At 51.0% G+C, this 121896-nt stretch overlaps 3 protein-coding genes across 7 annotated transcripts; 1 reads left to right on the top strand and 2 right to left on the bottom strand.

Annotated features, from left to right (window-relative positions):
- The first annotated feature begins 641 nt into the window (after positions 1-641).
- CD300LB (CD300 molecule like family member b) lies at positions 642-9619 on the top strand. The gene is made up of 4 exons (XM_025362890.1): positions 642-805; positions 5904-6233; positions 8310-8382; positions 9061-9619. The coding sequence occupies exons 1-4, from the start codon at positions 655-657 to the stop codon at positions 9221-9223; spliced, it is 717 nt and encodes a 238-aa protein (XP_025218675.1). The 5' UTR covers positions 642-654; the 3' UTR covers positions 9224-9619.
- Positions 9620-35760: 26141 nt separating this feature from the next.
- Positions 35761-55705, bottom strand: CD300A (CD300a molecule). 3 transcript variants are annotated; one of them, XM_025362395.1, is made up of 7 exons: positions 55339-55697; positions 47671-48009; positions 46850-47003; positions 43690-43784; positions 39247-39284; positions 38729-38836; positions 35761-36555 (listed from the first exon to the last, which is right to left on the bottom strand). In XM_025362395.1, the coding sequence occupies exons 1-7, from the start codon at positions 55376-55378 to the stop codon at positions 36430-36432; spliced, it is 900 nt and encodes a 299-aa protein (XP_025218180.1). In that variant the 5' UTR covers positions 55379-55697; the 3' UTR covers positions 35761-36429. The 3 variants fall into 3 exon arrangements, with proteins under 3 accessions (XP_025218180.1, XP_025218181.1, XP_025218182.1); XM_025362396.1 differs by lacking the exon at positions 47671-48009; XM_025362397.1 differs by lacking the exons at positions 38729-38836; positions 47671-48009 and having other exon boundaries at positions 55339-55705.
- A 15010-nt stretch (positions 55706-70715) lies between these two features.
- Positions 70716-95473, bottom strand: GPRC5C (G protein-coupled receptor class C group 5 member C). Of its 3 annotated transcripts, XM_025362941.1 has the most exons (6): positions 95398-95473; positions 79043-80125; positions 75950-76044; positions 73244-73393; positions 71308-71399; positions 70716-70887 (listed from the first exon to the last, which is right to left on the bottom strand). In XM_025362941.1, exons 2-5 carry the CDS (start codon positions 80091-80093, stop codon positions 71340-71342), a joined length of 1356 nt encoding a protein of 451 aa, XP_025218726.1. In that variant the 5' UTR covers positions 80094-80125; positions 95398-95473; the 3' UTR covers positions 70716-70887; positions 71308-71339. The 3 variants fall into 3 exon arrangements, with proteins under 3 accessions (XP_025218726.1, XP_025218727.1, XP_025218725.1); XM_025362942.1 differs by lacking the exons at positions 70716-70887; positions 71308-71399; positions 95398-95473 and adding an exon at positions 87820-89436 and having other exon boundaries at positions 72815-73393; XM_025362940.1 differs by lacking the exons at positions 70716-70887; positions 71308-71399; positions 95398-95473 and adding an exon at positions 86181-86241 and having other exon boundaries at positions 72815-73393.
- Between the last annotated feature and the right edge of the window lie 26423 nt (positions 95474-121896).

Here is a 121896-nt window from a genome sequence, read left to right as displayed (position 1 = left end):
CCTGCGCAGCTGTAAGAGCCAGGGCTTTTCTGCTAGACAAGAAACATTTACGGAGCTGCTTTAAAAGAAAAAAAAAAATCTTCCCAAGGACCCCTTTTCCTCTCTATCTACTTAAAATAATTTCTCAATAACTCCTATAACAAGAACAAACATTATGAGCCCAATTAATAGATGCAATAACTGAGGCACAGAGATGTTGATTGCGTTGTCCACAGTCACACAGCTTGTAGGTGGTGCTCGTGGGGTTAGAGCCAGGTCTGTCTGAGCCAACAGTCTGCGTGTTTATGCACTTGGCTGTAACACCTGAACAAACGAATCTTCAGGTGTGTCCAGCATGGCCCATCTGACACCTGAGTTGGGTGTTCCTTGCTGCTGGGACCCGTCACTGTGGTGTAGAACAGTTCTGAAATTGACTCCCAGAGCGTTATACCCCTTGGACCCAAGGCCTGCTAGGCCAGATGCCCCCCCACCCCACCCCACCCCTTTTCCCCTTCCCCTCCTGACCCTGCACAGTCCCCTCCCTCCTCCTTTTTACATAGTGACAGTGCTCAATCCCTGTGGCCCAGCCCTGCCTCTTTCAATGAATAATTAAAAGCAGGAACTACGTACTCTATAAAAGGAAGTGAATGATTAAGAAAGTCAAAGGCGGTCTAGATGCACAGAAGGTGCAAGCCTGAGCTCAGGCAGAACTTCCAGAGTGCATCTGGGATCCGCATTTGCCACTGGTTGCAGATCAGGTGGACGAGGAGCCGGGAAGGCAGAGCCATGTGGCTGTCCCCCGCTCTGCTCCTTCTCAGCCTCTCAGGTGAGTGGGGCCGGGGCCTTGGGCCCTTGGTATGACAGGGGCAGGGAAGGAGGCAGAGGGCATTTGTCCTTCCACATCCAGGGAAATGAGAGGTGGCTTTGTGAAGTCATTCAACAAAGGTGCACTGGGGACTGACATTGTGTGCTTCGGGGCCTGAGGACATCAAGAAAAAAGAGGAGGAGAACTGGCCATTAAAGAAGACTCCAAGCTTGAGGCCGTGGCTCATACCTGTAATCCTAACACTTTGGGAGGCCAAGGTGGGAGGATTGCTTGAGTCCAGGCATTTAAGACCAGCTTGGGCAACATAGTGAGACCTCGTCTCTAAAGAAAATGAACAAAAATTAGCTGAGCATAGTGACACATGCCTGTAGTCCCAGCTACTTGGGAGGCTGAAGCTGGAGGATCCCTTGAGCTCAGGTATTCAATTCTGCAGAGTTGTGATCGCACCACTGCACTCCAGCCTGCGTGACAGAGTGAGACCTTGTCTCAAAAAAAAAAAAAAAAAAAAAGTAAAAAGACTCCAGATGGCTTAGTGGGTGAGACATACACACAAACAATGAGCAATTGCAGGACACAATAAGGCATTGGTTGGAGGTGTGTGCGGAGGATGAAGCAGTTTTCTCTGGTGACTAGAGAAAGACGAAGCTGTGCACTTGATATGCCTTGTAGAAGGAAGGTCAGACACTCTAGAGAGTTGGGTGTGTATGTGGCTGTGTGTGTTGGGGGACCTGTGCAGAGAGATGGAGGCTTAGAAAGAATGGTGGATACATGCAGAGGGAGCTATCAGTGTGCAGGACATCTTGTGGGTGGCGAGTTGGATATGAGATTGGAAACACGAAAGACAAGATTATGAAGGCCTTCCACGCCATGCTCAGGAGCTGAGACTTTCAAAGAAAAAACTTCTCAAGAACCCAGGTGGAAAGTGGGAAGGGCTAGATGATCTTCTCCATGGCAAACCTTGGTGGATACCTAGAGGGCATTAGGGGACAATCCAGAATTTTACACATGGTATACAGTATGTGTGGGCCACACAGTTCTCTCCTGGAGCCTAGGGACTGACCATCTGGCACAGATAGAGCAGTCCACAGAGGTACAACAGGAAAGAGCACAGCTGGGGAGTTCTGAGACCCAACTCCGGTCCTGGCTGGACTTCAGCCCTTCAACCAGTTCAACAGGGCTCTGCTCCAAGCTGACGGCTGCCCTGTCATTTCCATCCCTATCGTTCCTCATACCAACTCTTGACAACACATAGAAGCCTGATTAATAGTTCCAGCCATCATATTCTGTGGTTAGAGAAACCCCCACATATATTTTTAAATGGGCCTAATTACATTGTGAGCCCTTTACAGTTTGAATGACTGAAGCTAGGATTCATGACACTTTGTTCAAGGCAGCAGCATCTCTTTTCTGCTGTTAGTGATTGCTGACAAATCCAATTTATGTTTTTGGGTATATTGTCTTTGTTTTTTGTTTTTGAGACAGAGTTTCACTCTGTCGCCCAGGTTGGAGTGCAGTGGCACAATCTTGGCTCACTGCAACCTCTGCCTTCCTGGTTCAAGTGATTCTCCTGCCTCAGCCTCCCAAGAAGCTGGGATTAAGGCACCTGCCACCATGCCTGGCTAATTTTTGTATTTTTAGTAGAGACAGAATTTCGCCATGTTGGCCAGGTTGGTCTCGAACTCCTGACCTCAAATGATCCACCCACCTTGGCCTCTTAAAGTGCTGGGATTACAGGCATGAGCCACCGTGCCTGGCCCCTAAAAGATTTTTAGATGCTCAAGGCAAGTGCAGCTGACGATGAGGAGGAGACAGTGTCAGTACCCAACTCAGGCAGTGGTATGGAGAGGAGAGCAGAGGGAGCTGTTAGTGTGCAGGACAGCTTGGGGGTGGCGAGTTGGATATGAGATTGGAAACACAAAAGACAAGAGTATGAAGGCCATAATCTTCAGGAGAGGAGAGCTGGGTAGGATGCTGCTGGGACTGGGAAGACCTCTCCAGATGCCACCGCCATGATGTAGGCACAGATGAGGTCCTGACCTGTTGATGAGCTGTCACTGATGGAGCAAACCCCAAATGTCTGGTATTGGACTATATCCAAGTCTTCTTTTAAATTTAAAAGTAAATAATTTTTTGAAGACAATGCCTCACTGTCACCCAAGCTGAAGTGCAGTGGTGGGTGATTGTAACTCACTGCAGCCTTAAACTCTCAGGCTCAAGCGATCCTCCCACCTCAGCCCCCCAAGCAGCTGGGACCACAGGCATGCACCATCACTCCCAGCTAATCTTTTACTTGTGCAGACACAGGGTTTCACCATGTTGCCCGGGTTAGTCTGGAACTCCTGGGCTCAAGCGATCCTCCTGCCTCAGCCTCCCACAGCTTTGCAATTACAGGCATGAGCCACCTTGCCCAGCCTACACACATCCAAGTCCTATTACCACCTTCAAAGTAGAGTGTAGCGTGACTGTCTTATGAATAAGGAAGCAAGACTTGCAGAGGTTAAGCAACTCTGCCAGGGTTTCCCAACTAGTTCAGCATCAAGTCTTTCTGCATTTAAAGCTCACAGTTGCTCTGCTGCCATGCTGTCCTCGGGGCCTGTGATGACAGAGACTGAAAGAAGAAAAAAACCTGAGGAGCATCTCTAGGATAGAGCTAACTAAACTGGCTACCAATCAGCTCTTGGGGCTGAAGGAGAGGACAGCATGAAAGTAGATGCCAAGCTCTTCTGGAAGGCTGGGTGGTGGAGCTGCTGGTTTGAAGACAATCAAGTTGGTTCTGCTGATTGAATGCTATGTTAATTTCCAGTGGCTGCTGTAACAAATTAACATGAACTCTATGGCTTAGAACTGCACAATTTCATCATCTCATTGATGCTTCTGAAGACCAGAGCCTGGCATGGTCTTACTAGTTAAAATTGAGGTGCAGGTAGGGTTGGGTTTCTTTAGAGCAGTGGTCCCCAACCTTTTTGGCATCAGGATCTAGTTTCATGGAAGACAATTTTTCCACACCAGGAGTGGGGTGAGGATGGTTTGGGATGATTCAAACACATTACACTTATTGTATACTTTATATTATCATTATATTGTAATTTATAATGAAATAATTATACACTGCACCATAATGTAGCATCTGTGGGAGCCCTGAGTTTGTTTACCTGCAACTAGACGGTCCCATCTGGGAGTGATGGGAGGCAGTGACAGATCATCAGGCATTAGATTCTAATAAAGTGCGCAATCTAGATCCCTCACATGTGCAGTTCACAATAGGGTTCGCACTTCTATAGGACTCTAATGCCGCCGCTGATCTGACGGGAGGCAGAGGACAGGTGGTAATTCGGACAACGGGGAGTGGCTGTAAACACAGATGAAGCTTCACTTGGTTGCCCACTGCTCACCTCCTGCTGTAAGGCTCAGTTCCTAACAGGCCATGGGCTATTACCCATCTGTGGTCCCGGGGTTGGGAACCCTCTTCTAGAGGCTCTTAGGGGGAATCTGTTTCCCTGCATTTTCCAGCTTCTAGAAGCCATCTGCTTTTCTTGGCCGGTGGCCTCTTCCTCCACTTCAAAGCCAGCAACAGAGCATCTTCCAATCGGACTCTCCCTCAACCCTGTTTCACTTAGAATATCCGTGGAGATTATTCAGGATACTCTTCTTGTCTCAAGGTCCCTAACTTCATCACATCTGCAGAGTCCCTCTGGCCACGTCAGGGGACATATTCACAGGTTCTGTGTATGAGGATGCCAACACCTATGGGGGACATTATTCTACCAACCACAAATGCAAAGTTCAAGAAAACTAAAACAGCTTCAGGGAGAAGGCCCAAGCTGTGAGGACGCGGCACCTGCCTGGGAAATAGACCCGGCTCTCTCCACCCTGCAGAGACCCCCGGCCTGGGCCTGAAGCTCTGAGGCCACGAGACAGTCAAGGGAGGCTACCTTTGTGATTCTCTGCCCCTTTAGCCACTTCTGAGTGATCAAGAAACCCGTGTCATTGCCAAGGAAAGAGCCTATCTGCACACAGCCTAACTGGAGTCAATCAGTGGAGGCACAGGCAGCCGTTTGATGATGCTCACCTCTAATCTGCTTAGCTTTCACCAGGCCTTTGTTACTCTGTCACATCCAAAGCCTCACTAGAAAAAAATACCAAAGGAGAGTAGTTCAGGATGGGAGAGGAAGTGCATTCCATTCTGCAACATAGGAATTTGGGGTGGAGACATCCAGCGTGTGTTTGTAAATGGTGGACTTGCTAAGGGGAGTCTGAGCTGCAAATATGGATTTGAGAACCATCAGGAAACAGGTAATCATTAAAGCCATGGAAATGGAGAGACTCCCTCCATGGAGGCTTGTCAGGGGAGACAAGACGAAGGCTGGAGAGGAAACCCTGGGTACCCCCGCAGGGTGCTGGGTCTGGCTCACAGGAGCTGGCTTGGGACATCTTTTCCCAGTTCTTTGTCCAGTGACATCACATGGATTACCTGATATTTGCCACTGTGGGAGTAGTTACACTACGGAATTTGGCAAATATTAAAACCAGAGATTTTTTTCTTTTCTTTTTTTTTTTCCTAGACAAGAGTCTCACTCTGTTGTCCAGGCTGGAGTGCAGTGGTGTGATCTCAGCTCACTGCAACCTCTACCTCCCGGGTTCAAGCTATTCTCGTGCTTCAGCCTCCCACGTAGCTGAGACTACAGGTGATTGCCAGCACGCTCAGCTAATTTTTGTATTTTTAGGAGACCGGGTTTCACCATGTTGGCCATGCTGGTCTGGAACTCCTGACCTCAGGTGATCTGCCCACCTTGGCTTCCCAAAGTGCTGGGATTACAGGTGTGAGCCACCGTGCCCAGCTCCTAAACCAGAGATTTTTTTCTCCCAGAGGGCTGGTAGTTAAATATTTGGCTCCGATGAGAACAGCATTGAGAGGACAAGGAAAGAAGGTGGTAGGAGACCATGGTGTCACATGCTAAGCAGGTGTAGAAGCTGGTGGGGGCTGGACTGAGGGGGAGATGGGGATGAGGAATTGGGTGTGCTAGAGACACATTCGGGACTCTTAAACACCAAACTGGCTCAGGCAACAGGAGTTGTATCTTGGGATTCTGTTTTGCAGGCTGTTTCTCCATCCGAGGTCCAGTGTCCGTGAGAGGTCCAGAGAAGGGGTCCGTGAAGGTGCAGTGCCAGTATAAGCGAGGATGGGAGACCCACGTCAAGTGGTGGTGCCGAGGGGCGCGCTGGGTCTCATGCGAGATCCTCATTCAAACCAGAGGATCGGAGCAAGAAGAGAAGAAGGACCTTGTGTCCATCAAGGACAGTCATACAGACTGCACATTCACTGTGACCATGGAGGGGCTCAGGCAAAATGACTCAAACATTTACTGGTGTGGGATTCAGAGACTAGGACCTGACCTTGGGACTCAAGTGCAACTGACTGTTGACCCAGGTAAGAACTTTCTCATCTACACAACGAGGCCCTGGAGCTCAGGGCTGGGAAAGTCAATGCTCTGACCTGCTCCTCCCCAAGGCTGAAGGTGAATGACGGTGAGCCTAAGAGAGACAGCGAGAGAGAGAGACAGACAGACAGACGGACTGGGAGGGAGGTGAGAGAAACTAAGGGAGAGTGGCGGCCAGCATTGCTCTGCCATCTCAGTCCCTGAGGTCTCTCCAAGGAATCCAGGTGGGGCTTGGGATGGGGGTGAGAATGGGGACTTCAGTTTTGGTGACTGGTGGCCCAGCCCTGCTCATGACATGGCAGAGAGGGAACCTAGAGCGGCCCAGGGAGTCCTAGTGTTGAGTCCCAGTAACTGCACCAACCCAGAGTAGCTCTGGGCATCTTACAGTACCCTCCTTTCTAGGTCCCCAGCCACCTGCTCTGCTACTTTATCTGGCTGTGTAAGATGAGCACGGGGTAAGAAAGTCCCAGGGAGATGCATGGGTGACAGTGGACGCTTTAAAGTGAAAGGATGGCTTCAATCACGGGCAATGTCAGGGACCTCTCTGGTTGCCCTGGCATCTCCTCCGTGCCTTGGACTCCACTGACAGACTCTGGGGTCGTCCTGCTGCTGTTGCTGGAGTCTGGGAAGCAGCCCCCAACCTCCACTTCCACCCACACACCCGTACTCAGTACTTCATCAGCTCAGTGTCCACTTGGATCCATTTGGTGGTGATGTGGAAATAGACAATGCCGGCCCTAGAACAAGCCTGTATACTGTTGGGGTTGGTACCAAAGAGGCACATGGACACAGTGGCTACAGCTCGGTAAAGAGGAGTCCAGAAAGGGTCAAGCAAGACTTCCCCAGGGCTGCCAAGTAGGGGAAGCCCAGAATATCTATGGGGGCAGAGAGGGGATTGAGCAAGACATGCAGGTGGTACAAAGAGACAAAAAGCCATGGCCAGTGTGGCGCTTTAGGGAGAGAGATGTTCTGGAGTGTTGGGTGGGGAACCTACAGGGGTACCAGTCTGTAAGACGATCAGGGGCTTCATAGGAACTGTTGTGACTGGAGTTACCTGCAGCTTAGACAGGAGCCTACCTAGCGTGGCCCCAGCCTGGGCCTTTTTTGTTTGACTTTGTTTTGTTTTTTGAGACAGGGTTTCTCTCTGTAGCCCAGGCTGGAGTGCAGTGGGGCGACCTTGACTCACTGCAGCCTCAACCTCTTGGGCTCAATTGATCCTTCCACTTCAGCTTCCTGAGTAGCTGGGACTATAGGGGCACATGACCACGCCTGGTTCATGTTGTATTTTTTTGTAGAGACAGGGTTTCACCATGTTGCCCAGGCTGTTTTCAAACTCCTGGGCTCAAGCAATCTGCCTCCCTTGGTCTTCCAAAGTGCTGGGATTACAGGCGTGAACCACTGCCCCTGACAGCCTGGGACCATTGAGAAGAATTTGCTGGGGCCGAGGACTGAAATAAAAGATCACTGTTGGGTCATGGATACTCAGTGCCGGGCTGGGCTCAGGGGCCCCCCCACCAGACTGCCCCCAACAAATTGCCTGTATAGTTGCTCCTAAAAATGTTCCGTTCCTCATAGTCGGTGTTGTCTATTTAACTGGAGTGTGCCCTTTTCTTCATGAGCCTTCTGGAGCCCCCTTTCCCTTTTTCTGGACTACCCCAATTTCTGGACAGCCCATTTTCAGCATCTTATCTCCTTAAGCCCTGCTCAGGCATCACTCCAGAGGAAAAGACCAGAAATTTATTTCCCCATCCAATAGTCCCACTTACAAGATAGGTGGAAATAAAGTATGAAAAAACCTCTCTCTCTCCCATAATAGACTACAGTGCTTACTCCTATTTATTTTTTAATTTTTCTTGCCACACCTGAAAATGATGGGAAAAAATGTCTGTGTGTTGAGATTGAGGTGACTCAGTAGAAGCACGAGGGGCTGTGGCAGGAGAGAAAAATCCTCCTACTCCAGGGGAAAGGGTCTTCTGGTGAGGGCTGGCAGGGTTGGGTGGCTTTGTGACCCATGCACGAGCTCCCACCTGTGCTAATAACCCATGGCTGACTTTGCCTGTGTCTAGAGGGAGCAGCTTCCGCACCAGCAAGCTCATCTGTCAACAGCAATATCAGGGTGTCCATCAGCACCCACAAGAGGTGAGTCATGTGGTTCTTTCTCCTGCCCCTACCTGGGGTCCCTCCTAAGGGGAAGCCAAGCCTGAGAACTCCTGCCTGTCACCAAACACCAACACCTGTTCTAGCCAGAGTCGAGGCCCCAAGCCCACCCTCCATCTCTCTCCTGCCCCCATCACTGCAATCCACCATCTCCCCACTCTAGCTCTCACCAGAAAACCACTCTGCAGAACTCTTTTCAGTGAGCATCATCCGCCCAGTCAATCGGTCAACCTTGTATTGGTGGCCTCATGGGTGCCAGGGGGAGATAAGATACCACCCTCTGTGGTGCAAGACATCAAGGGACACAGAGCAGGAAGGGTGATTTACCAGTCTGGAGCTGGCATTAGTAGGAACAGAGGCAGGAAACACAACCTGTATTTGGTGACCTCTGGTGCTTCTGTTGAGCTGAGATGTACTTTGAGCAAAGAGGGTCCCAGAAGGTAACGTTAGAAAGGAAGACGGGCCCCGTGCGAAACCAGCCAAGGTGACTGTTGGAGGAGCCCTTGAGGTTGAACCAAGGAGGAGGTTTACAGGGATCTTCAGAGTGGGGTTGCCCGGCCCAGGGTCACAGACTTTGACTGATGGCTCACAGGGTTAGGGGATGGGAGCGACATGGCCTGCGGGTGCCCAGGGCTCTGAGCACTGTGTCCCCTTCCCCAGGAACCACTACATGCTCCTGGTATTTGTGAAGGTGCCCATCTTGCTCATCTTGGTTGGTGCCATCCTCTGGTTGAAGGGGTCTCAGAGGGTCCCCGAGGAGCCAGGGGACCAGCCTATCTACATGAACTTCTCTGAACTTCTGACTAAAGACATGGCCGCTTAGAGAGATGGATGTGCAGAGCCTTCCTGCCTTGGACCACGTTTCCAGAAGAGACTTGGGCTGTGGAAGGAACATCTCTGAGTCCTCGGGATGCGGCAACTGAGATATGGGCCCTGGCCTCTGCCCTGGCCTTGGAGCTGGTGGGCACCTCCCTGCCCACCAGGGCCGGGGCCTCTCCCAAGCCACTATCACCTCCTGGGGTGCCAGCACCTGTTCTCTTGGTCAGGAGCTGCAGAGATGGAGCTCAAGCCTGGATGACTGTGTCCCCACTGCTGGAATAACTCTGGCACAGAGCATGGGACCAAAGTACAGAGAGAGGTTGGGGGAGACCCCCCAGCTCTAGACTTCCATCATCCCGGAGACCAACTCAACACTGTCTGTCTTTGCCTTAGAGCCTGATATATCCATTTTTTAAAAATATTTTTTTCTGGCAAAGTTGGGTTTTAATAACTTGTGTTCGTAAGAAACCTATCTGATCTCACACACAAGGAGAGTGATTCTGGGATGAGTTCCTGATTCTAGGGCATGAGGGGCTGGATGGACCCTTTCCCCAGGGAGGACATGGCTCTGAGTCCACAGGGTTGAGGAGGAACCTCCCCCTCCCACCTCCTCCTCCTTCTGGCTCCCCAAGCTCCCTGCCCACTCCCCCACCTCTGGGGGGCTGCAGCTTGGGAGCCTCCTCAGTGTGACAGCTCAGGTCTCCTCCCCAAAAGAGCCTGTTGGGCCTCAAGAACCACCTCCAGGTGGGGAGGGCAATAACAAAAACCATCGCAGGAAATGGCACCCTCCCTTTTCAGTAATGTTGAAATCATGTTACTCATGAAAACTGTCCTAGGGAAGTGCTGCTGTCTCCTCACATGCCTCACCAACGGCGATGAGGCCCTCAAATGTGGTCACTTTGTGCTGTATAGGTGAGGGACCCTCACACCAAAGGGACCTTCACTTCTTGTGAGGAGAACCAGCCCCATGTGAGACACTCTCCCTCCCCAACCTGCACACGCAAACACACCACACATGTTCAGCATGTTGCCCTTTGAACACCCATGAGGACGCCTCCCTCCTGCTCTTGGTTCTAACAGGGAGCTCTGACTGTCAGCAGTGGATAAAGGAGAGGGGGCCCTCTGGTCCCTAGCATGGCAACCGGAGCCTCCCCTTCCCACTGTGACTCTTTAACCCCCTCTTGTTGTCCTTCAGCCAAAGAGAAACTTTCTCTGACTTTCAACTGAATTTAGGGCTCTGGCCAATGATGGGCCTGAAAATTCCATAATGGCCAGAAAGGAGAGTTCGAGCCGGGCTAAGACCCCCTGAGTCATTCTGTGGGGGACCAGGACCCACAGTCCACCACCCCCAGGGCCCTGCTTCCTGGAATGCTTTCCTGGATCCAGCCTCCCAAAGATCCGGCCAGACCCAGGGAGGACCGCACTGCTCCACGAGAGGGAAAACCAAAGCACGATGCTTCGCCAGCTGGACTCAAAGGGGCGAGGGGCCACTGGCGCTTGTCAAGGTGATGTCATTCTTTTCCCACCGGTTCTTCCTGTTGATATTCAATGAATCCCTCAATCTCTCTGGAGCTAGTGTGGCTGAGTTGTTATTCTTGTGGCTCCATCGAGGAGAATCCACCAGAGTAAAGTAGGCATCTATTGTCTGTCTGCCCACCCAGCACACACGCCCTTACACCACTACCCACGTACACATTTCTAGGAAATACCCCTTGGGATTCCAACGCAAGCTGACAAGCAAAGCCTGCCTAATACACTCACTCTCTGGGATAGGGAGAAAGACGGAAAGTCAATAAATGAGCCACTAGTGCTGGCATTGCATTTTACAGCAAATGTGTTTCAACTGGGAGCTTGGAGCCAAAGCCCTCATGCCCTTTAATAGCCACAGACCATGAGGATTTGTCATAAACTGATTTTCACCCTTAATGGAACCAAAAGTTAGTGACGTGCTGGGCATGGTGGCTCCCGCCTGTAATCCCAGACCTTTGGCAGGCTGAGGCAGGTGGATCACCTGAGGTCAGGAGTTCAAGCCCAGCCTGGCCAACATGACGAAACTGCTGTGTCTACTAAAAATACAACAATTAGCTGGGTGTGGTGGTGTACACGTGTAGTCCCAGCTACTCGGGAGGCTGAGGCAGGAGGATATCTTGAACCCGGGAAGTGGAGGTTGCAGTGAGCTGAGATTGTGCCATTGTGCCATTTGTGTCTGGGCGACAGAGGACACAGTAAAACTCTGTCAAAAAAAAAAAAAAAAAAAAAAAGGTGGGCAGGTATGGCTCTTACTCTTTTAAGAGAAAAGCACAACTTCTCCTTCCCACAGGCTTTTACTTCTGAACAACTGCACAACCACAGAGGAAGTTCAGAGCTGAGGGCAGCTGGCCAGGGGCAGTAAAGAGACAGCAGTGGGAAGGGCCCTCACCAGGGCGGGGGGCGTGGGTTCCTTCTTCCCCTTTTTAAAAATTGTGGTAAAAAATGAACAAACAAAAAACACCTAACATGAAATCTGCCCTCTTAACAAACTCTTAGGTGTGCAGTACAATATTCTTAATTATATGCACATTGCTCTACAGCAGAGTTCTAGAACTTTTTCACCTTGCATGACTATATCACACCCATTGAATAGCAACTCCCCCTTTCCACTCCTCCACCAGCCCCTGGCTGCCACTGTTTTACTTTTTGCTTCTATGAGTGTGACTAGTTTAGCTACCTCATGTAAGCAGAACCATGCAGGCTTTAACCTTCTGTGACTGTCTTATTTTAGTTAGCATAATGTCCTCAAGATCCATCCATGCTGTTGAATATGGTAGGATTTCCTTCTTTGTTAAGGCTGAATAAAATTATATTCCATCGTAAGATAAAGAATACGTAGCATATATACATAATGGAATACTGTTTAGACATAAGAAAGAACAAAATTTGACTGGGTGTGGTGGCTCATGCCTGTAATCCCAGCACTTTCGGAGGCCGCGACAGGCGGATCACTAGGTCAAAAGATCGAGACTATCCTGGCCAACATGGTGAAACCCCGTCTCTACTAAAAATACAAAAATTAGCTGGGCATGGTAGTGTGTGCCTGTAGTCCCAGCTACTTGGGAGGCTGAGGCAGGAGAATTGCTTGAATCCGGGAGGTGGAGGTTGCAGTGAGCCAAGATTGTGCCACTGCACTCCAGCCTGGAGACAGAGCAAGACTCCGTTTCAAAAAAAAAAATTCTATAGCTTGTGGTAACATGGGTGAGCTTGGAGGGCGTTATGTGAATGAAATAAGTCAGGCACAAAAGAGAAATACTGCATGTTCTCAAGTTGATCTCAAGACATAGAAAGTAGAACAAGACATAGAAAGTAGAACAGTGGTTATTAAAGGTGGGGAAGTGTGTTGGGGGTTAGGGGATAACCAGAGATTTATTAACAGATACAAAAGTACAGCTGGATAGGCGGATAGCACTAGAGGGTGTCTATAATTGTCAACAATTTATTGTATATTTTCAAATAACTAGAAGAGTAGATTTTGAATGTTTCCAACACAAAGAAAAGTGAGGTGAGTGATATGTGAATTACCCTTACTTGATCATTACACATTATATGTACATATCAAAATATCACGATGTGCCCCATAAATATGCCTGATTGTGTATCAATTAAAAATAGTAATAATTTTTAAAAATAAAAGAAATAGAAGAATAAACCATGTTCTCAACCTACTTTCAAGCACACTATAAAATATTTTTCTCTCATCTCCTGCTAAAATATGATTCCATTGTGTATTAGCTTGTTTTTATGCTGCTGATAAAGACATACCTGAGACATGGCAATTTACAAAAGAAAGAGGTTTATTGCACTTACAGTTCCACATGGCTGGAGAGGTCTTACAATCATGGTGAAAGGCAAGGAGGAGCAAGTCACATCTTACATGGATGGCAGCAGGCAAAGAGAGAGCTTCTGCAGGGAGACTCCCGTTTATAAAACCATCAGATCTCGTGAGACCCATTCACTATCACCAGAACAGCATGGAAAAGCCCCGCCCCCATGATTCAATCATCTCCCACCAGGTTCCTCCGACAACATGTGGGAATTATGGGAGCTACAAGATGAGATTTGAGTGGGGACACAGAGCCAAACCATATTACATTGTATGTACATATCACACTTTCTTTATCCATTCATCCACTGATGGACATTTAGGTTGTTTCCATTTCTTGGTTATTGTGAATAATGCTGTTTCCAATGAACATGGGCATGCAGATATCACTTTGTGATCCTGTTTTCAGTTCTTCTGGATAAATACCCAGAAGTGAGACTTCTGAATCATTTGATAGTTCTATTTTTAGTTTTTTGAGTAACCTCTATACTATTTTCCATAACAGCAGTTGCACCATTTTACTCCCCACCAATTATGTACACGGGTTCTAGTGTCTCCACATTCTCCCCAGCATTTGTTGTTTTCTGTTGTTTCATACATGTTGTTTTATACATATATATACACATTCTCACTAGCATTTGCTGTTTTCTGTTGTTTTATACATGCTGTTTTATACATATATATACACATTCTCCCCAGCATTTGTTGTTTTCTGTTTTATACATGTTGTTTTATGCATATATATACACATTCTCACTAGCATTTGTTGTTTTCTGTTGTTTTATATATGTTGTTTTTATACATATCTATGTATATATAGACACATACATACACACACACACACAATGACTATTCTAACAAGTATGAAGTGATATCCCATTGTGGCTTTAATTTGCATTTTCCTGATAATGAGTGGTGTTGAGCATGTTTTCATGTATTTATGGCCATTTGTAGATTTCTTTTGGAGAAATGTCAAGTCCTTTGTCCATTTATTCAGGCTTTTTTTTTTTTTTTTTTTTGGTAGAGTTTTAGGAGTTCTCTCTATAGTTGGGATATAATTATTTATCAGATATGTAATTTGCAAATGTTTTATCCCATTGTGTGAGTTGCCTTTTTATTCTGTTGATATTGTCATTTGGTGCACAAATCTTGAAATTTTAGCCAGGCATGGTGGTTTGCACCTGTAATCCTGGCTACTCAGGAGGAAGAGGTGAGAGGATCACTTGGACTCAGGAGTTCGAGGCTGCGGTGCACCATGATCATGCCTGTAAATAGCCACTGCATTTCAGCCTGGGCAGCATAGCAAGATCCCCATCTCTTAAAAAAAAAAAAAAGAGATATGAGTCAAAAATACGTAATTTAAATTTTCATGAAGTTCTATTTGTCTGTTTTGTTGTTGTTGCCTGTGCCCTCAGCATCATGTCTATGAAATCACTGGCAAATCCAATGCTGTGAAACTTTTGCCTTGTGTTTTCTTCTAAGAGTTTTGTGGTTTTAGGTCTTACATTTAGGTCTTTGATCCATTTGAGTTAATTTTTGTCTGTGGTATTAGGGAAGGTTCCAACGTCATTCTTTTGCATATGAATTTCCAGTTTTTCAATTATTACTATTTTTTAAAAAATCATTTCCCTTACTCACAAGTAGGTAGTTTCTATTCCAAGATTTTATCTGGGAGGTAGTGCCTTTGAGTATTCTGATTGATAAGTGGAGTCTCTGACACAGCGCCCATTTTGGGTGGTCTAAGCCTATTGCTCCCCCAAGCCCTGCAGTTCATCCCCTAAATACTAGCCTCTCTCTAAGGTCAGCCACTGATCAGGGCAGCCACTGCTTCCTCTCTGGTTTTACTGTCAGTTGCTCATTTGGGGCTTTTGGTTATTTGTTTGGCCTTGTTGGTGTCCTTGGGATCGGTTGATGCAAGTTCCTTCTTGCTCTCTGGTCACGGCCTCAGCGCTGTCTTCATTCTAAGGCCGGTTCTCTTCCTGGCTCTCAAGAAGTAGGCAGCAGAGAGAGTTCAACCCTGACACCAGACACAAGGACTTCTGAGGAAAAAAACCAGACCACTGCTCCCAGAAGTTTCCCAGAGCCCCCACCCCCATTACATCCCCTCGACATCTCGTTGGTTGCTTCAGACTCTGGTGACCACCCTTAGCTTAATCACTGACAAGGTGATTGGGACCACCTTCCAGCTGGGACTATCCTCCCCTGGTTCACATGTGGAAGGGTGGATGGCCAGACCTGGTGATGGCTCCATCCTGCAGTGGAGCTGGGTAGAAGGTGACCAAAACACCTGCTGCAGAAGTCTTGCTGGACCCCCCCCCTCTGTTCTGAGCCTCCCTCCGGGTCTTTCTGGATGCCTGTGCCTCCGTCTTTGTGAACACGACAAGCTCCTGCCCTTACACCCTCTCCTGAGGCAGGTTGGAGGAGTCCCTGAGGGGTGCAGCATCAGGAACTTGACCCTTTCTCCCCCTCCTCAGCTTCTCAGCTCCATCTCCTCCAGGGCCACGGCAACTTTCTTTCTGCAAACAGAAGGCTCTGTGAGGGCACAGGCTCCTCACAGCTGAAGTCCTGTGCAAACCAGCATCCCTCACCATCATCCTTTTGTCTTGGGACAAACCCAGGCAACTGTGCCACTGGCCAAAAAAGAAAAAAAAAAAGTACTTTGATGGTTAATACTGAGTATCAACTTGATCAGATTGAAGGATGCAAAGTATTGTTACTGGGTGTGTCTGTGAGGGTGTTGCCAAACGAGATTAACGTTTTAGTCAGTGAACTGGGAAAGGCAGACCCACCCTGAATCTGAGTGAGCACCATCCAATCGGCTGCCAGCGGGGCCAGAACAAAAGCAGGCAGAAGAACATGGAAAGACTAGACTGGCTGAGTCTTCTGGCCTCCATCTTTCTCCTGTGCTGGATGCTTCCTGCCCTTGAACATCGGACTCCAGGTTCTTCAGCTTCTGGTCTCTTACATCGATGGACTTACATCGGTGATTTGCCAGGGGTTCTTGAGCCTTCAGCCACATACTGAAGGTTGCTCTGTCAGCTTCCCTACTTTTGAGGTTTTAGTACTCGGACTGGCTTCCTGGCTCCTCAGCTTGCAGACGGCCTATTGTGGGACTTTACCTTGTGATTGTGTGAGTTCATTTTCCTAGTAAACTCCCCTTCATATATATATATATATTTATATATGCTATTAGTTCTGTCCCTCTAGAGAACCCTGACTAATACAAGTACTAAACTTTATTTAGCTGCCAATTTCTGTTCTAAATCTATGTTTGTCAAGGAACAACTGGCCCGCAAATGCTAATGACTTTACCTTGGCTCTCCTCCCTTACTTACTCAGAAGCAGGTCGTTTCTGGTCCACCATTTTACCTGGGAGGTAGCGCCTTTGAGTATTCGGGCCCTAAGTAGAGTCTCAGACACAGCTCCACACTTTGGGTGGCCTCAAGAACACACCCAGGGAGGGAGTGTTCTAACCTCAGGACATCCTCGGGGGCATCAATCAAAGACAGATGGGGCCACAAGCCTGAGAGCAGGAAGCTGCAGAATTATCCAAGGCACTGCTCAGAGTCCTCAGTCAGGAGGTTCCCAGTGTGTGGGTGTAGAACCTAGTATGACCCTTTGACAGAGATGCCTCGTTGAGCCTTTGTGTCAGAGACATCGCTTTTCATTCATTAATGATTGGCCTTTTATCATGATGCAAGAGGAGGCAGAGAAAAGAGGGGGTTCCAGCAAGGCCAGAGCAGCCAGAGATGGTGAATGATGTCACCCAACATCTGGCTCCCAAGTTTATGCAGGAAGAAGGGGACGTTTTGTGTCTTACGGGGTCTCCTTTGGTGATGTGTCCCTGTGGTGGCCCTTGGTGTGCTATGATAAGCCACCTGCAGCAGTCAGCACTAGGAAGCCCCAGTAGAGATTGCGTTACCAGCATGGCAGAGAACTGGCAGCTTCTCCCCTGCTTGGTGAACAGGTGTTCCCCGGAATCATATGACATTGATCACCCATCACATGATCACCCATCATGTGACAGCACCCATAACATGACATCACCCATCACATGACATCACCCATCACATGACATCACCCATCATATGACGTCACTAATCACATGACCAACCATCACATGACACCCATCATATGATCACCCATCACATCACCTCACCCATCACATGACACCCATCATATAACATCGCATGTCACATGACCACCTGTCACATGACATCACCCATCACATGACATTGCCTGTCACATGATCACCTGTCACATGACATCACATGACCATCCATCACATGACATCACCTATCACATGACCACCCATCACATGACATCACCCATCACATGACATCACTGTCACATGACACCACTCATCACATGACCACCCATCACACGACACCACCCATTACATGACCACCCATCATATGACATCATGTGTCACACGATCACCTGTCACATGACATCACCCATCACATGACATCGTCCACATGATCACCCATCACATGACATCACTAATCACATGACCACCATCACATGACACCACCCATCACATGACATCACCCATCACATGCTGTCACCTGTCACATGACATCACCCATCACACGACATCATCCATCACATGACATTGTCCATCACATGACATCACCCATCACATGACATCACCCATCACGTGATGTCAATGTCCCAAAGATAAGTGGAGCGCTAAATTGATTCTGTAGAGTGAATATGGGAAGGAAAAAATCCAACTCTTACCATACCCTACTCACCAAGCAGGAAAGACATGCATAAGCTTCTCCTGAAAGTCTTATTTTAGGGCATTGTCCTGACCATGAAGAGAAAAAACAAGGGCCTTGGAGAGGACGGGCAGCTGGCCAGAGGCAGGAGGGAGCTGTGGCCCGGAGTCGGGAGCAATGGTGGGACATACAGGGGGAGAAGGGGGACATTCTGTGGTTTATACGTGCATTCTGCCAATTATGGAATCAAGAGAGAGCTCACAGTCCTATCCCCATCACTCTTTCAGCCAGACTCTAAACATTTTCTGCCACTGTTACCTCTCCTAATACTTGAAATTAAGACCTAGCGGGAGAGGTGAGGGGAAAAGGTAGACAAAAGAGAACGACAAAGGAGACCCAGGCTGGAGATAGAAGGGCTTCATCACAAGCATCCAGACTGAGGTGGTGGCCACAAGCCACATGTGGCTCTTGAGTGCCTGAACACATGGCTAGCCTGTGTCAAGATGTGCTGTAAGTGTCAAATACACACTAGGTTTTGAAGACATTATCAAAAAAAAGTTAATTTAAAATATCTCCATCATCATTGAAAGGATATTATTTTGAATGCTTTGGGTTAAATCAAATCTACAATGGAAATTCATGTGGCTACTAGAAAATTTAAAATGACACACATGGCTGGTATTATATTTCCATTGGACTGTGCTGGGCTATAGACCACGTGGCATCAGGATTTTGCAGGAGCTGGAGGGAGATTCACGAGGCTGCCCCCAATCCCACTCCCTTCCAGCCTCCTGGAACTGGATGGTGAGGGTGGAAGGGTGGTGGGTTCTGTTCCCAAGTGGGAACATTTGGAAAGAAATGACAGTGACACAGCGACTCATGGCTGAGCACAGGCAGACTGGATGTCCACTGTGTGCTAGACACTAAGCTGTGCTCTGGGGGCAAAACATCATTCCCACACTCAAAAAGCCCACACCACAAGTCATCCTCTTTTAAGGGACAAGTGCCCTAAGCGTGTAAGGCACAGGATGCCCCGAGGTGGTTGCCGAGAGGTGACAGCCATCTGATTCCATGGTGACCAACAGAGACTTCAGAGGGCAGAACATGTCACCAGGGCGTGGAAGGATAAGCAGGAGACCCCCTGGTGGAGAAGAAGGAAGGGGCTTTCCAGACAGGGGGGTATGTACACCTCGCAAGGACAAGACAGAGCTTGGAGAAAGGGGTGACTTCTCAGGATGGCAGGAGGTGGCGACGTAGGGCTAGATGAACAGGTTGGGTCCAGTCAAAAGCATCAGATGCCATCCCAAGAAAAAGACCAAGAGCTTCTGAGAATAAAATCAGGAGGGGTGCTGGAACATCTTCTAGTCTTTTCTCTCCTGGGCAACTCTTTTGAGTCCTTTTGGGCTTCAAAATAATTGTGGTGTTTTTTGTTTGTTTGTTTGTTTGTTTGTTTGTTGAGGTAGAGTCTTGCTCTGTTACCCAGGCTGGAGTGCACTGGCACAATCTCTGCTCACTGCAACCTCTACCTCCCGGGTTCAAGTGATTCTTGCTCCTCAGCCTCCCAAGTAGCTGGGATTACAGTCACCCACCACCACACCTGGCTAATTTTTGTATTTTTAGTAGAGATGGGGTTTCACCATGTTGGCCAGGCTGGCCTTGAACTCCTGACCTCAGGTGATCCTCCCACCTCAGCCTCCCAAAGTACTGGGATCATAGGCGTGAGCCACCTCGCCTGGCCTAAAAAAAAACTTTTAACGACTTCTAAATTGTTTACAAAATGAAATTGAAGCCTGTCAGTGAAGCTGATGTTCTGTGAGCTGGCCTTTCCCTCCGCCTCATTTCCCACCACTCAGGCCTCCCCTTTCTGCTCCAACAGGAAGGAGTGGCCAGCTCTTCCTCCCCAGGCCCTGCCTCATGCAAACCTCTTGCCACGCACTTTCCTTTACAGGCACCTGCCTTGCTTATCTTGTAAGACTCCATCCACCATCCAAGAACCATTTTTAGGAAGCCACACAGGTGCCTACTTGCCCTCCACCACAGTGGGATGTGCCTGTCGTGCCTGCTCCCAGCACTCCTTGACTTTCTCTATCATTGCAGTTCAGGACATTTTGTAGTAACATTTTGACACTTAATGTTATCAGGCTCCCCAGCTGGTATCCGAGCTCCTTCTAGACTGTGTCCCCATATAGTAAAAACATCATACATATTCGTTACTGGATGGATGGATGGATGGATGGATGGATGGATGGATGGATGACTTAGTTCTTCTAACCACTATTCCTGGTCCTGGCTTCCTGATAGTGACCACATGATTAGTTGGGTCCTCCCAACTCTGGTTCAAAATGTCTAAATAGGTTATTTACTCATAAGCTTTTAAAAAATCAGAATGGGCCGGGTGCAGTGGCTCACGCCTGTAATCCCAGCACTTTGGGAGGCCGAAGAGGGCAGATCATGAGGTCAGGAGATCGAGGAGACCATCCTGGCTAACACGGTGAAACCCCATCTCTACTAAAAATACAAAAAAATTAGCAGGGCGTGGTGGCGGGCACCTGTAGTCCCAGCTACTCGGGAGGCTGAGGCAGGAGAATGGCATGAACCCGGGAGGCGGAGTGTACAGTGAGCCGAGATCGCGCCACTGCACTCCAGCCTGGGCGACAGAGCAAGACTCCGTCTCAAAATAAATAAATAAATAAATAAAATAAAATAAAATAAAATAAAAAATCAGAATGGGGTAAGGTGCAGTGACTCACACCCATAATCCCAGCAATTTGGGAGGCTGAGGTGGGAGGATTGCTTAAACCCAAGAGATCAAGACTAGCCTGGACAACATAGTGAGATCCTGTCTGTACAAAAAACAAACAAACAAACAAAAACCACACACACACACACAACAAAAGCAAAAAAATTAGCTGGGCATGGTGGTATGTGCCTGTAGTCCCAGCTACTTGGGAGGCTGAGGTGGGAGAATTGCTTGAGCCCGGGAGGTTGAGGTCGCAGGAGCTATGATTGCACCACTGCACTCAAGCTTGAGTAACAGAGTAAAAACCTGTCTCAAAAAATAAAAATTTTAAAGTTGAAGAAAATCAGAATGGGAATTAGTTGAGAAGATTCAAAGCAACACTCTACATAAATTCCATGTAAGACTGCCAAATAAAGAGGCAGACATTAGATTCTCCTAAGGGAAATGGTAAATCCGGAGGCTAAGGAGAAAGTTCCAGTCGTCACTGTGTTGATTATGGAGTTTCAGCTCTCTCGTCGTGAAGCTCCCCCTCCTCCCCACACACTGCAAGGTTTTCCTGAGGCTCTGAGAGGCCAGCTACAGTCTCAGTGGGGACCAAGCTGCTTCTACTTCATTTGTGTGGTGAGTGAAAATGGCCCAAAAGTCCCATTTCCCAGAGCTCTTTCTCTGACACTTGAAGAGAATCTTATGCAGAACTTTCTCCTGACCCCGTGTCAGCTGATGGCCTGTGAGACTGATAATCTAACAAGTTTGGACATTCGTGACACTCCTGCTAACCCAGGTATGCAAAGCTCAGACAGGCAGTCTTCCGATCCTGTTCTGCTTCTGTGGAAGGCAGAGCAGCTTAGCCCATTGATGTTCTGCAGGTGACTTTGATCTTGAATTCAGTTCACTGAGTGTCAGGTGATTACCCACCCCTATCAGTCACAGCTCCCTGCTCCTTCCTCACAACTCCTCATCCCTTTTGTTCCCTGGCATTCCAGATTCTTCCACTGCACACATTAACTCACAGACAGATGCCAGCGTCGTGCTTCACTTTTTTTTTTTTTTTTGTGAGATGGAGTCTCACTCTGTCACCCAGGCTGGAGTTCAGTGGTGCAATCTCGGCTCACTAAAACCTCCGCCTCCCAGGTTCAGGCGATTCTTCTGCCTCAGCCTCCCAAGTAGCTGGGATTACAGGTGCTCACCACCACGCCCAGCTAATTTTTGTATCTTCAGTAGAGACAGGGTTTTGCATCTTGGCCGGGCTGGTCTCGAACTCCTGACCTCAGGTGATCCACCCGCCTCGGCCTCCCAAAGTGCTGGGATTACAGGCATGAGCCACTGTGTCTGGTTGGTATGGCTGCCACCCTTACAGATTGTTCTATTATGTTTCTACTAAACATTTGCCCCCACAGCTCACACAGGCAACTGAGGTCACTCATCATCTGCGATCAGCCACATCTGCTGTTGGGTTTTACTAGGAAAAGAGTGGCTAGTTACGCTTTAATAGTTTATTAAGAAGGTCATTGTGCTTTATAGAATGGCTTAACAATTACTGAGAAGAAAGAAGGCAAGAAAGAAAGAGGAAAGGAGGAAGAAAGGGAGGTAATTCATATGCAGAGAGAACACTTTGGGATCAAGGACTCTACTCAGTGCTTTCCCGTAACTCTCAACACTCCTGGAAGGTAGAACCTGCTGTTCCCATTTCCCACTTTCCTTCCCAGACACATGGGAACCCAGGGCTTGCCCTCAGCCTGGGCTTCAGGATTAGGTCATGGGCTGCAATGCACCATGTGGCCCAGATTTGCAGAATGTAGGTCAAAGGGAAGAGTCCAAAGGTCAAATTCAAAGGACCTGAGAATAGCAGCAAAGGAAAGAATTGACAGCAAAGAAATTTTGGACAGTGACGATGCAGGTCAGGGGTGCTTAGAGAGAGTCTCAGAGGTGACGAAACAGCATGGGGGGCCCAGGGAGAGAGTGGCAGGGCGTTTTGTCAAAAGCTTGCTTCAGCTGCATATGGTGGGTCATACTGCAGTCCCAGCCAGTCAGGAGGCTGAGACAGGAGCCTTTCTAGAGCCCAGGAGGTTGAGCCCAGGAAGTTAAGCCCAACTGGGACCACATAGTGAGACACCATTTGTATAAATAAATAAGAGTGGCCAGGCGTGGTGGCTTACATCTGTAATCCCAGCACTTTGGGATGCCCAGGTGAGCGAATCACCCGAGGTCAGGGGTTCGAGACCAGCCTGGGTAACATGGTGAAACCCTATCTCTACTAAAATACAAAAATTAACCTGTTGTGGTGGCAGGCGCCTGTAATCCCACCTACTTGGGAGCCTGAGGCAGGAGAATCACATGAACCCAGGAGGTGGAGGTTGCAGTGAGCCTAGATTACACCACTGCACTCCAACCTGGGTGACAGAGTGAGACTCCCTCTGAAAACAGAAATAAATAAATGAGAGCTTGCTTCAGAGCCTGGTGAGGGTGAACGCACTGGAGGGGCACTGGATCATTGCTGGAACAAATGAGGAAACTGAGACCCAGAGGGCCTTGAATGGCAGCCCCAGACCATGTAGGTCACAAGGGCAGAGGTGGGATTTAAGGCCTGTTCTATCTGACCCCAAACCCAAGACACCAACCACAGGTGGGGTGGCTGCCCTTGCCTTTGACACACTGCAGTTGGGGTGGGAAAATCTAGGAACTGGGAAGGGGCAATTGCACATGAAATAAAGAAACTCAAGGTTAGAGAGGAGTTGAGTTTTCTTGTTTTTGTTTTGTTTCTTCTTTTCTTTTTCTTTCTTTCTTTTCTTTTTTTTTTTTTTTTTTGAGATGGAGTCTCACTCTGTCGCCCAAGCTGAGGTGCAATGGCACAATCTCTGCTCACTGCAACCTCCGCCTCCCAAATTCAAGTGATTCTCCTGCCTCAGCCTCCCAAGTAGCTGGGGTTACAGGCGCCTGCCACCACACCCGGCTAATTTTTCTATTTTTAGTAGAGATGGGGTTTCGCCATGTTGGCCAGGCTGTTCTTGGCCTCAAGTGATCCACCTGCTTCAGCCTCCTAAAGTGCTAGAATTACAGACGTGAGGCACCGTGCCTGGCCGAAGAGTTGAGTTTTCTTGCAGCACAAAACATCCAAGGACTGGGCATGTAGAGAGGCTGAAAAGCCATGAAGGAGTTTTCTGTCTGTTCCCCTGTTTCAAGCCCTCCCCCTTCTCAGCTGCTGTGACCCAGAAAATACAGAATTCCTTTGGCGTTGACAGACAAACACCAACGAATTCAGCAGGCTTGGGATCCAGGGATGTGTGATTCCCCGCAGGGCCACAGGGTGGAGCTACGTGGCTATCAAATCTCTATGTTTTGGTTCCCAGGCAGAGTCAGGTCTAACAAACCAGGGCTGATGTTTGACCAAACAGTAAACTTTAGAAACAAAGAAACATAATCGTGAGGTCATTTTCTAAACCATGGATAATTCAGCCCTAAAAGGCTTGGGCTAATTAAAAAACGTCTTTCACCTCCTTGGACCAATATGTGAACATATTGATGATTAACTTAACATTATTTAATCCTCCAAATATCTATCATGTTGGCATTCTGTGCCAAGCGAGGTGCTGTATTTTGAAGGCAAACCTGGATTGTAAAACAAAGACAAGGCACAACTACGGGAGGGCTTTACCAGCTACTTTCAGAAAACACCGGAGTGGCACCTTTGTGTACCCGGCTCATGCAAACAGAGACATGTCAGCAACCTGTTCTCAGATGGTTCTGGGGAAAAATGCTTAGATAGAAACACAGTAACAAAAAAGTGGCAAATTAACAAAAAAAAAAAGATAAATCTGGGAAAATGACATATGGGAGTTCTTTGTACCTTTCCACAATTTTTCTTTAAGTTTGAAAATATTTTGTTTCAAAATACAAGGGTTTTTGTTGCTGCTGCTGTTGTTGTTGTTGTTTTTAATGCTACGATCCAGAAGTCCTGGATTCAAGGTTCAGATTTTATTACCCAATGGAGTGGCATTTGCCATTTCCGGTAGCCTCTCTGGTCCGTGGCTCTTCTGTGAAATAAAGAAGGTGGCCAGACGTGGTGATTCATGCCTGTAATCCCAGCACTTTGGGAGATCGAGGCAAGAGGATCACTTGAGGCCAGAAGTTCGAGACCAGCCTAGCCAACATGATGAAACCCTGTCTCTACTAAAAGTACAAAAAAATTAGCCAGGCGTGGTGGCATGTGCCTGTAATCCCAGTTACTGGAGAGGCTGAGGCAGAAGAATCACTTGAACCCAAGAAGCAAAGGTTGTAGTGAGCCAAGATCACACCACTGGACTCCAGCCTGGGCGACAGAGCAATACCCTGTCTCGAATAAAATAAAATAAAATAAAATAAAATAAAATAAAATAAAATAAAATTAAAAAGGTAATCTGTTGTCACTGCTGTAAAGCATTCTGTTGTGTGAATAAACCCCTCAGCAAACCCATTCCCTGAAAAAAACAAAAAGAATCAAGTGGAATGTTCTCTCTGCATATGAATTACCTCCCTCTCTTCCTCTCTTTTTCTTTCTTTCCTTCTTTCTTTCTCTCTTCTCAGTAATTGTTAAGCCGTTCTATAAAGCACTGTGACCTTTTAAATAAATTATACAAGGAGGCTGGGCACAGTGGCTCATGCCTGTAATCCCAGCACTTTGGAAGGCTGAGGCGAGTGGATCACCTGAGTCAGGAGTTTGAGACCAGCCTCGCCAACGTGGTGAAACCCCATCTCTACTAAAAATACAAAAATTAGTTGGGCATGGAGGCACGTGCCTATAATTTCAGCTATTCGGGAGGCTGAGATGGGAGAATCGCTAGAACCCAGGAGGCAGAAGCTGCAGTGAGCCGAGATCGCGTCATTGCACTCCAACCTGGGCAGCAGAGCGAGACTCCATCTCAAAAAGAAAAAAACTAAAATTAAAAAAGAGGAGCATAATTAGTCACTCTTTTCCTGGTAAAACCCAACAGCACATGTGGCTGATTACAGAATGATAAGGTGACCGAGTGACCTCAGCTGCCTATGCAAGTTGCCATCACAAGTGTTCAGTAATAACGTATTAGAACCATCTGTAAGGGTGGTGGCTGTACCAACCAGACTCATAGCTGTTTAATAGGTAAAGCACGATGTTGGCATCTGTCTGTTAATGTGTGTGGTGGATGAGTCTAGAATGCCAGTGAATAGAAGGGAACAGGGAGCTTGGATTTACAGGGGTCCATAATCTAATGCTCAATTAACTGAATTCAAGATCAAAGTCACCTTTGATATTTGAATAATCAATAATCAATTTGATTAAACATCACATAATCAATTTGGATAACTGATATTTGAAATAATATTTTTTTTATTTACTCTAATATTTATTTCCCCCAAAAATATTATCAGGCTGGGTGCAGTGGCTCACACCTGTAATCTTTAACCTTTTGGGAGGTCGCCGGGGGAGGATGGCTTGAGCCCAGTAGTTTGAGGCCATTGTGGGCAACAAAGTGAGATTCCATCGCTACAAAAAATCAAAAAAATTAGCCAGGCATGGTGGCACATGCCTGTGGTCCCAGCTACTCGGGAGGCTGAGGCAGGAGGATCACTTGAGTCTAGGAGTTCAAAGGGTTAGTGAGCCATGATCATGCTGCTGCACTCCAGCCTGGGACTCTGTCTCAAAAAAAAGTGTTATGTACACACACACACACACACACACACACATCGGTCCATCAGTCCAACAGGTACTCATTGTGTTAAGTTTTCAATGAGATATTTGACATCCTGTCATTTGCAGTAAGTCTTAGACTCAAAGCCCATCTCAGTTTGGACCGGCCGGTCCCGAGGGCTCCACGCTCGCCTGTGGCTGCTGTGCTGGGCAGCACTGTCTCCTGCAGGTTCTCTTGGCAACTCTAGGTCGGCCCAGCCCTGGGTCCCACCAGCTCGCGCTCCTCCCCTCCCCATCTCTGCTTCAGGCCACTCCCACCCCTTTTCTAGTCTGAGACTGGACAGTTTCCTCTGGCTCCTCGTCATTTCCTCAAATCTATGGCCTATGCACACTCCTACCTCTTTCAACAAAGACTTGAAAGTTTTGAAACTACCTGGTCTCCTCTGCTTTCTGCTGTCTCATCCTTTCCTGGAATCAGTGGAGGGGTGGAGTAGATCAGAAGGAACCACGGGAACTACAGAAATGCATCAGCTAAGCTGGGCGCAGTGGCTCATGCTTGTAATCCCAGCACTTTGGGAGGCCAAGGCAGGTGGATCACCTGAGGTCAGGAGTTTGAGACCAGCCTGGCCAATATGGCAAAACCCTGCCTCTACTAAACATACAACAAATTAGCTGGTCATGGTAGCGAGCATCTGTAGTCCCAGCTACTCAGGAGGCTGAGGCAGGAGAATTGCTTGAAACTGGGAGGTGGAGGCTGCAGTAAGCCAAGATTGCACCACTGTACTCCAGCCTGGGTGACAGAGCAAGACTCTGTCTCAAAAAAACAAACAAATAAAAAAAAGAAGGAAACGCATCAGCTAGCATTTCAAAACTATTTTCCCACCGTAAAGGGTTTTAAAAAAAATTTTGCTGTGTGTGTGCGTGATGGGGTGGGGAAGAGAAGTGCTGGGGAGCTCACTAATGGAGAAAGGACACCCCCAACCCCTACATCCCCCCGTAGGCAAGAATCCGGGGCTGTCTGATTCCTTTCTTCACGTGAGGACTCAGATTATGCAACGTCTTCCTCTTCAGTGCTTTAGTGTAAGAGCAGTGAGCAGAGGCCAGCTCAGGAGATGGCGGTTTTGATAGGAGGACAGAGGAGTAAAGGGCAACAGGGAAACAGGCTGTGCATTCTCGGTGGGCAGGGGTCGAATTTTATAACAACTATGTTCATTCTTGTGTTATGTACTTGTAGTACTTTGCTATGATTTTATCCTCACCACAAACATAGAAAGAATTAGAGAGTCATTTTTCCATTTTGTAGAAAGAAAAAAAAAAAAACCTGAAGGTCAGATAACCTGTGACTAGCTCTGTTTCCTTTCATTCATAAAAAGCAGAAAATCAAAGTCAGGTGTTGTGGCTCACACCTGTAATCCCAACATTTTGGGAGGCTGAGGCGGGAGGATTGCTTGAGCCCAGGACTTTGAGACCAGCCAGGCTGGGCAACATGGTGAAACCCAGTCTCTACAAAAAATACAAAACTTAGCCAGGTGTGGTGGCGCACATCTATAGTCCCAGCTCCTCAGGAGGCTGAGGTGGAAGGATCTATTGAGCCTGGGAGGCAGAGGTTGCAATGAGCTGAGATTGCACCACTGCACTCCAGCCTGGGCAACAGAGCGAGATCCCAAAAGTGCCTCCCGAGAAACCAAGGAAAAGGCTTCTGCTCACATTGCAAAGAAACTGCGTGCAGGTGGGACTGATCCCAACTGTCCTGAAATCCCCAGTCCCACCTCCCACAGCGCCTGGCCTGTGGCTTCCTGCATTTAAGAATTTAAAGTAAGAAAATGAAATCCTGTTTACATGTTCTCATATGTCTTTTTTCTTGTGTGTATGTGTTTTTATGTATGTACACACACCCCACACACACACACACACACACACACACACACACAGAGCAAGTTTTTAGAAAATGACAACGTGCCAAGTGGAGCCACTTCATAAAATCTTATTTATTTCGTATGCTCGTTTCTGTGAACTGACATTGTGCACATAACGTGTCTTTTTTTTAGTCCTCTGCCTCTAAGTCACAGATCTTTTCCTTTTTTTCTTTTTTCTTTCTGAAGCAGACTCTCGCTCTGTTGCCCAGGCTGGAGTGCAGTGGCATGATCTTGGCTCACCACACCCTCCGCCTCCCGGGTTCAAGTGATTTTCCTGCCTCAGCCTCCCAAGTAGCTCAGATTACAAGCACGCATCACCACTCCCGGCTATTTTTTTTTTTTTTTTTTGGTATTTTTAGTAGAGATGGGGTTTCACCATGTTGGCCAGGCTGGTCTCAAACTGTTGACCTCAAATCTGCCCACCTCAGCCTCCCACAGTGCTGGGATTACAGGTGTGAGCCACCACGTCCGGCTGACACAGATCGTTTTGTGTTTCACATCTAAGTCTTTAATCTACTAGAATCTACCTCTATATACGCAGTTAGGTAGAGATTCAGGTTGTTTTTCTGCACAGAGGAAGCTGGTTTTCCCAGCTTCATCCACGAAGCAATCTATCCTCTCTCTGATGACCTGTGGGATTACCTTTATTATTATACTTTACGTTCCCATATATGACCTAAATGAAATGCAGTTCGTATACGGTATTGTCAGTGGCATGTGAACCAGAACAACTCCATCTGAAATAGGATCTGGATAAAATGAGGCTAAAACCTACTGGGCTGCGTTCCCAGACAGTTAAGGCATTCTAAGTCACAGGATGAAATAGGAGGTCGGCACAAAACACAGGCCATAAAGACCTTGCTAATAAAACATGTTGTAGTAAAGGAGCTGGCCAAGACCCACCAAAACCAAAATGGTGACGAGAGTGACCTCTGGTTGTCCTCATTGCTACACTCCCACCAGCGCCATGACAGTTTACAAACGCCATGGCAATGTCAGGCAGTTACCCTATGTGGTCTAAACAGGGGAGGCTTGAATCATCCATCCCTTGTTTAGCATATCATCAAGAAATAACCATAAAAATGGGCAACCAGCAGCCCTCGGGGCTGCTCTGTCTCCGGAGTAGCCATTCTTTTATTCCTTTACTTCCTTTTTTTTGGAGACAGAGTCTCCCTCTGTCGCCCAGGCTGGAGTGCAGTGGCACAATCTCGGCTCACTGCAAGCTCCGCCTCCCAGATTCACGCCATTCTCCTGCATCAGCCTCCCAAGTAGCTGGGACTACAGGTGCCTGCCACCACACCCGGCTTTTTTTTTTTTTTTTTTTAGTAGAGATGGGGTTTCACCATGTTAGCCAGGATGGTCTCGAACTCCTGACCTCGTGATCCACCCGCCTTGACCTCCCAAAGTGCTGAGATTACAGGCATGAGCCACCATGCCCGGCCTATTCCTTTACTTTCTTAATAAACTTGCTTTCACTTTGCACTGTGGACTCACCCTGAATTTTCTTGTGCAAGATCCAAGAACCCTCTCTTGGGGTCTGGATTGGGACCCCTTTCCTGTAACATATTTCTCTGACCTGTAACAGCATGAACCGTATGGTTTGCTCATACACTGGTTGAACTAAATGGAATGCAATGATCTGTCCTTGATCTTTCTGTTTGCCACTGATCTGTCTGTTTGATCTCGTGCCAGTGATACCACATCGTTTTTATTCCTACGTCTTTGTCCTTGTGGTGTGTCTTAGCATCTAGCAGGACAATTTCCTTCTTTTTAACTGTTTTGAAAGGTTGAATTAGCTATTTGTAGACCTTTATTCCACTGAATGCATTTTAAAATAAGTTTATTATGTTCCTCAAAAAACTTTCAGCTGGACTTTTTATTGGGAGTGTATTGAATGTACTGATTAATTTGGGAAGACTTGACATCTTTGTGTCATTAAGTCAACTGAAGTAAGAGCCTAAAAGACCTCTCCATTTATTCAGATCATCTTCTGTAACCCTTATTGGAATTTTATTGTTCTCTCCATAAGGTCTCATATAGTCTCGGTGATATGGTTTGGCTCTGTGTCCCCACCCAAATCTCATCTTGTAGCTCCCATAATTCCCACGTGTTGTGGTAGGGACCTGGTGGGAGATGATTGAATCATGGGGGTGGGTCTTTCCTGTGCTGTTCCTGCGATGGTGAATGGGTCTCATGAGATCTGATGGTTTTAAAAATGGCAGTTTCTCTGCACAAGCTCTCTCTTTGCCCGCTGCCATCCATGCAAGACATGACTTGCTCCTCCTTTGCCTTCTGCCATGATTGTGGGGCCTCCCCAGCCACGTGGAACTGTAAGTCTGTTAAAACTCTTTCTTTTGTAAATTGCCCAGTCTCAGGTATGTATTTATCAGCATCGTGAAAATGAACCAATACAGTAAATTGGTACCAGTAGAGTGGGGCGCTGCTGTAGATATCCGAAAATGTGGAAGTGACTTTGGAATTGGGCCACAGGCAGGGGTTGGAACAGTTTGGAGGGCTCAGAAGGAGACAGGAAAATGTGGGTAAGTTTGGAACTTCCTAGAGACTTGTTGAATGGCTTTGACCAAAATGCTGATAATGATATGGGCAATAAACTCAGGCTGAGGTGGTCTCAGACTGAGATGAAGAGCTTGTTGGGAACTGTAGTAAAGGTGACCGTTGTTATGTTTTAGCAGAGACTGGCGGCATTTTGTCCCTGCCCTAGAGATTCATGGAGCTTTGAACTTGAGAGAGATGATTTAGGGTATCTGGTAGAAGAAATTTCTAAGCAGCAAAGCATTCAAGAGGTGACTTGGGTGCTGTTAAAGGCATTCAGTTTTATAAGGGAAGCAGAGCATAAAAGTTTAGAAAATTTGCAGCCTGACAATGTGATAGAAAAGAAAATCCCATTTTCTGAGGAGAAATTCAAGCTGGCTGCAGATATTTGTGTAAGTAACAAGGAGCCAAATGTTAATCCCCAAGACAATGGGGAAAATGTCTCCAGGGCATGTCAGAGGTCTTCACGGCAGTCCCTCCCATCACAGGCTCAGAGGCCCAGGAGGAAAAAGTGGTTTCGTGGGCCAGGCCCAGGGTTCCCCTGCTCTGTGCAGCCTAGGGACTTGGTGCTCTGCATCCCAGCCACTCCAGCCATGGCTGAAAGGGGCCAATGTAGAGCTCGGGCCATGGCTTCAGAGGGTGCCAGCCCGAAACCTTGGCAGCTTCCTTGTGGCAGCTTCCTTGTGAGGCTGAGGCAGGAGAATGGTGTGAACCTGGGAGGCGGAGCTTGCAGTGAGCCAAGATCGTGCCACTGCACTCCAGCCTGGGCGACAGAGTGAGACTCTGTCTCAAAAAAAAAAAAAAAAAAGTACATAGTACAAGTACACAGAAGTCAAGAATTGGGGTTTGGGAACCTCCACCTAGATTTCAGAGGATGTATGGAAACACCTGGATGTCCAGGCAGAAGCTTGCTGCAGCGGCAGGGCCCTCATGGAGAACCTCTGCTAGGGCAGTGTGGAAGGGAAACATGGGGTTAGAGCCCCCACACAGAGTCCTTACTGAGGCACTGCCTAGTAGAGCTGTGAGTAGAGGGCCACTGTCCTCCAGACCCCAGAATGGTAAATCCACTGACAGCTTGCACTGTGCACCTGGAAAAGCTGCAGACACTCAACGTTAGCCCATAAAAATAGCTGGGAGGGAGGCTGTACCCTGCAAAGCCACAGGGGCAGAGCTGTCCAAGACCATGGGAACCCACCTGTTGCATCAACGTGACCGGGATGTGAGACATGGAGTCAAAGGAGATCATTTTGGAAATTTAAGATTTGACTGCCCTGCTGGATTTTAGACTTCCATGGGACCTGTAGCCTCTTTGTTTTGGCTGATTTATCCCATTTGGAATGGCTGTGTTTACCTAATGCCTATACCCCCATTGTATCTAGGAAGTAACTAAACTTCTTTTGATTTTACAGGCTCATAGGTGAAAGGGACTTGCCTAGTCTCAGAAGAGATGTTGGACTGTGGACTTTTGAGTTAATACTGAAACGAGTTAAGACTTTGGGCAACTGTTGGGAAGGCATGATTGGTTTTGAAATGTGAAGATATGAGATTTGGGAGAGGTCAGGAGTGAAATGATATGGTTTGACTCTGTGTCCCCACCCAAATCTCATCTTGTAGCTCAAAATTCCTATGTGTTGTGGGAGGGACCTGGTGGGAGATGATTGAATCACAGGGGCGGGTCTTTCCCATGCTGTTCTTGTGATAGTGAATGGGTGTCATGAGATCTGATGATTTTAAAAATGGAAGTTTCTCGGCAGAAGCTCTCTCTTTGCCTGCCACCATTGATGTAAGATGTGACTTGCTCCTTCTTGTCTTCTGCCATGATTGTGAGGCCTCCCCAGCCATGTGGAACTGTGAGTCCAATTAAACATCTTTCTTTTGTAAATTGCCCAGTCTTGGGTATGTCTTTATCAGCAGCATGAAAACAGACTAATACACTTGGTAAAAATTAATATGTCAGTTTTGGGTATAGAGGGATAACTAGTAAGTTATTAAAGATTGCGATTTCAAGCTGGGCATGGTGGCTCACACCTGTAATCCCCACACTTTGGGAGGCTGAGGCAGGAGGATCACTTGAGCCCAGGAGTTCAAGACCAAACAGGCAACCTAGTGAGACCTCATCTCTACAAAAAAATAAACAAAGTTAGCCAGGCATGGTGGCGTGAGCCTGTAGTCCTAGCTGCTCCGGAGGCTGAGGTGGGAGAATTGCTTGAGCCTAGGAGGTGGAGGCTACAGTGAGCCGTATCCAAGCCACTGCACTCTGTCAGTGCACTCTGCCTGAGTGACAGAGCGAGATCTGTCTGAAAAAATAAATACATAAATAAAATGATTCCTTTTTTTTTCTTTTTCTTTTTCTTTTTTTTTCTTTTTTCTTTCTTTTTCTTTTTTTTTTTTTTTTGAGACGGAGTCTTGCTCTGTTGCCCAGGCTGGAGTGCAATGGCATGATCTTGGCTCACCGCTACCTCCACCTCACAGGTTCAAGCAATTCTCCTGCTTCAGCCTCCTGAGTAGCTGAGATTACAGGTGCATGCCACTGTGCCCAGCTAATTTTTGTGTTTTTAGTAGAGATGGGGTTTCACCATGCTGGCCAGGCTGGTCTCGAACTTTTGACCTCGAATGACCCACCTGCCTCGGCCTCCCAAAGTGCTGGGATTACAGGTGTGAGCCACCATGCCTGGCCAAAGATTGCCATTTAAAGATGCCGTACACTTGGCAATATCTATCAAAATTACAAGTGCACAGACTTTGAATTTCTCCAACTTTACCCTTCAGCTCTCTATGAAAATGTGCAAAATGGCATGTGTATGTCATGGCACAAACAATGGAATGTTATGGGATGTTCTGCAGCATTTACAGAAGAAGGTAAAATAATCTCCAAGATGGTTGTGACATGAAAATACTACTGTGCAGGAATGGTGGGAATGGGGAGGATATCCCCATATATGGGAATGGGGAGGAGCATATACATGTAGGCTGTATATACATGTATATATGTGCAAGATGATTAACTATCTGGGGGAGAAACATAAGAAACTATTAACCTTATTTATCTCTGGATTCCTGGTGACAGAAATAATAAAGGGACTGACTTTTCACTGTATATTCTCTGTAAATTTTGAGTTTGGCCAGGGCATGGTAGCTCATGCCTAGAATCCCAGCACTTTGGGAGGCTGAAGTAGGTGGATTGCTAGAGCTCAGGAGTTCAAGAGCAGCCTGGGTCACATGATGAAACCCCGTCTCTACAAAAAAATTAGCTGGGTGTGGTGGCGCACGCCTGTAGTTCCAGCTACTCAGGAAGCTGAGGCAGGAGAACTGCAGTGAGCCATAATTGTGCCATTGCACTCTAGCCTGGGCAACAGAGGAAGACCCTGTCTCTGGTTTGACAAAGATGGTCTTTCCCAGTATCCTTTGGTATGCAGAGCTTCCTGGAAGGGAGTTGGCCAGTAAGACTTCTGGAAGACTACTGCGAGCCAGCCCACTCCCTCCTGCTATGAGGCCTACTTGGAGAATAGGGGTGGTACCAACTGAGACTCTCTGGCAGGAGGACTATGAAGGACTCCCAAGGGGCTGTCACCTTCCAAAAGGCAAGTGGTTTATACCGGGGAACTTATTCCTCCACCAAGCCTTAGAGATTGACGGGGCAGGGGGCTGGGGCCAATGTGTGGCTGTGGCTGCGATACCCTCCTGTCCCAGCCTCCCCTGGCCACTCCACTCAGTTTTATTGTGGAGGTCGTGGTTGTTATAGCAGCTGGCATTGATAACCAACTGATAGCCTAGACATTTGCATTTTACAGAGGACTTACTTCTAATTGATAGAAATTCAGACAGAATTAAAGAGAAAATACTATTTTAGAGAATTGAAGTTCACTCCCACTGAGGAGAAGGGGTCCTTCAAACAACGCCTTGAGTCTTAGAGTGAGTCTGGTGCCACGTGCCTTTGTGTTTTAAACCGCCCTGCTGAACTCTGTCTCTGCAAACAGGACCCCAAGAAGGGTTACTGCAGGTCGGGACTGGAACGTGACCGGGCTCAATTCAAGCGAAGTCAACAACTATTTCTGAGTTCCCCTCCGTACCAGGTGTGTGTCTAAGCCCCAACCCACATTATAGGCTTCATGGCAGCCTCACCTTTCAGATCCAGGAGTCCACGTTGCACAACTCCAGGAGTTCAAGGCTGAGCAACACAGTGAGACCCTGCCTCTAAAAAAGAAAAATTAAAATGAAAAAATAAAAACATAAAGCTGTTGGCAGCTGCCACAGACTCAAGACAGCCTGGACAACTCTGCATCAAATTTCAAATCTCCCAACAAGAAAACTGCTGTGTTTTCCAGCATGGAAACTGCCTGGCATGGTGGCTCATGCTATAATCCCAGCACTCAGGGAGGCCAAGGCAAAAGGATCGCTTGAGCCCAAGAGTTCAAGACCAGCCTGGGCAACATGGCGAGACCCCATCTTTACAAAAAATAAAAAAGTCAGGCATGGCGGCACATGTTTGTAGTCCCAGCTACTCAGGAGGCTGAGACAGGAGGATCACTTGAGCCCAAGAGTTCCAGGCTGCAGTGAGCTGTGATCGTACCACTGCACTCCAGGCTGGGGGACAGAGCGAGGTCCCGTCTCAAAAAACAAACAAGCAAACAAACAGACATCATGGTGAGAAGCAGCTGTGACCCACCTTCTCCCACTCAGTGAGGACTTCTCTCAGGATGTCCCCAACCCACTGCACCCACAAGGCTTCTCTGCACTCATCTGGTATCAAAGCTGGGAGCTTTCTTTTCTTTTTTTTTTTTTTTTGAGACGGAGTCTTGCTCTGTCACCCAGGCTGGGGTGCAGTGGCCGGATCTCAGCTCACTGCAAGCTCCGCCTCCCAGGTTTACGCCATTCTCCTGCCTCAGCCTCCCGAGTAGCTGGGACTACAGGCCCTCGCCACCTCGCCTGGCTAGTTTTTTGTATTTTTTAGTAGAGACGGGGTTTCACTGTGTTAGCCAGGATGGTCTCGATCTCCTGACCTCGCGATCCGCCCGTCTTGGCCTCCCAAAGTGCTGGGATTACAGGCTTGAGCCACCGCACCCGGCCTACTGGGAGCTTTCTTTAGCAGAGGATTGCAGACACATAGCAGGCATTGTTTAAATAACTTTTTACTTCTCCCTTAATAAGATATTTGAAACTGTTTTTATATCTCATATTAAAAATAAATCTAGGAGTCCAGAGAAACTTGCCACCAGTCCTGGAGCCATGAGCAATTCTCTCCTCCCTCTGGCCTCAGTTTCCTTGTCTGTGAGGTGGGGAGGATCTTTGATCTTGATCTTTAGTGGGTCCCCCCGCCATGGCCCCCATGTGAATAGATCTCCGCTTTGGCACTCTCTTGGCTCTTCTTGACAGTTCTCCCCAGCTCCCAAGCAATTCCAGACATTCCTGTGGGACTGTGATTGACAAAGCTATTGGCAGGTGCCGCCTATGTGAGCCACATCTTTTCCTGGAGCCACGTGAAGCATCTTTGTCCTCCACACCCAGAGCCGGGATGAAGCAGGGGCAAAGGAGAAAGGGGCGACAGGTGCTGGTGACTGGGAGTGCTTCCTGCTGCTCCCCGGAGTCCCCAGCCCTGCTGGCCCTCAGGGAAGCCAGTTGAGCTGATGGCAACAGAGGGACAGCCTGGGAAACCCAGCTGCCTGTCTGTTGGTCACTGTCGTCGAGAGCAGGCTGAGGAGGACGTGGGCCAGGGATAAGGGAGCCATCCCTGGACTTCCTGGGGCCCATGAGACCTCCGGACAGTGAGGCAGGACAAAGGCCTATGTCTTCTTTATCACACTGTAATGTGAATCTGGTTCCTTCTCCCGGGGCCTCTGAGCAGCTATCCTGTTGGTGTTAGAATCAAACACCACCGAGGCATAGTGAAGTTCTTCCCTGGGGGCGGCCTGCAGAGAGAAACCGAGAAACTGGAGGCTCGGGAGAAGCAGGGGAAGGAAGGACCCCCAGCATAGGACAGAGGAGGGAGCACACCTGAGGGGCCTTGGGGAGGCCTCACTGCAGAGGCTCTACTGTCCTGGCCTCTTTCTCTTTATGATCCTGTCCACCCAGCTGCTCCTCCCCACCTACGCAAGCCACACCACAACATCCCCAGCATCAGAGGCAGGAGGCTCCCTGGACTCCTTGGGGCTGACCCAGCCTGGTCCATTCTACAGAGAAGCAACTGAGGCCCTGAGAGTTGGCTGGGCTCCCCTGAGACACCTCTGTGCTTCTCTTAATGAAATATTCTTGCGGCCAGGCGCGGTGGTTCACGCCTCTAATCCCAGCACTGTGGGAGGCCAAGCGGGTGGATCACTTGAGGTCAAGAGTTTGAGACCAGCCTGGCAACATAGTGAAACCCAGTCTCTACTAAAAATACAAAAATTAGCTGGGCGTGGTGGTGGGCACCTGTAATCCCTGCTACTTGGGAGGCTGAGGCGGGAGAATCACTTGAACCAGAGAGGCAGAGGTTGCAATGGCCAAGATTGCACCACTGCACTCCAGCCTGGTGACAGAGTAAGACTTTGTCTCAAAAAAAAAAAAAAAAAAAAAAAAAAGAAAAGAACAGAAAAGTTCTCACAATGAAGCAGCCATGGGTCCCTTTCTGAGGTCCCTTTCTGCAGAGGACCCCTAGTTCTCTAGGTAGAGGTGAAGCCAGTACAGAGGTACCACATTGGCCCTGCAGCTCTGATTAACTTGCTGTGCTGTGGGCATGAGTCCCAACTTGTACCATGGGGGCTGGGAGAAGAGTAAGACCATGCCCCATCCACTTTAGATCATGAGACAACAAGTTAGAACAACAAAGATGTTGCTGGTTCCAGGCCATGCAGCTTTGTGGACACAAGATCATGTCACGCAAGGAAGGAGTCAGGCTTGACCATCGCAGGGGCGCTCAGAAACTTGGCCAGGAGCTAGCCGAGTGTGGTGTCTCAATCTTGTAATCCCAGCACTTTGGAAAGCCAGGGCAGGCGGATCACTTGAGGTCAGGAGTCTGAGACCAGCCTGGCCAACATGGTGAAACCCCGTCTCTACTAAAAATACAAAAATCAGCCAGTGCAGTGGCATGTGCCTGTAGTCCCAGCTACTCTGGAGGCTGAGGCTGAGGCTGAGGCAAGAGAATTGCTTGAACCTGGGAGGCAGAGACTGCAGTGAGCCAAGACTGTGCCACTGCATTCTAGCCTGGGGGACACAGCAAGATTCTGCCTTAAAAAAAAAAAAAAAGAAAGAAAGAAAATAAGTTGGCCAGGAGCCATCCAGGACCCTGGGTCCCCAGACCATCCTTATCCTCATTCTGACAGCTGGCGGGAGGTTGGGGAGGGGTGTGGTTATCAGAGGACCCAGAAGTTGCAGGACTGGATCCCCTCTTCCCCTGTCCAGTGCAAAACAGTGGCCTGGGGAGAATGGTACCAGGCTGGAGATACCCCAGGGAGTTGGGCCACTTTTCTAGGCAGACCAGCAACAGTGTCCCCTGTCACCCTGGTGCCAGCCCTCCATGGCACCACACAGCATGTCTGAGGGGCCCCTTCAGCTCCCGGGCCTGGGGGGTTCTTTACGCATCCCTGTCTGATGCTTACATCTCTCCCGATCCTCTCTGCCAAGCAACCTCCAGCTTCTGCTTGAACTCTCCCACTAGTAGGTGAGTCACCACCTAGGGAGGCAGCCCCCATCCCGTTATCCCAGTTGAAGGTGGCAGCACCCAAGGGTTGACCCACATCGGGTCACAGACAAAAACCTGGAAAGCAGAGTTGATGCCAAAGAGATGATGAGACCAAAACAGTGAGAAGTCTCAGTTTCTCACCTTGGTGCATGATACGCAGCAGGTGCTTAACCCATGCTGGACTTCACGGACTCTCAGAGCCATAGCTGCTGGCCACCCCCCTAACTGCCCAGCCGCAATGACACCAAGCCCTTCTAAGGACCTCTACTCTGGCAAAACCAACACTTGTTCCATCTCCGTCTTCCACCCCTGACAGGCACAAGATCACCAAGCTCACCCCTTCCTTCCCCTTCTGCCCACCCCCCTAGAGGTGCCCTGGCACAGCCCAGGGGCCGCATGCCCAGAAGCCGGGCCCCTGCACTTACCACGGTGCTGTATTCCACCTGCACCTCTCTTGGTGGTGCTGGCTCTTCCTGCAGAGGCCACGACAGTAGCTCCAGATTCGCGTAGTACAGCTCACTCTGCTCGGCAGCCTGGGTGGGCGGGAGGTCCCAGGTGGGTGTCCACGGAGCCCTGCAGCCTCTGTCCCTGCATCTCTGCACGTGTCTCCCCCTCCTCTATGCTCTGAGCGCCTCAGCCCCCACTTCCCCTTCCTGCCTCCACCCCACTCCGTCCAGTAGTTGAATGTTCCCCAGGTCAGCTCCGCTGGGAGGGCCTCCCTTCATTCCATTTGCCCTGTTTGGGAGGGGACAGGCTGGCCAGGACTCAGAACAAGACCCAGTGGCCACATCTCCCAGCATCGTTCGTCCTGCTCTGGGTGAGCTCCCCGCTCCATGCATCCACCATCCATCCTCCATTGGCCGATGGGACTGTCCAACTCCCCAGCATCCTCTGTACCCTCCACCCAGCCACCTGATACACCTCCTGCTGAAGCCCCCCTTACCTGCTTGGGGTTCTGGGACAGCTCCGAATGCTCACCAGCTAGAGATAAGAGGAGAGGAAGGAGGTTGAATCCTGGAGCAAGGGCCAGGATGGAAGGTCCTACAAGCTTTCGGGGAAAAGGCCTTTCCCTAGAGACCTCAGCCCTGGGGACCTATCCCTTCAGGCCTGAAGCATGGTAGGAACTCAAGAGTTTGTTGAGTGAGTGAATTAGTGACTTAGTAAATGAATGAATGAACACAGGATGAGTGAATAAATAGAGAAATAGAAAGATCCCAGCTGGGCCGGGCATGGTGGCTCACGCCTGTAATCCCAGCGCTCTGGGAGGCCCAGGAGGGCAGATCACCTGAGGTCAGGAGTTCAACACCAGCCTGGCCAATATGGTGAAACCCTGTCTCTACTAAAAATGCAAATATTAGCTGGGCATGGTGGCACACGCCTATAGTCCCAACTACTTGGGAGGCTGAGACAGAATTGCTTGAACCTGGGAGATGGAGGTTGCAGTGAGCTGAGATCATGTCACTGCACTCCAGCCTGGGCAACAGAGTGAGACTCTGTCTCAAAAAAAAAAAAAAAAAAAAAAAGATCCCAGCTGGGGGAGAGGGACCAAAGCAAGCTCTCAATGCGGGATCTCACATAAATGTTTCCAGGGGAGGAAGGATACCACTGAAAAACCCTGTACATCTGGGGCTTAGGGCTACATCAGACTGTGGGAAGTTGCTGGGGGCCTCTGCTCCTATCCCTGTGCCTGAGGTCTGCCCTCCCAGACAGCCCACCTGCCTGCTGCCCCGGGCCGTAGAGAAGGAGGCCTGACAGCCCCAGGCACCCCAGCTCAGGCTCACACAGCCCTTGGCTCCCAGTACCTGCTCTGTAGGGGTGCTGCCTGTGAGCACAGCCCTGTACACACTGACCCTTTCACCCTGGGAGCCCGGACCAGGTGGGCAGTGGGTGACACACACGCCGCTAATGCCCTTGGTTAGGTCCACAGCCAGGTAACCAGAGCCCACTGCACTGGATGCCGCGGGGAGAGACACTGTCCACCCCTTGGGGGGCCCCCAGAATCAACGGGGAGGAGTCCACAGTTGAGAGACACAAGACCACGTATAGTGACGGGCTTGCTGAGCCGCAGCTGACCTAACGGAGCACGCAGCCGGGTACTCTGGGGTGCGCAGTGCTCTGCTTCCAAATGTGTGCAGGCACCATGCCACCCTCTCTGTCCCCACCTGGGACAGGTGTTCTGATGGGAAGGGGGAAAAGAGCTGGTGGGGAAGAGGTAGGAATTCAACGCCAGGGAAGGAGGGTGGTAGTGAAAAGGTTTGGGGGAGCCAGCCGCAGGGGAAGCTCACTGAAGGTAAGACCCAGTCTACCCCAGTCACAATGGTGGCCCCAGGGCCCAGCATAGGCCTGGCACACAGTAGGTGCTCAGGACAGCTTTGTTGTATGAATGAATGAATGAATGACAAAGGTGGGCTGGGGGAAAGAGTGGGGAGTAGGTGTGATGAGGCAGGCATCAGGTTCCAGACAGGGCAAGGGGAAGTCAGCCCCGGCCACACAGTCGGGGATCGGGCACGGATTTGCAAAGCAGGGGACAGAGAGTCAAAAATGCTTGAATAGAGAGCCTTTATCTTGTTATAAGAATGGGTTAAAGGAAGCCTAAGACACTGGTAAACTCTGCAGTCTGCAGTCTGTGATTTTTAGAACATTTAATAGCTGGGAACATGGTACCATTTTTTTTTTTTTTTTTCTGAGATGGAGTCTCACTCTGTTGCCCAGGCTGGAGTGCAGTGGCGCCATCTCTGCTTACTGCAAGCTCCGCCTCCCTGGTTCACGTCATTCTCCTGCCTCAGCCTCCTAAGCAGCTGGGACTACAGGCGCCCGCCAGTATGCCCGGCTAATTTTTTTGTATTTTTAGTAGAGACAGGGTTTCACCATGTTAGCCAGGATGGTCTCGATCTCCTGACCTCGTGATCCACCCGCCTCGGGCTCCCAAAGCGCTGGGATTACAGGCATGAGCCACCGTACCCGGCCAGTACCATATGTTAAGTGCAAAAATGTAGGTTTAAAAGAGAATGAGGAGGCCGGGCGCAGTGGCTCAAGCCTGTAATCCCAGCACTTTGGGAGGCCGAGACGGGCGGATCACAAGGTCAGGAGATCGAGACCATCCTGGCTAACACGGTGAAACCCCGTCTCTACTAAAAATACAAAAAAACTAGCCGGGTGAGGTGGCGGGCGCCTGTAGTCCCAGCTACTCGGGAGGCTGAGGCAGGAGAATGGCGTGAACCCAGGAGGCGGAGCTTGCTGTGAGCTGAGATCCGGCCACTGCACTCCAGCCTGAGCGACAGAGCAAGACTCCGTCTCAAAAAATAAATAAATAAAATTTAAAAAATAAAAGAGAATGAGGGGTATGAGGCCAATTTGTTAAGACATCACAGATGCATGACTGGGTGTGGTGGCTCATATCTATAATCCCAGCACTCTGGGCTTGAGTTCAGGAGTTCAAGACCAGGCTGGGCAACATAGTGAAACCCTATCTCTTAAAAAAAAAAAAAATCAAACAATTAGCCAGATGTGGTGGTGAGTACCTGTGGTCCCAGCTACTTGGGAGGCTAAGGCAGGATGATCACTGGAGCCCTGGGTGGTGGGGGGTCGAGGCTGGAGTGAGCCAAGATCACGCCACTGCACTCCAGCCTGGGTGACAGAGTGAGACTCTGTCTCAAAATTTAAAAAAAAAAGAGAAAAAGAAAACAAGAAATCATAGATGAATTTATAAAGGCATAGAAAAAAAGACTGGAAAGACATACCTCAGGTGCCAGTGCCTGGTTTTCTCTAGGTGGTGGGGTTTTTAGCTATCATTGATGATGGGGGATTTATTTCCTTCTTTGTGCTTTTACTCATTTTTCAAATTTCCTACAATAATCACATATACCCTTCTTAAGGGAGGAGTGAGAGCCTTTCTGGGTGAAAGGGCACAAAGGAAACCGAAAGGGATTCAGAACTCAAACAACCCAGTGACGTCCACGTGAGTGCTGAAGTTTAGACTGGGGTTGCCAGAAAATGACACAAGCAAAGCAGACGGAAAAGAGGAAGTGATTTTCTTCCCATACACCCTGTACAGATCTACTATAGCTGATTTCTCCCCCAAAAGCCTGGGCGCCACAGGAGGCACTGGGGGTGCGTGTGAGCAGTGCCCCCCCACCAAGTATGCACCAGCCTAACCTGCAGCTATGAGTGGGACAGGATAACCCCATCTCTTCCCACCTCAGTCTCACTGCAGTCTTGGAAGGCTTTGGACAAAGATTTCCCTGAGAATCTTCTGCCCATGGAATCTTGAACTCTCCAAACAGGGAGGAAGTTTCAGGCTTACATTTGACCTAGGCCAGGAATCTGCTCTCCTAGAGGACTGGTGGCCACACCTCCACTTGTTCCTCTGTTCCTGTGCTTATTCAATTCGCCTATCAGGTATTTATTGAGCACCTACTTACTGAGTGCCAAGAGTTCCTGTTCTCTCTTTCAATCTGAGCTCAGAGGAGGGCAGCTGGACTAGAGGTTGCCTGGAGCCCCCTGGGGTGCCCATTGTGGCTGGAGATATTCAGTAACACATTAATTGGATGAATATTGGTTCTGTACCTCCTTGAAGCACATGCCTGTGGGAAGATAGGTGAGGACACCAGCAATGACAGTCTGGTTACCAAAAGGCTGTGACAGCAGAGGTATAGTCAGGAGGGGTCCCAAGTCACTCTTTGGAGTCAAAGAAAAGGTCCCAGAGAAAAGAAAGTCTGAGGACCACCGTTGGAGTCCACTGGGAGCAAGCTGGGGAGAGAGGGCAGGGGAGGCCCTCCAGGTGTCCAGAGCAAACCCAGAAGGAGAGGAGATGCTGAGGTTGAGGCTCTCATTAAAGGAGATACAAGAAGTTGGTTTCCAGGGTGCACGGATGGGGAGAGGGAGGTGGGTAGGGCCAGATGGTGGAGGGCCGTGGCTCCTGGAGAGACCTGGACTTTTTATGGTGGGGGAGATCATGCAACGGTTTATTTTATTGTATAGACACGTGGGTCTTGTTGTGTTACACAGGCTGGTCTTGAATTCCTGGGCTCAAACAATCCTCCCATCTCAGCCTCCTGAGTAGCTGGAACTACAGATGCACATCACTGCACCCAGGCCACCATGCCAGGGTTTTAAACAGAAGAGGATCATTGCTTCATGGGCCAACCACCCTTGGGCTGGCAATGGGAATGCCTCCTGCTAGGGAGCCACCTCCCACAGCCTGTGACCACCACGCACAAGGATGCCTCCTCTGGGACCTGCCCTGTAGGATCACCCAGGGTGTGCGGTCTGGGTGTCGCATTTGATAGCAATACTGTGAGACGAGGACATAGCTTTGAAGATGAGTGTCTGTGGTCAAGGCCTGACCACCCCAGGTGGGGCAGAGGGGTGTGGGGAGCCAGCTCACCTTTGATCCGTTTCTGAAACATCCTCCAGGCTAGCAGGGAGGCCCCCATCAACAGAAGCAGCAACAACGCCAACAGGAAGAGGAGCAGCGGGAGCCTGGAGGAGGCACAGGGTGGTGAGGGCGGGGTGAACTTGCCTTCTCCCATTTATTGTTTTTAAATTTTTATTTGTATTTATTTATTTTTGAGACAGGATCTGGCTCTGTTACCCAAAGGAGGCTGGAGTGCCGTGGTGATCATAGCTCACTGCGGCCTTGAACCCCTGGTCTCCAATGATCCTCCTGCCTCAGCCTCCTAAGTAGCTGGGTCTACAGGCACAGGCCACCACGGCTAATTTTTAAATTTTCTGTAGAGACGTAATCTTGCTATATGGCCCAGTATGGTCTCAGACTCCTGGGCTCAAGCCACCCTCCTGCCTCAACCTCCCAAAGTGCTGGGATGACAGGCATGAGCCAACATACCTGGTCTCCTTCTCTAACTTTTTTTTTTTTTTTTTTTTTTTTTTTTTGAGACGGAGTCTCGCTCTGTCGCCCAGGCTGGAGTGCAGTGGCCGGATCTCAGCTCACTGCAAGCTCCGCCTCCCGGGTTCACGCCATTCTCCTGCCTCAGCCTCCCGAGTAGCTGGGACTACAGGCGCCCGCCACCTCGCCCGGCTAGTTTTTTGTATTTCTTAATAGAGACGGGGTTTCACCGTGTTAGCCAGGATGGTCTCGATCTCCTAACCTCGTGATCCGCCCATCTCGGCCTCCCAAAGTGCTGGGATGACAGGCTTGAGCCACCGCGCCCGGCCTCCTTCTCTAACTTTTTAAGTAGATAGATACGGTCAATTAAAAAAAAAAAAACAGACAGTATAAAGCCTCCTTTCTACACACCCCCCATTTACACATTCCCTAATTTCCCCACATACACACACACGCTGTTCTTAAGAACCTTCTGGAGTTTCTTTATGTGTATACAAGCAAATATGAATGTACAGGATTTCCCTTCTCTTTTCACACAAAGGAGGCCTCCTCTAACACTATTCTGGTTTTACTTTACAACACATCTTAGAGGTCTTTCCACGTCAGTGCATAAAGAAGTCCCTGCAGCTCTTTCCTATAGCTACAGGGTATTCCAACACATGTATAGACTGTGATTTATTTAAATGTTCCCTCTGAATGGGCATTTCCCCCAGTCCTTTGCAATGGTAAACGTTGCTTATAAATTGCCTTGCAGCTCCACCTTTTCACACCTGACCAGGCAGCAGCAGATTGACCAGGAGGCTGATGCAGCCCACCTTCAGGCCCCTCCATTCCTTGGGCCCCTTCCTTCATGCCTACGTTTGCATTCATAATTTTGTCATATTTTTCTTAGATTTCCCACCCACTAACCCACCCCACAAACTGCACAACCTTCAGGCCCCACAGAACCCAGCGCTGCCACCTATGTGTATCTAAAGGGTAAGCTTCTGGAAGAGGCAGGTTCAAGCCTGAACTTTGCCTTGTCATATATGTTGGCAAAAGTCTGTAGAGGGGTCTAGTAAAGAATCTGGCTGGCCTTCGTCCCCAGCTCTTAGGAGGGAGGCTCTAAATCCTTGGAATTTCCCAAGAATTAGGAGTGTCTTTGTTGTTCATGAATCACACCTGGACTTTGGTAAGAGACGAGACAATAGGATGGGGCTGGTTACCAGAAAGACCAACTACGTAATTAGAGATTTGGAGCCCTGAGCCGGCCCAACCTCCCAAAGAGGGATTGGAGGTGGAGACAGTTCAATCACATCATACCTATGTAATGAAACCCCAATAAAAACTCTGGACACCAAAGCTTGGAGGAGCTTCCTGGTTGATAAATATATTGAGGTGCAGGGGGGAGGGTGCAGGTGATGCTCCCTGATTTTAACTGGAGAGGGCACAGAAACTGTTTGGGATCCTCCCAAGCCTTGTCTTATGTGTCTCTACATTGGCTGGTCCTAATCTTTATCCTTTATCCTTTATGATAAAACTGTAAGTATAATACTTTCCAGAGCTCTGAGTCTAACAAATTATTGAACCTGAGGGGGTCCTGGGAACCCCCAAATTTGCAGCCAGTTGGTTAGAAGTGTGGTGGCCTAGGGATCCCCAAAGTTCAACTGGCATCTAAATCAGGGTGGTCTTGTGGATATGGAAGCTCTTCACCTGTGGGGTCTGCACTAACTCTGAGTGGCTAGCACCAGGATTGAATTGTGGGGTTTTGTGCTGGAATAGGGAGTCCATGAATCCCAGAAATGGTTTGTGACTGCACATGTTTTTCTGAGGAGAGTGTCCATAGATGTCAGATTCTGTGTGGGGTTGGTGACCCCCAAAAAGGTTAAGAACCACTATTTAGAGAGGAGAACTCAAGGCTTTGGAGTCACATAAACCAGAATTGGAAGCTTAGCCTTAGCCTCTTGTAGCTACTTGACTGGACAAATTGCTTAACCTCTCCGAGTCTCTGTTTACTCATCTGTAAAACGGGGATTGATGTGGGTTGGCTGTGTCCCCACCCAAATCTCGTCTTGAATTGTAGCTCCCATATAATTCCCATGTGTTGTGGGAGGAACCCGGTGGGAGATAATTGAATCATGGGGGTGGTTTGCCCCACACTGTTCTCGTGGTAGTGAATAAGTCTCACGAGATCTGATGGTTTTATAAGAGGAGACCCCTTTTGCTTGGTTCTCATTCTCTGTCTCGCCTGCTGCCACGTAAGACATGCCTTTTGCTTTCCACCTTGATTGTGAGGCCTCCTCAGCCATGTGGAACTGTGAGTCCATTAAACCTCTTCCTCTTTATAATTTATCCAGTCTCGGGTATGTCTTTATCAACAGCGTGAAAACAGACTAATATCGGGAATGACGACAGTACAGGGCTGCAGTGAAGGGCAAACGAGAGCACTCACGTGAAGCATCTAACACGGGCCTCGTAGGATGTCACCAGCCCTCAGTAACTTTCAGTTTCCTTCCATCTGCCCCCCGACTTCTCCCCGACCTGAGCCCCTGTCCAAAGCCAAGGGCAGGTCCAAGCCGGGGTGTACAGACTGTGGCTTCCAACCTGGGCCTGGGGCAAAGGGAGTGATGCACACCTATTGCTGACCCACATGGCCGAGGTCCCCGCCCTGGGCTCCTCCCCACACAGGGCCCCCTCCATGTCTCAGGGGCTAGGTGCTTACTGTGAGCTCACGACCTCCTCATTTTCCTCCCAGTTGCTGGTACTGTGGGTGGCACTCACTGTAAACAGGGAAGTGGATGATACAGGTGGAAATGCAGTTGTGATTGTTGAGGTCTTGGCCGCAGTGATGCTTGTAGGTGTCATTGACATTGATGCTGGTGGCAAAACCACATTATCAGACCCAGGGAGCCATCCTCCAGCTCTCCCACCCCTCAGGATGCCTTTTTGGTTTGATTTCACACAAAATGTCCACTCAGGAAGGGGGCAGGATGCAGGACCCTGGGGCCAGAGTCTCTCCAGGACCCTCCTGGGCCAACTGGGCATTTCTGAACAGGACGCAGGTGCCACTCCCAATGGTCCTGATTTTCTATCCTGCTGATGAGGGTCCAGGTCTCCTGCAGGCCTCCCTGCTGCAGAGGAGTCTGTCTACACTGCAAATCTCACCTGTCTTGTGCTAAGGCTCCCCCTGAGGGCAGCAGCTTCCCATCTGGCCCCCCAGCCTCTCTGTGCAGCCTCACCCTTCCCCCACGCAGCTGCACTTCCGTGGGGCTGAGCCACAGGTGCGCTCCTGGCTCCATCACAGGCAACGCTCTCTCAGCCCCCCGTCACCGGACCCTCCCCTTCTTCAATACTGGGCAGACATGTCTGCTGCTCCAGGAGAGACGTCCTGACTGTGTTCCCCTGGCCCCCACCTCTCTCTCTCTCTCTCTCTCACACACACACACACACACACACAGAGTCGGCTTCACGTCTCTGATCTGATTCCTGCCCCAACAATTCCAACCTGAGCCTATTTAGGCGCTGAGGGAAGGAGGGGCTCACCTGGGAACACGGACACCTCAACCTGGACATAGGGATCATGAAAGTCTTGGAGCAACGGTGTATCCACCCCACACCAGTATATGCCTGCGTCCTCCTCTGTGAGGTTCTCCAAGGTCACTGTGAAGCTGAGGTTTTGAGGACAGTCCCTGATGGACACTCGGCCGTTCATTTCTCCTGCTGGCCCTTCGGTCTCCACAATCTTGTCACATCGGAGAACCCGTGGTGGTCTGCACCAGTATTTGTTGAGAGTCTTGTGTTTCTCCTCATACCAACACTGCACGCTCAGGGATCCCCCCACAGGGCCAGCCATGGTTCTGGGGCCTCTCAGAGCAAAACAGCCTGGAAAACACAAGCCCGAGTCCTGGCTCTTCCTCAGATGAGCCTGGTCAAGGGTGCCCTGGGGTCAGGGCCGCATGGACCCTGGGGGTGTGGAGGAGGTAGTGGCAGGCAGACAGACCTTGTCCACCCAGAAGCAGGGACTGAGAGGCTCCCTCCATGCACAGGTGGAAATGGGGCAGAGGCTTTCCATGGAGACTGGAAGAGCTCAGGCTGGGCGCCCTGGGGTCACCTCCTCCAAAGATTCCCCGACTGCACAACAGCACCCCTAGCCCTCAGCCCCTGACTCCTTCCTTCACCCATATCAGCTCCATTAGCCAGATTTACACCTTGAGCATTCTCTTTTCTGCTCTGCCACCCCCAAGATTTTGCTCATAGCAGCCTCTTTCTCCAGCCCCTGCCTCCTTTCCCTTACCCTTCCCAATCCTCTCACCCACTGGGGGCCTCCTGCTTCCAAACCTGCCAGGACCGTGAGAACTCGCCCCTCAGCACCTGCCCTCCCGGGAGGGCCACCCCAGCCCTGGGCGCTCCAGCAAGAGGAAGATCAGCCCTCATACTGATCTGGTCCCACCAGGGGGGAAAACCCAGGCAGTAATAGGGTTGTCAAGCCATTTTGACAAGAATACTGGCCAGGTACAGTGGGTCGCGCCTGTAATCCCAGCACTTCGGTAGGCAAAGGCGGGTGGATCACTTGAGGCCAGGAGTTTGAAACCAGCCTGGCCAACATGGTGAAACCCGTCTCTACTAAGAATACAAAATTTAGCCGGGTGTGGTGGTGCACACCTGTAATTGCAGCTACTGGGAAGGCTGAGGCACGAGAATCTCTTAAATCCCGGAGGCAGAGGTTACGTTGAGCTGAGATCGCACCACTGCACTCCAGCCTGAGTGACAGAGCAGAGACTCCATCTCTCAAGTCACAAACGCAGAAGGCTCACTGACAAAAACTTCAGTTCATCCTGTGTCTTAGTTTGCCCAGCTCTCCTAGACTTAAATCTCAGAAATAAATGAGCTTCCTTGAAAATTATGTCTACTATTTTCCCAAATAATTCTCAGATGCAAAGCGGGGAGAGTAAGGTGATGGCTCGAAGCTAGTGTCGGCCGCCAAGCAGAGGACACATGGCCCCTGCCCAGGGCAGATGGGCATGTGCCTGCTGGGCAGTTATGTGTGCAGTGTCTCACTGCCCTTGTAATTCTGTGGCCCCATATTGGCCGGGGATGGCGGGAGGAGGGCTTGCTCTCCTTTCCTCGGGTTAGAACTTTTTTTTTGAGGTGGAGTTTTGCTCTGTTGCCCAGGCTGGAGTGAAGTGGTGGGATCTCAGCTCACTGCAACCTCCGCCTCCTGGGTTCAAGTGATTCTCCTGCCTCAGCCTGCTGAGTAGTTAGGATTATAGGCGTCCACCACACCCAGATAATTTTTGTGTTTTTAGTAGAGACGGGGCTTCATGTTGGCCAGGCTGGTCTCGAACTCCTGACCTCAGGTGATCTGCCCGTCTTGGCTTCCCAAAATGCTGGGGTTACAGGCATGAGCTACTGCGCCTGGCCAAAACTCTTTAATTTTACTTACTGTTTCAAATGCTTAAATCTCCACACACATGAGACTTTGAGACCACGCTAATGAAAGCCCCAGGTGGGTAGGGGTCTCCTTCACATACCTTCAATGTCTACAGGTGTCTCGCACATGGTAGGCCCTCTCTAAAAACTTCAGTGCAAGCTCCTCCTCGACCCCATTGGCTCCACACCCAGCCCACGGCTGCCCAAAGATGATGACAAGCTCCTCAGTGCCTCTCCCAGAGGCCCATCCAAACCTCTCCTCGCCTGGATGAACAGATCCCCCTGCAGGGAAGGCCGTTCTAAGCTTGCTACAAGTGTGATGTTTCCTGAGACTCTCAGCGGCAATTGCCAGGACAAAGAGAAAGAACCTCAGAACCATCTGCGTTTACGTCTCTACCCTATTATGTATCAGCTGTGTGTTCCGGGGCAAGGTAGTTAACCTCTCAGAGCTTCAGACACCTCGCCTATAAAGTGGTGACAATTGTCCCTGACTCATATGGCCTTTGTGGGTGTTAAATGAGACCACAGGTGTAAAACGCCTGGTAAATAACATTAGGTTGAATCACATGAAATGGCTGATTTTCAACCTTTTGACCAAGACAACAGGGTTTCACATGACTTGAGCTAACAAAACTAGATAACCTTTGGGCTGGCCTAAATAAGACATGACAAGAGAAAAGGACTATAGATGAAGAAAGAATGAAGAGTCAAGGTATCATTTTGCAGAAATTCCCTACAAAAAATTCATAAACTTAGATGAATGTGATTTTCTAGAAAAACAAATACTAAAACTGACATATATTAAGTGCTTAATAAGTAAATGGAGCCTGGGCAACATGGTGAGATCCCATCTCTACAAAAAAATACAAAAATTAGCCAGGTGTGCTAGTGCACATGTGTGGTCTCAGCTACTCAGGAGGCTGAGGTGGGAGGATCACTTTAGCCCAGGAGGTTGAGGCTGCAGTGAGCTATGATCGCATCACTGCATGTCAGCCTGGGTGACAGAGTGAGACCCTGACTCCAATAAATAAATAGGCCAGGTGCTGTGGCTCATGCCTGTAATCCTAGCACTTTGGGAGGCCAAAGTGGGAGGATTGCTTGAGCCTAGGCGTTTGAGGCCAGCCTGGGCAATGTGGTGAGACCCTTATCTCTACCAAAAATACAAAAAATTAGCCAGGCATGGTGGCATGTGCCTGTATTCTCAGCTACTCAGGAGGCTGAGGTGGGAGGATCACTTGAGTCCAGGAGGTGGCGGTTGCAGTGAGCTGTGATCATACCACTGCACTCCAGCCTGGGCGACAGAGTGAGACCCTATCTGAAAAAATAAATAAATACTGTCAGTTCCCAGCCCACCTTCACCCAAGATACTGTTCCTGCTCCCTGTCCTGACCCGATTCCCTGCCTCTCCTGGGCTGCGAATCGTCATCTTTCTTTGTCCATGTTTTGGCTTCTCTCCTGACCTCAGTGACTCCACCACCTCTGCCCACAGCACCCAATCCTCTCTCGTCCTATCTCCAGTGTCTGACTTCCCTTTGGATTTAGTCTCTCTCCCCCACTCTCTCTCTTTCTCTTTCTCCTGATTAACTTCTTTCCTCTGAAATCTTGGATAAAAAACTGTCACCCAATCTCCCCAAAGCTCTGCCCCATCTGTCACCCAATGACAGCTCTGCCCCAGTGACACCCAATGAAGGTGTCATTATAATTTAGAGATTGCGAAGTGTCAGAAAACCCTCCGTTTGCTTCCCCACTTACCTGGAGCGACCACACGGATCCCCAGTGCTCCCACGCTTGTGTTTGTGTGCTTTCTCTCCTCCAACCCGAATCACCACCCCCAACCCCTCCAATCATAAACAGGAGACTGGGGACCACCTTGGGACCAGGGTCCTCTACCAGGATATTCCTCTGTCGTCTTAATGTTTTCCTTTAAGATCACAGAGTCTTGACCCATTAACTCTCCGATAAATGACTGAACTGTCCAACTCAAGAGGTCAGAAGAGGAACACACACACACATACACAACACGGAATACACACACACACACACCACGGAACACACACACACACACAACACGGAACACACACACACACACAAAATACAGAAAGAACCAGGTCATCTTTCACGAATTGGTGAATTCACAGAAATCAGTGAATTAAGAAACAGAAAAACAGTGGAGTTAGTATATACATTAATAAATGGATTTTTTTTTGTAAGGGGTAAATGATTAACTATTTTATTTTATTTTTTTGAGACAGAGTTTCACTCTTGTCACCCAGGCTGGAGGGCAGTGGTATGATCTCGGCTCACTGCAACCTTGGCCTCCTGGGTTCAAGCGACTCTCATGTCTCAGCCTCCCGAGTGGCTGGGACTACAGGGTGGGTGCTACCATGCCTGGCTAATTTTGTGTTTTTAGGAGACACGGGGTTTCACCATGTTGGCCAGGCTGGTCTCAAACTCCTGACCTCAAGTGATCCACCCGCCTTGGTCTCCCAAAGTGTTGGGATAACAGGCGTGAGCCAACGTGCCTGGCCTTAAACAATTAATTGGACTAGCGGGTAGCCAGACCAAAAAAAAAAAAAAAAAAAAAAAAAAAAAAAAAAGACACAGACATAAAATTCAAAAGAAAAATAACACTTTAATTTGCAATTCTCTACAAGTAAGTCTGTAAATCTGGACAACACTGATGATTTTTTAGGGAAATATAAATTATCAGTGTAGGCCAAGAATAGACTTTTTTTTTTTTTTTTTTTAAGAGGCAGGGTCTTGCTATATTGCCCAGGCCAGTCTCAGACTCCTGGGCTCAAGCTATCCTCCCACCTCAACCTCCCAAAATTCTGGTATTACAGGGGTGAGCTACTGTACCCAGCCAGTTATTAAGACCAGCTAGTTATTATGACTGTTATTAAGAAATTATTTCCCTTCCATCAAAAGAAAAGAAGCAAAACTCAGACAGTTTTACAAGTTAGTTCTTTTAAAACTTCAAGGAACAAATAATTTCAGTTTTATTTAAACATTTGCAGAGAACACAGAAACAGGGAGCTCTCCCTAATTCTTTTCATGAAGTCAGCATAATATATCAAGACAAACATCTGACCAGATCTCCTAATGTAATTCACCTCCTTCATAGTTGAAAGGATAAAAATAATAATAATTTCTATAGGTAATAAAAATGGTATTTTGTGGGGGCCTGGAGCAGTGGTTCACGCCTATAATCCTACCACTTTGGGAGGCCAAGGCTGGCAGATTGACTGAGCTCAGGAGTTCGAGACCACCTTGGGCAACACGGTGAAACCCCGTCTCTACTAAAATACAAAAAATTAGCCAGCAGTGGTGGCAGGTGCCTGTAATCCCAGCTACTCAAGAGGCTGAGGCAGGAGAATTGTTTGAACCTGGGAGGTGGAGGTTGCAGTGAGCAGAGATCAAGCCACTGCACTCCAGCACTGGGTGATAGAGTGAGATTCTGTCTCCAAAAAAATAAATAAATAAAAATAAAATAAAAAATGTTTTGTAGGAGCCAGGTGTGGTTGTTCAAGCCTGTAATCCCAGCAGTTTGGGAGGACAAGGTGGGAGGATCCCTTGATCCCAGGAGGTGGAGGCCAGCCTGGGCAACATGGTAAGACCCTGTCCCTAAAAAAAATTAAGAATCCAGCTGGGTGTGGTGGCACACACCTGTAGTTTCAGCTACTGGGGAGGTTGAGGTGGGAGGATCACTTGAGCCTGGTAGTTGGAGGCTTCAGTGAACCGTGATTGCACCACTGCACTCCAGTTTGGGTGATGGTGGGAGACCCTGTCTCAAAACATAAAAATGCTGGCCAGGCTTGGTGGCTCATGCTGCAATCCCAGCACTTTGGGAGGCCAAGGTGGGTGGATCACATGGGGTCGGGAGTTTGAGACCAGCCTGACCAACATGGAGTAACCCCATCTCTACTAAAAATACAAAATTAGCCAGGTGTGGTGGTGCATGCCTGTAATCTCAGCTACTCAGGAGGCTGAGGCAGGAGAATCACTTGAACCCGGGAGGTGGAGTTTGCAGTGAGCCGAGATCGCGCCCTTGCACTCCAGCCTGGGCAATAAGAACAAAACTCCATCTCAAAAAAGAAAAAAAATTTAATAAATAAAAGTGAAAACGCTTTGTGGATAGTTGTGAGTGGATCCCTTCTTCCTACTAATGAGAAGCTCTGGTCCTTTTCCCCCGAGTCAGCGACAGGGCAGGGACAGCCACCACCACTGCGTCCGCTGGGCCTCATTCTGGCTGTACCAGCCAATGAGTCAATGGGAGAAAGGGAAACAGATATCAGACAGGAACTGAAAACTCCCCACGCACACCGATCCTATGGAAACAGAAGAACACCCAAGAGAATCGCAGGAGCACCAGTCATGGGAGGATGACCCGTTTCCAAGTCAAGACACCAAAAGTAATAACCTTCCCACAGACAAGTAGTTAGCAAATATAATTGCAGAAAACCTCCGATCTGTAAGGAAAGCAATCAAAAAGATGTAAAATATCCTAGAACTAGGCCTGAGGAGTCTGCACAGGACCCGTCTGAGAAGAGCGGTGGATGTGACTGAAGGCACAGTGGGTGACTCTGCGGTAGGAAGCCCTGCGCTTGGACAGGGAAGGCTCAACCCCACGCTTCTCTGCCCAGCCTTTTCCCTCCTCGCCCTCCCTACCACCTTTTCTGTCCCCTCTGTCCCATATGCCCTTCTTGGAGAGGACTGACCCCTGGTTCTCAGGCCCACGCAAGGGCTAACCCCAGCCAGGCCTGCCTCGGGACTTCCTCTGCTCAGGCTCCAGCCGCTGGACTGCCCTGGTTAAATCTCCACATTCTAGAGACTATTGACCCGCTCCCCACTTCCACCTTATCTCCCCCACCGCCCCACCGCTCCTCCACACCCTGCACCTGGTGAGCCGGGCATCTCCCCCACCCTCCCCAAACCCCCTCCTCCACACCCTGCACCCAGTGAGCGGGGCATCTCACCCACCCTCCCCACAGCCCCTCCTCCACACCCTGCACCCAGTGAGCCGGGCATCTCCCCCACCCTCCCCACAGCCCCTCCTCCACACCCTGCACCCAGTGAGCCGGGCATCTCACCCACCCTCCCCACATGCGCCTCGCAGTCAGTGGCTGCCACTCTCCACCCATCCTGCCTCTCGTCCCTCTTCCTGTAAGAATTCAACTGAAAACTTAAAAGGTTCCTTTTGGCCGGGCGCGGTGGCTCAAGCCTGTAATCCCAGCACTTTGGGAGGCCGAGATGGGCGGATCACGAGGTCAGGAGATCGAGACCATCCTGGCTAACACGGTGAAACCCCGTCTCTACTAAGAAATACAAAAAATAGCCGGGTGAGGTGGCGGGCACCTGTAGTCCCAGCTACTCGGGAGGCTGAGGCCGGAGAATGGCGTGAACCCGGGAGGCGGAGCTTGCAGTGAGCTGAGATCCGGCCACTGCACTCCAGCCTGGGCGACAGAGCGAGACTCCGTCTCAAAAAAAAAAAAAAAAAAAAAAAAAAAAAAAGGTTCCTTTTCTGCACCAACCCCTTATCACTCGCTCCACTGTGGTTCAGCCAAGGTACCTGGGTGCAGAGCAGGGAGAGGCTCTGGCTCCTTCCTCTCCCAGGGGCGTGGCCCTTCATCTGTCCATCTTATATGGTGGACAGAGCGCAACCCGTTCTGCGTTCTGCACCGAGTCCAGACTCGGGGTGTCTCGTGTGACACCTGCCCTGCGGCCCTGCCCCTCGCACCCTCCCTCCCTGATGCAGACTTTCCCGAGCAGGGAGCCTCTTACCTGGGACCCAGAGAAGCAGCAGAGCCCAAGGCAGCCACATGGTCCCTTCCTCAGCACAGGCGGCACTTGCAGCGCCAGGTCCCAGCCGGACCCGAGGGGACAGTCACGACTCCAAGGCCCTGACTTCTGCTTTTCTTGGTGCCGCACTGCTTCCTTGTTCAGCTACTTTTGGTTCTATTCCTGGAGCCGGCCAGAAAATGGAGGAAGTTGGGGAGGCCCGGCTAAGCCTCCCCTGGGAACGGCGCGTCCTCCTTAACCCAGGTTGAGGTTGCAGGTTCCTCGGCTATTTCTAGTGATGAGACCTCTCCCTGTAGTGACTCCCTAGCTTGCAGGACTGCTCCCCGACTCTCACCTCCCCGGGTCTCCTTCTAGTGGAAGGCTCAGTAACTCCTCCCTCCTTTCCTTGTAGTCAAGATGGGCAACCCTGGGGGAGGGGCCCGCTGAGCCGGCTCCTCTCACCCTCGCTGGTGCCCACGAGGAGGCTGCCCGGGGGAACTCCCCTTTCCTGAGTCCCTTACCTGAGTCCCTTGGGGGTCCAGGCCTGGGCTTCGGGGCTTAGGGAAGGGGAGTTGTCATCGTGGACCCAGAGTCCCTGAATGGTTCCTAGTCTTGGAAATGTATTCAACTTGACACGGAGGTCCTCCAGCCATGCCTTCCTTTCTATATAGCGCCACTGGAGCCAGCTCGGGGCTGGGCACAGAGCAGGGACTCAGTGAGCCTGTAAGGACCCCTCTCTTTCCTGATCCACACGGAGTTCAGACTCAAAACACACACACTCACACACTCACATACACACACAAACACACACATTCACACATACACTCACACCCACACACATTCACAAACACATACACACACAAACACACACACACATATTCACACACACACACACACAGAGAAACGTATTCACAAACTCACACACACACATTCATACACTCACACACACGCCTATATATACATACACACAGGCCCTCTCACCCACACACATTCACAAACTCACATTCACACACACACAAACACAAATTCACACACACTGATACACATATTCACACACACTGAAACACATACACTCACATTCACACAACGCATTTACACACATATACAGCTGAAATACACTCACATATACATTCACACACACAAACTCTCGCACACACACTGACACATTCACACACAGTCACATACACTCGCAAACTCACACAGTCTCACACACGTGCCTTGAGTAGGTGCCCCGGCTTGCACAGAATGACCAGGTGGGCACAGGAAATGCCACTCCTAATGTGTAATGCGTCACCTGGGAGCTTGCAGTCCCCAAGCTCAGAGCATCCACCCACACGGAGCCCTGTGCCAGCTATGGGACCCCAAGAATGCCCTTCTTGTTTCTTTTGGAATTTTTCACTATCCTCTTCCTTCCAGCCCCAGGAGCACCTTGCCCAGGAAGGTGTCAGGAGGCCAAGGAGACCTGTGGGCTCTGCTGCTGGAAGATTCAAGGACAGAGCCTGGGGGACATTCTGGAAATTTCCGTGATGATGCAGTCATAGATTAACTAAAGCTCATTAAGATCCAAGACACTTTGGGGCCGGCCACGGTGGCTCACTCCTGTAATCCCAGCACTTTGGGAGGCTGAGGCGGGCGGATCATGAGGTCAGGAGTTCGAGACCAGCCTGGCCAACGTGGCGAAACCCTGTCTCTACTAAAAATACAAAAATGTGGTGGGCGCCTGCAATCCCAGCTACTCGGGAGGCTGAGACAGGAGAATTGCTTGAACCCAGAAGGCAAAGGTTGCAATGAGCCAAGATCGTGCCATTGCCCTCTAGCCTGGGCAACAAGAGCAAGACTCCATCTCGAAAAAAAAAAAAAAAAGATTCAAGACACTTCGGATCATGACACTGTTGAGCTGAACATAAAAATGCAGGAGATGCGTCATATTCGGTGGTTTTTGTGGCCTGATCATTGCAAAGTTTCTCAAAAATTATTTTTTGATTCAACCACGACCAAAAAGGAGCTGCTGCAGTCTTAAACATCCAGGCCAGACAGAGAAGCAGAAGGCTAAGTTCTGGTGTGGCTTGTCCACTTACCACTGAATGACCTTGAGCAAAGCCTGTGGCTTCTGTAAAACGTCAATAATGACGGCTTCTCTGTGGGAATAAATATTATAATGATTATACAAATACTGAAATGTGGGTGTTCGTTAACATCCTCAGGTCAGTTTTTCTGAGGGAATACATCTCTACTTTTGGTGAAAGGTAATAGGAAAATTGGATTCAACAGGAAGTGTGCTTCACAGATAATCGATGAGATGCAATTCTCCTTAGGCACATAGAGAAACACCTGACTTACTGCAAAGGAAAGGGATCGGGGGATCCCTTAGACCCTGCCACGCCCATCCTGCTCACCCTACCCTGTCCACAAACCGAAAGGAAGAAACAAAATGGTGCAAAATAACCACAAAACATGAGAGAATTCAGGAAGTTGCACATTCTGGCTATGTCCCGATAGCCGTCAGGTGACATGACTCAGGGGGAGGATGAGCTGAGGCCACAGGGCTGAGGCCCATTTCCCAGGGCTGGGGGTGGGGGGTGGTCCCACAGCAGCCACAAAACTTCTGATCAGCTCTGGAGTCTCTTCCTGGTGTGGACACACATGCCCAGAGGCCAGTGAGGGGTGCTGGTGGCGATGTGGGGTTGGGAGCTTTCTGGGAAGACCTGCAGCAGCAGCATTGAGCCCTGTGAACCACAGGATCCTCAGAAAAGATTTGCGGAGTGGATGGGCTTTGGCACTTCCCAGCAGAACTTCCCTTTTGAAAGCAGCCCAGTCTCGGAGCCACCCTCCTGCCGGGGCAGCCTGGCTGTTCCCCATCCCCTCTGTTCCTTCCTCCCCTGAGCTTGAAGCTGGGAGGGCCTCAGCCCCATGGGTGCCACTCAAGGGCGGCCCAGAGGCTGGGCACCCAGAGCTGAGAAGCGGGATCGGGGTGGCGTGACTGTGGCCCCCCATTGGGACGAACAGCTTGACAGCTGCTAAGCACAGGATGGAAAGGGGGGCAGGCTGACCTCTCGGGGGAACCTGCTGCCGCTTGGTGCTCTTGCTGTGTGTACTTTGAGTTGTGTACTCAGGGTCTGAATGAGATTTGCAGGGGGAGGGGCATTAGGAAAGGACAGAGACTGGGGACTAGGAAGATCTCGCTTCCTTTCTTTCCCCAGGAGCCTGGGTGAGACCAACTGCAAGAACCTGATGCTACCTGGGGACAGCCCACGCCCTGCCCTCCTGCCCATCTCTGGAGAAGCTTCCCCACCCCTCCTGCAGCCCCCAGAGACTCAGGCAGCTTCAGCAACTCATGCCCTGGCACGTCCCGTGGTCCCCAGGCCATACATAGTCCACATCAGCTGGTCACGATGACTGGTTACCTGCTCTCCTGGTTGGTCCTGGGTGTATTGTGGTCAAGATGAAGAGGAAGAGGAAGCCGTAGACAGATGTGTGGTGATCATAGTCAGAGGCCTGGGAGCCTCAGCGTCCCACAAGGTTTCCTGTCCACGATGCCAGTGCTCCATGCAGGCCCCAAACCCAAACACGCCTGTAGTCCCGGCTACTCAGGAGGCTGAGGCAGGAGAATCGCTTGCACCTGGAAGGCGGAGGTTGCAGTGAGCCGAGATCGCGCCACTGCACTCCAGCCTGGGGTGACAGAGTGAGACTCCGTCTCAAAAAAAAAAAAAAAAAAAAGAACACTGGCTCCACCTTGGCTCTGTCCCCACCCCCCAACCATCCCTGGTTGTCTGTCCCATAACTGGTTGGCCCCAAGGGGACACATTGTGACCCTAAAAACTTAGGGTGGCAGGGAGGGGAGTGAGCAGAGACTGGACAGAGTGGAGCTGGGGTGGGCCAGATGGTGAAACTTAGCCCTGGAACAGGCAGGTTGTGGGGAGGTGCTTGAGGGGGGTCCCACAGTCCTGCTCCTAACTCCCAAAGTGGCTGGAGCCAGGGGATGCCAATCAGGCAGCAGGACCCAGCAGCCAGGAAGGGGTGCAGTCGGCAGCCCCCTGAAGAAGCTGCTCTCCTTGGAACCCTGGTGAAGTCTGAACTGGCTAGTCACAAGCAGCCCCTGTCGCCATCTGATGGTGGCTGCTAGAGCTGCCCGCTTTCTTGGACAGGCAAATCAGTTCTTATCTCTGCAGGTCTGGAAGTGGAGAGGCGTCTGTATGCGGATCCTTCCAGACTCCCCAGCCAGTAGACCAGGAACAGGGGAAGGCTCCAGCCCCTTTGGAGGAGAATCTGAAGGCTCCAGAGGGTGAAGCCCTCCAAGGGAGAGGAGGAGTGGATGAAAAGAGAGGGAGAGGCAGAAGTCACAGGGGAGGCCTGGGCACAGTGGCTCAAGCCTGTAATCCCAACACCTTGGGAGACGGAGGCATGAGATCACTTAAGCCTAGGAGGTGGAAGCTGCAGACAGCTATGATCGTGCCACTGCACTCCAGCCTGGGAGACAGAGAGAAACCCTGTCTCTAAAAAAATAATGAAAATGTTTTAAAAAGATGTCACAGAGGAGGAAATGGCACAGTGCCCAGCCTTCAGACCAGGCTACCCAGGAGGGTCCACGGGTGCCGTGGGTTGGCCTCTGTGGTCTCTTGGGCTCCTGGTTGGCAGTCGAGGAGACCCAGGGGACTCTCAATGCCCAAGAAGGTCTGTAGCCCTGAGGCCAAACTGGGACTGTCCAGCTGCCCCAGTAGCCTAAGCAGGCTGCAGCACTGTGGCTCCACTGCCTGCCTCTGATGGACTGTTCCAGGAGAGGGGAGGGGCTAGGCTGCAGGCGGGGAGTTGCCTCTAGGATGGAGAGGACAAAGGCAGGAACCTGGGTTTCACGCCTCCCTCCCCTCCCCTGAGTAAGGTTACATGCTTTACCTTAAGTCTCTGGGGTCAAGGGACACCGCCCCAGGGCTCCCAGCTGGCAGTGACCGCTTTGTGAACATGTGTTTTGGCCATAGGTGCAGGAACCCAGTGTTGTGACTTTAAATACTGCTGAGGGCCCGAGCGTGGTGACTCACATCTGTAATCCTAGCACTTTGGGAGGCTGAGGCAGGTGGATCACTTGAGGTCAGGAGTTCGAAACCAGCCTGGACAACATGGTGAAACCCTGTCTTTATTAAAAACTCCAAAAAATTATCCAGGTGTGTTGGGGAGCGCCTGTAATCCCAGGTACTTGGGAGGCTGAGGCAGGAGAATTGCTTGAAACCAGGAGGCGGAGGTTGCAGAGAGCCTAGATCATGCCACTGCACTCTAGCCTGGGTGACACAGCAAGACTCCATCTCAAAAAATAAAAAATAAATAAATAAACACTGCTGAGATCTCTAGCTTCTAGAGAATAGGAGAGTCAACTTTTATCGTGGGCGGTTTTGGGGGTGTATTAGTCAGGGTTCTCTAGAGGGACAGGACTAACATAGATGTAGATATAAAGTGGGAGTTTTTTAAGGAGTATGGACTCACACAATCACAAGGTGAGGCCCCACAACAGGCCATCTGCAAGCACAGGAGCCAGGAAGCCAGTCCGAGTTCCAAAACCTCAAAAGCAGGGAAGCTGACACTGCAGCCTTCAGTCTGGGGCCAAAGGCCCAACACCCCTGGCAAACCACTGGTGTAGGTCAAAGAGACCAAAATCTGAAGAACTTGGAGTCCAATGTTTGAGGGCAGGAAGCATCCAGCACAGCAGAAAGATGGAGGCTGGAAGACTCAGCCGGTCTGCTCTTTTCATACCTGCTTTTATGGTGCTCACCCAGATTGAGGGTGGGTCTGCCTCTCCCAGTCCACTGACCCAAATGTTCATCTCCTTTGGCAACACCCTCATAGACACACTCAGGAACAATACTTCGCACCCTTCCATCCAATCAAGTTGACACTCAGTATCAACCATCACAGGAGGTCAGAGTGTATATGTTGGGGTGGGGACTCAGAGTGTAGCAAAAACAGCAGCGACCTGGAGAGAGCTCTGTGGGGTGAAGCAGAGAGAGACATAACTCCAATGCAGCTTCCCGGTCCCGCTGACCACATTTGCTTACACAGATTCTGGCGGAAGTCTCAAGCCTAGGTGCACACGAAAATTCTTCGGGGACCTTCGGGGGCGGGCATGGTGGCCCACACCTGCAATCCCAGCCAGTCAGGAGGCTGAGGTAGGATGATGGCTTGAGCCCAGGGGTCCTAGACCGGTCGGGCAACATATGGAGACCCTGTCTCTAAAGAAGAATCAGAAAAACATCCATGCCTGAGCCCATGAGTGGAGCCCTGGCGGAGATTCCACACCCGGAGGAAGAGGGAGGGTGGGAGGGCACTGCAGTGGGAGAAAAGAGGTTTCAGACACCAGACAGTGCATAGGAGGGGGTGGAGGAAGTGCAGAAGTCAGCTGGCCATTCCAACTCAGGGAGATATTCTCCAATCCCAGGACTACCTAAGCTCGCCACAGACAAGGAGGGGGTCTCTTCAGGGAGGACTCAGCATGACAAGTTCCAGCCTCCTGCTGAATCGACAAGTCCCAGCCTCCTGCTGAATCCTGCCCATAAAGTTGGTTCTGAAAGTGAATACATGAATGGATGGATGGATGGATGGATGGATGGATGGATGGATGGATGGATGCCGAGAGTGATGAGGAGCATGAAGTCTGGGTTTCACTGCCTGGTTTGAATCCCAGCCCTGCCTCTGATAAGCTGTGTGACCTTGGCTGAGTTACTAACCTCTCTGAGCCTCAGCTTCTCCACCTGCAAAATGGGAAAAAAATCACACCGCTTCACAGTGTTCACACTCCATAAATGTTGGGATTGTTGTTATCTGCAGTCTTTATTATATCACCACCACCCTCCATGCTCACGGGGAATGCATGGTGATGCGGCCTGTGCCTCTTCTTCCCTATCCAGAAGGAGCACAAGAGCCTCCTTGGCCTCACCCCGTCCATCACACAGCCTCCTTTCCCTCTTCTTTTTCCATGCCCTGAGTGTCCCTGGCTCCCTGTCCCACCTGCCCCTTGTAATCCTGAGAGAGTCACATCTTTCAAAGGCCCACCCCTCACCTCCCCACCAGACCTTGTTCAGGGACCCCTACCTCACCCCTACATGACGTCACACTTGGATGGGCCGCCCCAAACCAGGGGACCAGGATGCATCCCCCAAGGTCTGCTGCTCCAACTGAGATCTAAGCACCACCATGCCTGCTGATGCCGCCAGGTGGCGCTCGGTGCCCAGGCACTGTCAATTTGTTCACCAAACATTAATGGCTGTCCCCATTGAGCCAGGCACTGGGTCCAAAGATGGGGACATGAAGCTAAAAATACCGCAGTATCTCCTTTTCAGGAGCTCATGGTTTCGTGGAAAACATGTAAACAAAGACGGGAAAACAAAGGATTGCCTTAAAAGGTGAGAGGCAGAAATCCCAGGGGCCTAGGTAGGAAGGCCCCCTTCTATCAGACGCAGGGAAATGGCAGAAGACAAGTGGCCCAGGGGCCTGGACACCAGCCCCGGGCCTCCTTCTCAGCCCACTTGCTCACTCTCCCCCTTGAGGAATTCTGGAAGGAGGGTGAACAGAACCCTTGAAAAATACAGAAAAACATCCAGCCTGTCCTCAAATGGGTCCTCAGTTGTGGGGGAAGCTGGGGAACCACAGCCTCAGATCTCTTGACTCTTCCCTCTCCTACCCCAACCCCGCACCACAGTCCCTTCACAAGGTCCCACCTCCACCACTGAAGAAGTGAGAAGGTGATGGCTTGAAAGGCCTCCCGGTCACTCAATCACCCAGCTCCTTCTCCTGACACCCCCAGGCAGTGGTGGAGGCAGCATTAACCCATCTCAGCCTCCCCTACAGTAGTGGGGCCCAAGTTTGGCTGATGTAACAAACACCTGGGGTACTGGCTGAGAATGCAGACTCTGGGGCCTGCCTCGGACCAGCTGAATCAGGAATCTCTCCAGTGGGGACTGGGAATCTGTCATTTAACAAACGCTGCCAGATGATTTCTAGAATCAGACAAGTTTAGGAACTGGAGTGCATAGGGATTATGAGAATACCTGGCACTTCACTGGTGCCCAGGAGAGCACCCTCTTAATCTTTCTATGACCAAAGGAGAGAGTCCCCCACCTCAACCCAGGCCATCTCCCTGGCCTACTTTCTTTTTTCTTTTTTTTTTTTTTTTTTTGAGACAGAGTCTCAATATGTCACCCAGGTTGGAGTGCAGTGACATAGTTTCTGCCCACTGCAACCTCCACCTTCTGTGTTCAAGCAATTCTCCTGCCTCAGCCTCCCAAGTAGCTGGGATTACAGGTGAGCACCACCACACCCGGCTCATTTTTGTATTTTTAGTAGAGACAGGGTTTCACCATGTTGGCCAGGCTGGTCTTGAACTCCTGGCCTCAAACAATCCCCCTGCCTTGGCCTTCCAAAGTGCTGGGATTATAGGTGTGAGCCATCACGCCTGGCCAACCAGCCTCACTTTCAGAGCCGGCACACAACTGTCTCCAGGTGACCAAAGTCCCCATCAGTGAACTCTCATCCCCAACATAGGGACATGAACACAGACGCATGGATGGGGGTGTCTTTGCCCTTGTAGACCTCAGAGCAGGTCAGCATCTATGGACACCGTCAAGTAGCTGAGGAATTGTCACACACAGTGAGAGGTTCCCCTCAGAGACCCAGCACACCGGGCTGCAGTGAGCTGGGGAGATAGAAGCCTCAGATTTGAGGAGGTGAAAGAATTGTGTGCCACACAGACTGGGATACTAGGAGAGAGATCAGTGTGGGAATCGATGTTAATTAGAATGATGGCACGGAGCAGCCTTTGATAAATATGGATGAAAACCTGATGAACGAATGAATTAATGAGCCAAATGCTATTCCCATGTCTGTTGCTGTCTGCCCCGTGGGACAAGGCGTGTTTTATAACGATGAGCGACACACAGAGCAACAGCACACCAATCTACTCCACGGATGTAAATCTAATTCCGCCTTCGAAGAATCATTTAGCAAGGCTGGGTGGAGGGTGGGCGCCCCAGGCCACATACATGCAATGAACACACACTCCCCACCCCAGCCTCCTTGAAAACCCTCCCAAGGAGAGAATGAGCTGAAAATTCAGGCAGGGTAAAAGTTGGCCCATCTTTCTCAGGGGGAGAAATGAGGAAGGGGAGTGTGGCTGAGAGTTGCTCACTCTGGTCTTTGTGTGGGCTAGGGCAGGGACGTCGCAGGCCACTGCAGCTGCTGATGGAGGGCCACTGCTACCTCTGGCCCTTTTTCTTTCTTTCAGATGAACTTTTTTTAATTACGTAATTTATTTTTATGGAAAAGAGAGAAAGGAAAGAGAGACAGAAAAAGCAAAACAAGACAAAAAATCTTCTTGTCCTTCATCTGCTTGGTACCTGTGGATTTCCACCCCCACACCCAGCCCCTTTGCCCCCTCCGCCGCCCCTGGCCAACCCCACCAATGGTCCACTTTAACATCTGCTATGGTGCCTTTTGTCTCTTTCCAGATTTCCTATGCAAATACAGCCAATTGTGAATACACAGGGGGAGGGGGACTACTAAAACCTCCCCTGTGAAGTCTGGAATTGGATTCTTCTGAAAATTCTGCTTTGCATGGCAGGGTGGCATGCAGATGGGGGTTGGGGCCAACAGTGCCTTGCCCCAGCCCTCTCACGGCCCTCCTGGCTCTGATGACCGCCCCCAAATGGGCCTGGTGAAGGGACAGGGCGGGATCCTCCCCGGCTGGGACCGACTCCTTTTGTCTTTCCCACGCCCCACCCTGTGTGTGTGTGTGTGTGTGTGTGTAAGGGGTGGACCCTGTGGGCCAGGATGCCCTCTGACCTTCAGTCCTGACAGCCCCTGGGCTCACAGAGTAGCCTCAGCCCAGCCTCTCCTGGGGAAACTCAGGCTGCCCATGGACACCCAGTGCCTGAATCTCTTTCTGGTGCCCCAGCTGGCCTGACTGCTAGTGACGGGCTTGTCCCCAGCATTCCCTGTCCCAGCACCCACATCAGGGTGGGGGGCACCCTATGGTGAGAAAGCCTGGCAGGTCACATGCTGCCGAAATACTGTCAGGTCAAGGGTCACAGTCCCTAGGCCGGCCTGAAGCAGCTGGCAGCGGCGGGGAGAAGGGGAGGCCAGCACCAGCGTCCTGGCTGCAGGGACCTCGGGCTCCCGGCCCCCAGGCCGTGTGGCTGCCTCAAATGCCCACCGTAAAACCCTCGGGGAGTGGGTCTCTACCCGGAGAGTTTACCCCCAGGGGACATTTAGCCGTGTTCAGAGACGTTTGTGTTTGTACGGTTAGGGGGCTGACTGTGCTCCTGGCATCCAGTGGATGGTGTCAGGGATAATATCCTGCAGTGCCCAGGCCAGCTCCACTACACAGCGATCCGGCCCCAAATGTCGCTGGTGGAGCCGAGGAACCCCGGTCTAGAGCCAGACATAAGGCAGCGGCAGGGCTCCCCGTGCCCTCGGCCCCACTACGTCCACCCGTGGAAATTCCACGACCCGGCGGGCCTCCGGGAGGGGTTTCTTCCCTTGGGAAAAGGGGCCTGCTTCCCTGGCCTAACCCACCCCACCCCCGTCTCTGCGCTGGCCTGCGAGACACATGGATGAATGCGGCCCCCGCAATCCCCGGCGGCTGCGAGGCCCGGCTCTGAGGGCGGGGAGGGGCGGAGCGCGGCGGCCCGGCCCCAGGCTACAGCAGGCGCTGGGACAGCTGGCTCTGGCCGCCGCCCGGCGGCGAAGATCGGGTTGCAGGGGCCGGGCCGGGGCGGGGCTTGAGGTGGGGCACGAGAGGCGTCCTCGGGTTGGCTGGAGCTGGGGTGCTGGGCCCTCGCGGGAGAGGCACGTGGGCGCGCCTGCTGCTCGGGCCCACCCCCACCTCCCCCGACCCAGGTGCGTGCGGAGGAGTGAGCTGTCTGCGGCTGGGGTTCCGGGGCCCCGAGCCCTCTCACAACCCGGTCAGATTATGACGCTGGGTTAAGGACTGAGCGTAAAACCTTCCCTGGGCCCGGGCCTCCATGGCCCTCTCATGCCGTCGGTGGAGTTGGGGATGAGGCAAGCCACTGTCGCCTTTGGGTGAATCAGAAGGAGCCACTTCCAGGCCCCTGGCTTGGAGGAGTCTGCGGGGGTGAGAGGTGGGGGAATGGGGCGGACAACCGGCTGGGACAGGCCCCACTCACCCCCGACGGGACCCAGCTTCTCTGTCCAAAGCACAGCCAGGCGGTGACCCTGTGTCCGCCCGGTTCTGCTCCAGACTTTGAGTCGGAACCCCTAGGGGTGTATCTGTGGCACAGCCCTGGGGCTTTAGGTCCCCTCTCCACTGCTGGGGACACCAACTCCAGGGCTTAGACAGAGCTGGAGACATCAGGGTGCATTTTACAGATGAGGAAACCCTTGTGGGGGTGGGGAGGGGGTCAAAGGAGCTGTTGAAGGCCACAGAGCTAGCTGGAGCCAGGACCTGTCCGAGATGCCCTACCCGCCACGAAGGTGCCGCTTGAGGAGGGGATGCCCGGGGAAGCTTGCTGAAGGCACCTGCCTGCTTAATCCCAAAACGCATTTGCTGGAACTCACATGGCCACTCCCACTTCAGCCCTAAGGCCTGACCTGGCAAAGGAGGGCAGGGACCAGATCGCTCTCATCTCCACTGCCTCCCTCCCGTCCACCCAGTAGACAGTGGACTTTGCTGTCAGAAAGCAGTTCTGTCCCAGCTCTTCAGCCTAGCTTCCTAGACTTCCTGTGCACCTGGTGACCCTCCTAACGCCTCTGAGAGCCCTTCTCCCCTGCCAGTCAGGGCGCACGCACTGCCAAGGGTCTCTCTCCTTAGCATCCTCTTCCAATCGCGGCAACCTGCCAAGCCACCCACTCTGGGGACCCAGGGCATGAGGCAGTGCAGAGGGAAGGGAGGATGTGGCACCAGGAGGTGCCAAACTGAAATCTGGCTGGAAGACTTGCTTGTCTGGGCAGGAAACACTGGGCAGATGGTGCCTGGATGCTCTGCCTTGGCTGTGACTTTCATGGGGGTTACCTGGAGGGGACAGAACGCCAAACACAAACTCAGGAGGCTGGTACCCCCATTTTTCAGATGAGAAGACTGAGGAAGGACTAAGGGAGCTGCTGAAGGTCACAGAACTACTAACAGCCAGGATCTGAACCCACAGCCTCTGATTCCAAAGTCATATTTTCTCTGTGCTGCAGAATTGCCTCCTGCTACAGGGGCATGGGTCCCTGCTCCCCACCTCCTTCTCTGAGGGTACTGATGTCTCCCTTTCAATCCCCCGCACCCCAGAGGGACGCGCCACTCCAGCCTCTGCCCATCAGCAACCTTTTCTCAAGGAGGATGAGGTCAGAGCCGCACCCCGAGCCCAAGGAGGATGAGGTCAGAGCACTCCCGGTCTGGTGCAGGTGCTAAATAATTCATGCAGCTGCTGTGAACAGGGGTTGCAGCTTCCTGGAGGGCCCAGAGTGGAGACAGCAGACAGGAAACACATTCTGGTCCCTGGCACCTGTGCCTGACCTTGGCGCGTCCTCTGGGGCTAGTGAAAATGTTGGCCTTGGCGAGAATGGCTTGGAGGGCCGACAGACCCTTCCGAGCAGCACACCCACGGGACAGGCACTTAGCCTCCGTTGCTTGCTCTCTTCTATGAGCTGTGAGGGGCTGACGAACAAGTGCAGGGCCATGAGTAAACTGGAAAGTCAGGCATGGCACTCGGCAGGTCTTCATGGCCCGGGGGATTTATCAGCCATCCCTGGTTCTGGTGTGCCTTTCTGTGCACTGAGAATTTCACCCAATAGGTGTCCTGGCTGCCTCTTCCAGCCATGCCAGGCAGCAACAGGGATACTATTGGGGTTGCCCCCCTCCCCACTCACATCTTGTGTAGGTGTCAGAGTTCTCTGGCCTTGACTGGTTGAGAGCTCAGTGGTTTTTGGAGGCCTGGTTTTCCCCAATAGAGAAAAAGGTTAGTTGGAATCAAACAGCCTTTGTTGGTATAAAAAGCAAGAGGACTAGCAGGGAAATACACATGAAAAAAATCCCAGAGGCAGGGTGGGGGGTGGGGGAGCAGGCACCTGGAATCCCAGCTACACGGAAGGCTGAAATGGAGAATTGCTTGAGGTCAGGAATTTGAGACCAGCCTGGGCAACGTAGCAAGACCCTGTCTCTAAAAATAAAATAATAATAATTTTAAAAAAACTAGTAACTCCCAGAAGAATTTATGAACACACAGGAATTCAGTGGCAGTAAGCCCTCACCCACGGAGGGTAAGGTCATTTAATTCTGAGCAGTTATGAAGTCCAAAGTCCTCGGTTTGACAGTGGTGGGTGTGAGATTTCCCACGGTGTTGGCTGGATGATGGTGAACCTGCGCTAGGCTCTGCCTCTTCTAGTTTTCTTCCATTCAGTGCTTGTTTGTGATGCCACTCGACCACCTCAAAGAAGCCACCTCTCTCCTCCTAAGAACTCATCTAACTTCCCCACTTGGCCCGGGCAGGAGTAAGCAGGGCCGGTGGGTACTCCTGAATACAGGCAGGCCTGCATCTTTTAGGAGCCCATCCCACCCTGAGCCTCACGCGCTGAGCCCCCAGAGGACTCAGGCTATACACAAACCCACGTCCACTGGAGACTGCAGCCTCTGGGCAACAGGCACTGCCAGGGACTCCTTTGAAATTATCACATAGGAAAGCAACACAGTACCTCGATTCACTAAGGGATCTTGGGGCTGCTAAGCTAGACCAAGCGCAGCGTGAAGTCCACAGAGCTCCCTGCTTCCCTTCCACTGGAGGGAAACAACACTCTGTTCATGGACTTCAGCAAGCAACAAAGACAGGCCAGGGGCCACAGTCAGGGCTGCAGTCCTACTCTGCAGGGATTGCTCACCCAATTTAGCTCTGGAAAAGTAAGCCAGTGACAAAGGCACAGGCTGCTGGGGATGGGAGTAGCACCGGAGGGCTGTGGGACTGACTACAGGGCACCCCCCCCAGAGAGCTGCTCTGGTCGTCACCCTCCACCCTGGCACCCAGAGGTGCTGCTGGGCTGGGGACTGAGCTCTAGGGCCCACCTTGGATAAGGGCAGGAAAAACCCCAGGAAGACAATGCTATAGAGAGCTCATTTCCACAAGCCTGGAGCTGTGCCCATCTCCGTCCTCGGTGCCAGCACCATGGAGGTCCTGAGAAGGCACCCTCTTCACTGGGTGACCGTCAGGATCCTCTGGAGCATGTCTGAGGGCTCAGAACACAAGAGGCTCCTCCAGTGATGAACCAGCACCAGCACATCCAGGTGCTGCTCAAGATGAGGTAGAAACTCAACACATCTGCCCATCAGGAAATAGCAGTCTTTAGTCCTGGATCCCACTTACCTGAGGATCCCACTTACCCACTTACGTATCTGCCCATCAGAAAATAGCATAATCTTTAGTCCTGGATCTCATGGGCCTCCCACGTCCCACAAGTCCCAGTCACGAGAGAGGCCTAGACTCCAGTTCATCGGGTCCAGGGCTCTCCACTGGTCCCTGAGAATGCAGTCTGAACCCCAACCCCACGTGTCCTAAGAGTACTTCCAGGCCCTGACCAGAGATGTTGGAATAGCCACAGCAGGCATTCTGGGAATCCAACTGCATTCCCAGAACCTGTGAGATCCAGGTAATCAGGGTCATGGACACCTGTTCCTGCCACAGGAGCCACCTTGAACCCCAGATGCCAGGGTGGCCTGCCATTCCCAACTCCTTAGTGAGCTGTCCATGGGGTACTGCTGGATAAAGAGAGCCCTCATCCCAGCATGCTCATCCTCGTCCCAGATGGTGAGGGGCACTGGGGGCAGAGCTCAGGCAGGGCTGGCCCTGGCTTGCTGGTGGGACCTGCTTCGTGGAAGATGGGGACGGCTCAGGGGCTCTCAAGTGAAACACCCCAGGGGTTCAGATCGGGGACCCATAGGCCGTGAAGAGAAGCAGTGTGCCCAAGCCTCGGGCTGAGCTCTGCCCCTATCTCAGTGGCCTTCCACAGTCCAGGTGGTGGTAGGAGGCCCTGGTGAGAAGGGCAAGGGCCAACTGCTGCCCTGGCTTGGCCTCAAAGACTCATGGAGGAGATCCATCTAGGCAGAGGGCGGGACAAGCCAGTGCCAGACACCAAGATGGCAGGGCCAGGAAGGTCCAGAGTCAAGACGGCGCACTGAGGCCTGCTGTTCACAGAGGGGAGGATGGCAATCTGAAGAACCACAGCCTGGGGACATAGGGGCTGTGATTTGGTGAGGGGTGGGGGGTGTCAAGAGGGGAGTTGGAGGCAGCCTGGGGGCCTGCGGACAGCTCCTTGCAGCTGCAGCCACCTGGGAACCAGGAAGATGGGCTGGGCAGGAAAGGGAGGTGGCCCTAGGTGCTCCAGTCACACACTCAGGGCTTCATGAGGGCCCACTCGGTCCACTGCTTCAGGTCGGTGGCCTCCGGCCCCTCCCAGCTTCAATGACAAGGACAGGAAAGGTGCTGGGCCCAGCCCAGCCTGGGTACAGAGGAATGAGGATCAGGATGCCGTGCGGTTCCGGGAAGAGGGCTTCTACCATCTCGTTTTACTTTGCGGGGACTGAGCCTAAAGTGACCAGAAAGAACAAGAGTCAAAGGGGACTCTACCACGCAGGGCCCAAGCACTAGTTTTTACTTAAAAATAGTGTTTCAGTCCCCAGGAGGCTGATGCAATCTGAGCACAGAAGGAGAAGTTTGGGAGAAGTTTATTTTTTTTTCCAGCAACCTTTCCCTCCCTTTCAAGTTTTTTTTTTTCTTTCTCCCCAGCAACTTTTCTGTCCCTTTCAACAAAAACAGTTTTTCCCCTACAACCGGTATCAGAAAATAGCTTCTGACTAGTTGGGGAGAAACATTCCCAAGCCTGGGAAGAGCAGGCTCCCCGGGGCAGGCCTGGCAGCCCCCGGCAAAGCCTCGAGCAGCGTCCAAAGGTCAGGACCCTGCTGTCTCATCCTCACGGCTGGAAGTGCCACCCACTGGACTGGCTTACCCAGGTGGGCCACGGAGAAAGGCTGCTGGACGTCAGAGTCTGAGGAAAACCTGGTTGGGGTTGGCCTGACCTCTCTGGGTCAGTTCGCTTACCTGTAAAAGGGGGCGGTGTAACCACTCTGAGGCCCTGTCTCACCCCAAAATGGTACAGTTCTGGGATTTTGAGTTGGGAAAAGGGAGAGCATACTAGTCCTGCCCACCTTCCAGGGCAGCCTTGGGGATTAAAATGAGCTGATGGGCCGGGTGAAGTGGCTCGTGCCTGTAACCCTAGCACTTCGGGAGGCTGAGGTGGGCAGGTCACTTGAGGCCAGGAATTCAAGACCAGCCTGGGCAACATGGTGAAACCCTGTCTCTACTAAAAATACAAAAAGTTAGCCAGGTGTGGTGGCACATGTCTGTCATCCCAACTACTCAAGAGGCTGAGGCAGGAGAATCACTTGAACCTGGGAGGTGGAGGTTGCAGTGAGCCAAGATTGCGCCACTGCACTCCAGCCTGGGAAACAGACCAAGGCTCTGTCTCAAAAAAAGAAAAAAAAATTAAAATAAATAAATAAATTAAATTAAAAAAAAATGAGCTGCTGAGGAAAGGCTTTTTCTTAGTATAAAGTACTGAGCAAACTGACTTTCTTTTTTTGAGACAGAGTCTCGCTCTGTTGCCCAGGCAGGAGTGCAATGGTGCAATCACAGCTCACTACAACCTCGACCTCCTGGGCTTAGGAGATCCTCCCACCTCAGCCCCATGAGTAGCTGGGACTAATGCCTGGCTAATTAAAACACTTTTTTTCTTTTTGGTAGAAACAGGGTCTCACTATGTTACCCAGGCTAATCTGGAACTCCTGGGCTCAAGTGATCCTCCCACCTTGGCCTCCCAAAGTGCTGGAATTACAGGCTTGAGCCATCGCGCCCTGCACAAATGGACATTTTAATGACCGCTCAGGAACGAACCCAACCAGGACCTGGCCCAACCCTTTGCACTTTTGTCAACCCATTTGTAAACAATTCCTGACCCTCTCTAGGCCATTCCTTTGCACGTATCGCACGGTGTGATCTCAAAGCATGGAGCAGAATGAGTCCCCACTTTGTCCGCTATGGGATCTTCACCGTTATTCATCTCAGGAGAAGCTGAAATTAGTTCATCTTCCCTTATACACAGAGCCACCTGCTCAAGGCCCACCTTCCCAGTCCTGTCCCTGCAGCCACTGAAGGGGGGTTCCCAGAGGAAAGCTGCCTGACCTCAGACAAGCCCGGGTGTAGGACTGCGTCCTAGGCACGCACTGAGCCTGGGTGTTCATTCTGATTGCACACAATACAGACAGAGGACCTGCTAAAGAACCCCTCACTGGGGAGAGGCATCAGCTACTTAATTGCACGGGAAAAATCTGCAGCAGCTTTAAATATGAGCTGGATTTGGAGGGAAGAAAGAGAAGTCACCCACAGGCCATGGAGGAGGAGAGGTTCATCAGAAACCAGGAGCCCAGCTCAGAAACCACAATCCCAAAGCGAGAGTAAATAAAGCAGAAATGTATTTATTAGGCACCCTTGTTCCTCACAGAGGAGCAAGATCCAGGCCTGAGCGCCTGAGAAGTCTCTTGAGGTTGCAGGAATCTCCAGAGAAACATAGGCGCTGCCCGGCCACCACCCCGAGAACACTATTTGGCTGGAGTGTGACCGCGGAGGTGACCCTGGCAGGAGGCCGGGGTTGGCTCCTCGACTCCACAAACACTGAGGAGTGGGCAAGGACACCCAGGACACCCACCAAAACACTGGCAGAGAGGGAGGCCCTTCTAGCTCTAGGGCACATGTTGCTGAGCCTGCCAGTGGGAGGAGGAGCCTGGAGAGTCCCTTGCCTGGGGCCAGGTCCTCAGGGCCCTCCCCAAATCCGCCCGCCTCTCCTGGCCACTGCTGACTCAGTCCCACACATAGGGGTTTCTAAAGACCTGAGAGTTCTTGCCGTCTTTCAGCGGTGTGGCCGCCTGGTGGCTCTGGGCCGAGTACATGTCTTCAGCCCGCAGGGTCGAGTTGGCACTGCCCATCACCTGGCTGTTGGCGGTGGCCCGTGGGAGGATGACGTCGTAAGCTCCTTCGGACTGGAAGGAAGAACAGGCGGTCTCACAGTCGGGGATCGGGAGCCAGGTTCCGCCGGGGCGGATGCACAAACACTCACTTCCTGCAGGGCTGGGCCTGCCAGATCCCCCCCCGACTCCCCCCTCGGCCCCTCTGCCCCCTCTGGCTGGGCCCCAGGGACGGCCTGGGACAGCCAGACCTGAGCCCCTTATCTTGCCCTGCCTCTGGGCATGGGAACAAGGCCCCTGGTGACCTTGGATGGTGCTGGGGCTTCACAGAGGGGGGTCCTCTTCTCAAGCCCCCTCCCGCTTCTAATTGTTTAGGGAAATGCTAGGGCCAGTGGAGGGTCAGCCACATAGAGCTGCTATTACCTGTCTGGTATAGCTCCCAGGCCCCTTCCTCCAAGAATCTTACCCCGAGTCTACCGCCTGTCACTACCATACGCACAGCATCACAGCTGCTGGCTCCCCTGGCCGAGGACATGGCGCTGGGTGTGCCCACACATCTCTCTAGGCATCTAGGCTGGCCGGTCTGATTTAGTGTCTTTTTTTTTTTTTTTTTGTAGAGATTGAGGGGGTCTCACTACGTTGCCAGGGCTGCTCTCGAACCCCTTGCCTCAAGCAATTCTCCCATGTCACTCTCCCAAAGCACTGGGATTAAAGGCCTGAGCTACTGCATCCAGCCCTGATTTGGAGTCTTGAAATCTGAATTCTCTGCCTGGCGCTGGGTCTTGCTCCCATGTGGGTGAGAGACGCCAGCTGTGGGGTGAAGAGGGTCCTGAGGTACCTGTTCTGGCTCCCATGCTGGAGGGAAGGTGAATTCCTGGCCCCATCTGTCTTAGCCCTATGCGAAAGAGCTGCCACCAAATCTCTGTAGCTCCCAGGCCCCAAACCAGCCTTCAAGTCAATCAGGCTCAGGAGGTCCTCAGCCCTGTCTGCAATGGCCCCTGTCCACGTGGCCCCTGGAACATCTACATCCGGGCCCCAATCCACGGATGAGTATGCACTGGAATCACCTACACTGCTTGATAAGCCTCACCGACTCATAGCCGGACCTTACACAGCGGGCCCCATGCAGCTGGCAACAACTGGGGCTGGGGGAGGGAGTGCTGAAAGCAGGGCTTGCGGATCTGCGCTGAGTAGTACCCCCATGGTGCCGATGCCCTGAAGGGATGCTAACATCCCAGCTCTGGCCCCGTCCCATCTGCACTTTTATTTTTTTTATTTCTTATTTATTTATTTTTTGAGACAGAGTCTCACTGTGTTGTCCAGGCTGGAGTGCAGTGGTACAATCTCGGCTCACAGCAACCTCCACCTCCCGGGTTCAAGGGATCCTCTGGCCTCAGCTTCCCCAGTAGCTAGGACCACAGGCATGTGCCACTATGCCTGGCTAATTTTTGTGTTTTTAGTAGAGATGAGGTTTCGGCATGTTGGCCAGCCTGGTCTTAAACTCCTGACCTCAGGTGATCCACCTGCTCAGCCTCCCAAAGTGCTGGGATTACAGATGTGAACCACTGCACCTGGGCCCCTTTGCACTTTTAGCAGGCTCCCAGGTGAGGCTAATGCTGGTGGTCCGGGTACCATGTTTTGAGAACCGGTCAGATAAAATATCCCTGTTCATCCAGATCATCCCCCAGGAAGCGGACTCCAAAGGTGCTGGGGAGTGAGGCACAACAACAGTGAGGGAAGCTACTCAGGAAAAGCTCCTGTGGCTGCCCACTCCCCACCAGAGCTGGCGGCCCGCAGCCTCCACTCCTGGTCCTCCGGAAACTCTCCTCTGCCCAGGTTCAGTTTCAGGCTCAGGGAGAGGGGAGGCATTGGGACTGGAAGCTTCAGCCACACTCGCCTCCCCCTGCCCTGCGGCTCTCACAGAGAGGGCGGGGAGGGGGATGAGAACGCCACCCGGCTGACCTCCTTGCTTCCTGTTCCCAGTGTCTTGCCAAGACGGGTCACTGACCTCTCCCCACAGCCTCTGCCAGCCGGGAGGAGGAACACATACAGGAGCAAGTAGAATCCAACCCACTGTCTTCCTGCTCCCATCCCCTCCCCTGGCTAATGGAGCATCTAGTTTCCAGAACCCAGGGGAGGTGTAAGGTCGAGACTTGCTCCCTGCCGGAGCGGGAGGGGAGTCGTGGGCCCCCTGGGCACAGCTGTAGTTGAGAAGGAAACACCTATCCAGACCTGCAACATTTGGATCCTGGTCCATTTTGGTAACACCTGGCTGAGACCCTCCTTTGTCCCTCCACAAGCTCTCCAGGGTAAAGCTGGCAGCTCCCACCAGGGAGAGCTCACCCAGCATTCCCTGTAGCATCCTGACACAGCCTGTGTGCAATGCCCCAGTGACACAGGGTGGGTCCCACTGCAGTGCAGCTGGAGGTGGTGGGTACGCTGACTCCAGGACAAGGAAGTTAAGAACTGGGGCTCTGGATTCCCCAGGTAGAAGCACCAGATGGAGAAGCTTGCCTTCCCCCTACCATCTCCACCCAACCCAGCTCTGGCCACATGGCCCTCTCCCGCTGGCCTGCTGAGACTGGTGTCTGTAGCCCAGCTGCATCATGGGGACCTGGGGAACCCACTTACTGGGACTTTGTGCATCAGGGCCATCTCGGTGGGCTGGTACACACTGGTCAGCAGCTGCCCATTGTACCCGCTGTATGGTGACACAGGCCTCTTAGCTGCAAGGAAAAGCAGGAACAGTTTGAAGATCCCAGGGCTCTCAGCTCCCTTCCCCACCTCCCACAAGCCAAGCAAGGCTCTCTGGGGGTAGGGAAGAGGTACAGGGGGCAGGCCAACCCTGGCATAGTCTCTAACCCAGGAGTGGCCAAGTTGGGGATGAGGTTGTGAACACAGGGGCCCCCTCCCAAACCTAGCACCCCTTTGTACAGATGCATGGGAGTGAGCAACACTGCTGGGCTTCCCTGCACTGTAGACCCCCCAGCCCCTGACCCAACACCTGAGAAAATGCTCTGTCAGCAACCTCCACATCCCCATCCGCCCTCCAGGGCCAGGGGCCAAGAGGACACATGGACCTTCGGCCACCTTCCAAGATGGCCAGCCTCCAGCTCTGCCTGTCACCATGGGCCAGCTGCCAGGCGCAGGGGTAAATACATCTGAGACCCCACGGCCTAAGCCTCTTCATGTCCTCCCAAGGCCGACCTGGGCGCCCCTTCCCCACTACACCAACCCGGAGCCTGGCCAGGGAGCCTTCACACACGTCCCATCCTATAGCCCCCTGGCAAATTTCCAGAACTATTTGTAGCTCCAGGGATACTTCCCTGTGCCTTTGGGGTGTTGGTTTCCCGATCTGTTCCGCCCTGCTGGGCACTCCCAGGGTGTTTGAGGAGGGCTGCTGACCCACCCCGGGGCCTCGGAGCAGGCCCTGCTGTGAGGACGGCACAGCGGATGTCTGGCTCCAGCAAGGCTGACGGTCCCGCAGCTCTGAGGGACCGCAACCTATATAGGGTTTCCTAAGTGCTGAGGCTGGGCTCACTCTATTGATTTTTCCATTTAGAAAAAAAAGAAAATAGGAAATAAAAACTCAGCCCGAAGGTTGAGAACCATTTGGCCCTGACAGGCATTCGGTGTGGGGGCGGGGCCTGAGGCTCCTCCCAGCACTTGTCCATAAGCCCCGCCTCTCCAGTGGGTTTTGCCGATTCCGCGCCCCCACGCACACTGTGCGTGTGACAGGGACCACCTAGGGCTGCGGCCAGCACCTCAGCCCAGGTGGGCAGATCAAAGATCAAGTGCCCGGCAGGACAACGGTCATTTCTTTCCCCAAAGCAGGGATTATGAGGATTTCAGAGTTTGTAGAAGAGAAAGGAATGTCTCTAATTCTGGAACTTCCACTGCCTGACTCTGACCTCCCGGCAGAGACCCCAGAGCCGGTGCTTGTTAACCGGGCAGTTAAGAAAGTCTGAAGCCCCCAGGCCTCCAGATCAGCACAGTCTGGGGACAGGGTAACGCCTTTGAGATGGTACCCCCAGATTTCCAGGTCATTTTCAGATGAGGGGCTGCAGCCAGCAGGTTGAGGAAGAGCAGGTGGGAAGCGCACAACGGGCCACATAGGTAAGGGGATTAGCACCGGAGCTGGCACAGAGCAGGTGCTGAGGAAATGCTAGTGGGCTGCACAGCTAACGAGGGCGCTGCTGAGACCACTACGCGGCACCCCAAGTACTTTTATTAAAAAGAGAAAAAAGCCAGGTGCAGTGGCTCAAACCTGTAATCCCAGCACTTTGGGAGGCCCAGGCAGATGGATCACTTGAGGTTAGGAGTTCGAGACCAGCCTGGCTAACATAACGAAACCCCGTCTCTACTAAAAATACAAAAATTAGCCGGGTGTGGTGGTACACGCCTGTAATCCCAGCTGCTTGGGAGGCTGAGGCAGGAGAATCTCTTGAACCTGGGAGGCGGAGGTTGCAGTGAGCCAAGATCACGCCACCGCACTCCAGCCTGGGTGACAGAGCAAGACTCCGTCTCAAAAAATAAAAATAAAAATGAAAAGAGAAAAAAAATTATCTGAAAAATACTTCCTTTTAAAGAAACCTAAGGTGATTATGGATACATACATAATAGAAAAACAAGTTCTGGAAAGATGGTATTAGTAAAATATGTAAAATAATAGTCACGCACACACAGCAAATAGCTAATTCTTCAAGAGTGCTTTTCATGGGCCGGGCACTCAGTAATTTTTTTTTTTGAGATCATCCAGGCTGGTATGTGGTGGTGCAATCACGGCTCACTGAAGCCTTAACCTCCTGGGCTCAGGCAATCCTCCTGCCTCAGCCTTCTGAGGAGCTGGGACCACAGGAGTGCACCACCACACCTGGCTAATTTTTAAAATTATCTGTAGAGACGGGGTCTCACTCTGTTCAGGCTGGTCTCAAACTCCTGGGCTCAAGCTCCACTCACCTCAGCCTCCCAAAGTGCTGGGATTACAGGCATGAGCCACAGCGCCCAGCCGGCACTAATGAATTTAATCTTCACAGGAACCCTATGAAATAGACACTGTCATTATCCCCATTTTACAAATGGAGAAACGGAGGCACATAGATATTATATCGGTCAATAGCGCTCACTTCGGGGGATGGAACAGGATGGGATGGGTAGGACTGGGGAGGCAGCTGGGGAAATTTTCATTTTATCTGTAATGTTTGAAATTTTAAGGTGAGAATATATGCATGAATTATATGAATATAGAAAAAAAATTGTTTTTTTTTTTTTTTTTGAGATGGAGTCTCACTCTGTCACCCAGGCTGGAGTGTAGTGGCTTGATTTTGGCTCATTGCAACCTCCACCTCCTGGGTTCAAGTGATACTCCTGCCTCAGCCTCCCGAGTAGCTGAGATTACAGGCATGCACCAGCACACCCAGCTAATTTTTTTGGATTTTTAGTAGAGATGGGGTTTCACCATATGGGTCAGGCTGATCTCGAACTCCTGACCTCAAGTGAGCCACCTGCCTTGGCTTCCCAAAGTGCTAGGATTACAGGCATGATCTGCCATGCCCAGCTGAAAAAAAAAGATCTTTAAATTAAATGGAATTTAGAGACACTTAGGCAGAAAACTACAGAAAACCTCAAAAATTTTCCATTTTGCTCAAGAGACTGGATCCCTGTCCTGCAGTAAAAGACATAGGATGGAGAAAGGGGCCACTGGGGGCATCCACAGAGACCCACCTGCAGCCGGCTCATCCATGGAAAAGGCCTTGTTCTCCACGAACATGCTCTGACCCGTCTGCTCTTTCAGGATGGTCTCATAGCCCACGCCCCGGGTGGGGTACATGTCCCCCTGGTAGCTGTGCTCTGGGCTGGCCTTGGTCACCTGAGAGACCTCGGGGATGACGTAGAAGAGGACAAAGGCCCAGGCATTGGCGGCAAGGGCAATGGCCAGCGTGGGGTCATCCCAGGTGGGGCTGTTGCGCTGCTCGTTGCCGTAGGTATACATGACGATCCACACCACCCATATGGCAATGGAGGTGGCCGTGGTGAGCAGCACGAAGACCCCGTGCTTACGCCAGCGCTTGAAGTGGCCACACAGGGCAGGCCAGGCCCCCAGGAAGGCACCCAGCAGCAGCAACATAACGTAGATGAGCGCCATGACAAAGTCCATGTTGGCGATGGCGCAGGGGGAGGCCACGGCCCAGCGGGCACTGCTGTTGCCCTGAGGGCCGCCGTCGCCACTGCCCCGAACCAGTGTGATTATCAGCCACTCTGTATTGATGATGACCTCCACCAGGGTCAGCAGCAGAGCCACAGTGAAGATCACCCAGCCCCGGGGCCCATGGTTCTTCCGGGCCAGGAAGTTGAGAGCGAAGACGTGAGCCGCCAGACAGGAGAAGCAGATGGCGAACAGAACCCCAAAGAGGAAGCGCCGAGAGGCACAGGTGGAGAAGTCGGGCTTCACCACGCAGGCAAACACGAGGCAGAAGAGGCCCAGGGTCCCCAGAAGGAAGAACACCTGGGTCCCCAGCAGGCTGCGTTTCTTGGTGTCCTGCACAAAGGGGAGGCTGGCCACCAGGATGATGGTGAGCACAAACGTGGTGACGATGCCTGCCCCAGCCACGGCCTCTAGGACGATGCCCCACGCCCCAGAGCGGTCACACAGATTGTAGTACAGGGGGTTGAGGCCTTGGCTGCAACCGGGTGGGACATGGCTCTGGGCCCGGGCCCCTGGGAACAGGAAGAGAGGCAGTCCCAGGCACATCACCAAGGCTTTGTGGATGGCCATCCTGGCTCCCAGGCCAGGCTCTGGTTGGGTCCCTAGAGACAGAAGGAAAAGGGACAAAATTAGTCCTCCAAGGTCAGACTCCAACATACATGGTGCTGCTTTCCCCACCCCAAACCCAGGCAGACAGTGCCAGCTGACCATGAGGCTCTCTGGACCTCAGAATCCTTCTTAACACAGAACTCCTGAGAGGAATTTCAACTGGCCAGAGAGGCAAATGAGATGAAGCCCATTTGTCAGCCCTATTCCTAGCCATGGCAAAGGAAAAACCTGTCATTGAATTTTCAGTTCCCTCCCTTCCACCAACCATAACCTGGGTTCAGATATTCCCTGAGCTCTGGCGGCTAGGGTGGAAGATGAAGGGGCTTTGTGAACAAGTCAAGACTAAGCATACCACCCACCCAGCACTTCCTCTCTGCCCTGGGACTTCCAGGCTTCAGGAGGTCAGCTGCTATGTCCCTAAACTCCATTCCTGTAAGGCCTAAATCCATAGCCAGTCAGCTATGCATGCATTCACTCATTCATTCATTCATTCATTCATTCATTCATTCATTCATTCAATAAGGACTTAACAAGCACCTGCATCAGGCATAGCCGACAGCCAGGAAAAATGAAGAGACAGTCATTTTCCCACTTTTAGTGCCAAGTCTCCATTTCAGAATCCTACATTTTTTGCTTAGCTCAGAAGCAGAAGTGGAGGATAAAATAAAGTCCCCAGCTAAGGAGTTAATGACTTAATGCCAAAATTTTCCTTCAGAGCATTAACATTTTAAAAGCAAGAACCAGGCAAGGGCAATGCAAAACCCAAAGGAATTAATCTTTAATAGAAGACTTTAAGACGTCGTAGTGGCCTGGCGCGGTGGCTCACGCCTGTAATCCCAGCACTTTAGGAGGCCGAGGCGCGTGGATTACGAGGTCAGGAGATCGAGACCATCCTGGCTAACACAGTGAAATCCCGTCTCTACTAAAGAATACAAAAAATTAGCTGGGCGTAGTGGCAAGCACCTATAGTCCCAGCTACTCCGGAGGCTGAGGCAGGAGAATGGAATGAATCCAGGAGGCGGAGGTTGCAGTGAGCCAAGATTGTGCCACTGCACCCCAGCCTGGGCGACAGAGCAAGACTCTGTCTCAAAAAAAAAAAAAAAAAGAAAGAAAAAAAAGACGTCGTAGCTAGAAGGCAAGAAAGTTAGCTTTTATTAACACCAGCAAGGTAATTTTCACTCCATCTACTCACTGCCACCCTACCAAATGCCACAGATCTGTGTCAGAGAAGAACACCAAACCTCTGCTCCCAATACCGATTGGATTTTCCCACATGAAGTGGAGGTAATGGATTTAACCGGTTAAGAGATATTAAAGACCAAATCAATGAGTTTTTTCCAATCAAAAGTTTTAAATGTAGTTGCAGGAACCTAACACTGAAAATTTAAATGCTGCTGAGCACGGTGGTTCATGCCTATAATCTCAGAACTTTGGGAGGTCAAAGTGAACAGATTGCTTGAGTTCAGGAGTTTGAGACCAGTCTGGGCAACATGGTGAAACCCCGTCTCTATAAAAAATACAAAAATTAGCAACCGGGCGCAGTGGCTCATGCCTGTAATCCCAGCACTTTGGGAGGCCAAGATGAGTGGATCATTTGAGGTCAGGAGGTCGAGACCAGCATGGCCAAAATGGTGAAACCCCGTCTCTACTAAAAATACAAAAATTAGCCGGGGGTGGAGGTGCACGCCTATAATACCAGTTATTCAGGAGGCTAAGGCAGGAGAATCACTTGAGCCCGGGAGGTGGAAGTTGCAGTGAGCCAAGACTGTGCCATTGCACTCCAACCTGGTCAATAGAGTGAGACTCCATATAAAAACAAAAGAAAACAAAACAAAACATATATATATATATATATATATATATATATATATATATATATATGAATTAGCAGGGTGTGGTGGCATGTGCCTGTAGTCCAAGCTACTTGGGAGGCTGAGGTCAGAGGATCATCTGAGCCCAGGGGATCGAGGTTGCAATGAGCTGTGATTACACCACTGCACTGCAGCCTGGGCAACAGAGCAAGACTGTTTCCAAAAAAAGAAAGAAAACTAAAAAAAAAAAAAAGAAAAAGAAATCTTAAATGCTTTAAGAAGCAGGTTATACATTTCAAAATTCTATGAATGCAGGTAGTCCACATTTAAGTCACCCCGTGTTGAAATAACTAGTTGTAACCCCGCTTCATCAGGAACTCTCTGGGGAAACGCAACCAAGCTTTCCTGGTCTGACAGTGACCACTAGTGGCTGGTAGGGGAATGGCATTATCTAACTGTATTCTGTAAGGCTGCTACCCTTCTTCCTTTCTTAGGGGGATTGTGAGGTTGTTTATACACGGTTTACCTCCTTACTTTTTCTACCATTCCTGGCTACTTAATTTCTAATAGGCAAACAAAAGGCCTAAATCCCACAGTTGATAGAAATTGTCCCTCTTTTCAGCACAGAAACAAAAAAAAAAAAAAAAATTCTGTCCATAACTCATATGTGAAAGAACACTTACTAAATCAGGGGCAATGAAACTCATAAAATTCAGTGAAATGGACACAATAAAGAGGATCCATTGTCAAAGTCCCTTCAAATAGTCTGCAGGCCACTTGAAAATATTTAGGTCGTCTTAGCCATCTCAGCTACCTCATCTTTCAATTAAGCTTGCTTAAGAGTAACTCTTAAAATTAACCATCTCATGCAAATGTACTGTTGTTTTCCTAAATAACTGGCATTGTAACAGGTAGTTTCTCTTCACTTCTAATGCAGGACTTAAATAAGCTTCTGTAGGGGACTTTGGAAATCAATAAAGCACCAACTGTATTTTATTTATAAGTGCTGGAAAGAGGAAAGAGGAGTAAGAGAGGGCTAAGAGGTAAGGAGTAGGCCGGGCGCAGTGGCTCACACCTGTAATACCAGGACTTTTGGCGGACAGATCACGAGGTCAGGAGTTCCAGACCAGCCTGACCAACATGCTGAAACCTCGTCTCTACTAAAAATACAAAAATTATCCGGGCGTGGTGGCACGTGCCTGTAATCCCAGCTACTTAGGAGGCTGAGGCAGAAGAATCACTTGAACCCGGGAGGCAGAAGATTGCAGAGAGCCGAGATTACGCCACTGCACTCAGCCTGGGTGACAGAGCGAGACTCTGTCTCAACAAAACAAAACAACAACAACAACAAAAAAGGTAAGGAGTAATATGGAGCCACTCCCGGGACATAATTTATGGATAACAACATTCTGTGGGGTCCTAAATGTTCAACTTCATCTTGGGCTCCACAGCCAATCAGCCAGAACTTGGGCTTGACGCTGGACATAGGGAAGAGAGCCCTCAGAACTGCCACTTAGCCTCCGGGCACCTGTACTTACAAGGGCTTTTCACCCCACCTCCCTCGGCCAGGGCCCAGTTTAGAGCAGGCAATTACTCCAAATCAGCAAATATTGACTGTGCACCTGGGAAGGAAAGGCCCTGTTGTTCCCAGAGCTGTGGAAAATACAAACATGAACATAGTCCCTGACTTGATGGCATTTAAAATCTATCAGGAGAGATAAGGTAGGTACTCACAAAAATTACACAAGGAAGAATATGATTAAGGGCCACACAATGGAATTTACCTGTAGGAGAGAGACAGGGGCTACAGAAACACAGAAGAGAAACAGGCAGAGCAGAGAAAGACTGTTCCACAGAGTTTTACTCAGAATCTAATAAAAAACATACCAGGTCCCAGACACCGCCAAGAGACAGGGACACCCAGAAGCTAAGCCCTGAAGAATGTGAGGAACGGCTGAGCAGGTGAAGGGAACAAGGAGAGGGACGTGTAAGGCAGAAAAGACGGTGTGAATCAAAGCCCTTTGAGCCCAAGTCCAGAGCAAGTGAAAAAAGAATTCAGTTTGCTAACTATCAGCTGAGTTTGCAAAGGGAGGCTGCAGCTGCTGGCTGACACATTGGAAATGCTACAGGGGTGGGGCTGGGGCCATTATTCTAAAGGCTGGGGGCATTATTCTAAAGGTAACAGCCAGCCACTGAAGGCTGTTTTCAGCATGATGGGGGCATAGCCAGGGTTGTACTTTTAATAAATGAGTCTGGGAAAAATGCACAGGCAATCGGTTTGTTGGAGGGGGGGGCGCACATTCATCTCAGTTAAAGGTCAAGGCCAAAGGTAAAGCCATAATGGCCAGCTCTGAGAGATCGTTTCCAAAACACAATCGAAGGACTTGTTGGCGGGCAGAGGTGGGGGAAAAGGATGCTAAAGCCCACACTACAAGTTCAAATCTAACAGGCATGTCATTACAGAAAACCAAGCCAGGGACCAATGTCGCTCATTCTTCTTGATCCATCTTGCCCTAGAAATATTTGCGTGTACCCTGCCAGCTCCCAGAAGCCCACAGGCACTTGGGCCAGGGTCAGGAAAGCATCACAGCTCCCTGTCCCCAAGCCCCCACCTCCCATTTCCCCCTGACTTTGTGGTTGGTGACCAGCAACTTCCTTCTGCACCTGACCCTTCAAGTCTTGCTTCTCCTGCCAACCCCCTCAATATAGAAACTTCCAGGGAATGAGAGAGGAACCTGTATCTGCCCCTTACTGCATCTGGGTACCATGCTGCTGCCCAGCAGCCAGGCTGCTGCTTTTAGGAAGTTGCTGAGCAACTTAATAGCCTCAGAGGAAACAACCTGGTCCCATCCTGAAAGACCTTATTTCTCTGGTACCCCCAGAAATGGAAGAGCAGGTGGGACGACAGAAATGCATGGACTCAGGTGAGAAAGCTGGGCCTTCTGGGCGTGGCTCTCATCTACTGCCTAGGACAAGGACCCTCAGAGAGTTAAGAGAAGCTCAGAAGAACACAGCTCCAGCCCTCTGATGCCGGGAGTGCACATTCAGCCAATGCCATGGGTTTTTTTTTGTTTTTTTTTTGAGACAAAGTTTCACTCTTGTCGCCCAGGCTGGAGTGCAATGGCGGTGATCTCGGCTCACTGCAACCTCCAACTGCCAAATTCAAGCAATTCCCTGTCCTCAGCCTCCCAAGTAGCTGGGATTACAGGCGCCCGCCACCACACCCGTCTAATTTTTTGTATTTTTAATAAAGACAGGGTTTCACTATGTTGGCCAGGCTGGTCTCAAACTCCCGACCTAAGGTGATGTGCCTACTTCAGCCTCTCAAAGTGCTGGGATTACAGGTGCGAGCCACCGTGCCTGGCCCAATGCCACTTTTAAGATGGTGGCTAAGGGACTAACAAGATGGACTGAGTTCTGGTCAGAGGCTTTTCCTCAGGACCCTGGAGGAACCTTCTGCTTCCTATGGGTCCCTAGATCCCGCACTAAGACTGAGCCTTCTGATCCCTGAACATTCAAATCATATCCGTGTCTCCCTTCCAGGGCTGGAAGGTCTTTGAAGCTGGTGAACAAGAATTCTAGAATTCACTGCCACAGCGGGTGCTGTGCCTGAACACACTGGGCATTTGGAAGTCACCTCTGGATGGTCTCAGGTGCATTGATCCGTACCCAGGCTGCCCCCTCCATTTTGGAGTTGCATCTTTTGCTTAAAGATTCTCAGAGGGTACAATGAGTGGGGTAGGAGGGGAACCTCCTTCTGCCCTGAGTCTCCCGGATCCCACAGCTGAAGCCCAGCCCCAGCCTCAGATTATTTTCTGGACAAAAGGGCCTTTTGCTTCACTTCCCTGGAATCAGTTGTACAAATATTTTTAATCGCCTCTGAAATCGGCCTTTCCCCAGGCTCAGCCACCCGGCCCCCAGCTCTCCTCTGAATCAGACCAGTCCAGTTGCTGAATCTCCCTCCTCCCTCCTTCTCTCTGCAGGGGGTGCAGAGGCCTGGTGGGCTCAGAGGCTGAGGCCCAAGCAGCCCTGACTGGTTTCCCCCAGCAACAAGTGGCTTCATCCAGCAGCAGGGGAGACAGCCAGGCCTTCTCACTTCTCCAGAGCAAAACCCCCTTCCTGGCTCCAGCATCATGCACACACAAGCCTGAGACCCCCTCCACCCACCAGGGCAAAGGATACCACCCTGCAAAGAGAGCTCCAGCGTGTCACAGGGCCAACCAAGCTCAACACTGACCCATGGCCAATGGCTGTCTTCAAGGGTGCTGTGACCAGGGCACTCTCCAGGGAGGTTCACCCAGGTATACCACAGAGCACCTGCCTTCCTCCCATCCCACACACTGTACAGCCTATCGGGAAAGAGGATGGCCTCACTGACAGCCTTCCTACCTCCATTTCCATCCCTCTCTCCCAGTCCCTGGTTAGGTCCCATTGTCTCACCCCTCTGTCCAGGGCGCTCAGGCGTTTACCCCATCAATAAGAAGGCGCACAGGAGAAGCCTGTGCCTGGAAGGAGTGGGCTCAGTGTGTAGGTTGGTGGGGGGGAGGGGGAGGGGAGGGGTTGCTCGAACCTCAGCCTAGACAGCCCACCTCTATCCTCCTATCCCTGCCCCGCACCAAGACCAGGCATTTGGGCCAAAATGCCCTGAGCACTCTGAGACTTGGAAATCCTCAAGGGTCTGTCCTGGAATGTCACTCTGGAATGCGCCCCGGCCCCCAAGGCACTCCCTCCCCTAGTCACAGTTGAAGGCACAGGGGTGGGGGGACGACGCTCCAGGAGCACAAAACCCTACTTCAACACAGTCTCCTCCCCTGGACTTTAGGATCTTGGTCGTGGAGTTTGTAAGTGATTGGGTCTTCCTGCGTGTAACACTGCGGGCCTGAGGATGGAGGTGCAAAGGACGCTAGAAAAGCCAGCCGGGAGTGGGGGTTCGGGATCTAGGGGCCAGGCTGCCAGAAGGAGAGGCGCTTTGATAGTCTGAATTTCCAAACTTCCCTCAGGGAGATTCTGAGCCCTCTCGTCCCTACTTGGGTCGACGGTACTGGGGTCTACACCTGCGCTCCCCGGATGGCTGGAATGGGGAGCAAGGGAACCAGTCTCTCTCTCCCATTTTTAGGGCTACAGAAACCTGCCCTCCCCATCCACAGTAGCAGGCGGCGGAGAGGACGCCGACCCACAAGAGAGGGTGACTGCGGACTCCCATCGAGAGGCAGGCGGTGGAGGGGCTCCCATTGGAGACCCCGATCGTGGAGTCCTTTCCCCTCCCTCCAGCCTGAGCCGCAGCGCCGGGCTCTCCCATCCCCCATTCCCCAGCCCCAGCCCCCAGCCTGCTCGGGTCTGAAAACTTTCAGCGACCGAGCGGAGTTGGTGCGGCGTCCCCCGCCCGCAGGATGTCCCAGCCCCAGCCTCTGCCCTCGCCCACTCCCCGCCGGCCCGACCCGACTCTTCCGGACGGCGGAGAGGGAGGGCGGAGCGGGAAGGCAGCAGCCCTTACCTGGGACTCGCCGCGGGCCCCGCTCCTGCACAGCCTTTGGGGCCAACTCCAGCCCCAGGCGGGCGGCGGGCGGGGGTGAGAGGGATTCGGCGCGGGGCGCTGGGCCAGGCCCGGTCCTGGCTGGGATGGCGGGACCCGGGCCGGGACGCAGGGCCTGCCTCTCCCCGGGACCGAGGCTGAGCCGGGCGCGCTAGGTCGCTCGCTCTCGCGCGGGCCTGTCCCCAGGCAGGACTCCTTGCTGTCGGCGAGGGTGGGCTGGCGCCTGCATCACCGTTACATCACCTCCATTCAGGGCACTTATCGGGCGCCCGTCGCGCTCCAGGTACGTGCGCTCCGTTTACACAGGAACAAAGCCTGCCCCGGCCTCCCCGCCCCGACTCACCTCCAGGCTGGGCCGACTCGCACTTTCCGGCTAGGGAGGGAGATGGGAGTTTCTGGCCCTGCCGGCGTGTGGTTTGTTGCTGTTGACTGCCACGCCCCCGCACGCGGGCGCGCGCACACTCACGCGCACTCACTTTCTGGGCTTGGCCTTCTCCGGGGCAAGCGGTGTGGGGGTGCAGCCCTGCGCACCCCCCACCGCGTCTCCCAGAGAGCGCGCGTACGGACACGCGTGGGGCTACCTTGGCGCGTCTCCGTGGGGGACACCTAGCCTTTGTCACCTTCGTCCTGGCCCTCCCGTGAGACACACTTAGGGCACAGTTCGCTGGGAGCGGGCCGGAGCGAGGCGCACACTCAAGACACAGAGTCCGTCTTTTTGTCACGCCTTCTGCGTCCCCTCCCCTCCCCAGCTTGCACACGTGGACACACCGAGGTTCGCCTTTTGCACGCGCGGTCCTTCTCTGGGACCCCCCACCGGTCACAAAGCGTACGTGGGATCGTTACCAAGTGCTCCTCTCACGCGTGGGCCGAGTCCAGAGCCACTCCGCACCGTGGGCAAAGGTCGCCCTGGGCCCGACTATCCCGCGCCCGGATTTCCTGCGACCGTTCCAGGTTCTGCCCAATTCGGAGCGCGCGCTCGCCTCCCAGCGTCCCGGTTCCCTGCTCCGACTTGTCCTAATTAGCCTTCACGGTTTTGTTCCCCGAGGTACAGTGTTTAGCGCGGCCCCCTCGGTCTCTGCGCTCCGGGACACGTCGGTTCTGACTCCGAGTCCGTCCCCTCCAGCAGCCGGGGGACCTTTCCAAGAGGTCAGGTTCCCACCAGCCCCACCCCCACTCCCTGTCCCGGGCTGGATCTGTGGGTTGCCACCCTTTCCCCTCCGGCCCCAGGAATCTGCTGAAGGTGGACCGCAGAAATTGGGAAGCGAATCCAGGCTGGGACTTCTCCAGCCCGGTAAACAAGAGGAGATTTTCCGGCCGCCTTCCCCCGGGGCTGCTGGCCTCGCGGCGGGTGGGGTGCGCCGTCCCAGGGACCGGCCGCGAGGCCTAGTTAGCCCGCGCCAGAGGCCCGTAGGGGCCGAGGCGCACGGAGGAGGGAGAGGTTGTTAGGTCTGGCCGGGGCCCTGGGGACGCGGAGGGAGGACAGGGCGCCGAGTCTCGGGGTGCCTGTTCTCATGACGCCGAGTTGCCTGGGGGATCGCCAGCGGCGCGCCGGTCGGAGCCAGCTGGTGGCGAGGCAGGCGGGGCGGGCGGCCGGTGTTTGCTCAACCCCGAGCGCCCGCGAGGGGGAGGGGAGGTAGCTGGTCGCGGGCTAGGGGGTAGCAAGGTGGAGGAGCGGGGGCAGGGAAAAGGGTGGGTATCTCCCGAGCTGCTTGTTTGCGTGCCTGCCCCGGTGTAAGACAACTGGGAGCCTAAACTCTATGAATCACCCGGAGTTGCTGGAGCGATAAACCTCAGGCTGGTTCCTCCCCTCGCACGCCGGCTTCTCTGACTCCAGGAGGGAATGTTTGCTTAGCGGCTGGAGCTGGCGGAGAGGCCCTGGTTCTCTAGAACCCTGTATCCCTTCCTGGCCTTGCCTTGACGGGCTGGTCTGCGGTGGCGGAGACTGAATTGTTTCACGTCTCTTCAAGAAGAGGGGCGCGGTGGCTCAAGCCTGTAATCCCAGCACTTTGGGAGGCCGAGACGGGCGGATCACGAGGTCAGGAGATCGAGACCATCCTGGCTGACACGGTGAAACCCCGTCTCTACTAAAAATACAAAAAACTAGCCGGGCGTGGTGGCTGGCGCCTGTAGTCCCAGCTACTCGGGAGGCTGAGGCAGGAGAATGGCGTAAACCCAGGAGGAGGAGCTTGCAATGAGCTGAGATCCGGCCACTGCACTCCAGCCTGGGCGACAGAGCGAGACTCTGTCTCAAAAAAAAAAAAAAAAAAAAAGAAGAGGGGCGCAGTGCTGCTGCTGATTTGTTCCTTACTCTTGGGCTCCCTCCCGTAGCTCCACCCCCCCACCCTAAGATTCAGAGGCCCCCATGCCAGGGAGGCAAACGCTTGTAGGGTCCAAGCAGTTGGGTGCCCACGCTAGAAAGGCAAACGGCGGGTCAGACCTAAGCGAGGGGCATCCATGACTCTGGGCTGGGACTAGTTCTCATGAACCAGGCGACCAGTGCTGAACACAGTGTGCTGGGAGGGGCTGCTCATTAGCATATGTGAAAAGCCAGATAAGAACTAGAGGAAGGTGGAAAGGAAGTAGTCTCCGAGACTGCTTGTGACCTTAAGAAGCCAAAGATGAATTGTGCATCTGGCAGGTGTGTTTCAATTTATTTTCAAGCTTGGGGACTCGCTTTTCCCTACCTAGATTCTCCAAAAAGGCAACTCTTGGCCCCTCCCTCCCCACCCAGGCAGGGAAAAGGCTGGGGCATGTGAGGCCTGGGCACCCCAGCAGTGGAGCCCTCCTACCGCCAGCCCTGCATAGTAGATGGCAGTGGAAATGTAGGGAGGTTTCCTGAGAGCTGTTTGCTCTTTTTGTGTTCAATCCATCTCACTTCTGGGGCAGGATCTGCCTTTAAAGGACAAAGCAAGTCCTTTGGGGCGGATGACATGGGCTTCAGCCTTCAGGGTCCCTGTTGGCCTCTGCTCTAATCCCACGGGCCTGTGCTGGTTCAGAGTGGGGAGGCAAGAGTTGGAGAAGGCATGAGACCCCTCCACCATGAGTCGGACCCTGGTGGGGGCTGTGGACACAGCGAACCTGTGACGCTAGAAGGAAAGTTTCCTGGGAGGTGGCTTTGCTTTCGGAAAAACTCCAGCCACAGGGTCCTCTGTGCCCCCAAATGTCCTTCACCTTAATTTAATACCCCAGTAGGTGTAGAACCCATTGCGAACTCCGTTTTCACCAAAAAACTACACTCTGAGAAGTGTTCAAAGAGTGCTACTGTTCAAAGAGATCTCGGGGCCCAGCACAGTGACTCACGCCTGTAAACCCAGCGTTTTGGGAGTCCTGGGTGGGAGGATCGCTTGAGCCCAGGAGTTGGAGACCGGCCTGGGCAACAAAGACTTCATCTCTATTGAAACAAACAAACAAAAAAGAAAATGATATGGGGTCTCACTGTGTTGCTCAGGCTGGTCTCGAACTCTTGAGCTCAAGCGATCTTTCTGCCTTGGCCTCCCAAAGTGCTGGGATTACAGGTATGAGCCACTGTGCTCAGCCTATTTAATTTTTTTTTTTTTTTAATATATGAAATAAAAAGGAAGAAAAAGATTCTGGATTGCGGAGAAGCATGTCTGTGTCCACCACCCAACTACCTCCACCCCCACTGAGTTGGGTTCCTACTGGCAGAGTGAGAAACCACCTTTGTTCGTTGGAAAGCTTCCTTCAGAGATGTCTGAGGTCTTGACAAGGTCCAGGGGTGAGCACACCTGTGCCACCTGCCGGCTGTGTGACTTGGGTGAGTGGTCTTATCTCTCTGAGCCCTGCTTTCCTCAACTGTAAAACTGGATGATATCACCCCCAGAATGAAGCTGTGTCTGGAATGTTCCTCACACAAGCCAGGTGCTCACAGGGAGCCAGCGATCAGCCTCCGCTTTCCTGGTGTGATTGTCATTCCCTCTAAGCCTTGACAGGTCTACCAGTTTTTATTTATAATTTAAATTTTAATTAATTAATTAATTATTTTTGAAACAGGATCTCACTCTGTCACCCCGGCTGGAGTGCAGTATTGCGATCTCGGCTCAGGGCAGCCTCAACTTCCCAGGCCCAAGTAACCCTCCTGCCTCAGCCACTCGAGTAGCTGGGACTATAGGAGTGCATCGTCATGCATGGCTAATTTTTGTATTTTTTGTAGAGATGGGGTCTCACTATGTTGCCCAGGCTGGTCTGGAACTCCTGGGCTCAAGCAATCCTCCCTCCCTCACCTCCCAAAGTGCTGGGATTACAGGCATGAGCCACCGCGCCTCGCCTAATGGTTTTTAACCCCAACTCTTGCAGAAGCTGGCATTCTTTCTGTTCTGTTTCACCGTGATTGGAATAGCTTTGCCATGCCATGCTCTGAGGCTTCACCTGTGATGTTCCTTCCACCTCGAACATTTTATGCCTCTCACCCTCCTTTTTCTGTGTGAATAAAAAGTTTTTAAAAATCTCCCCTGCCCCAAAGCTTAGCTCCAGTGTTCCTTCCTTTGCGAAGCAATCCACACCTTCCCACGAAAGACCCATTGTGAGTTGCCCTTTTTACCCACAGCCTGTTACGCATTCATTTATTTATCATTTATCCTAGTGTATCATAATTAGCCTTCTAAATTGGTTTTTTCTCCAATTACACTGTGCCCTTCTAGAGAGCCAGGGACACGTCTCACTCATCTTGTTTTCCCTGGCATCTGGCACTCAGACGGGTGTGGGTAAATGTTTTCAGTAAATGCTTGTAGAATATCTGTTATTCTGTGCCTGGCCACGGCTGATCTTCCCCTCACACCAGCAGCCTTGCAAACAGCACCACCCCTACCCTGCCTCCCGTACCCCACTTTCTGGGAAGCAGGCAAGCCCCAGTGACTACTGGAGAAGTCGCCTCCCCTGGGGCTGCAATGCCCTGCATCAGAGGTGAGGGTAGGAGGCTCTGGCACCCTGGCTTGGGGCATGGAGGGGCCTATCCAGAGAGAGCCAAAGGTCAGTTGTGTTGTTTCGAGGGACTTCCCAGTTTGCCTGGGCAGCAGGAATTCTGGAGTGCAGTCTCAGCCTGCAGAATCTCCAATAGGAACCATTTCCTCCTCCACAGAGTCGAAGGCCTGCTCCCTCTGCCCGGGGAGTGGAGGGCCCCAGGTCGAACAGCCAGGCCCCAGTGGGGGAGGAATAGTCCCTCGCGGAGCTGAGGGTGGGGCTCCTGCTTCCTGACAAGTTGGGGCCTGGAATCCTGTGCTAGGTGGCTGGGTGCCCTGCAACCCACAGCCGGCTGCTGGTAAACAGTTAGCATTTCACCTCTCCTTGCTCCCAGGCTCATATTAACTGGTTACTGCCCCGACTGCCGTGTCTGGCCAAATCTCTTTTTCTTGTAGGCTCATAGGACTTTCTGTGTGGAGCAGTGGGAACTGCCCAGTTTTTTGAAAGGACTTTGGTCCCATCCGGGCCCGTTAAGAAGCAGAAAACCAGGGCCAGGGAGCAGGCGAGTGAAACAGTCACTCACCACAACCGGCTGCCCATGGGTGATCGCTCTGGAAGTGTACCCGGAAGCAGGCCTTGGGCAGAGGCCACCGGAATGTCACCTGATGCTGAACCCTCCCCCATGGCTGCAAAATCTGCTCCTCCCTCATCCCCCTCCCTGCCCAGGGCTCAGTAGCCACTAACCAACTCCCTGTGGAAGGAGAGAACGGGGGCTCCTGAGCTGCTTTGATCTGGTCAGCCTCCACCCTCAGACTGAGCCAATCCTGAGAGCCAGACCTCAAGGCCAAGGGTCCAGGGATCCAGGCCACTCAGTCTGCCCGCCTCTATCAAAATCAAAACGGAAACGTGTAGCCAGCCCTGCAATTCGTTCCCCTGCCTTCAGGAAGCATCTCACCCCAATCCGTGAGCAGGTCAGGGGGAAGCATTCCTTCTGCCTTGCTGCAGTGGCTACAGCAGCCCCCAGACTGATGGCCTCTGGTGGCAGTCTTCCTCCAGTCACCCTGCAAACCCCCATCCAGGGCAGGACCTTCACTGACTTCACCCCAACACCTTTCACTCCTAACACCTTCACTGGCTCCTGGTGCCTTTATGTGAAAGTCCAGGTTCCCTTGCCCGGCATTCAAGGCCTCTGCAACCTGTAGGTACCCTAACCTTGGCTCCAGCCTCCTCTCCTTCCTGTTCCCCCACGGGAAATTGTCACTCCAGCCTGAGAAGCCTGCTGTGAGTCTGCCTCGCCCCCGCACTTGCCTTCCTGTGACTTCGCTCACATGTCCTGTATTCTCAATCCAGGATGCCTCTCTCCTCCTCTCAGCCCCTTGATTCCATCCCCCTTTAAAGCCCTTGGCTCCTCCCAGAAGCTTTTGCTGGTGCCCGCCACCCCGTAGTCCTCTTCCTCCCTCTGCTCTCCTGGGATCCCACTACTGGAGTGCATTTGTTACTCTTACATGGCTCTGCCTTTTATTTTATTTTATTTTTTTTGAGATGGAGTCTTACTCTGTTGTCCAGGCTAGAGTACAGTGGTTTGATCTTGGCTCACTGCAACCTCTGCCCCCTGGGTTCAGGTGATTCTCCTGCCTCGGCCTCCCAAGTTGCTGGGATTACAGGAGCCCACCACCACACCCAGCTAATTTATATTTATTTATTTATTTATTTGTATTTTTAGTAGAGACAGGGTTTCATTATGTTGGCCAGGCTGGTCTCGAACTCCTCACCTCTGGTGATCTGCCCATGTTGGCCTCCCGAAGTGCTGGAATTACAGGCATGAGCCACCGTGCACGGCCCCGTGTATCTTATAAACAGAGGTCTTACCTCCCTGGCTCATGATAGGTCTGTAGGGAATGGACTCTGGATTTCATGCCTCTCCAAGAAATCCCTAGCATAGTGTTTTATACATCCAAAAAATGGGCACCACATATCTGTGGGTTGATTGGATTGATTGGCCAAGAGCTGAGAGGGGCTGTTAGCCTTCTGTAAGGGGAAAGGAGGGCTCAGGGTCTAGACTTTGCTTTGCTGCTGATGAGAACCCAGTACTCAGATCCTGGGCTTCCTGTGGCTCCCAGAATTCCAGGCGGAGAAGTTCAGAGAGATGCTGGCTAGTTGGATAATACAATAGCCATAATAGCTTACCTCTGTATAGTGCTGTACAATTTCAAGCACCTTTTATATATATTTGATGCTTACAACCTTATAAGCCACCATAAGGCAGATGTTATTGTCTCCATCTTCTATATTTAAAGACTGAGGTTCATAGAGGCTCAGTGGCTAGCTGTGGATTAGAACTATCTTCCTTTAGCCCACTGGACTTGCACCTCTCTATCGTGTGCTCCCCAGTACACTTCTCTTATCTCTTATATAGCCCTGACATTTTCTACCTTATTGATGGTTATTTCTGTCATGCTTTATGTCCCCAACCAAGGTATAAGCTCTTGGGAAGGGAAGATGTGTGCTTGACCCATCTTTGTGTTACCCTTGGGCCCTGCCTCGGTTAATACTTGCAAGGGAATAAATGAATGAAGGAGGCCACTGGAAAACACATAACTGTTGTCAAGTCAGAAATGGGCTTGGCCACCCTCTCTTCTCCCAACAATCCCTTCACCTTCAGAAGCCAGCCTCAAGACCGTGCTGCACGGGGCAATGGCCTGGCCTGAGGCAGGGCTGTGTCTCCCTGCCCGCCCATCTTCATTTCCCATCCCTGTTCTGCTGGTGGCCACTGGCCTCCTAAGGTCACATCTGCCTGGCACACGCTGCAGCCTCCCCTGCCTGCAGGACCATTCAGCCCTTTAACACCTTCTCCAGCCACTGCCACCAAAGACTTCAGGAGACCCACTCACTAATGCCACCCTCTTGCCTGGGATTTGAGGCCACCCCAGACGCAACTGGATTCAGCTGGGGCCCCAGGTAATGGTGGGAGAGCCGCAGGGGAGCCAGACATGCTCCCACTCACCAGAGATGGCGCTTCCAGCAGGGCAGGGCAGGGCCAGCCAGCTGGCTTCTGGGCGGTGTCCAGCCCCAGCTGTCCCCGGCAGTGCTTGGGGCTTGACTCAGCCCGAGGCTGCCGGGAACCTAGCCGCACTATTCTGGGAGTGTGATGGAGCCCCAGAAGGCTTGGCAGAGGCTGAAATTTCAGCCCTTTGGTTTCCACACCGTTCTCCTCCCCTCTGATGATACGGCAGAGTTCAATCATTATGCAAAATTCAGAACCACTGATGGTGCGTTTGAGGGTCTTAATAGCAGCTGTGGTTATGCTAAAGTGGGACCTGGGTCTATACTTCAACCCTCGGATGCAAAGGGCTTCATTCTTGCTGTCACTCACATGGCCTTTCGGCATTTTCCTTTAGTTTTATAATTTGTCCTCATGCCCACCCTGGTACATTAACCCATTCACAGGCACAAAACAATCCCTCCCAGTTAAACCCAGTGACCAATTGCCTCTGAGGGTCTTTTTTCCTATTAAAAAAAAGAAATTTTTTTTAACCACTAGACTATGTGGGATCTCTTTTTTTAATTGTGACTGGATGATTCTGCAGTGTAAGCAATAAAAGAAAGTTGAGTTTGGAGGACAAATGATTCGAGGTGTAATCCATCTCAACTTCCAGCAAAGCAAAGTGCCCCAGGCTTGGCCTCTGAGAAGCCCTCCTCGCCCCCATCCAGACAATGGGACTGACTTGGGGAAGCTGGAGGCCAGGGTGGGAGGATGGGAGGAGCCTACCAAGGTCACTTGGCGATGGACATAAAGCTTAAGCCTGGGTTTTTGTTTGTTTGTTTGTTTTGAGACGGAGTTTTGCTCTGTCACCCAGGCCTGGCCTTAAGCCTGGGTTTTGACTTCCCCGCATGGAATCACAGTTTTAGAGCCAGAGGGGCAGCAGAGGAGTCCAAAGAGCACAGAACTTGCCTATCTATAAAATGGGGCAATGGGTTGGGCGCGGTGGCTCACACCTGTAATTCCAGCACTTTGGGAGGCTGAGGTGGGTGGATTGCTTGAGGTCAGGAGTTCAAGACCAACCTGACCAACATGGTGAAACCCTGTCTGTACTAAAAATACAAAAAAATTAGCTGGGCGTGGTGGTGGGTGCCTGTAATCCTAGCTACTCCGGAGGCTGAGGCAGAAGAATCGCTTGAACCTAGGAGGTGGAGGTTGCAGTGAGCCAAGATTGTGCCATTGCACTCCAGCCTGGGCGACAGAGCAAGACTCCATAGCGCAAAAAAAAAAAAAAAAAAAAAAAAGGCGGGGCAATGACCCCTGCCTCTGGGACTTGCTGTGGAGCTTAAGTGAAACCACAGATCCCAGAGCCCCTGGTAGCGGAGCTCGGTGATTGGGTGCTGCTAGCTCTGGGCTCATTATCCTCTGCTCCACAATTCTGTGGTGGGGAAAGCAGCTGGCAAAAATGGCAATGAAACTGGCCCCTCGACTTCCTCCAGCATCAGTGCACAGCTTCAGAACCAGTTACACTGTTTGTTTAGACAGCAGATTCCTGGGCCCCTTTCTGGACCATTGAATCTGAATCTAGCTGACAAGCCTCCAAGCCTGTGTCACATCCCCATCCCCCAAATGTGGTTAGTGATTGATACAGTTTGGCTGTGTCCCCACCCAAATCTCATCTTGAATTCCCAAGTGTTGCTGAAGGGAACTGGAGGGAGGTAATTGAATCATAGGGGCAGGTTTTTCCCATGCTGTTCTCATGATAGTGAATAAGTCTCACGAGATCTGATGGCTCTATAAGGCAGCGTTTCCCTGCACAAGCTCTCTTTCTTTGCCTGCTGCCATCCATGTAAGGTGTGACTTGCTTCTCCTTGCCTTCCACCATGATCGTGAGGTCTCCCCAGCCATGTGGAACTGTAAGTCCATTAAACCTCTTTCTTTTGTAAATTGCCCAGTCTCTGATATGTCTTTATCAGCAGTGTGAAAACAGACTAATGCAGTGATGCACACTGGCCTTGGGAACCAGGGAGGCAAGTTTAAGAATTGTGGATGTTAACTATGAGGAATGAAAGGAGAAACAGCCACAATACAAACAGTGTGGATGCCCCATGAAGAATAATTCAGGTCAGCTGCTGCTTGGAGAAAGAGGGATCAGCATAGGGTAGGGCCAAGGTGAGGTGGCCCAGAGGGGTCCACAATGAAACCTAGAAAATTAGAGCCTTGGCCGGGTGCAGTGGCTCACGCCTGTAATCCCAGCACTTTGGGAGGCCGAGGAGGGCGGATCACCTGAGGTCAGGAGTTCGAGACCAGCCTGACCAACATGGAGAAATCCCATCTCTACTAAAAATACAAAATTAGCCAGGCATGGTGGTGCATGCCTGTAATCCCAGCTACTCAGGAGGCTGAGGCAGGAGAATCGCTTGAACCTGGGAGGTGGAGGTCGCGGTGCACTGAGGTCGAACCATTGCACTGCAGCCTGGGCAACAGAGTGAAACTCTGTCTCAAAAAAAAAAAAAAAGAAAAGAAAATTAGAGCCTTGGCCAGGCGTGGTGGCTCACGCTTGTAATCCCAGAACTTTGGGAGGCTAAGGCAGGTGGATTGCTTGAGGCCAGGAGTTCAAGACCAGCCTGGTCAACATGGTGAAACCCCGTTTCTACTAAGAATATAAAAATTAGCTGGGTGTAGTGGCAGGTGACTGTAATCCCAGCTACTCAGGAGGCTGAGGCAGGAGAATCGCTTGAATCCAGGAGGCAGAGGTGACAGTGAGCCGAGATCATACTATTGCACTCCAGCCTGGGTGAGTGAGTGGGACTCCATCTAAAAAAAAAAGAAAAGAAAAGAAAACGAGAGTCTTACATTTCTTTTTCTCTATTCTTCCCTGTGTTTTGCCCTACCTCTGTTGAAAGATAATTAAAGGATTAGGCATCTCCTCCTTTCTTGTGCCCTCTTTCCCCCTTCCCCAAATACTTCCCATGCCTGTCTGAAGTCATCCCCATGAGGGCATGCTTCCTGGGAGTTACAGGTTCCCCTCCTTCACAATCTCCTGCGAGCTTTATTAAGACCATAACCTGGCCCAGTGCGGTGGCTCATGCCTATAATCCCAGCACTTTGGGAGGCCAAGGCAGGAGGATTGCTTGAGCTCAGGAGTTTGAGAATAGACTCAGTGGAATAGCAAGACCCCATTTCTAAAAAAAATACAAAAATAAGCTGGATATAATGGTGCATGCCTGTGTTTCCAGTCACTTGGGAGACTGAGAGGGGAGGATCGCCTGAGCCCAGGAGGTCAAGGTTGCAATGAGCCAAGATCCTGCCACTGCACTCCAGCCTGGGTGACAGAGCAAGACCTTGTCTCAGAAAAACAAAAAATGAATGAATTTTAAAAAGCCTATTACCCACTGTATAAAACACCCTTAATATAAGTAACTCCACCTTAGACAAACATTTCATTTTATATTTCATAGAGTACTTTCCCAACGAGAATAAGATGTTTTGCTTGGCCGGGTGCCGTGTCTCATGCCTGTAATTCCAGCACTTTGGGAGGCCTCAGAGGATGGATTGCTTGAGCCTGGGAGTTTAAGACCAGCCTGGGCAACATGGCGAAACCCCGTCTCTACCAAAAATACAAAAATTAGCTGGGTGTGATGGCGTGTGCCTGTAGTCCCAGCTACTCGGCAGGCTGACGCAGGAGGATTGCTTTAGCGTAGGAGGCAGAGGTTGCAATGAACCAAGATCCACCACTGCTCTCCAGCCTGGGCAACAGGGTGAGACCCTGTCCCCCAACCCCTAGAAAAGTTTTGCTTAATAAATCAACAAACAACGGCTGCATCCAACCAGATAAGGATGGACAAACAAGCACACTCTCACCATCACTTCTCACCAAATGATTCTGTAACCATTAAAAGAGCAGGCCTGGCCGGGCGCGGTGGCTCAAGCCTGTAATCCCAGCACTTTGGGAGGCCGAGACGGGCGGATCACGAGGTCAGGAGATCGAGACCATCCTGGCTAACGCGGTGAAACCCCGTCTCTACTAAAAAATACAAAAAACTAGCCGGGCGCGGTGGCAGGCGCCTGTAGTCCCAGCTACTCGGGAGGCTGAGGCAGGAGAATGGCGTAAACCCGGGAGGCGGAGCTTGCAGTGAGCTGAGATCCGGCCACTGCACTCCAGCCTGGGCGACAGAGCGAGACTCCGTCTCAAAAAAAAAAAAAGAAAAAAAAAAAAAAAAAGAGCAGGCCTTCCGCCGGGTGCAGTGGCTCACGCCTGTAATCCCAGCGCTTTGGGAGGCTGAGGTGGGTGGATCACCTGAGGTCAGGAGTTCGAGACCAGCCTGACCAACATGGAGAAACCCTGTCTCGACTAAATATACAAAAACTAGCTGAGTGTGGTGGTGCATGCCTGTAATCCCAGCTCCTCGGGAGCCTGAGGCAGGAGAATTGCTTGAACTCGGGAGGTGGAGGTTGCAGTGAGCCGAGATCGCGCCATTGTACTCCAGCCTGGGCAACAAAAGTGAAACCTCCATCTCAAAAAAAAAAAAACAGACCTTCTAGTGGTTCTAGCACAGCCTTGCACTGCCTCATAATAAGAACCCAGTCTCTGCCTTCGAAGGCTCTACCACATCAAAGACTCTTCCTTGAAAGACTGAAGAGCAGGGCCCAGACCAGGACTGCTTTTGTCTTCTTTGCTCCTGCTGGACTGGTTTGTTAACTCTTTCTCCCATCTCTCTCCTCTGGATGTTAAGTGCTACTTTGTTTGTTGTGGAATGGTTAATGTATAACATGTATATATTGCTTAAGTATATTATTACGTATGGTTTGCAGTATTGATAGACCGTGGAGTGGCTTGAGCCTATGTGCAGCTCTGAGTACAGGTGAGCAGGAAGTACTGAGGAGAACTGAACAGGAAGTACTAAGGAGAACTGAACAGGAAGTACTAAGGAGAATTGCCTCCTTGGGAACTCCATGTAGCCCATGGCTTTTGTGATTGAAATGGCATCAGTAAAAGCCTGACATTGTGGAAAGACATAAGCCCATGTGTACTTGGTTATCTCTAACCTTGCACTGTTCTTGACACTCACCCAAACCTATCAGAATTTTTATATATGTGTGTGTGTATATATATATATATTTTTTTTTTTTTTTTTTTTGAGATGGAGTCTTGCTCTGTCACCCAGGTTGGAGTGCAGTGACCGGATCTCAGCTCACTGCAAGCTCTGCCTCCCGGGTTTATGCCATCCTCCTGCCTCAGCCTCCCAAGTAGCTGGGACTACAGGCGCCCACTACCTCGCCCGGCTATTTTTTTGTAATTTTAGTAGAGACGGGGTTTCACTGTGTTAGCCAGGGTGGTCTCGATCTCCTGACCTTGTGATCCGCCCATCTCGGCCTCCCAAAGTGCTGGGATTACAGGCTTGAGCCACCGTGCCCGGCCAGAATTTATAATTTATGTTTTAACAAGTTCTCCGGGTGACAGTTACGTCTAATAAAGTTTGAGAGCCAATGAAATACAAATCCATTTTCTTTTCTTTTTTTTCGAGATGGAGTTTCACTCTTGTTGCCCAGGCTGGTGTGCAATAGCATGATCTCAGCTCACTGCAACCTCTGCCTCCCGGGTTCAAGTGATTCTCCTGCCTTAGCCTCCCAAGTAGCTGGGATTACAGGCATGCGCCACCACGCCTGGCTAATTTTGTATTTTTAGTAGAGATGGGATTTCTCCACGTTGGTAAGGCTGATCTCGAACTCCCAACCTCAGGTGATCCACCCACCTCGGCCTCCCAAAGTGCTGGGATTACAGGCCCAAGCCACCGCACCTGGCCCAAATCAATTTTCAAAACAAGCAAATGCTTCCCAGGAGGGTTAAAGTGGAGTCTGGGGGCTGAGGAGCTGTAGCTGTGATTGGATGGTGTGTGGTAGGATGGCAATCCTATTAAACCAACTCCTGGGAAGGGAGGTTTGATGGGGAGAGAAGCAGTGAGAGTCAGAGAGCATGGAATCCTTAGTGGGGAGGCTTGCTGTGAGAAGCCTTGGTTAGCTGCACACACAGAGAAGGCCCTAGGGAGGGAGGGGCAGCGTGCACAGAGAAAATGAGCCAACCCCAAAGGCAAGATCTTATCAAGATATTTTGGGAGCTGACTCTTTGCACGTTGTCTCTTCCCAGACATCAAAGGCAATTATCATGGAATGATCATCTGCTGTTGTCTAGTCTTGCCCTATCACTCCTAACTTCCTCTTTCTAGAAAATGGTAACGCTCCCGAGAAAAAGTAAATCAGCCTAAATGATCTGAGCTCCTCAGTATGGGACATTTTAGGTCCTGATGGCAATTTCAGAAAAACCACACTCAGTAACCTTCCTTGATGTTTTCCATTAAGGAAAACCTAGCCGTGAGGAGTCTTTAGAAAGCTACAAGCACACCTGGAGGTTCTTTGCATCCAATTTTCATAGAGATTATTGCCCGTTCAAAGGTGAATTGCACAGGCCACTAGCTTTTCTTATTTCTGCTCTTTTTTCTTTGCATCACTCTGGCCATTCACTGCTTTTTGCTCTCAGATGTGGGGCAGGTGCCACAGACTTAGAAGAAAGGAGTACATACTTCCAGGGGAACTGTGGCTCCTGGGCCTCCGCTTGTCATAAGTCATTTTGGGGTTTTTTGTTTTTTGTTTTCGAGATGAAGGCTCACTCTGTCGCCCAGGCTGGAGTGCAGTGGCGGGATCTCAGCTCACTACAACATCTGCCTCCCAGGTTCAAGTGATTCTCCTGCCTCAGCCTCCCAAGTAGCTGAAATTCCAGGTGCCCGCCACCATGGACAACTAAGTTTTGTATTTTTAGTAGAGACAGGGTTTTGCCCATGTTAGCCAGGCTGGTCTTGAACTCCTGACTTCAGGTGATCCGCCCACCTCGGCCTCCCAAAGTGCTGGGATTACAGGCATGAGCACCCATGCCCAGCCTGTCCTAGGTCATTTTGGTTGGCTTAAACTAAAGCAGCCTGTGCCACAGGGATTTACTCCCAGCAGCCCTTTCGCCCTAATGTTGTATTGCTTTTCAAAACAGTTGTCCTGCTCTCCTGGCCATTTCCTAACCAGGGCTACAAGCAGCAGCTCGGCTCCTTCCCTGTCCTTGGACCTGCTCTGACAATGAAATGTGATCCAGAAAAGCCCCTCTCAGAGGCTATGCAGCCTGCTGTCTGCCTGCCCTGGCACACCTTCCTAACACCCCTCCTGCAGGGGCCAAGGGGCTCTCTCTTCCCAGGGTCAGGCCCAGAGCCACAGTCTGACCCAACTGGCTGCCCTCCCCACCGCAGCACAGGTGCATAGCCAGCTGTTGACGGTGCATGGCTGCGTCTACGGCCATACTACCCTGAACGCGCCTGATCTCATCTCATCTAGGAAGCTAAGCAGGGTTGGGCCAGATTAGTACTTAGATGGGAGACAGTGCACGGCTGCTGAAACAGCCTGCCACACAGGAGGGAATAACAGAAGTTACAGTCGCGCAGAGCATCGGATTTCACCGGCCATTCTACTTCCAGGTTTCAGTTAAACCATGAGCTCTGTACAGGGAGCCAGGAGACCCAGGTTCAGGACTCAGCCTGACCAATGAGTCACGGGCTGTGTTGCCCTGGAGTTGTCTTTTCACCTCTTTTGATCTCCTTAGTCACCCATGCAAATCATAATGACTAACATTTACTACGCCACAGGGACCATCAGAAGTTAAATATTAACTCCTTTGGTCCTCCCAGCAGTCTTTTTGCTGTTGTTGTTGTTGTTTTGAGACAGAGTCTCACTGTGTTGCCCAGGCTGGAGTGCAGTGGCTCACTCAACCTCCATCTCCTGGGTTCAAGTGATTCTCCTGCCTTAGCCTCTCAAGTAGCTGGATTACAGGTGTGCACCACCAGGCCTGGCTAATTTTTGTATTTTTATTAGAGACAGGGTTTTGCCATGTTGGCCAAGCTGATCTCCAACTCCTTGCCTCAAGCGATCCACCCACCTCGGCCTCCCAAAGTGCTGGAATTACAGGCATAAGCTGCCACACCTGGCCTTCCAGCAGTTTTATAAGGCAGATACAGTTATGTTACCTGCTTTCACATGAGGAGACTCAGAGAAGGCTGAAGCAACTTACTCAAGGGCAATAGCTAGTAAGTGATAGTTGATTTTTCTTTTGTAAAAATGAGATTTCACTGTATTGCTCAGCTTGGTCTTGAACTCCTGGCCTCCGGTGATCCTCCTGCCTCAGCATCCCGAAGTGCTGGGATTACTGGTGTCCGCTATGCCCAGCCAATATTTGAGACAGGGTTTTGCTCTGTCACCCAGGCTGGAGCTCAGTGGCGCAAACATGGCTTATTGCAGTCTCGACCTCCTGGGCTCAGGTGATCCTCCTGGGTATCTGGAACCACAGGCAAGCCATGCCTGGCTAAATTTTTTATTTTTAATTTTTTTATAGAGATAGGGTCTTGCCATGTTGCCCAGGCTGAACTCCTGGCCTCCAGCGATCCTCCTGCCTCCCAGCCTCCCAAAGTGCTGAGATTACAGACATGAGCCACTGCATCCAGCCAATAGTTGACTTTGTTTTTTTTGAGATGGAGTTTCTCTCTTGTTGCCCAAGCTGTAGTGCAATGGCACGATCTCAGCTCACTGCAACCTCCTCCTCCCGGGTTCAAGTGATTCTCCTGCCTCAACCTCTCGAGGAGCTGGGACTACAGGCGCATGCCACCACACCCGGCTAATTTTTTGTATTTTTAGTAGACACGGGATTTCACCATGTTAGCCAGGATGGTCTCAGATCAGCTCCTGACCTCAGGTACTCCACCCACCTCGGCCTCCCAAAGTGCTGGGATTACAGGCGTGAGCCACCGCGCCCGGCCAACAGTTGACTTTTAACCACTGTGCATGCTGTGTCTGATGGGATAGGACAAATGTATTAGCTACCTACCACAAAGTGTAGTGGTGTGAAGCAATAAACACGTAGGATAACATGCAGTTTCTGTGGATCAGGAATGAGGGAGTGGCTTAAGTGAGGGTTCTGGATGAAGGTGTCATAAAGCTGTAGTCAAGATGTCAACTGGCCAGGTGCAGTGGCTAACGCATGTCAGCAGCTCAGGAGTTCAAGACTAGCCTGGGCAACATGGTGAGACTCCGTCTCTGCTAAAAATACAAAAATTAGCCAGGCATGATGTGCCTGTGGTTCCAGCTATTTGGGAGAGTCACCTGAACCCAAGAGGTCAAGGCTGCAGTGAGCCATGTTTGTACCACTGCACTCCAGCCTGGGCGATAGAGCAAGACTCCACCTCAAAAAAATAAATGAAAAGGAGAAACAGAAGTCAACTATTGGCCAGGCATGGTGGCTAACTCCAGTAATCAAGGTGTCAGCAAAGTCGTGTTCCCTCTGAAGTCTCTCTCAGGAAGAATCCTTCCTTGTCCCTTCCAGCTTCTGGTAGCCGCAGGCAATTGGTTGGCACTTCTTGGCTTGCAGTAGCATCACTCCAGTCTCTTTTTGTTGTTGTTGTTGTTGTTTTTCTTTTTTGAGACGGAGCCTCACTGTGTTGCCCAGGCTGGAGTGCAGTGGCGCAATCTTGGCTTACTGCAGCTCCATCTCCTGGGTTCACGCCATTCTCCTGCCTCAGCCTCCCGAGTAGCTGGGACTACAGGCGCTCGCCACCACACCTGGCTAATTTTTTGTACTTTTAGTAGAGATGGGGTTTCACTGTGTTAGTCAGGATGGTCTCGATCTCCTGACCTTATGATCCGCCCGCCTTGGCCTCCCAAAGTGCTGGGATTACAGGCGTGAGCCACCGAGCCCGGCTTGCTGTTGTTTTTTGAAACAGAGTCTTGCCCTGTTGCTCAGGCTGGAGTGCAGTGGTACAATCACAGCTCACTTGCAGCCTCAGGCTCCTGGCTCAAGTGATCCTCCTGCCTTAGCCTTCCGAGTGGCTGGTACCACAGGCGCACACCACCACACCCAGCTGCTTTTTATGTTTTTCATAGAGATGAGATTTCACCATGTTGCCCAGGCTGCTCTCGAACTCCTGGGCTAAAGCAATCCTCCTGCCTCAGCCTCCCGAAGTCCTGGGATTACAGGCATGAGCCGCCATGCTTGCTTGCTTCTGTTGTTACACGGCCTCCCTATGCCCTGTGTCTCCTCACTTGGCCTTCTTATAAGAACAACAGTCCTATTGGATTAGGTCCACCCTAATCCGACTATGACCTCATTGTCACTTGATTTTATCTGCAAAGACCCTATTTCCAAATAAGATAACATTCACAGTTTCAGGGGGTTAGAACTTCTCCGTTCACAGTTTCAGGAGGTTAGAACTTCAGGTATCTTTGGGCAGGGGCGGTGAGGAGCACAATTTAACCTACAACCCAGGCTTTATGATATGAAAAGCCCTGTGTACATATGAGTCAGTGTCACCTTCATTACTGCGGTGCTGGGAGAAATCACGATCATGGAAGCTGAGGGAAGAGTGATGATTAGACTGGCCTGCCTTATCAATGACATAATCAGCAGATAGCAGCATAGGCAGGCAATTCTTTTAAGTCACTTTGTGTATTTATTTATTTGTTTTTATTTTATTTTATTTTTTTGAGATAGCGTCTCACTCTGTCACCAAGGCTGGAGAACAGTGGTGTGACCTTGGCTCACTGCAACCTCTGCCTCCTGAGTTCAAGCGATTCTCATGCCTCAGCCTCCTGAGTAGCTGGGATTACAGTCACCTGCCACCACACCCGGCTAATTTTTGTATTTTCAGTAGAAACGCGGTTTCACCATGTTGGCCGGGCTGGTCTCAAACTTCTGACCTCAAGTGACCCACCCGCCTCGACCTCCCAAAGTGTTGGGTTTACAGGCATGAGCCACTGCGCCTGGCCTTTATTTTTATTTTTTGAGACAGGGTGTCACTTTGTCACACAGGCTGGAGTGCAATGGCATGATCATAGCTTACTGCAGACTTGAACTCCTGGGCTCAGGTAATCCTCCCGCCTCAGCCTCCTGAGTAGCTGGGACCACAGGAACAGGCCAGCCACCACACCCAGCTCCTTAAGTCACTTTGAAAGTCCTTCATACCTAGGCCATTTTTCCAAGCTGCGGATGCCCTCTCTCGCTGGAGGGTCCTCATGGCTTTCAGTGGATTCTGGATTCTGCCCGCAGAATTTGTCTCCATTGATTTCTTCCTTGGATGTTTTATCCTCCTAAGGCCGATTCGGCTCCAGAACTTTCCCACCTGACTATCCCAAACATCTCTATGCCCCATGCCTTCCTCTATGTTTCAGAAGTCACCATTTCTCTGAAATCTCTGTTTCTAGGGAGAGTCTTGGCACACCTCCAAGGAACACCACCCCGCCCCTCATTCCTGGTGCTCACTGACTCCTCCGCCAAACCAGGTACTTGGCCGTGCATGCCAGGAAAAGACTGCACTGGGGATTGGTTGCTAGTCCCAGCTCTGCCTCCAGTGAGCTAGGTGAGCTCAGATAAGTCCCTTTGGCCCTTCATACTGTAGCTTCCCGACGTGTCAGACCCATTTCTACAGATACTAAATGAATACTCCCAGCAAGCCAGGCACAAGTTACAAGGGAAACTGAGTCACCATCTCTGCCCCCTAGACACTCATCTAATCAGTGAGACAGAAATGTCAACCAGTCATTAAGATATATACAGGATTGTAGTTTCAAGGGAAGAACAGATGCTCCTCAACTCACAAAGAGGTTACAGCCCAATGAACCCATCGTAAGTTGAAAATATCTTTAAGTCAAAAATGTATTTATGGTGGCTCACACCTATAGCCCAGCACTTTGGGAGGCCAAGGCAGGAGGATCACCTGAGGCCAGGAATTTGAGACCAGCCTGAGCAAGACAGAGACACCTAGCCAGGCGCAATGGCTCATGCCTATAATCCCAGCACTTTGGGAGGCTGAGGTGGATAGATCACTTGAGGTCAGGAGTTTGAGATCAGCCTGGTCAACATGATGAAATCCCGTCTCTATCAAAAATAGAAAAAATTAGCCAGATGTGGTGGTGTGCTCCTGTAATCCCAGGTACTCAGGAGGCTGAGGCAGGAGAATTGCTTGAACCCGGGAGGCAGAGGTTGCAGTGAGCCCAGATAGTGCCACTGCATTCCAGCCTGGGTGACAGAGCAACAGTCTGTCTCAAAAAAAAAAAAAAAAGACACTCCATCTCTATACAGACTTAAAAATAAATTAGCTGGGTGTGGTGGAGCGCACTTGTAGTCCCAGCTACCCTGAAGCCTGAGGCGGGGGATTGCCTGAGCCCAGGAGTTCAAGGTTACAGTGGGCTATGATTGTGCCACTGCACTCCAGCCTGGGTGACCCTGTCTCTAAAAAAATGCGTTTGTTAAACCTAACCTAGCAATCATCATAGCTTAGCCTAGCGTACCTTAAACATGCTCCAAACACTTAACTTTAGCCTGTAGTTGAGCACAGTCATCTAACACAAGTCCTATTTTATAATGAAGTGTCGAATAGTTCACATAATTTACTGAGTACTGTACTGAGAGTGAAAAACAGAACGGTGGTATGGGTTCTTGAAGGACGGTTTCTACTGAATGCACATTGCTTTCACGTCATTGTAAAGCTGAAAAATTCTAAGTCAAGGCCGGGTGCTGTGGCTCACGCCTGTAATCCCAGCACTTTGGGAAGCCAAGGTGGGCAGATCCCTTTAGCTCAGGAGTTCGAGACCAGCGTGGTCAACATGGTGAAACTCAATCTCTACTAAAAATACAAAAATTAGCCGAGTGTGGTGGTGGGCACCTGTAATCCCAGCTACTGGGGAGGCTGAGGCAGGAGGATCGCTTGAACCTGGGAGGCGGAGGTTGCAGTGAGCCGAGGTTGCCCCACTGCACTCCAGCGAGACTCTGTCTCAAAAAAAAAAAAAAAAAAATTCTAAGTTGAATAATCATTAAGTCAGGGACCTCCTGTACACAAAGTGCATGGGAACAAAGACAAGAGGGTGGGGACCCATGTGAGCCCGGAATGGGGGAATAGAGTCAGAGAAGTGAGATTTGAGCTGGGCTTGGTCCCTGAGTAGGAATTCCTAGGCGGGAGGGAAAGAAAGTCTTAGCAGAGGGAACGGCGTGAAAAGGACATGGAGGCTGCAAGGTCTCGGTTCAGAAAGCAGTGAGGAACCCAGTGTGGCTTCAGAAAGGGACCAAAGAGGGAGAGAGGAAGATCGCAGGCTGGCAACGAGGTCTTGACCTTGCCCTTGAAGCGGACGCCTCTTAGGATCTGGGGTTGGTGGTCGAGGTGAAAGTGGAGGGGAAGGCTAGACTGTAGTGGCACTCAGGGTGGAGAGGAAAAGTCAGATACAAGACCTCTCTGCAAGGCAGACTCAGAACCTCCAGAATTGGAGGCTAAACCCCTGCAAAGGCTATGAAGAGAGACAGGCAAGGTCTCTACAAGCTCCAGGCTGGTTTGGATGATCGCAAATGTGGACATCACAAACAACAGCATGGGGCCCAATCCAGCTTACATATACATTTGATTTTATCAACCCAATGTTTTAAATTTGAATTGGTTGCTAGAATTTAATAATAAGATTTTACACAAAAATCTAGACTTCTAGCTTCCTGTGGAAACCAGAACATGTGGCAGCTCCAAGGCCATGCTCCTACATAACAGCCGTCAGCTGGGGCTGTCTAGTTCGCCACACTCCTCATCATTCCCTAGTGTGTCTCATGCAGCCTTCTTCCTTCATGTGTGCGGCCTGCCCGGCCCCTGTCAGCACTGAAGTGTGCAGCTCCTTTTCCAAGACCTGTTGCTACTGCAGAGGTCCATACTTCTGTGATGAATTGTATTTTGGTTAAACCAACTCCACAGTGCCGGGTGCGGTGGCTTACTCACTCCTGTAATCCCAACACTTTGGGAGGCCCAGGTGAGAGGATCGCTTGAGCCCATGAGTTTGAGAATGGCCTGGGCAAGATGGCAAGACCCCGTCTCTACAAAAAAATTTAAAGATTAGCCAGGTGCAGTGGTGCACACCTGCAGTCCCAGTTACTCAGAAGGCTTAGGCAGGAGGATAGCTTGAGCTCAGGAATTCAAGGCTTCAGTGAGCTATCATCGTGCCACTGCGCTCCAGCCTGGTCAGCAAAGGGAAACCCCCATCTCTAAAACAAAACAAAACAAAAAACCCAACTCCATCCAGGTGGGGATTTAATCCCAAATCCACACAAGATATTTGGGGGAAGAGTTTTTGGCTACCTACATTCTGCCAGAAAGATGCACTGTGGGTATTGGAGAGAGATGATCTAAACTCTAGGATGAAGAAACTGAAGCCCCAGCATGGGTCAATTATGTTTTTGCTTATTTTTGTTTCATTCAAGCTGTTCTGTAAGGAGCTGTGAGAGAGACTGCATCCTATGGCGAGCCCCTCCTGTCTGTTTCTTGCCCTGGACCTTTTGGCCCTCTGGGCCTCACTCTAGCTGTGGCCGGTAGGCATCTTCCATTATCCCAGGAGACCTGATTACAAAGCTGCTGTCCTCTTATTTCTCTGGGGAGCATCCTGTTTTGCAGTTCTGCATCTGACTTAGGAGTTGTAAAACACAGTCACTGTGATGACAGCAGCCTGGAAACCTCTAGCCCCCTGTGCTAACTCCCCTGGGCTGCCATAACAAATTACCATGAACTGGCCAGGTGTGGTGGCTTATGCCTGTAATCCCAGCACTTCGGGAGGCTGAGGCAGGTGGATCACCTGAGGTCAGCAGTTTGAGACCAGCCTGGTCAACATGATGAAGCCCCATCTCTACTACAAATACAAAAATTAGCTTGGTGTGGTGGTGGGCACTTGTAATCCCAGCTACTTGGGAGGCTAAGGCAGGAGAATTGCTTGAACCCAGGTGGCAGAGATTGTAGTGAACCAAGATCATGCCACTGCACCCCAGCTTGGGCAACAGAGCGAGACCCTGTCCAAAAAAAAAAAAAAAACCAAACCAAAAAAAAACCCCAAAAAACTCAAATTGTCGTGAAAACAACAGAAATTTCATTCTCACCGTTCTGGGGGCCAGAAATCGGAAATTAAGGTGTCAGCCAGGCCACTCTCCCTCTGAAGGCTCGAGAGGAGGATCCTTCCTTGCCTCCTCCAGCTGCTGGGGGCTCCAGGTGTTTCTTGGCTTGTGGCTGCATCACTCCAGTCTCTGCCTCTGTGCTCCCGTGGACTCATCTCTGTGCCTCCCACATCTCTGTGTCTCCGCGTGTCTTCTCCTTTTCTGTCTCATAAGAACACTGGTCACTGAATTTAGGCCCTATCCTAAACTAGAATGATCTGATCTCAAGATCCACATTTTAATTACATCTGTGAAGACACTTATTGCAACTAAGGTCACTTTCCGAGGTTCCAGGTGAACATCTTTCTCTTTCCCTCTTTTTTCTTTTAGGGGAGCAGGTGGGACACATTTCAACCCACTCTGCCCCAGCCACCTTGTCCCCGTTGTGTGACGTTGCTGTGGAACAAATAACATCCAGACATAGAGGCTTCAAACAGCAACAACCATCTTATTACCTCCCATGCTTTCTTTGGGCTAGAAGTCCAGGCAGGGCCTGGCTGGGCACGATCGTAGCTCCCTGCAGCCTCCTCCCAGGCCTAAATGATCCTCCTGTCTCAGCCTCCCGAGTAGCTGAGACTACAGGTGTGCACCACCACTCCCAGCTAATTTTGTTTGTATTTTGTAGAGACCAGGTTCTAGCTCTGGGTCTTTCAGACAGGTGCAGTCAGGCAGTACACGCTGCTGGGACAGCATGGGGCTGGCAGGTAACAGGGGACTGGCAGGCATCTGTGTGTCCTCCATCCTTCATGTGGCCTCAGGGCCTCTCCCTGTGGGTAGTTAGGGCTTCCTCAGCGGGGCAGCCTTAGGGAAGTCCGACTGCTTCCCGGAGAGCGAGGCAGACAGCACGCATTCTTTCATCTGGCTTTCAGCCTCACAGAGGGTCACTTCCGCTGTGCTCTGTCAGTTGAGACAGCCCCCAAAGCCTGTCCTCCCCCAGGGTTTTCACCAAGTCTCAGCAGTAGAGCTCTCTCCAGCAGCAAGTCTCCGTTTACAGCTGGAGAAATGACATCTCCCTTTACAGCTTCAGTAACTAGCTGCCAAGTTATCCTAAGGGCAGAGCCACAGCTGGATCCAGGAAGCCGACTCCAGGGCTCATGGCTACTGCCTGTCCTTCCTCCAGCCTGGGAAAGGGCGCCTGTCCGAGTCGAAAACTGCTCTCCAGCTGGGCGTGGTGGCTCACGCTTGTGATCCCAGCTGTTAGGGAGGCAGAAGCAGGAGGATAGCTTAAGCCCAAGAGTTCAAAGCCTGCCTGAACAATATAGCCAGACCCCGTTCTCTAAAATATAAAATAAGGTCAGGTGTGGTGGCTCATGCCTGTAAACCCAGAACTTTGGGAGGCTGAGGTGGGCGGATCGCTTGAGGCTAGGAGTTTGAGACCAGCCTGGCTAACATGGTGAAACCTCATCTCTACTAAAAATCCAAAAAATTAGCTGGGCATGGAGGTGCACACCTGTAATCCCAGCTACTCAGGAGGCTGAGGCAGGAGAATCAGTTGAATCTGGGAGGCAGAGGTTGCAGTGAGCCGAGATCGTGCCACTGCACTCCAGCCTGGGCAACAGAGTGAGACCTTGTCTCAAAATAAATAAATAGGCTGGGTGTGGTGGCTCACGCCTGTAATCCCAGCACTTTGGGAGGCCAAGGTGGATGGATTACCTGAGGTCAGGAGTTCATGACCAGCTTGGCCAACATGGTGAAACCCCATCTCTACTAAAATTACAAAAAAAAATTAGCCGGGCGTGGTGGCACACCTGCCTGTAATCCCAGCTACTCAGGAGGCTGAGGCAGGAGAATCGCTTGAACCCTGGAGGTGGAGGTTGCAGTGAGCTGAGATCATGCCACTGCACTCCAGCCTGGGTGACAGAGCGAGATTCCGTCTCAAAAAAAAAAAAAAAAAAAAAAAAAGAAAAAAAAAAAAAATAAAAAATTAAAAAATAAAAAAAAAAAAAAAGAAAACTGCTCTCCAGATGGTTGGAAGACAATAGGGATGCAATGAAAGGAGGCCTGTGGACCGGTAGCCAGACAACCTGGCTTCCAGCCCTGGCTTTGCCATTTCTATTTGTGTGGCCTTAATGTAGTTTCCTGCTCAATCACAAAAGGGAGGATGCCTGCCCGGCTGCCTTTCATGGTTATCATGGGTGAAATGTGATGAAATATATTAGAGTGCTTGGAACACTCGTTACTGCTCTTTAAATAAAAGGTATTGTGTGCTGTTTTACTCCTCAGAGTGCTGCAAACATCCAGCTGTTTTACAAATATTTGTGGATTTTAATGTAAAGATTTCCTATCAACCCCAGAAGAGGTGCCACCCAGCAACTCTACCCTGTTACCCGGGCTGGTCTCACCAGGGATACCACTAGGTCAAATCATTCATGAGGGGCTGTGGATTTTGGGGCTTGGGGGTCCTTGTGGCCCCCAAGTAGCCAGTGAATGAGGTTGGGAAAGGAGATGGCTGTGTGAACACACTACCCCAAAACTTAGTGGCTTAACACAACAATTTATTTTTCTCTCTTATGGTTGTGTGGGTTGATGGGGCTCAACTGGCCAGTTCTTCCTCAGGGATCTCTGTGTAGCTGCAAGCAGATAGCCACGGGGGCTGTAGTCATCTGAAGGCTCAACCGGGCTGGATGTCCAAGATGGTGACTCAGGGCTTCTCCATGTGGCCTCTCCAGCAGTACAGCCTGGCTGCTGCTGCCTTTTTTTTTTTTTTTTTTTTTTTTGTGGGAGGGGAAGGGTCTTGCTTTGTTGCCCAGGCTGGAGTGCAGTAACATAATTTCAGCTCACTGCAGCCTCCTCCCAGGCCTAAGCAATCCTCCCATCTGAGCTTCCTGAGTAACTGGGACCACAGGTGTGTACCACCACACCCAGCTAATTTTTTTTTTTTTTTTTTTTGAGACAGAGTCTCGCTCTGTCGCCCAGGCTGGAGTGCAGTGGCCGGATCTCAGCTCACTGCAAGCTCTGCCTCCCGGGTTTACGCCATTCTCCTGCCTCAGCCTCCCGAGTAGCTGGGACTACAGGCGCCCGCCACCTTGCCCAGCTAGTTTTTTTTTTTTGTACTTTTTAGTAGAGACGGGGTTTCACCATGTTCGCCAGGATGGTCTCGATCTCCTGACCTCGTGATCCACCCGTCTCGGCCTCCCAAAGTGCTGGGATTACAGGCTTGAGCTACCGCGCCCGGCCAGCTAATTTTATATTTTGTAGAGATGAGGCGTCACTGTTGCCCAGACTGGTCTCCAACTCCTGGACTCAAATGATCCTCCTGCCTTGGCCTCCCAAAATGGTAGGATTACAGGTATGAGCCACTGCACCCAGCCCCAGGCTTCTTAAATGTAAGCTCCTGGCTTCAAGAGCTGGTAGACATTGCCAGTTCTCTCCAGGGCTCCAGGCATACCTGGCACAGAGTCACATGCTGATACCACCATATTCTTTTGGTCAAGACACCCCAGATTAAATGGGGTGGTGGAGAAAGGGACTCTACCCATCAATGGGACAGTGACAGGGAGGAAAGGAAGTGATGCCCACTATCACCCAGAATGAGGGCCAGTCCTAATTCTAAGCCTCCTCAGCTGCCCAGGTTAGAAGGTTTGTCACTGTGACAATGTAGGGGTCCTGGCTTTGGCTGGAGAGTGTGGGGAGCAGCAGAGACCCCTGAAAAGAAAAGCCGCTGAGCAGCCTTAGCCCCTCCCCAGCTGTCCAGGTGCTGCTGGGTTGCCCGGTGCAATGGGAATTAGAGCCCTGGGCCACCAAGGTCAGGGCCAAGATACAGAGGCCTGTCCCTGGCCACCATCCAGCCTGGCCTCCCTCCCACATCCTGACCACAGCTCTGACCAGGCAGTTGCGTGGCTACATGTGGGGTGGCTTCTGATTGTCCAGTGGGCAGCTGTGTAGGCACAGGCGCCAAAGCCGACCAAACAAACTTTTCACTGAACTGGCTATCTCTTGGGTAAAGAACTGGTCACAGCTCCGCCTGTTTGCATTTCTCAGGCCTAGAGGAGCCGGTGCCATGCGCAGCCAGCCTCGCCTCTCCTGTGTGTTTTCTGGCCTCGCCCCTCCTCCTGGCCCCCTGCAGTGGCTTCCCTTAAACTGGCACTGCTCCCTGGCTTTCCAAGCCATCCCCTGCCTCACCAGCTGATTTCTGTCTTTCTTTGTCCCTTTATCTGCCCATTCTCTCATTCTACAATCATCATTGGGGATCTCAGAGTGTCTGGGAACCAGGGACATTGGGAACCACCCTCCAGAGTTCACACATAAATGCTGGGCGCGGTGGCTCACACCTGTAATCCCATCTCTTTGCGAGGCTGAGGTGGGTGGATCACCTGAGGTCAAGAGTTTGAGACCAGCCTGGCCAACATGGCGAAACACTGTCTTCACTAAAAGTACAAAACTTAGCTGGATGTGGTGGCCCACACCTGTAATCCCAGCTACTCAGGAGGCTGCACTCCAGCCTGCGTGACAGAGCAAGAACCTGTCTCAAAAAGAAAAACAAAACAAAACAAAACCAAAGTTCACACATAAAATATTCATTTCCTGTCACTGATGAAAGAAATTCCTATAAACTGGGTGACTTCAGAGATATTTATCCTCTCACAGTTCTCAGGCCAGATGTCCAAGATCAAGGTGTGGGCAGGGCGGGTTCCTTCTGGAGGTTCTGAGGAAGAACCTGTTCCATTCCTCTAGCTTTGGGGACTCCCAGCAATCCTCAGCACTCCAATCTCTGCCCCATTGTCATAGGGCCTTCTCCTGTAAGTCTCAGTATGTCCTTTTTTGGTTCCTATAGGGACATTTTCATTGAATTTTGGGCCCATCCTAGTCTTGTATAATCTTATCTAGGTCCTTACCTTCTTCTTCCTTTTTTTTTTTTTTTTGAGACAGGGTCTCACTCTGTTGCCCAGTCTGGAGTGCAGTGACACAGTCACAGCTCACTGCAGCCTCCACCTCCTGGTGTCAAGTGATGCTCCTGCCTCAGCCTCCTGAGTAGCTGGGACTACAGGTGTGCACCACCACACTTGCCTAATTTTTGTATTTTTTGTAGAGACAAGCTTTTGCCATGTTGCTCAGGCTGGTCTCAAACTCCTGGGCTCAAGCTATCTGCCCACCTAGGCCTCCCAAAGTGCTAGGATTATAGGTGTGAGGCACTGCACCTGGTCCTTACCTTAATTCTATCTGTAAAGACCCTATTTCCAAATCGGTCACATTCTGAGATTCCAGGTAGACTATTAAATAGTGAGGGATGCTACTCAACCCCTTATGCAGCCACTGGGATGCTCATCCCATAAACCCCCGAGGAGCCTTTCCACCAAGGGCCATTAGCTTCCCGGGAAAGCCCAGCAGGTGTACCAGAGACAGGCCCCCAGCTGAGTCCATGGCAGCTCAGAGGCACTGCCCTTTTCCTCTGCAAAACATGAAACCATAGTTATCCCAATAAAGCTTCTTACCTGCCTTTTGTCTGTGGAGGTTCCCAAGGCTCCTCACCCACTCCTGTCCTTTTCTTCTTGTATATTGGCTTTCATATTTTCCTTTGTTTGTTTGTTTGTTTGTTTTTGAGATACAGTCTTGCTCTGTGGCCTAAACTGGAGTGCAGTGGTGCGATCTTGGCTCACTGCAACCTCCGCCTCCCAGATTCAAGCAATTCTCCTGCCTCATTTTTTTAGTTTTATCTATTTATTTATTGATTTATTTATTTTTTGAGACAGGGTCTTTCTTTGTCACCCAGCTACAGTGCAGTGACATGATCCCTGCTCACTGCAGCCTCAACTTCCCAGGCTCAAGCAATTCTCCTGCCTCAGTCTGCCGAGTAGCTGGGACCACAGGCACGTGCCGCCAAACCTGGCTAATTTTTGTATTTTTTGTAGAGATAGGGTTTTACCATGTTGCCCAGGCTGGTCTAAAACTCCTGAGCTCAAGCTATCTGCCTGTCTCAACCTCCGAAAGGGCTGGGATTATAGGCATGACCCATAAGGCCCTGCCTGAGTTTGCTCTTTTTATCCCCATTTTACAGGTGAGGAAACTGAGGCTCAGAGAAACAACAACTTTCCCAAGGGCACATAGATTTAGCTGTAGTCAAAAGGAAACTACGGGGCCAGGAGCAGTGGCTCACGCCTGTAATCCCAGCACTTTGGGAGGCTGAGGCGGGCAGATCACTTGAGGTCAGGAGTTCGAGACAAGCCTGGCCAACATGCTGAAACCCCGTCTCTACCAAAAATACAAAACTTAGCCAGGCGTGGTGGCGGGCACCTATAGTCCCAGCTACTCGGGAAGACAGCTGATCCTAAAGAGTGCTCAGACCTGCCCTAGGAGGTGCCTGGCGAATAACAGCTGGGTCAGCAAACTACAGTCCACAAACCAAATCCAGCCTGCCACCTGTTTGTATAAATAAAGTTTTATTGGAACACGGCCATCCCCATTCGTTGCCTTGTTGTCTGTCTGCTTTCATGCTGTACTGGCAGAGCCGAATAGTGATAGAGACCATGTGGTCATGAACGAAGTTGAAAATGTTTGCTATTTGACTCTTTATAGAAAAAGTTTGCTGAGCCCTGAACTGGGGAGGCGGTGGGGCCTCAGGATGTTCTCTGCATGAGATGGTTTCTGTCTGGGCTCCTGATAGAAGAGGGGAGAGATTTGTGTTTCCAATCAGAGACAGTTCATTGTATGCGGTATCTGTGTCTGTGTCCCAACCCTGCGCGCTGGACTTGTTCAGGAGGGGAGCGGGGTGGGGGTTGGAGTGGTGCTGACTCAGGACTGGGTCCTCCTCACTGATTCTCAGGGGCCACCCTGCTCACTGAGCAGCTGCAGCCCCCCTCAGGCTCGGGACAGCCACTAGTGCAGGACAACTGGTACCCCCTCCCCTGCAGGTCCAGGTAGCGGCAGGAGGACAGGACAAAACTTGTTTTCAGCGCACAAGGAATCCCAGCCCCACCACACCCAAAAATGTCTGCAGAGCCTGGGGCCAGGAGGTGAATTCCTGAGTGAGCCCCTACCGAGCTCGTCTGTGAATGCGACCTGATTGGTGTGGCTGGCTGGAGAGGCTGGGCTCCCTGCCTTCCCTGCCCTCTCTCCCCACTCCACAGAGAGAGGTCCTAGGGGTCCTGCCCTCTGTCATTGGTCAGAGTGACAGTCAGGATTGCCCCATTAGGAACAGCGGTGGTCTCTTTCTTGGGTGCCTTTCCTTGCTCCTGGGGTATCCTGGCATCTGCAGCTCTTTTCTCAGATGTGGGAGGGGCTCTGGGGAAAGGAAGGCCTGCCCTGGACAGATCTCAGCCACATGGGGGGATCAGAACACGCATTCCACCCACGAGTAGCTTCCAAACAGCAACTAAGCACGTAGAGAGGCACACGACCCCATTGCCCCTTGCTGCCCGGTGAAGTTGTGCCAGCCCCTGGCTGTGTCTTTGTGCTTGGAATACTGGCCAGGCTGGCCACTGCACCTGCTGAGCCGTTGGCATGCCCTGAGCCCCCAGCTGCACCAGCTCCTTGGGAGGATGGCCTCTGCGCCCAGGTCCCTTACTCTGGTGGGCTGCTGCCCCAGCGATTGATTTTTTGATGTGTTTTGTGCTGACTCTATTCTGTTCAGCAGCAGTGCTCTTTCTGGCACCACAGTGCCTGCCTGCAGGCTGGGCGGGCCAGATAGCCAGGGAGAAACACATGCCTCATCCCTGGGAGGCTCAGAGAGAGGAGGCAGGAGCCAGACTCGCAGTCAACAGGAAGCCATGGAGGGGACCTCAACACAGGTCCCCATACTAGCTGATTTCATCAACACCCTCAGGTTTCAAATATCCCTGGGCTCAGCCTGTCATGCTGTGAAACCAATGTGAGTGACTCTGAGCTAAGCAACTCACAACACAGGCTAAGAAGGGTAACTGGCAGCTTAGCAGGGCTGGAGACTTTTGAAGACCACAAAACACATTATTACATTACCATACATGTGAACATTTACAAACTTTTTTTTTTTTTTTTTTTTTTTGGAGACAGGGTCTTGCTCTGCTGCCCAGGCTGGAGTGCAGGGATACAATCATGGCTCACTGCAGTCTTGACCTCCGGAACTCAGGCAATCCTCCCACTTCAGCTTCCCAAGTAGCTGGGACTATAGGTGTGCACCACCATGCCCAGCTAATTTTTAAAATTACTTATAGACCTAGGTTCCACTCTGTTGCCCAGGCTGTTCTCAGACTACTGGGCTCAAGGGATCCTCTCACCTTGGCCTCCCAAAGGGTTGGAATTACAGGTATTAGCCACCATGCTGGCCTATTTTTTATTATTCAAATTAGAGACAGGGTCCCGCTATGTGGCCCAGGCTGGTCTCAAACTCCTAGGCTCAAACAATCCTCCTGCCTTGGCCTCCCAAAGTGCTGGGATTACAAATGTGAGCCACCATGCCTGGCCTACAAACTGTTTCAGTCACGAAAGGAATCCATATTTGTTAAACCATTTCGAAACAAGATCAGAATGAATTGAAGACAAACACAGAATAACCGCAGTTCCCTCCATTCGCCCCCATATCCTCTTCCCTAGAGAAGCCATTCTGAACAGTTTGGGCTGCCTCTTTCCGGAAGTTTTCTGGAAAACTTGCTTGATTATTTGAGTCTTGCAACAATTCTGTGAGATGAGCAGGTCAGATTGCATAGCTGCCAGTTTATAGGTGAGCACAAGGGGCTTGAGGAAGTCATTCTTTGTCCCAGGTATAGCAGCAAGCCAGCCACAGAGCCAGAAGGAGCTCCTGCATCCCAGGCCTCACCCATTTCTCTTTCCCCTGGGACTGGCTGTCCTAATGAGTGGCCCATGACTTCTCTTCCCCAAGCAGATCATCTTGTTCCACAAACAGAAAACTCAGAGGCCTTGTTTCAGGTAGTAAACAAGACAGCGACCAGCTCTAGAGGCCTCTGCTCTCCAGGCCTCTCAGGGATGCAGGGAGGGCCGGAGCAGGGGAGTCTTCCCAGGCCCAGGACCGGGGAGCTGGGAGCGGAAGGGCAAAGGACAGCTGGCTCCCCAGTCCCAGGAAGAAGGCCAGTAGGATTCTCTTAGTGATTCCCACTCACTTCAATCCTTCTCTTAGCTTTGGTGTTGAGTGGCAGCCTCGTCTATTCTAGAAACCAGAGAAGTGGAGGGCAGTGTGTTCAGATCTGACAATCCCAGAACAAGACAAGATGAACTCTCGCTCCACCGTTAGAAGAAACGGTATGTGCAGTTTCAGGCAAGCTATTTGACCTGATGAAAAACATGTTTCAAAAGGATAAGTAATATCTTCCAGGACGAGTCAGAAGTGTTCTTACCATTTTGCTGTCAAAAAAGTGAATATAACTTGGTCTTGCAAACTAGTGGAGAACAAAATGCACAGACCAACTCCACAGTGAGAAAAGAAAACAAATCTGCACACTTCATATTCCTTAGGCAAAAGGCAATCTGTTCTCCCAAGAAGCAGGAGAATGGCTGTTTTTTTTGAGTTTTCTATAAAATCAGCATTTCTCCCTTCCTTGGAACCTACCCAAAGGTTCTACCTAGAACTCTGAGTGTCAAAATCCTACCTAGAACAAAGAGTAAAACTGGGTCATCATAAGCCTATGCCTTGTAAAAAATAAGTTAAAAACAAGGAAAGGTTGTAGATACAGACAGATGATTCTAAAATGTCTATGGAAGGGCAAAAGAATTGGAAAAGCCAAACAATTTTGATAAAGAAGAATAATAAAGCAATAGGACTTACAATCACACTACTCTGCTTGAAGACTTATGATAAAGTGGCAATTGTCAAAACAATGTGGTATTGGCAAATGGGTAGAGGCCAGCAGTCAATGAGAGAGAGTAGAGAACACAGAAATAGACCAAACACAAGTAAACCCAACTGATTTTTGACAAAGATGTCAATTCCATCGGTTTTGACAAGACGTAATTTAACGAAGGAGAGCAATCTTTTCAACACATGGTTGCAATGATTGACATCCATATTTTTAAAAAGGGGGGGACCTCAACCTAAACCTAAACCTCATACCTTCCTCAAATGTTAACTTTTATTATTATTTTGAGACAGAGTCTTACTCTGTTGCCCAGGCTGGAGTGCAGTGGTGCCATCTCAGCTCACTGTAACCTCTGCCTCCCAGGTTCAAGCAGTTCTCCTGCCTCAGCCTCCTGAATAGCTGGAATTACAGGCACCCACCACCGTGCCCAGCTAAATTTTGTATTTTTAGTAGAGATGGGGTTTCACCATGTTGGCCAGGCTGGTCTTGAACTCCTGACCTCAAGTGATCTTCCCACCTCGGCCTTCCAAAGTGCTGGGATTAGAGGCGTGAGACACCATGCCCAGCCAGTCTGTAGTACTTGTAGGAGCATAAAATGGAGTAAGACATTGAACTTCACCAAAATTAAAAATTTTGCTGTGTGAAAGACACTGTTAAGAGAATGGAAAAACAAACAATAGAATGAGAGAAGATGCAAATCACATATTCCACAAAGAAACTTGTATCCATAATATATAAAGAACCCTTAAAATTCAACAACAAGAAATAAATAAATCCAACTTTAAAAGGGGCAAAAGATTTGAATAGACACTTTACCAAAGAGGATACACAGATGGTAAATAAGCTCATGAAAAGATATTTAACATTATTAGCCATCAAGGAAATGCAAATTAAAGGCATGATGAGATACCACCACATGCCTAGTATAATGAATAAAATTAAAAAGATTGACAATGTCAAACACTGCCAAAGATGTAAAGCACCTAAAACCTTCAACATTGTTGGTAGAAATGCAAAATGGTAAAGTCACTATGGAAAACAGTTTGGCAATTTTTTATAGACTGAAACATACACGTATCATGTATTATTCTGCTCTCATGCTGCTAATAAAGACATACCCAAGACTGGGTAATTTATAAAGGAAAAAGGTTTAATTGACTCACAGTTCTGCACGGCTGGTGAGGCCTCAGGAAACTTACAATCATGGCAGAAGGGGAAACAAACATATCCTTCTTCACATGGCAGCAGCAAGGAGAAGTGCAGAGTGAAGGAGGGGGAAAGCCCCTTAAAAACAATCAGATCTCATGAGAACTCACTCACTATCATGAGAACAACAGCATGGGGGTAACCGCTCCCATGATTCAATTACTTCCCACCAGGTCCCTCCCATGACACATGGGGATTATGGGAACTACAATTCAAGATGAGATTTGGGTGGGGACACAGCCAAACCATACCATACCACATGACCAACAATTTCAGTTCTGTGTATTCCCAAGACCAGGGTTTCTCAGCCTCAGTGCTATTGATATTTTGGACCAGATCATTCCATGTTGTGGGGACTGTCCTATGTATTATAGGTTGTTTCGCAGCATCCCTGACCTCTGCCAACCAGATGCCAGCAGCACTTCACCTTGACGATCGTAAATGTCGGAGTCATTGCCGAATGTCCCATGGGAGGCAAAATTGCCTCCAGTTGAGAATTACTGCCTAGAGAAATGAAAACCTTTGTTCACACAAAAATCTTTGCACAAGTATCTACAGCAGCTC

The sequence above is a fragment of the Theropithecus gelada genome, chromosome 16 (genome assembly GCF_003255815.1).
Source record: "Theropithecus gelada isolate Dixy chromosome 16, Tgel_1.0, whole genome shotgun sequence".
Classification (NCBI taxonomy): domain Eukaryota; kingdom Metazoa; phylum Chordata; class Mammalia; order Primates; family Cercopithecidae; genus Theropithecus; species Theropithecus gelada.
This window is presented reverse-complemented; position numbering and strand designations above follow the sequence as displayed.

Bases quoted from the DNA above. Each gene is read 5' to 3' on its own strand.
- CD300LB (XM_025362890.1), top strand. From the start codon at position 655: ATGCACAGAAGGTGCAAGCCTGAGCTCAGGCAGAACTTCCAGAGTGCA. The intron at 806-5,903 runs GTGAGTGGGGCC...TCTGTTTTGCAG, and splicing joins GCTCCTTCTCAGCCTCTCAG to GCTGTTTCTCCATCCGAGGT. The intron at 8,383-9,060 runs GTGAGTCATGTG...CCCCTTCCCCAG, and splicing joins TCCATCAGCACCCACAAGAG to GAACCACTACATGCTCCTGG.
- CD300A (XM_025362395.1), bottom strand. From the start codon at position 55,378: ATGTGGCTGCCTTGGGCTCTGCTGCTTCTCTGGGTCCCAG. The intron at 48,010-55,338 runs GTAAGAGGCTCC...TGTGTTTTCCAG, and splicing joins GCTGCTTCTCTGGGTCCCAG to GCTGTTTTGCTCTGAGAGGC. The intron at 36,556-38,728 runs GTAAGTGCAGGG...TTCTCTCTGCAG, and splicing joins AGGTGGAATACAGCACCGTG to GCCGCCCCCAGGGAAGAACT.
- GPRC5C (XM_025362940.1), bottom strand. The intron at 76,045-79,042 runs GTGGGTCTCTGT...TTTTCCTTGCAG, and splicing joins CATGGATGAGCCGGCTGCAG to CTAAGAGGCCTGTGTCACCA. The intron at 73,394-75,949 runs GTAAGTGGGTTC...TCTTCCTTCCAG, and splicing joins CCCTGATGCACAAAGTCCCA to TCCGAAGGAGCTTACGACGT.